This window comes from Bufo bufo, chromosome 9 (genome assembly GCF_905171765.1).
Source record: "Bufo bufo chromosome 9, aBufBuf1.1, whole genome shotgun sequence".
Classification (NCBI taxonomy): Eukaryota; Metazoa; Chordata; class Amphibia; order Anura; family Bufonidae; genus Bufo; species Bufo bufo.
This window is the reverse complement of record NC_053397.1, coordinates 221,707,902-221,822,024: the sequence shown is the minus strand read 5'-3', so window position 1 is coordinate 221,822,024 and position 114,123 is coordinate 221,707,902. Positions and strand designations below refer to the sequence as shown.

General features: G+C 45.4%; 2 protein-coding genes across 2 annotated transcripts; one reads left to right on the top strand and one right to left on the bottom strand.

Annotated features, from left to right (window-relative positions):
* The first annotated feature begins 37,321 nt into the window (after positions 1-37,321).
* Positions 37,322-57,267, top strand: PRKAA2 (protein kinase AMP-activated catalytic subunit alpha 2). Its single transcript, XM_040406651.1, has 9 exons — positions 37,322-37,593; positions 41,502-41,643; positions 43,292-43,385; positions 45,131-45,275; positions 47,569-47,656; positions 47,737-47,961; positions 53,103-53,601; positions 54,750-54,876; positions 56,181-57,267. Exons 1-9 carry the CDS (start codon positions 37,500-37,502, stop codon positions 56,414-56,416), a joined length of 1,650 nt encoding a protein of 549 aa, XP_040262585.1. The 5' UTR covers positions 37,322-37,499; the 3' UTR covers positions 56,417-57,267.
* A 7,581-nt stretch (positions 57,268-64,848) lies between these two features.
* FYB2 (FYN binding protein 2) lies at positions 64,849-103,357 on the bottom strand. Its single transcript, XM_040408828.1, has 25 exons — positions 103,268-103,357; positions 102,530-103,100; positions 100,869-101,048; positions 97,143-97,179; positions 93,499-93,599; positions 92,394-92,433; positions 90,405-90,503; positions 89,397-89,497; positions 89,272-89,311; positions 82,907-82,992; positions 81,593-81,630; positions 80,679-80,704; positions 79,919-79,951; positions 78,914-79,001; positions 78,658-78,817; positions 78,187-78,313; positions 77,476-77,513; positions 77,034-77,094; positions 76,638-76,706; positions 71,058-71,083; positions 69,998-70,067; positions 68,060-68,131; positions 67,905-67,977; positions 65,557-65,719; positions 64,849-64,978 (listed from the first exon to the last, which is right to left on the bottom strand). The coding sequence occupies exons 1-25, from the start codon at positions 103,355-103,357 to the stop codon at positions 64,941-64,943; spliced, it is 2,427 nt and encodes an 808-aa protein (XP_040264762.1). The 3' UTR covers positions 64,849-64,940.
* Positions 103,358-114,123: the final 10,766 nt, after the last annotated feature.

Here is a 114,123-nt window from a genome sequence, read left to right as displayed (position 1 = left end):
TCAGTAATGTATGTACACAGTGACTGCACCAGCAGAATAGTGAGTGCAGCTCTGGAGTATAATACAGGATGTAACTCAGGATCAGTAAAGGATAAGTAATGTATGTACACAGTGACTGCACCAGCAGAATAGTGAGTGCAGCTCTGGAGTATAATACAGGACGTAACTCAGGATCAGTACAGGATAAGTAATGTATGTACACAGTGACTCCACCAGCAGAATAGTGAGTGCAGCTCTGGAGTATAATACAGGATGTAACTCAGGATCAGTACAGGATAAGTAATGTATGTACACAGTGACTCCACCAGCAGAATAGTGAGTGCAGCTCTGGAGTATAATACAGCATGTAACTGAAGATCAGTACAGGATAAGTAATGTATGTACACAGTGACTGCACCAGCAGAATAGTGAGTGCAGCTCTGGAGTATAATACAGGACGTAACTCAGGATCAGTACAGGATAAGTAATGTATGTACACAGTGACTCCACCAGCAGAATAGTGAGTGCAGCTCTGGAGTATAATACAGGATGTAACTCAGGATCACTACAGGATAAGTAATGTATGTACACAGTGACTCCACCAGCAGAATAGTGAGTGCAGCTCTGGAGTATAATACAGCATGTAACTGAAGATCAGTACAGGATAAGTAATGTATGTACACAGTGACTGCACCAGCAGAATAGTGAGTGCAGCTCTGGAGTATAATACAGGATGTAACTCAGGATCAGTACAGGATAAGTAATGTATGTACACAGTGACTCCACCAGCAGAATAGTGAGTGCAGCTCTGGAGTATAATACAGGATGTAACTCAGGATCAGTACAGGATAAGTAATGTATGTACACAGTGACTCCACCAGCAGAATAGTGAGTGCAGCTCTGGAGTATAATACAGGATGTAACTCAGGATCAGTACAGGATAAGTAATGTATGTACACAGTGACTCCACCAGCAGAATAGTGAGTGCAGCTCTGGAGTATAATACAGCATGTAACTGAAGATCAGTACAGGATAAGTAATGTATGTACACAGTGACTGCACCAGCAGAATAGTGAGTGCAGCTCTGGAGTATAATACAGGATGTAACTCAGGATCAGTACAGGATAAGTAATGTATGTACACAGTGACTCCACCAGCAGAATAGTGAGTGCAGCTCTGGAGTATAATACAGGATGTAACTCAGGATCAGTACAGGATAAGTAATGTATGTACACAGTGACTGCACCAGCAGAATAGTGAGTGCAGCTCTGGAGTATAATACAGGACGTAACTCAGGATCAGTACAGGATAAGTAATGTATGTACACAGTGACTCCACCAGCAGAATAGTGAGTGCAGCTCTGGAGTATAATACAGGATGTAACTCAGGATCAGTACAGGATAAGTAATGTATGTACACAGTGACTCCACCAGCAGAATAGTGAGTGCAGCTCTGGAGTATAATACAGCATGTAACTGAAGATCAGTACAGGATAAGTAATGTATGTACACAGTGACTGCACCAGCAGAATAGTGAGTGCAGCTCTGGAGTATAATACAGGATGTAACTCAGGATCAGTACAGGATAAGTAATGTATGTACACAGTGACTCCACCAGCAGAATAGTGAGTGCAGCTCTGGAGTATAATACAGGATGTAACTCAGGATCAGTACAGGATAAGTAATGTATGTACACAGTGACTCCACCAGCAGAATAGTGAGTGCAGCTCTGGAGTATAATACAGCATGTAACTGAAGATCAGTACAGGATAAGTAATGTATGTACACAGTGACTGCACCAGCAGAATAGTGAGTGCAGCTCTGGAGTATAATACAGGATGTAACTCAGGATCAGTACAGGATAAGTAATGTATGTACACAGTGACTCCACCAGCAGAATAGTGAGTGCAGCTCTGGAGTATAATACAGGATGTAACTCAGGATCAGTACAGGATAAGTAATGTATGTACACAGTGACTCCACCAGCAGAATAGTGAGTGCAGCTCTGGAGTATAATACAGGATGTAACTCAGGATCAGTACAGGATAAGTAATGTATGTACACAGTGACTGCACCAGCAGAATAGTGAGTGCAGCTCAGTAGGTAATGTAATATACTGGATTTATGGAATTCAGCTTGCTATAGCTACAATAAACTGTACATTTCTATGGATTGGTATAGCGTGTCTCTTATTCAGTGACCTATGAATGACTTTGTCTGCTCTGTTAAGATGTCAGTTAAGTCTAAGACAACATGTTATCCCTAGCTGAGGGAGGTGTTGCACAGGTAGGCATCAGGAGCCTGCTGAGAGGAGCCTTGATGATTTGACTTGTGATCCCACATGTCTCGGAGTGAAATGATTCTGAGACGTCCATTAGAAGGTGCCATAGGACGCTCTCTGTGTGGGGCTGTCTAGACTCCTATAGCTGCTGAGAAGCTTTGGCATGTAACAGATCTGCCTGTATCTCTCCATCTGAATCCCTGAGATCCATAGCTGCAGCCTCTAGTCCTACAGTGGCGTACCATGTACAGGCAGCTCAATGATTCTCATTAAATGAGTGGGGGGGCTGTCAACAAATGTCAAGAAATCAAAAGTTCTGCAACTTTTTTTTAAATTCCTCACAATTCTCAAGACACCTGCTTGCTGTCAGGGAATAAGACTATACTAAACTTTTGCATATCACGGCTGATAGTCCAGTCTAGACAATCCTCTCTGAGCTGCACACCCCTACACTCCAGACTGATACATTTTACATGCAGTGATACATTGTAACAGACTATGAGGACAAGAGATTTGTGATTCGTCACTGGGCAGATCTGGCGTTCAGGTGTCTAGGAAAGTTGAGCAACAACCTCTCTGGAAGCTATAATGTCTTATTTCTTTCTACTGAATTACCCCAGAAACAGATGTAATTAAAACAGAATGTGAAGCCCCTTCACAGAAGACGACTGAAGGATATACAGTGTAGGGCCGATCCTAGGGTCACAGGCGCCTGGGTGCAGAAATATTTCTGGCGCCCCCACATGGGCGTGGTTATCTTACTAACTCCTCCCCTTTACAATGTTTCTATGGCAACAACTTCAGCCCCCAACTTCAGCCCCACCAATTTGCTTTGACAATAACTTAGTCAACGGCTTTGACAAGTCAAAATAAATGTCATGTGCCAGTAGCCAGAGCCCCCCCCATATCATGTGCCAGTAGCCAGAGCCCCCCCATATCATGTGCCAGTAGCCAGAGCCCCCCATATCATGTGCCAGTAGCCCCCCTTATGTGCCAGTAGCCCCCCCTATGTGCCAGTAGCCCCCCTTATCATGTGCCAGTAGACCCCCTTATCATGTGCCAGTAGCCCCCTTATCATGTGCCAGTAGCCCCCCTTATCATGTGCCAGTAGCCCCCCATATCATGTGCCAGTAGCCAGAGCCCCCCCCTTATCATGTGCCAGTAGCCAGAGCCCCCCCCCATATCATGTGCCAGTAGCCAGATCCCCCCATTATCATGTGCCAGTAGCCAGAGTGCCCCCATATCATGTGCCAGTAGCCAGAGTGCCCCCATATCATGTGCCAGTAGCCCCCCATATCATGTGCCAGTAGCCCCCCCTTATCATGTGCCAGCCCAGTAGTCCCCCCTTATCATGTGCCAGCCCAGTAGTCCCCCCTTATCATGTGCCAGCCCAGTAGTCCCCCCTTATCATGTGCCAGCCCAGTAGCCCCCCTTATCATGTGCCAGCCCAGTAGTCCCCCCTTATGTGCCAGCCCAGTAGCCCCCCTTATGTGCCAGCCCAGTAGCCCCCCTTATCATGTGCCAGTAGACCCCCTTATCATGTGCCAGTAGCCCCCTTATCATGTGCCAGTAGCCCCCCTTATCATGTGCCAGTAGACCCCCATATCATGTGCCAGTAGCCAGAGCCCCCCCCCTTATCATGTGCCAGTAGTCAGAGCCCCCCCCCATATCATGTGCCAGTAGCCAGATCCCCCCCATTATCATGTGCCAGTAGCCAGAGTGCCCCCATATCATGTGCCAGTAGCCAGAGTGCCCCCATATCATGTGCCAGTAGCCCCCCATATCATGTGCCAGTAGCCCCCCTTATCATGTGCCAGCCCAGTAGTCCCCCCTTATCATGTGCCAGCCCAGTAGTCCCCCCTTATCATGTGCCAGCCCAGTAGTCCCCCCTTATCATGTGCCAGCCCAGTAGCCCCCCTTATCATGTGCCAGCCCAGTAGTCCCCCCTTATGTGCCAGCCCAGTAGCCCCCCTTATGTGCCAGCCCAGTAGCCCCCCTTATCATGTGCCAGCCCAGTATTGTACCTATATAAAAAAATAAAAAAAAATAATACACTTATACTTACCTCCAGCAATGCGATGCGATGCAGGCCGCCTCTTCCGTCTGTGTCCCTCGCTATACGGCTCAGGTGACGCGATGACGTCATCGCGCCGCCTGCACCGGCCTCTGATAGGCTGCCAGCACTAAGCCGGCAGCCTATCAGAGGAACAGGAGGGGACACACCTCTCCCTCCTCTGCCGCAGCACAGGCATCTGTATTGCCGTCCTGAGGACGCGATACAGATGACTATGGAGATGAGCGCTTCCGCAATGGAGGCGCTCATCTCCTGCTCTGCCCTGCCGCCGGCCGCGGCCGCCCCCACTTGTCACCAGGGCCGCGGCCTTGCGGCACTCAGGCTTGCCGGCCCACCGGGAAATTTCCCGCTATCCCGGCAGGCCAGTCCGGCCCTGCGCTCGGCGCCTTTCGGGTGACAGCGCTGGGGTGCGGGGCACCCACTGCACCCCATGTAGGATCGGCCCTGATACAGTGACATGTAAAAGTCTGGGCGCCTCTGGTCAAAATTACTGTTACTGTGAACAGTTCAGCAAGTTGAAGATTAAATGGTCTCCAAAGGCATAAAGTTAAAGATGAAACACACACATTTTAAGCAATATCACTGCATTATTGTGGTTTTGTACAATTTTAGAGTGGAAAAAGTAAAGGAGTTCCCTGAAAGAGTCTGCGAACCCAAGGAGATTTGAGCGCTCAGATAACTTTGACCGAGGTCTCAGATCTTAAATATCCTGTTGGGGTTAAGGTTTGTTCACAATCATCATTAGGAAAGGCCAAGTGATTCATATTTCACTGCATTATAAATACCCAGACTCCTCCAACCTTATCCCAAAAAACAGTAGCCATGGGTTCCTCTAAGCAGCTGCTGCACAATCTACAAATGAAAATGGTTGAGGCCCAAAAAGCAGGAGAAGGCTATAAGAAGATCGCTAAGCGTTTTCAGATTGATATTTCCTCAGTTCGAAATGTAATTAAGAAATGACAGTTACCAGGGACAGTGGAGGTCAAGAGAAGGTCTGAAAGACCAAGAAAAATTTCAGACCCAGCTGCTCGTAGGAATCCTAGGAAAGAAAATCAGAAGCTCTGCTTGACTGCAAAAGACCTTCAGAAAGATTTAGCAGACTCTGGCGTTCCAGTACTTTGTTCTACTGTTCAGCAACACTTGCACATATGGCCTTAATGGGAAGAGTCATCAGGAGAAAACCTTTCCTGCGTCCTCACCCCAAAAATCTGCGTCAGAAGTGTGCAAAAGAATATCTAAAGGTTAAAGTAGAACTCTTTGGCCAAAACAAGCAAAGGTATGTTTGAAGAAAAAAGGGCACAGAAGTTCATGAAAAGAACACCTATCCAACCATTAAGCATGGGGGGATCAATCATGATTTGGGGTTGTGTTGTTGCCAATGGCATGGGGAACATTTCATGGGAAGAGGGAAGAATGGATTCAATAAAACTCCAGAAAATTCTGGGAGCAAACATAAAACTAACTCTAAAAAGCTGAAGTTGAAAAACGGATGGCTTCTACAAATGGATAATGATCCTAAACACGCCTCAAAATCCACAGTAGATGACCTCAAAAGGTGCAAGCTGAAGGTTTTACCATGGCCCTCACAGCCTCCTGATCTGAACATCAGTGAAAATCTGTGGATAGACTTGAAAAGAGCAGAGCATGCAAGACGGCCCCGGAGTCCTACAGAACCGGAAGACGTCTGCAAGGAAGATTGGATGAAAATCCTTCAAACAAAAATTAAAAGACTCTTAGCTGCTACAAAAAGCGTTTACAAGCTGTGATACTAACCAAAGGGTGCGCTACTAGGTACTAACCATGAAGGGTGCCAAAAGTTTTGCTTTGGGCCCTTTTCTTTTTTTGTTATTTTGAAAATGTAAAAAATGAAAAAATAAAAATAAATCATCATTGCTTAAAATACAAAGGAAATGTGTTCTCGTTAAATTTATTCCTTTTGGAGATAATTTCATCTTCAACTTTCTTAACTGTTCACAGTAACGGTAATTTTGACCACGGGGCACCCAAACCTATGCATGCCGCTGTATAACGATAACAGTTTCTTATGGATCAATTATCTTCTTAGCTGGACATAGACATTAGCAGTGACGTAACTACCGGGGAAGCCGCTGCTTTGGGGCCCGGGCTGACAAGGGGCCCGGCTCCTGGCAGCTTGTCAGTCAAGTTTCATTGTTATATGCAAATTACCTTCCTAACGTGCCCAAGGGGCTGGGCCTCTGGCCGTTTGTGCCCAGCCGCGCCCATTATCACAAAGCCCAGCACCGCCCCGCTGTTAATTATTCACTGCTGTCCTCGTCTTTTGTTTTACTAAGTGCGCCGTAGTCTGGCGCATGTGCTGTTGTTACTCACGTCCGGCCCGCGCGGTGTCCTGGCAGCAGTCTCAAGTAGTGTAATCGCGCATGCGCCAGCTTTCTCCGCTTTCTGGCGCATGTGCGATTACATTACTTGAGGCTGCTGCCAGGACACCGCGTGGGCCCGGATGTGAGTAACATCGGCGCATGCGTAAGACTACGGCGCATGTAAAAAAAAAGAAAGGACAGGTGGGGGTAGAAATAGTATATTTTTTAATTAGATCATGGAGACTAATATGATGATATCAACAGCTCAATATCGAAAATTGGGCGGGGGGCCCATACAAAAATTTGCTGTGGGGCCCAGTCACTTCTAGCTGCGCCCCTGGACATTAGATCTTAGGCTAGGTCTACACGACGACATTTGTCGCGCGACAGATAGGGCACAACTACACTGCAACATTTGTTGCGCAACATTTAGTTGCACCAATGTCGCGCGACAATTTTTATAATGGCAGTCTATGGTGTCGCACTCGAATGGATTTTCTGCGACTGTTGCGTCGCAGTCGCAGCATGTTGCAGTGCGACACCATAGACTGCCATTATAAAAATTGTCGCGCGACAAATGTCGTCCTGTAGTCCTAGCCTTAGTCAGCAGATCCCATCAGTCTCTGGATGCCTGGGTTCTTACCTGTCAGATACATTGCTTCCCCCAGAGATAAGGGGCACCAGAAGTAACTGACAGACGATTATTTCCACAACCCTAATACTATAATAACATGAATAACATGCACATTCTAGTGTATTAACCCCTTATTGGCCATGCACATTTTTTCAAAATTGCATTCCAAGAGCAATAACTTTTTTGGTTTTTCATCAATATACCTTTATGAGGCCTTGTTTTTTTGCAGGACAAGTTAAAGTTTTTAATGCACCATTTTGTGTACATATAATCATTGAAGAGGACCTTTCACCCCTCCTGACATGCCTATTTTAATAGCTCCATGCGTTCCCCACGTACTAACAGTTCTGGAGCATCTATTCAAATGGCTCTATGTTCTGCCATTCCTTTATTATTCCTGCTAGAAGTCATGAATGAATTGCTAGCAGTCTGCAGTAAGGGTACAGAGAGGTGGTAACCAGTTGGGGGTGTGTCCCTGCACGGACTCACTCTATCCAATCAGTGCTGCCATTTTCAGACTGTGCAGGGACACGCCCCCAACTGGTTGCCTCCCCTCTGTACCCTTACTGCAGACTGCTAGCAATTCATTCATGACTTCTAGTGCAAATAATAAAGGAATGGCACAACATAGAGCCATCAGAATAGATGATCCAGAACTGTTAGAACGTGGGGAATGCATGGAGCTATTAAAACAGGAATGTCAGGAGCGGTGAAAGGTCCTCGTTAACACCAGTTATCTGTCTTAAACCCCGTTTGTTTACATAAGTAAAAAGGCATATTTGTGGTCACTAAGGGGTTAAACATGTACTCTACCAGGTAAGGGAGTCATGGTTTGGGGCCGGCAGCTATCTCTGGTCTAGGGTCAGCTTCTCTTTTAGCTGTGCTCTGACAAGTGCATATAAGGAACCTCTTATAGACGCTTCAGTTCCTCGTTTCCAAGTTTTGAGATGAAATAAGTCATGTGTTACCTGCATCCATATAAGAGCAAAAGTGACAGCTGCAAAAACCAACAGAACTGGGACTAGCGAGGGTGGCTTACAGCAGCGTCATCACCATCACCACAGTGTGCATGGGTCTTCAAGAAGGTTGTGACTATATAGGATCTGCAGACAATGTTGTGTGTGTATATAGGATCTGCAGACAATTTTTCCTACAGAGATAAGCGGCGCCAAATGTATCTAACAACCCTGCTATTCCCCTACTCTATAGAAATAACAGACACACAATTGGGTTGGGCTGAGGAGTCATAATGAGGGCAAGAGTTTCCCATTGTGGTCAATTCTACTAGTTTTACTATGACTGGGATATTTTCTGATAGGACTTTTGGTTGATGTCCTAGCACACAACAGTGATATAGCTATAGGGCAGGGGCCAACAACCTCCGGTTCTCCAGCTTTCAGACTACAACTCCCAGCGGGCACACTTGTTCTGCTCTTTTTAGAAATCCCACAGAAGTGGATGGAGCACACTGGGAGTTATAGTTTTGGCAATCTTCTGGGGTCCCAAGCAAAGTTATGTCTGAGGGACCCTGTCACACCCCAAAACTCCATCAGCCCGCTAGGCCTCATTCTCAGCTAGCCAAATGCATGTGGTCAGCAGGGGGCCCCTTAATCATTGGAGCCCCAAACATTTGCTTGGTTTGCATGGTGGTAAAGTTGTTGGGCCCTGCTATAGAGGGTGCAGTGTGGGTGGTTACATGTGCGCCATGTGGGGTTCATTGGTCCCTAAGCCACACAAGAAAGCAGTACAATATGGTTGTGTTGTGGAACTCTAGTACACATTTTGTATTGGGCCAGGAGCTAACAGCTATATTTAACCACACACTGAGACCCATATTGGCCAAACATTGACCCTCACAGCACCACAGTGAGAGTCGATGCTTCCCTAAAAGAGCAAATTCTCCTACGACGTTCGACCTTTGCATTTTACACTGGACAATGTTGGGGAACCTTCTCTAAATCGAATAATTATTCATATTATAATCAATCTGTGTAAAAGGGTCTTAAGGGTTCTATAATCCCAAGGAACTTTTCCAACAAAGCCTGGCCCAATATTGAGGACCTCCGATCGCTAGAAGCCCCTAACTGCCTGGACACATGGTACCAAAATCTCAAATTTGCCAATGATCAATCAAACGATACATTGTATCTATTGCTCTCTGCTACTTGTTACTGTCCTGTTATGTACAGTCGTGGCCAAAAGTTTTGAGAATGACACAAATATTAGTTTTCACACAGTTTGCTGCTAAACTGCTTTTAGATCTTTGTTTCAGTTGTTTCTGTGATGTAGTGAAATATAATTACACGCACTTCATACGTTTCAAAGGCTTTTATCGACAATTACATGACATTTATGCAAAGAGTCAGTATTTGCAGTGTTGGCCCTTCTTTTTCAGGACCTCTGCAATTCGACTGGGCATGCTCTCAATCAACTTCTGGGCCAATTCCTGAATCTGGGGAGTTTCCAGGCCATGGACCCAAAATGTCAACGTTTTGGTCCCCGAGCCACTTAGTTATCACTTTTGCCTTATGGCACGGTGCTCCATCGTGCTGGAAAATGCATTGTTCTTCACCAAACTGTTGTTGGATTGTTGGAAGAAGTTGCTGTTGGAGGGTGTTTTGGTGCCATTCTTTATTCATGGCTGTGTTTTTGGGCAAAATTGTGAGTGAGCCCACTCCCTTGGATGAGAAGCAACCCCACACATGAATGGTCTCAGGATGCTTTACTGTTGGCATGACACAGGACTGATGGCAGCGCTCACCCTCTCTTCTCCGGACAAGCCTGTTTCCAGATGCCCCAAACAATCGGAAAGAGGCTTCATCGGAGAATATGACTTTGCCCCAGTCCTCAGAAGTCCATTCACCAAACTTTCTGCAGAAGATCAATCTGTCCCTGATGTTTTTTTTGGAGAGAAGTGGCTTCTTTGCTGCCCTTCTTGACACCAGGCCATCTTCCAAAAGTCTTCGCCTCACTGTGCGTGCAGATGCGCTCACACCTGCCTGCTGCCATTCCTGAGCAAGCTCTGCACTGGTGGCACTCCGATCCCGCAGCTGAATCCTCTTTAGGAGACGATCCTGGCGCTTGCTGGACTTTCTTGGACGCCCTGAAGCCTTCTTAACAAGAATTGAACCTCTTTCCTTGAAGTTCTTGATGATCCTATAAATTGTAGATTGAGGTGCAATCTTAGTAGCCACAATATCCTTGCCTGTGAAGCCATTTTTATGCAACGCAATGATGGCTGCACGCGGTTCTTTGCAGGTCACCGTGGTTAACAATGGAAGAACAATGATTTCAAGCATCACCCTCCTTAACATGTCAAGTCTGCCATTTTAACCCAATCAGCCTGACATAATGATCTCCAGCCTTGTGCTCGTCAACATTCTCACCTGAGTTAACAAGACGATTACTGAAATGATCTCAGCAGGTCCTTTAATGACAGCAATGAAATGCAGTGGAAAGATTTTTTTGGGATTAAGTTAATTTTTATGGCAAAGAAGGACTATGCAATTCATCTGATCACTCTTCATAACATTCTGGAGTATATGCAAATTGCTATTATAAAAACTTAAGCAGCAACTTTTCCAATATTTATCTAATTCTCAAAACCTTTGGCCACGACTGTACATTTGCTTTTTTTCTAGAAATCCGTTCAGTTGACTGGTGACTTGTAACCACTTGTCAGAAACGTCTCTGGAATTCCACCAAATTGTCCCTTCACCTTATCTCCTCCGACTATCAATAACACTAAAACAATTAGCTGAATCCTGCAAAGGAAAAAAAGGAAATCTGTTAAAATATCAATGGCCGTGCAGGATTCCTGCGGCTGTGACACCCCACAGATAAAGGAACTCATTATAGCACATAAGCACCGCTCGCTATCATGCAATGTTAACCCATTCATGGCTGCAACACAGAAGATATGATAGATGTCACTGATCTGAGGGCAAAAGGACAATGACTGTAGATACCAGGAGAGATAACATGCAGATCAGCCACAAGTCAGTTGCCTTAGAGAGAGATGGGAGATAGCCCTTAGGGTGGCCATAGATGCAGCAATAATTTGGCTGGTCCAAGCAAAAACAAGTAGACAGACCAATAAATGGCGTCTCCATGGGGATAAAACAATCACTTCTCGCAGAGGAAATCTGTTCTAGAGTAACAGTCACAGACATACATGAAAAATCCTGTCTGTTTGCACCTGCCACAAGGGGGAGCTCAGGAGCTTACTGTGTGCAGATTTATAATTGAGTTTAATGGGGGCGATAGCTGGGAGCACATATTTAAATACTGTAAAAAAAATATATAACATTAATCAGCAATGAATTTTCCTTCAGTTTAGTCATATGTGCATTTCATTAAAAAGTACATTCCAGTAGAATTTCAAGTAAAAAGCTATGAAAAATTCAGATGTCATTGCAACTAAATTTGAACAAAATAAAAAATAACATGAAATTCTGCACCGGAGATTAAGTGAATGTATTAAGATATGAATAAGAGATAAATAATAGATAAAAATGATGATTTCAGCAGCGGACCGCCGCCTTCCTCATGAAACTAAATTCAGCATCCATTATACCCCTTGCTCTCCATGTTTAAGTTATAAGGTGCTGTTTATTGGGGTCCCCACACTGCAGACCATCCTGAATATTTTAGGCTTTCACCCTGGAAAGTTAAAAAAGGAAAATCCATGGTGACCACTGTGTTCCCTGCATGTCACAGGCAGCAAAGGGCCGACTCTACACTATATGGACCCTGCAAAGAGCTCCGCAGCTTCCTGGACTCCTGTAGGTTTTACATAGAGATTTATTTTTACAAATGTGCACAAAGGGGCGAAATACCATATAATAAAAGAGGGGCTCAGGACATATTTAACGCATAAGAACCAGGATGGATGAAGAAGAAGATCGAAAACAAATACAAAACAAAATCCAAAAATACTATAAGGATTTTGTGTAAAAAAAACAACTCATTGAATATGAATAAATACTTTACTGGAACCTAGAAATCCTAGAGTCCTGAATGATAAGTCTAAAAAGCGATATGGAGTTGTATTGTCCAATACCCAGCTTTCCTAGAAACAGGAAAGAAAACTCTGAATAGAAAGCTTGGCACTGAAGGCACTTAATTTAGAGCCATTTTTATGATTTTATGGGGGGTGTTCATGTTACTGTGCTGCTATTTTTACCTGTTGCTTGGGTATTAATAATAACAGGAACCAAAGATGGGAGGCCAAGCATCAGCAGACACTTCCCCAAACTGAGCGAGACGTTCCCCGCACACAACCTTCTGTATATAACAAACCTGAAGCTTTAATCAATGACACAACAACCGCAGCAAGAAAACATCAGAGCAAAGGGCCAGAAACATCACTCAACATATTTACTCAGTACTTACATAGATTTTGATGGCTTGCTTTTGTGAGCAATTAAATCCTGTCACATCCAAGAGCAATTATCTACATGGGCAGAACTGCAAGGGCTTCAAATGATATCATCAATCAGCTGACATCACCCTGGATATGATGTCACACATCAACATCAATCAGCCACTTACCTGACAAATTTACTACATCATCATAGATAAATGTATGAGATTAATATACTGCCATCCATCTCCAAGGACATAACTGGTATAATACTGCTCCTATGTACAAGAATATAATTACTATAATACTGCTCCTATGTACAAGAATATAACTACTATAATACTGCTCCTATGTACAAGTATATAACTACTATAATACTGCTCCTATGTACAAGAATATAACTACTATAATACTGCTCCTATGTACAAGAATATAACTACTATAATACTGCTCCTATGTACAAGAATATAACTACTATAATACTGCCTCCTATGTACAAGAATATAACTACTATAATACTGCCTCCTATGTACAAGAATATAACTACTATAATACTGCTCCTATGTACAAGAATATAACTACTATATTACTGCCTCTTATGTACAAGAATATAACTACTATAATACTGCCTCCTATGTACAAGAATATAATTACTATAATACTGCTCCTATGTACAAGAATATAACTACTATAATACTGCTCCTATGTATAAGAATATAACTACTATAATACTGCTCCTATGTACAAGGATATAACTACTATAATACTGCCTCCTATGTACAAGAATATAACTACTATAATACTGTCTCCTATGTACAAGAATATAACTACTATAATACTGCTCCTATGTACAAGAATATAACTACTATAATACTGCTCCTATGTACAAGAATATAACTACTATAATACTGCTCCTATGTATAAGAATATAACTACTATAATCCTGCCCCTATGTACAAGGATATAACTACTATAATACTGCCTCCTATGTACAAGAATATAACTACTATAATACTGCTCCTATGTACAAGAATAGAACTACTATAATACTGCCTCCTATGTACAAGAATATAACTACTATAATACTGCCTCCTATGTACAAGAATATAACTACTATAATACTGCTCCTATGTACAAGAATATAACTACTATAATACGGCCTCCTATGTACAAGAATATAACTACTATAATACTGCCTCCTATGTACAAGAATATAACTACTATAATACTGCTCCTATGTACAAGAATATAACTACTATAATACTGCTCCTATGTATAAGAATATAACTACTATAATACTACCTCCTATGTACAAGAATATAACTACTATAATACTGCCTCCTATGTATAAGAATATACCTACTATAATACTGCTCCTATGTACAAGAATATAACTACTATAATACTGCTCCTATGTACAAGAATATAACTACTATAATACTGCCTCCTATGTACAGACTATAACTACTATAATACTGCTCCTATGTACAAGAATATAACTACTATAATACTGCCTCCTATGTACAAGAATATAACTACTATAATACTGCTCCTATGTACAAGAATATAACTACTATAATACTGCTCCTATGTACAAGACTATAACTACTATAATACTGCCTCCTATGTACAAGAATATAACTACTATAATACTGCTCCTATGTACAAGAATATAACTACTATAATACTGCCTCCTATGTACAAGAATATAACTACTATAATACTGCTCCTATGTACAAGAATATAACTACTATAATACTGCTCCTATGTACAAGAATATAACTACTATAATACTGCCTCCTATGTACAATAATATAACTACTATAATACTGCTCCTATGTACAGGAATATAACTACTATAATACTGCTCCTATGTACAAAAATATAACTACTATAATACTGCTCCTTTTTTATTTTTTATAAAATGTGGATCAGATCAAACATTCCTTATTTCAATTTTATTACACGTTTTGCAGTGTGACTCTATGGTGATGGCTATCACTGTATTGCATTCCTCAGAGGTATCTGTTTTACATATATTTTTTGTATACAGTAAACAGACAAAACCGTGTTGTGAAACAAGCCTTACATTGATCTCTCCTTAATAATGGTGTTAATAGAAGCAGAATCCACTAAATGTTTCCATGAGAAACAGAAGAGCAGCAAGATAGTTTAGGAAGGAAACATCTTACACTTAATGTAACTGCTTTATTCTGTTCTTGTAGATGTTTCATGATTTGTACTTCTGCGTTCAGCCACTGATCGTCTGTTCTTACTATTACTGAAACTCATCTTACCTGGAGGCCTAAATATATACTTCAAAACAAAAAGAAGGAAATGCTGTTTCATAAATTGTGTAATCTTGCCATCTAGTGGTGATCAAGGAATGGACACCCGACTGAGATAATAGAGAGATAGATAGATAGATAGATAGATAATATACACTCACCTAAAGAATTATTAGGAACACCTGTTCTATTTCTCATTAATGCAATTCTCTAGTCAACCAATCACATGGCAGTTGCTTCAATGCATTTAGGGGGGTGCTCCTGGTCAAGACAATCTCCTGAACTCCAAACTGAATGTCAGAATGGGAAAGAAAGGTGATTTAAGCCATTTTGAGCGTGGCATGGTTGTTGGTGCCAGATGGGCCGGTCTGAGTATTTCACAATCTGCTCAGTTACTGGGATTTTCACGCACAACCATTTCTAGGGTTTACAAAGAATGGTGTGAAAAGGGAAAAACATCCAGTATGCGGCCGTCCTGTGGGCAAAAATGCCTTGTGGATGCTAGAGGTCGGAGGAGAATGGGCCGACTGATTCAAGCTGATAGAAGAGCAACGTTGACTGAAATAACCACTCGTTACAACCGAGGTCTGCAGCAAAGCATTTGTGAAGCCACAACACGCACAACCTTGAGGCGGATGGGCTACAACAGCAGAAGACCCCTCCGGGTACCACTCATCTCCACTACAAATAGGAAAAAGAGGCTACAATTTGCACGAGCTCACCAAAATTGGACTGTTGAAGACTGGTAAAATGTTGCCTGGTCTGATGAGTCTCGATTTCTGTTGAGACATTCAAATGCTAGAGTCCGAATTTGGCGTAAACAGAATGAGAACATGTATCCATCATGCCTTGTTACCACTGTGCAGGCTGGTGGTGGTGGTGTAATGGTGTGGGGGATGTTTCTGGGCACACTTTAGGCCCCTTAGTGCCAATTGGGCATCGTTAAAATGCCACGGGCTACCTGAGCATTGTTTCTGACCATGTCCATCCCTTCATGACCACCATGTACCCATCCTATGATGGCTACCTCCAGCAGGATAATGCACCATGTCACAAAGCTCCAATCATTTCAAATTGGTTTCTTGAACATGACAATGAGTTCACTGTAGTAAAATGGCCCCACAGTCACCAGATCTCAACCCAATAGAGCATCTTTGGGATGTGGTGGAACGGGAGCTTCGTGCCCTGGATGTGCATCCCTCAAATCTCCATCAACTGCAAGATGCTATCCTATCAATATGGGCCAACATTTCTAAAGAATGCTATCAGCACCTTGTGGAATCAATGCCACGTAGAATTAAGGCGGTTCTGAAGGCAAAAGGGGGTCCAACACCGTATTAGTATGGGGGCACTAATAATTCTTTAGGTGAGTGTATAAATATGATATAGATAAATATGAGATATAGATAGATAATATATACATATGAGATATATAGATAATAGATAGATAGATAAATATGATATAGATAAATATGAGATATAGATAGATAGATAAATGATATAGATAGATATAATTTGGAGATAGATAGACTGTTTCAGAGAAATATTTTAAAGATAGATAGAGAGATGATAGTTATAGATAGATAGATTTAGACAGATAGATAGTTTTAGGATAGATAATAGGTAGTGATAGACAATTATAAATGTGTCATTTTGTGTAAATTCTGCCCCTGTAGTTAGTCCAGCATTGATGTGATGATGACACGAGGCCCAGTGTAAATCACCATAACAATAGGCGGGGGGTCAGCGCCCTCACAATGCCGGTTTCGGGGTAACACAATGGATCATTATGTCCTGCAGGTGGAGGAGACCGGATGCTCAATAGGCTTCAGTTTCAGGAGGAATTAATAGTGATGAGTGTCCTGTGTTCAGCTCTGGAGGTACAAGCCTGACATTTAAAGGGACATGCAGTGAAAACCACATTCCCAATGCCAGTAATAACCCGAGGTCCTTTCATCTTCATAATCAACATTTTCAGATCGAGCTTGAATGAGTTTCTGCATCTGCATAGTCACCGCTTTAGGAGACCAAGATAGAGACCCTCTGTTCACAGGGAAGGACCCCGATGTACAGCAGACTGTAGGGGGAAGAACATGATGGCATTCTGACTGACAGCAGCCACCACTAGGGGGAGCTCACTGTAAGGAGATGTAGCCTTTGGTTAGACTGGAGATGTATAAGCTCCTCCTAGTGGAGGCGTTCACTTCATCATTTATGTCTATACAGGGGATCTGGAGTTCACATGTCACTATATTTTATAATAAAATGCCAGTGAACTAAGGACTGCGAGAAAATAGTTATGGTCTGTGATAAGTGAAACTTAAAAATACTCTGTGCTGCTGGAAACCCTACGCCTTCCACTATGTAACTCTCAGTCTGTGACCTCACATTTGTCTCCATGACTCTCTGCACATCATGGTATTGCCCCTGTGACATGCAGACCTGCCCTTGGTAACAACATCACATCAGTGCATAAGATCAGAACACTCATGTCCTGAAATACTCTGTGCTGCTGCAGATTCTACTCCTTCCACTAAGTAACTCTCAGCCTAGCATCGTCCACTTGCCTCCACCCCCTCCTCACATTATGACACTGCCCCTTTAACAAGCAATCCAGTCGTCATTAACATCCTCACAAGTGAACAGGTCGATGCCTTCCACAAGATCACCTTAAACACTCTGTGCTGCTGAGGGACAACGCTGCCTCCAAATATGGGCATAACTGTAGCAGACACAGCAGCTGCTATGGCGTCCAGCAACTAAGTGGACCCATCGCCACCTAGGGATGAGGTGCATTTAATGTCACTGCTGGAAGGGGCAGTGGAGTGCCATGGACTCACTTGAAGGTGGTCATGGTGGAGTGGGGCCCATCCCAGGTTTTGATTTGGGGCTCCATGGATAGTTGTTTCACCTCTGCCTCCCACTATTTGACTCCACAGGGTTACCATCATGACACTGCCACTGTCACTCACAGCCTTGTCCTCACATCCCCATATGGCGGCCACTACCTCCCCCGATCCTCATGTACTGTGCTAATGATCCCCACGAGCTGCTGAGGATTTAAAAAGCCTATACTGCACGCTAAAGGGATTGTCACGGACATAGCGAGACATACGGGCGTCCTGGCGACAGTGAGTGGCAGGAGATCGGTGAGACTGGCAACACGTGGTTTGATCTGACAGGTTTACCTTGTGGATCAATAGGCGTCAGTGTTGTTTTAGGTAATGGCCACACCCCTTGCCACACCCCTGGCCACACCCCTTGCCACACCCCTCGCCTCAGGTGTTGTTTATGTGGTCATTTAACCTTCCTTATTTATAGTGGCTTCTCCCACGATGCTGTGCGGTTTATAGCTTCTGTGCCTGTGGATTGTTTGTGGTTGGATCTCAGCTGAGTTCCTGGTGCTTCTATAGCCTCTTTGAAGTTAAGTCTTTCCTTTTCCTTTTGTATTTTGTTTGGGTTCTGTGTGTCGCATTTCCCTATTGTTTGTATTCGGTCTGCAAGAGACTCCTTCGTCCTTCCTTTTGGAGGAACAGGTAGTCTCGTCCCTGCCATTAGTACCAGGGTCCTATAGGGCTAGATAGGACTCTAGGTATCCCTGTGTATGAACACACCTACCCCCCTAAATGGTGTTAAATTAACCTTTCTCCCAGCCCTACTGTTATACATACAGTACATACCATCCAGTAACATCTCCTCTGATGTTCTTTTTCCTCTTCTCCCTTCAGACCAGACCACCTTTCACCCAAATCTCGACTCTGCAGAGTTTACTGCACATAGATCTTAGGTTCCTCACTCTTCCATCATCCTCCTCCTGGTGCCCCAAAGCTGTTATCCTGCTGCTACCCCAATACTGTGCCCGCTGTTCTCCCCAATGCCCCTAAATACTGCAAAAATAATAGTGCCATACTGATAGTATGCCCATAGTAAGTGCTTGCCAAAGTCCCAGCAATGGTAATAATTTTCTCCCAAAGTACCCTCATTAGTAATAGTGCCCCCGGCAGTCCCCAATAAAAAGAATGCTCCCCAGGACTACCCCCTTTAGTAGTAATCCCCTCAATATTGTGCCCTATAATAATAATACCTCCCTCAGTAACCCCCATAGTAATAATGCCCCCATAGTGTCCCAGAAGAAATAAGATCCACCTATAGTTACTCCAGCAGTAACAAGGCCCCTCTATAAGGTACCCCTTTACAGCCCACAGTAGTAATAAAGCTGATTTATAAGGCACTTCTTGCTATAAATCTCACAGTAGAAATAAGGCCGCCTTTAGTAGCCCCAGTATTTATAAAGCTCTGCTGCAGTTCCCTCTGTATAATAATGCCCCCTTCCTCTGTGTAGTGCTAGTACTATAATGCCCCCATAGTGCTAGTATGTATAATGCTCTCACCCTTCCCTCTGCAGTTCCCCCTGTTGTATAATGCCCCCTTCAATATAATGCACCACTGTAGTATAATGTGCCCCTGTAGTATAAAGTGCACCTGTAGTATAATGCCCCCTTGTAATTTAATGCACCCCTGTAGTATAATATGCCCCTGTATTTCCCCTGTGGTATACTGCACCTCCTGTAATAAACTGCACCCTGTAGATCCGTTCAGGGCTCTCACAAGCGTCCAAAACGGATCAGTTCTGCCCTAATGCATTATAAATTGAAAAGGATCCGCTCAGAATCAATCAGTTTGCCTCCGTTCAGTCACTATTCCGCTCTGGAGGCGGACACCAAAATGCTGCCTGCTGTCTGTGCCCCCTTAACAGTAGTTATGCCCTCTCTGTGCCCCCTTAACAGTAGTTATGCCCTCTCTGTGGCCCCTTAACAGTAGTTATGCCCTCTCTGTGCCCCTTCACAGTAGTTATGCCCTCTCTGTGCCCCTTCAGAGTAGTTATGCCCTCTCTGTGCCCCTTCACAGTAGTTATGCCCTCTCTGTGCCCCTTCACAGTAGTTATGCCCTCTCTGTGCCCCTTCACAGTAGTTATGCCCTCTCTGTGCCCCTTCACAGTAGTTATGCCCTCTCTGTGCCCCTTCACAGTAGTTATGCCCTCTCTGTGCCCCTTCACAGTAGTTATGCCCTCTCTGTGCACCTTCACAGTAGTTATGCCCTCTCTGTGTCACTAGCTGCAGGAACACAAGTACAAGCGCACCGCAGGATAGACAGGCCGTGTGCTCCAACCACATCCCAAGCTGATAGATGTGCTACCAAAACAAAGCAGCAGCAGTGGCCGGGCCTGCTAATTATTAGTCTTTATTTGAGTAACGTGGGATAAAGATAAATAGGGAAGGGGACACTGAGCGATATATGTAAAAATCCTCTAATCGGACGGAAACCAATTATATTTACATTACAGGGATATCCTCTAATCTGAACACATTTCTACTTACATTACATGGATATCCTCTAATCTGAACACATTTCTATTTGCATTACAGGGATATCCTCTAATCTGAACACATTTCTACTTATATTACATGGATATCCTCTAATCTGAACACATTTCTACTTATATTACATGGATATCCTCTAATCTGAACACATTTCTACTTATATTACAGGGATATCCTCTAATCTGAACACATTTATATTTGCATTACAGGGATATCCTCTAATCTGAACACATTTCTACTTATATTACATGGATATCCTCTAATCTGAACACATTTCTACTTATATTACATGGATATCCTCTAATCTGAACACATTTCTATTTACATTACAGGGATATCCTCTAATCTGAACACATTTATATTTACATTACAGGGATATCCTCTAATCTGAACACATTTCTATTTACATTACAGGGATATCCTCTAATCTGAACACATTTCTATTTATATTACAGGGATATCCTCTAATCTGAACACATTTCTACTTATATTACATGGATATCCTCTAATCTGAACACATTTCTACTTATATTACATGGATATCCTCTAATCTGAACACATTTCTACTTATATTACATGGATATCCTCTAATCTGAACACATTTCTATTTACATTACAGGGATATCCTCTAATCTGAACACATTTCTACTTACATTACAGGGTTATCCTCTAATCTAACACAGTACATAGTAACATAGTACATAAGGCCGAAAAAAGACATCTATCCACCCAGTTCGGCCTGTTATCCTGCCATCTGAACACATTTATACTTATATTACATGGATATCCTCTAATCTGAACACATTTCTATTTACATTACAGGGATATCCTCTAATCTGAACACATTTCTATTTACATTACAGGGATATCCTCTAATCTGAACACATTTCTATTTACATTACAGGGATATCCTCTAATGTGAACACATTTCTATTTACATTACAGGGATATCCTCTAATCTGAACACATTTCTATTTACATTACAGGGATATCCTCTAATCTGAACACATTTCTACTTATATTACATGGATATCCTCTAATCTGAACACATTTCTACTTATATTACATGGATATCCTCTAATCTGAACACATTTCTACTTATATTACATGGATATCCTCTAATCTGAACACATTTCTATTTACATTACAGGGATATCCTTTAATCTGAACACATTTCTACTTGTATTACATGGATATCCTCTAATCTGAACACATTTCTATTTACATTACAGGGATATCCTCTAACCTGAGCTCACTTCTACACTGTATCTTTTTACAGTGCTACATGATGAATAGATGCTGCCATCTAGTGGTCACAAGCAGTCCTGCAGTTTTTTCACAAATTATATAATAACTTGTAGTTGCTATTTTTTTTTTTCTTCAAATCTCTAAATCCTGATTTTGGTTCAGCTTTGGTCCTGTTCTAATTCACAGACCCTTCCCAGGTTCCAAGTGGGCAAAGAGGACACCCCTTTAAACCCCAACCCCCAAAGCCAGAAGCTCAGTTTCTGCTTTCAGATCATTCCTGATAAATTTGGATTTGAGGTTGTCCCATCAGACATAAGAGAGTAAACACATTAGTCCTGAGCTGTGCTCCTTGAGCCTGTCAGCCCAGGACTGCAGCCCCAGGATCTCAGTTACACCAGAGATCTGTGCAGGAGCCATGCTGTCTGAGGCACCAGGTAACCTGAGTGTGGAGCAGGCTCTTGATGACCTCACTGTCACCAGTAGATGCCAAGATGACATCCCAGGCCCGCTCCCTCAGATCCAGGAGTCCTCGCTCAGCTTTATCCACCTCTTAACAGGAGGTCCATGGAGAATACATAAAAGGTTTGGGATCTGAGGTCTTAGGAGCAAGGCTCCTCCTGAGATTTACCAGAGCTTATCTCAAGAAAGATGAAGCAGAAGGCGGTATAAATCCAGTCCATTAATTTCATGCCTTAAAGGGGCAAATACTTCTGGGAAATCTATAGTTTTGACGAATGTAAGATGTTCAGTGCAGCCTTGTTTTGGCATGGGGGATATAGAATGCTGCAGGAACCCGTCATCCAGGCGCTATCTGAGCCATAGAGATAAAGTGTGGAGTAATGCCCAAGCTGCGGAGAGCAGTGACCAGATTAGGTTGTGCATGGCCCATGGTGCTGCAGCCACCACTAGGGGGAGCATAGGAGCTGACTGTATACAGACCCAATATTGAGTCCAATTGGAAATGTATAAATCTGCATGCAGTGGGCGCCCCCTAGTGGATGAGCTAATCACATCCTTTATTATTTAACTCTATGGGGCAGATATACTAAGACTCAGTGTTATATATGGACAAATAGCTGCTGTACAGGAGAAGACCACCGGCCGGATCATCAGCAGTTGGAGACAGGTTTCTCCACATCCATCGAGATGAGATTTGTCCGTCCCCTTGTGAACCTTCCCATGGAGCTACTCACGGGATAGCGGTCACATTATCTGACAACTGTGCTCCCATAGTTAATAAGCGGCTTGCAGACATCTAGTGCACCACTTATCTCAGGAAACACAGGACAATCTGGTGCCTGGGGAATCGAGAAGAATAAGGCTAATTGTAAAGCTTTATGTGTACAGTATGGCACCATTATCTACGTACACTGCATAGTGGCATTATGTATGTGTACAGTATGGCAGCATCATGTAAATTAATGTAAATACACTGCATGGCAGCAGCATCTATATGTACATTATAGCAACTTTATCTGTGATTACAGTATGGCAGCATTATCCAATACAGTGCATGGCAGCATCACCTATGTGTTCAGAATGGTAGCATTATCTATAAACAAACACGGCAGTATTATTTATTGTGTACATTATAGCAGCATTATCTATATACACTGCATGGCACCATTATCTATGTGTACAGTATGGCAGCACTATCGATATACACTACATGGCAGCAGCATCTATGTGTACATTATAGCAGCATTATTTGAGTGTACAGTATGGCAGCATTATCTTTATACACTACATGGCAACATTATCTATGTGTACAGTATAGCAGCTTTATCTGTGTGTATAGTATGGCAGCTTTATCTATGTGTACACTGTACAGTATGGCAGCATTATCTCTATACAATGCATGGCAGCTTTATCTATGTGTACAGTATGGCAGCTTTATCTATGTGTACAGTATGGCGGCATTATCTATGTGTACAGTATGGCAGCATTATCTATGTGTACAGTATGGCAGCATTATCTCTATACAATGCATGGCAGCATTATCTATGTGTACAGTATGGCAGCATTATCTCTATACAATGCATGGCAGCATTATCTATGTGTACAGTATGGCAGCATTATCTATGTGTACAGTATGGCAGTATTATCTCTATACAATGCATGGCAGCTTTATCTGTGTGTATAGTATGGCAGCATTATCTATGTGTATAGTATGGCAGCATTATCTATGTGTACAGTATGGCAGCATTATCTATGTGTACAGTATGGCAGCATTATCTCTATACAATGCATGGCCATTTGATTTATTTCCTTTATAACGTCTATGACGTGTGTGTACGCTGTATATGTATGCCACACCTGACCACCCACCACCTGTGTATGCCCCTGCAGAGCGTTGTCACACTGTAGCTGATGGAGAGAATTTTTGGGATCCTTTCATATTGAGCTGCAGCCACTTATTCGTCCTGAAGCTGCTGAATGTTTGTGTGCGGTCGCAGCTTTCCGCTCTGCGGCAGGCCGAAACATTTTCGGTGGCATATGAAGGGTTTACGAGGTGACGCTGACATTTACTAGAAAGGTTTCTATTCCACTGTCCAAAAACTGTGACAGATTTACTGCGCCTTCACCATGGACAGGGCCGCAAATGGCAGAGGGCAATAATGGCCCCTCACACGCCGCGGCGACGCGCCACCTAAATCATTCACCGCCTGCGAACTGCAAGAAAAACGTTTCACCGGAGAAACCGAGTCATGGAAAGACTCATTACCCAGGTCACTCCTATCTGTGTTTTCGCACCTGCGCTTTTTCCTCCGTCCGCCGCTCGCCTTCACCTGAGATGACGTTTTTTTTCTAATCCGCTCTGAAACAACATTAGTAACGTAAATTGTGAAGGATTTATAGGAATATTTAAACAAGGATTTCATCCTTCTTACTCATTAGCCGCAGGATCTCAGGAGTCCTTCAGCCGTTTCTGGGAAAGTTGGGTGGACAACCAAAATGGACCGCACTGGAGCTCCCTGCAGGGTGGCCACCCATTCCTGCCAAACAGGAATGAGAGATGAGTCGTGGCCTAACTACACAGATCTTCCCTTCAGGGCTGTTGGAAAGCTGGGTGCGGAGTCTGGCAGGGCTGTGGCGGTGGAAATGTTGCATTTGGGGGAAAAACATTTGTAACGACTTAAAAGACGCAGATTAAATGGGAAACTGAACCGGGTCCCTGAAGAGACCGAGACATCATTACAAGAAAATCTATTAATCCATCTACACGCTGATCACCAGGCTCCTCCCCAGTATTGAGACGCTGATCGCCAGGCTCCTCCCCAGTATTGAGACGCTGATCGCCAGGCTCCTCCCCAGTATTGAGACGCTGATCGCCAGGCTCCTCCCCAGTATTGAGACGCTGATCGCCAGGCTCCTCCCCAGTATTGAGACGCTGATCGCCCGGCTCCTCCCCAGTATTGAGACGCTGATCGCCAGGCTCCTCCCCAGTATTGAGACGCTGATCACCAGGCTCCTCCCCAGTATTGAGACGCTGATCGCCAGGCTCCTCCCCAGTATTGAGACGCTGATCGCCAGGCTCCTCCCCAGTAATTGAGACGCTGATCGCCAGGCTCCTCCCCAGTATTGAGACGATGATCGCCAGGCTCCTCCCCAGTATTGAGACGCTGATTTGCCAGGCTCCTTCCCAGTATTGAGACGCTGATCGCCAGGCTCCTCCCAGTATTAAGACGCTGATCGCCAGGCTCCTCCCCAGAATTGAGACGCTAATCGCCAGGCTCCTCCCCAGTATTGAGACGCTGATCGCCAGGATCCTCCCCAGTATTAAGACGCTGATCGCCAGGCTCCTCCCCAGTATTGAGATGCTGATTGCCAGGCTCCTCCCCAGTATTGAGACGCTGATTGCCAGGCTCCTCCCCAGTATTGAGACGCTGATCGCCAGGCTCCTCCCCAGTATTGAGACGCTGAACGCCAGGATCCTCCCTAGTATTGAGACGCTGATCGCCAGGCTCCTCCCCAGTATTGAGACGCTGATCCCCAGGCTCCTCCCCAGTATTGAGACGCTGATCGCCAGGCTCCTCCCCAGTATTGAGACGCTGATCGCCAGGCTCCTCCCCAGTATTGAGACGCTGATCGCCAGGTTCCTCCCCAGTATTGAGACGCTGAACGCCAGGCTCCTCCCCAGTATTGAGATGCTGATCGCCAGGCTCCTCCCCAGTATTGAGACGCTGATCGCCAGGCTCCTCCCCAGTTATTGAGACGCTGATTGCCAGGCTCTCCCCAGTATTGAGACTCTGATCGCAGGCTCCTCCACAGTATTAAGACGCTGAGCACCAGGCTCCACCACAGTATTAAGACGCTGATCGCCAGGCCTCCTCCCCAGTATTGAGACGCTGATCGCCAGGCTCCTCCCCAGTATTGAGACGCTAATCGCCAGGCCTCCTCCCTAGTATTGAGACGCTGATCGCCAGGCTCCCCTCCCCAGTATTGAGACGCTGATCGCCAGGCTCCTCCCAGTATTGAGACGCTGATCGCCAGGCTCCTCCCCAGAATTGAGACGCTGATCGCCAGGCTCCTCCCCAGTATTGAGACGCTGATCGCCAGGCTCCTCCCCAGTATTGAGACGCTGATCGCCAGGCTCCTCCCCAGTATTGAGACGCTGATCGCCAGGCTCCTCCCCAGTATTGAGACGCTGATCCCCAGGCTCCTCCCCAGTATTGAGACGCTGATCGCCAGGCTCCCTCCCCAGTATTGAGACGCTGATCGCCAGGCTCCTCCCCAGTATTGAGACGCTGATCGCCAGGCTCCTCCCCAGTATTGAGACGATGATCGCCAGGCTCCTCCCCAGTATTGAGACGCTGATTGCCAGGCTCCTTCCCAGTATTGAGACACTGATCGCCAGGCTCCTCCCCAGTATTAAGACGCTGATCGCCAGGCTCCTCCCCAGAATTGAGACGCTAATCGCCAGGCTCCTCCCCAGTATTGAGACGCTGATCGCCAGGATCCTCCCCAGTATTAAGACGCTGATCGCCAGGCTCCTCCCCAGTATTGAGATGCTGATTGCCAGGCTCCTCCCCAGTATTGAGACGCTGATTGCCAGGCTCCTCCCCAGTATTGAGACGCTGATCGCCAGGCTCCTCCCCAGTATTGAGACGCTGAACGCCAGGATCCTCCCTAGTATTGAGACGCTGATCGCCAGGCTCCTCCCCAGTATTGAGACGCTGATCCCCAGGCTCCTCCCCAGTATTGAGACGCTGATCGCCAGGCTCCTCCCCAGTATTGAGACGCTGATCGCCAGGCTCCTCCCCAGTATTGAGACGCTGATCGCCAGGTTCCTCCCCAGTATTGAGACGCTGAACGCCAGGCTCCTCCCCAGTATTGAGATGCTGATCGCCAGGCTCCTCCCCAGTATTGAGACGCTGATCGCCAGGCTCCTCCCCAGTATTGAGACGCTGATTGCCAGGCTCCTCCCCAGTATTGAGACTCTGATCGCCAGGCTCCTCCACAGTATTAAGACGCTGAGCACCAGGCTCCACCACAGTATTAAGACGCTGATCGCCAGGCTCCTCCCCAGTATTGAGACGCTGATCGCCAGGCTCCTCCCCAGTATTGAGACGCTAATCGCCAGGCTCCTCCCTAGTATTGAGACGCTTGATCGCCAGGCTCCTCCCCAGTATTGAGACGCTGATCGCCAGGCTCCTCCCCAGTATTGAGACGCTAATCGCCAGGCTCCTCCCCAGTATTGAGACGCTGATCGCCAGGCTCCTCCCCAGTATTGAGACGCTGATCGCCAGGCTCCTCCCCAGTATTGAGACGCTGATCGCCAGGCTCCTCCCCAGTATTGAGACGCTGGATCGCCAGGCTCCTCCCCAGTATTGAGACGCTGATCGCCAGGCTCCTCCCCAGTATTGAGACGCTGATCGCCAGGCTCCTTCCCAGTATTGAGACACTGATCGCCAGGCTCCTCCCCAGTATTGAGACGCTGATCGCCAGGATCCTCCCCAGTATTGAGACGCTGATCGCCAGGCTCCTCCCCAGTATTGAGACGCTGATCGCCAGGCTCCTCCCCAGTATTAAGACGCTGATCGCCAGGCTCCCTCCCCAGTATTGAGATGCTGATTGCCAGGCTCCTCCCCAGTATTGAGACGCTGATTGCCAGGCTCCTCCCCAGTATTGAGACGCTGATCGCCAGGCTCCTCCCCAGTATTGAGACGCTGATCGCCAGGCTCCTCCCTAGTATTGAGACGCTGATCGCCAGGCTCCTCCCCAGTATTGAGACGCTGATCCCCAGGCTCCTCCCCAGTATTGAGACGCTGATCGCCAGGCTCCTCCCAGTATTGAGACGCTGATCGCCAGGCTCCTCCCCAGTATTGAGACGCTGATCGCCAGGTTCCTCCCCAGTATTGAGACGCTGAACGCCAGGCTCCTCCCCAGTATTGAGACGCTGATCACCAGGCTCCTCCCCAGTATTGAGACGCTGATCGCCAGGCTCCTCCCCAGTATTGAGACGCTGATCGCCAGGCTCCTCCCCAGTATTGAGACTCTGATCGCCAGGCTCCTCCACAGTATTAAGACGCTGAGCACCAGGCTCCACCACAGTATTAAGACGCTGATCGCCAGGCTCCTCCCCAGTATTGAGACGCTGATCGCCAGGCTCCTCCCCAGTATCGAGGCCCATCTCTCATGTGATTTGGGGCAAATACCTGAAAATCTTTTTTTTATATTGTTACTTTCGCTCCTTGTTATTTCATTTTTGCTGTAATTGAAATGTTCTCTCCATGTACTGACTTCTTCCTCACCTTGTACACAGCAGCAAATCTGCACAAGCAGAGCTGCAGTGTAAAGCATGAGGACTGAGCAACCTGTAGATTTCTGACTACCACAGACACCAACAGACGAGATAACATCACTGATCAAACATGTGTCCTAATAGAGCTATCTATTTATTTATCTCATATCTATCTATAAAATAAAAAAAGACTGCGGCACATCCATATGGTAAAAAAAATGTGTAGTCCTTTTATTCACCCATGCAATAAATATATAAATAAAAGGACCACATTTTTTCACCATATGGATGTGCCGCAGTCTTTTTTTCTTTTATAGATTCTTTGATGTTGAGATACATCTAAACGGCTGGCACTCCTCTATTTATGCCATTGATAGTGCTCCTCTGATATGCGCTGCTATCTATCTATCTATTTATCTATCTCTCATATCTCTTATATATATATATATCTTCTATCTATCTATCTCCTATCTATCTCTCTCTTCTTTCTATCTATCTATCTATCTATCTCTCTCTCTCATATCTCTTTTATATATATATATATACACTGCTGAAAAAAATAAAGGGAACACAAAAATAACACATCCTAGATCTGAATTAATTCAATATTCTTCTGAAATACTTTGTTCTTTTCATAGTTGAATGTGCTGACAACAAAATCACACAAAAATAAAAAAATGGAAATCTAATTTTTCAACCCATGGAGGTCTGGATTTGGAGTCACACTCAAAATTAAAGTGGAAAAACACACTACAGGCTGATCCAACTTTGATGTAATGTCCTTAAAACAAGTCAAAATGAGGCTCAGTAGTGTGTGTGGCCTCCCGTGCCTGTATGACCTCCCTAGCAAGGCCTGTGCATGCTCCTGATGATGGTGGCGGACGGTCTCCTGAGGGATCTCCTCCCAGACCTGGACTAAAGCATCTGCCAACTCCTGGACAGTCTGTGGTGCAACGTGACGTTGGTGGATAGAGCGAGACATGATGTCCCAGATGTGCTCAATTGGATTCAGGTCTGGGGAAACGGGCGGGCCAGTCCATAGCTATCAATGCCTTCGTCTTGCATGAACTGCTGACATACTCCAGCCACATGAGGTCTAGCATTGTCTTGCATTAGGAGGAAGCCCAGGGCGCAACCGCACCAGCATATGGTCTCACAAGGGGGTCCTGAGGAGATCTCATCTCGGTACCTAATGGCAGTCAGGCTACCTCTGTGCGAGCACATGGAGGGCTGTGGGGCCCTCCAAAGAAATGCCGACCCACACTATTACTGACCCAATGCTAAACCGGGTCATGCTGGAGTGATGTGTGCAGGCAGCAGAACGTTCTCCACGGCGTCTCCAGACTCTGTCACGTCTGTCACATGTGCTCAGCGTGAACCTGCTTACATCTGTGAAGAGCACAGGGCGCCAGTGGCGAATTTGCCAATCTTGGTGGACGTCGGGCCCTCATATCACCCTCATGGAGTCTGTTTCTGACCGTTTGAGTAGACACATGCACATTTGTGGCCTGCTGGAGGTCATTTTGCAGGGCTCTGGCAGTGCTCCTCCTGTTCCTCCTTGCACAAAGGCGGAGGTAGCGGTCCTGCTGCTGGGTTGTTGCCCTCCTACGGCCTCCTCCACGTCTCCTGATGTACTGGCCTGTCTCCTGGTAGCGCCTCCATGCTCTGGACACTACGCTGACAGACACAGCAAACCTTCTTGCCACAGCTCGCATTGATGTGCCATCCTGGATAAGCTGCACTACCTGAGCCACTTGTGTGGGTTGTAGACTCCGTCTCATGCTACCACTAGAGTGAAAGCACCGCCAGCATTCAAAAGTGACCAAAACATCAGCCAGGAAGCATAGGAACTGAGAAGTGGTCTGTGGTCACCACATGCAGAACCACTCCTTTATTGGGGGTGTCTTGCTAATTGCCTATAATTTCCACCTGTTGTCTATCCCATTTGCACAACAGCATGTGAGATTGATTGTCACTCAGTGTTGCTTCCTAAGTGGACAGTTTGATTTCACAGAAGTGTGATTGACTTGGAGTTACATTGTATTGTTTAAGTGTTCCCTTTATTTTTTTGAGAAGTGTATATATATCTCTTCTATCTATATCTCAATTTATCTATTATCTCGTATCTATCTATTTATCTATCTATTTATCTAACTAATATTTATCTCATATCTTTCTATCTATCTGCAGCAAACCCCCGAGGAGCCGGTGCAGAGGATAGGAGTGGTAGTGGCCCTGATGACGTGTTGTGTCACAGTGCAGTCCTTCAGGCCGTCACTTCCTGGGATTTGGAGCAGTAAATAAGATTGTAGGTTGAAGAACAAAGAATGTGTTTCTTTACTGAGTGCAGAAACAAGTAGCAGCACATCCAGTACAAGTTTGTACAAAGTGCAATCTCTCCTCGGGTATGGGGCTGGCGATGTGGCAGAAGATGACACTCAGAAGTTTGTCAGATGACAGTATCTCTCTCTTGATTCCCTTCTCTACAGCTGTACTCTGGCACTTGTGACTGTAGGTGTCCACTGTGTGATGCTGGCTTCTAGCTATGCCTGTCCGGAACTGCAGTGGTGGTGTCTTGACATGTTATCCCCTCACCTTGCAGTGGAGTCTGTATAACTTTATTGCTTGATCATTTTGCTGACGCAAATATGCTGTAGCTTACAGATCTTCTGTAGCCTGGGACCCTGCAGGCTCTCTGGGTCTTATATCTATCTATTTATCTATCTATCTATCTATCTATCTATCTATCTATCTATCTATCTATCTATCTCTCTCTCTATCTATCTATCCATTGCTATTAACCTAACTGGTCCTTATTAATGCATAAGGCTGATAATCAGGGGATAGACTGAGGAGAAGAAGCTACAGACCATGGACAGGCTTGATTTGCACAGGATGCCACTATGTGGTCACACTTACTTCGGAAATGGCAATATTAATCCTCTCTCCCTGTGGAGTTCAGTGCGGGCAGGATTAATGTTCTTAGATTTGGGATTATTAACTCATTCTCAGTGAGGAACAGTGCTTGAAGTGGGCCGGAACGCGGCGGTACTCAGTACCGCCACTTCCAAAAATTGCCCTGGAGAGTACCAGCACCTCTCCGTGCGCCCAGTACGTGGGTTTCCGGTACCGGAGCGCAGGGCCGGCCTTTGGGGTGTGCGGGCTGTGCGGCCGCACAGGGCGCCATAGTAACAGGGGCGCTGGGCGGCCGACAGCTCGCAATGTAATATGCGGCAGGCGAGGCTGAACTTGTGTTCTCCCTCGGGGCGCCCCCTCCATCTCCCCCTCCCCTGTGTCTGACCTGCCTGCTGCCCCCGCCGCTGCCAATAAGAAGAGAGACGGGAGGAGGAGGGGAGGGGCTGTGGCCACTGCGCCACCAATGAAGATAACTGACCTGAATACAAAAACAGGAGGCGGGTGCTGGAATCAAATAGCCGACAGCCAACCTCTGTGACAGGGAGCTGCGATCAGCTGCAGTTGAGTTAACCCTTCAGGTGCGGTACTGGAGGGGTTAATTGTAGCTGATCGCAGCTCCCTGTCACAGAGGTCGGGTGCCGGCTATTTGATTCCAGCACCCGCCTCCTGTTTTTGTATAAGAAACGTTTGTGGCACAGTGCGCCCCCCCCCCCCCAACACCCCAGTATAAGAAACGTTGGTAGGCAGTGCGCCCCCACCCCCCCCTCAGTATAAGAAACGTTTGTGGCACAGTGCGCCCCCCCCCCCCCAACACCCCAGTATAAGAAACGTTGGTAGGCAGTGCGCTTTCCCCCCCAAACACCCCAGTATAAGAAACATTGGTGGCTCAGTGGGAAGTGCCAGTGAGGGTTAAAAAATAATAAAAAAATTTTAACTCACCTCCTCCAGATGATCGCGTAGCTGCCGTTCTCCTGTTTTCTTCAAGACCTGTGGTGACGTCACTGAGCTCATCACATGACCCATTACCATGGTGATGGATCATGTGATGCTAACAGTGATGTCACCACAGGTCCTTTGACAGGTCATGAAGAAAGAACAGAAGACGATCAATTGGAGGAGGTGAGTTAATTATTATTTTTATTTTTTAACCCTCATTGGCACTGCCCACTGCGCCACCAATGATTATTATATTGAGGGGGGGCCCACTGCGCCACCAATGATTATTATATTGAGGGGGGGCGCACTGCGCCACCAATGTTTATTATATTGAGGGGGGGCCCACTGCGCCACCAATGTTTATTATATTGAGGGGGGGCGCACTGCGCCACCAATGTTTATTATACTGGGGTGATGGGGGGGCGCACTGCGCCACCAATGTTTATTATACTGGAGTGTTGGGAGGGGCGCACTGCGCCACCAATGTTTATTATATTGGGGGGGCGCACTGCGCACAATGACGGGTTAGGGAAATTTCACAGCAGAGTGCGCATGCGCTGGGAGCCTCGCCGGCGGTTAGGGTAGGGAAAAATTATGGGCCAGTGCACAGGTGCGGTGATCGGATGGATGTTCTCAGCAGGACACCGGCCGACACTGCGCATGCGCTGGGAGCCTCACCAGCGGTTAGGGTAGGGAAAAAGCACTGACCCGTACATAATTTTTCCCTTCCCTAACCGCTGGTGAGGCTCCCGGTGCATGCGCAGTGTCGGCCGGTGTCCAGCTGAGAACATCCATCCGATCACTGCGCCTGCGCACTGGCCCATAGTTTTTCCCTACCCTAACCGCCGGCGAGACTCCTGGCGCATGCGCACTCTGCTGTGAAACTTCCCTAACCTGTCATTGTGCGCCTGCGCGGCGCTGCACACCTCCTCACGTCATGTCCGGTGCGACCGGAAGTGACGAAGGTAGGGAAATCTCACGAAGTAGGGAAGTATAACATTACACCGGCCTTTGGGGTGTGCGGGCTGGTAACTACTTGGTTGGATAGTCAGCCAGCCTATGCCATGATGCCAGCAACAAGCAGTGTTTTTTTGTTTTTTTTTGGGGGGGGGGGGGGGCGCCACAAGGTTAGCTCGCACAGGGCGCCTGGACACCTAAGGCCGGCCCTGCCGGAGCGCAGCGGAGAGCTGGCAGTATCTCCTCCCTAATGTCGTTGGCTGGGCAGCTAGTGGAGGGGGGCGGGTCGTTGCAGAGTACGGCTCAGGCTGGCGCAGGCAGGGAGTTGACCTCACGTTAGGTGACGTCAACTCCTTCCCGCGCGCCTGTGACTGAGGAGCGATCAGTGCGGCGACCAGTGACTGGTCCTCCTTGGAGTCAGGAGTCGGACGGTGCAGCAAAGAACATCGACTTTGCTTTGGAATCCAACTTCTGAAGAGTACTGGTGAGTGACAGACACCCCCCCTCCCCCCACACACATTAGTTCCTCTCTGTACCAGTACCCCCCCCCCCCCTGGCAGGGGGGTACTGGTACAGAGATGAATTAATGTGTGTGATGAGGGGGGGGGGGGGGGGGTCTGATGTGCAGGGGGGTACTGGTACAGAGAGGAACGAATGTGCGGTGGTGGGGGGGGGGGGGGGGTACTGGTACATAGAGGAACTAATATATATGTGTCTGATGGGTGGGTCTGATGTGTAGGGGGCCCCTGCACATCAGACCCCCCCATCACACACATATATATTAGTTCCTCTATGTACCAGGACCCCCCCCCCCCCACCACCGCACATTCGTTCCTCTCTGTACCAGTACCCCCCTGCACATCAGACCCCCCCCTCATCACACACACACACACATTAATTCCTCTCTGTACCAGTACCCCCCTGGCAGGTAAACGACTCTCAACAGTTTTCTGCTTGGAAAGGAAAATGATTCACAAAAAATGTTCCGTTTTCTAGCATTTAAAAATCAAGAAATAGACGCGGAATATCAATAAATATAGGACAAACCCCCATCACAAAGCGTGAAGGAAAATACCACGTGAGGCCGAAACTCATCTAAAACATCCTATAAAGTGCGTAAAAAGCAAATGACCAAAGTGCTGAAAACAGCAATAATGTGACGTCAAATCTGCTAAAAATATTAGCAGTATTATAGTAGTTATATTCTTGTATATATGAGGCAGTATTATAGTAGTTATGTTCTTGTAGATAGGAGCAGTATTATAGTGGTTATAGTCTATTATAGAGTGGCGGTATCATAATACTGTTTTTGTACATGGGGTAGTTTTACAGTAAGGGTACTTTCACACTAGCGGCAGGACTGATCCGACAGGCTGTTCACAGCAGGACAGCAGTGCGCAGTGAGAAGCCGCCAGACTAAAAAGTTGGACATGCAGTACTTTTAGTTTGGCGGCCTCTCGCCATGCACTGCCGTGCTGTGCCGGAGCTCTGCCCCCGTCCCCATTATAGTCAATGGGGACGGAGCGGCGGTCCGGCGGCATGGTGAGTTAGCGGCAGGATGGATCCGACAGGGTGAACAGCCTGTTGGATCAGTCCTGCCGCTAGTGTGAAAGTACCCTAATACTACAAAATAGGTGTCTCAGCATGGATGGTAATAAGCACGTTCTGTTCCAGCTCCTATATTAGCAGTAATAATATTTCTAGCAGAGGACATAACTACAGTATATATAATTTTGGATATGGATTGAACACCTCCACTGTCAGTTTGTAAAATTTGCTGCTCATTCTCTGAACCAAAGCCTCTACACTCGTCTTTAAGGCCTTTTGCACACGAACGTGTGCGCCCCGTGGCCGTGCTGCAGGTCGCAATGCACGAACACCCACCGTGGGGCAGCCACAGCGGATTGCGGACCAATTCACTTAAATGGCTCCGCGAGGCAGCCGTTCCGCAAAAAGATAGGACATGTCGTGTGCTTCCGTAGGGTTCCGTTCCACATCTCCGGATTTGCGGACCCATTGAAGTGAATGGGTCTGTATCCGTGATGCGGAATGCACACGGGACGGCGCCCTTGTATTGCGGATCCTCAAATGTAGTCCGCAGTACGGCCACGGAGCGCACAAGTTCGTGTGCAATAAGCCTAAATCAGAGGCATCGCCGCATCCGTCTTTCTGAAAATACTTTATTTGGGGTTTTCCAAGCTGCAGTTTCATTTTTGCCTTTCTACATTGAGTCGCATTAAACTAATTCCTTTAAAAGACAGAGATTTAAAGTGACGGAAATATTTATGACATGATGTAGACCGGTTTTATTTTCATTTTCACCTCGGATTTAAACGAGCGCGACAAGTGAAAGGTCTTATTCATGACTCTTAGGGCTGAAATCCATAAAAATATGGAGTCCAGCGAACAGAAAAGGAGAATTCGCTTTTTCCACACTGGAATTTATTTGAACTTCTCTGTTTTTCTATGAATAAACTTAACCTAAGAAAAGTGTCAGAATGATCATAAAATATCGGAGTATGTAAACACTGATATTTTGTAACCCAAGGACCTGATTTTTTTTTTTTTCCAGAGGGGCGTCAGGATATTTAACTTTGGTAAATTGCCTTTAAAATAAATTCTTCTGTGTTTCTTAGGGAACGCTGCTCCATCCTATGTTCGGGGAACCACTGAGCAGTAATCACTCATGTTCTGATGGTCCAGGAGTCAGCAACCTCCAGCACTCCAGCTGTCGTGAAACTACAACTCCCAGCATGCTCCTTTCACTTCTGTGGGGGTTCATAGAACAGCCAAGCAAGTGTGCATGATGGGAGATGTAGTTTCACAACACCTGGAGTGCTGATCCCTGCGCTGGTCACTGACCTTCTGGGAAAGCTGGGTGTGACGGACATTCGGGCCCCTTACCAATCATTAGAGCCTTGATACACTTGGGTGAGATTAACCAGTTGTATTCCAGGAAAGTTTATCACCTGCATTTTTTTTAGATGTCCTACAGTAGCTAAGTGTATGCAGCACCGATGCAGCTTTCCGAGGCTCCTGAATGAAGAGACTTCAGAATCGTATAATGATACAACCCTACATATCGCCTTCAGGATTCCGGGGCGCCGAGGTGTAAAACCTTCCAGATTTATTAATATTATTAATAATAATAATAATAATCCGGGTTCTCCGGTTTCCTACCACTTCCAAAATACATACTGATAGGGTCCCATTGGGGACAACCCGATGCTGATGTCTGTAAAGTGCCACGGAATATAATACCGCTATATAAGTGCACAAAATTAATAAATAACTGGTGTGGATTGGCCATAGACCTTACAGGGAAATTTCCCGGTGGACCGATGCCCAGGGGGCCACCTGAGCCCTCCTCACGGCCGACCAGTGGCAGTTTTTGGGGATGTGTTTTGTGCTGCTGACATGGACTGTGGTATTTGGCTCTGCTGGAGCGGTATAATGCGCTCAATTTGGACCTGACTACTTTTACTATTTTTTCCAGGGCCACTTTAAAGGGAACCGGTCACTGGGATTTTGTGTATAGAGCTCAGGACATGGGTTGCTAGATGGCCACTAGCACATCCGCAGTACCCAGTCCCCATAGCTCTGTGTGCTTTTATTGTGGAAAAAAAAAACGATTTGATACATATGCAAATTAACCTGAGATGAGTCCTGTCCCCGACTCATCTCACGGACAGGACTCATCTCAGGGTAATTTGCATTATTGCATATGTAACAAATCTTTTTTTTTTACACAATAAAAGCACACAGAGCTATGGGGACTGGGTATTGCGGATGTGCTAGCGGCCATCTATAAACCCATGTCCTCAGCTCTATACACAAAATCCCGGTGACAGGTTCCCTTTAAGTTCCCAGTCCGCCCCTGATAAATAATACTTCTATAGCGCCACCGTATTCCGTAGTGCAGCATGTGCAAAACAAACAACATCACAATGTCACTGGCTAATATACCACCTAAACACTAGGAGTGAGGGCCCTGCTCCCAAGAGCTTGCAATCTATGAGGAACGATTTCACAAATAAATGGGGACCAACTGAGAAGATGCCAGTCTGTGGGGTAGATGGGGAATGATTGTGCCCCTTTCCCACAGGAGAGCTGGCATCCCCCTCTGCATGACAAGCAGGACCTCCCTCCTCCTCCTCCTCCTCTGGGTCCAGCCTTTCTGTCCATCAGCAGCGCTACCACCTTTAACCCCTTCCCTCCCCTCCACCCAGCAGCTGCTCAGCCTGTCAGGTCAGACCCACTGGCTGCTGACAGATGCCAGCCGGGAGCTGCCAGGCAGGAGGCAGCGGCCGGGCATTCCCTCTCCCAGCTGCATTGTGGGTACAAGCAGGATGCAAAGATGGCTGAGAAGCAGAAGCACGACGGACGGGTTAAGATAGGACACTACGTCCTGGGGGACACGCTGGGGGTCGGCACCTTCGGCAAAGTCAAGAGCTGAGTGCATTTGGCTTCTTTTGGGGTCTGTTGGTCGCGTCCTCTCTGTGCGGGGGGCGCTGGGCGGAGAGGGGCGGGGGGGGGGGGGCTCTGGGAATAGCAACTGATACACTGTAACGAGAAGGCTCGGCCGCTGCCCCCTGACTGATACATTGTAACGAGAAGGCTCGGCCGCTGCCCCTGACTGATACATTGTAACGAGAAGGCTCGGCCGCTGCCCCCTGACTGATACATTGTAACGAGAAGGCTCGGCCGCTGCCCCCTGACTGATACATTGTAACGAGAAGGCTCGGCCGCTGCTCCCTGACTGATACATTGTAACGAGAAGGCTCGGCCGCTGCCCCCTGACTGATACATTGTAACGAGAAGGCTCGGCCGCTGCTCCCTGACTGATACATTGTAACGAGAAGGCTCGGCCGCTGCTCCCTGACTGATACATTGTAACGAGAAGGCTCGGCCGCTGCCCCCTGACTGATACATTGTAACGAGAAGGCTCGGCCGCTGCTCCCTGACTGATACATTGTAACGGGAAGGCTCCGCGGCTGCCCCCTGACTGATACATTGTAACGAGGAGGCTCGGCCGCTGCTCCCTGACTGATACATTGTAACGAGAAGGCTCGGCCGCTGCTCCCTGACTGATACATTGTATCGGGGCGGCTCCGCGGCTGCTCCCTGACTGATACATTGTATCTGGGGCTCCGCGGCTGCTCCCTGACTGATACATTGTATCTGGGCGGCTCCGCGGCTGCTCCCCGCTTATTTCTTACACCTGGCTGTAATGGGGGCTCCGGTCCTGGTGGGGACTACTTAGTGGGTCTCACAGTGTAAGGTGGGGGCAGGGCTGCTTGTTTGGAGGGAGAGAGAAGAAGATCCCCATCTTATCAATGACTGGAGGCTCTGCATCTGACTGATGTTACCGTCCTCTATATGGAGAGGGATTATTTTCGGGGATGAGCAAAACTTGTGTTTTGAGATTCGGCATATAAGGTTCGGGATATATTAGAATTCCGTTATGGTTCATGGTAGCGGAATCCATAACGGAATTCTTCGATATCCCGAACCCCGTACGCCAAACTTCGCTCAACACAAATTATTTTTGCCTAGCGTCTTGCAGCCAGAAATTTCCAGACAGTGTAAAAACAGGCGACCTTTTGAAAAAAAATAGATGTGTCCGTGATTTTTTTAGGCTGGTGGTAATTATCATCATTCACGGTACACGCTGGTGATGAGTCCTTACCAGTACATTGAGCTGCGGACAGGTATTACTTCTAATCATTATCATCCTGTCCGTGATTTTGGGATAAGTTGTCCAGAAAAAAGTAAAATTCTGCATGGAGCTAAGGATGAACGAATTTTCTATTTTCAAGTTCGGCGTACAAGGTTTGGGTTATCTAAGAATTCCGTTATGGATTCCGCTACCACGGACCATAAGTTATACGGAATTCTTAGATAACCCGAACCTTGAAAACAGAAGTTCGCTCAACCTACCCCTGACTGGCAGCAGAAGCTGCAACCTCCTTAGGTCACGGGTTAGAGGCACCTGTTGCAATAAGTTCCTGCCTTAATAGGACGTTGTCAGTTCTTTATGGGGTTAATTAGAAGTAAATGGGTCATGCCAAGTAAACTAGGGAGGGGAGGGTGGTCTGTATACATGTGGAGAGGTTACATAAATATCCAGGGGCTCTTCCTATAGGAACCGATGACTGACAGGCGATACCTACATCTGTGCTGTGACCTGTCGGGGGTGGAGGGCTTCGCCAGGGTTCATGCCGCTGGGACGCACCAACCTGTGGAGTCCTTCTAGGGGGTTATATGAATATCCGAGACTGCACTATAGAAATAGCTGCATATGACTGACATCTGTACAGGGCCCTATGGGGACAGCATTAAAATGTCACATTGTGTAGAATTAATCCCTAGTGACCCAGATACCAGGCAGAATATTAAAGGGATTCTCCAGAACGCTACAAAATAAATGCTATAACGTTGTAACTTTTACTTCCAGTTCTTAAAGGCTATACACCCCTTATTGGATAGTTTTTACAAAAAACTTGTTTCATTAAAAATATTTTTATAATAAAAGGGTTTTATTTAAAAAAAATGTTCAACTGTTTGTCTTCTGCAGCCTGCATGTCTTCTCATACATTGCAGGCTGCTCAGTCCCATTCAGTGTGAACACAAACCTGTGCTGACAGCTTTCTGGAGAGCAGAGGTAAGAGCGGTCGGAGAGCCCTTCAGACCAGTGTCACACAGAACAGGACTGAGAAGCCTGCAATGTAAGATAATACATGCAAGCTGCCTATATGATAATAAAGTATAGGTAAATGTAGCGGCAGAAGACCGGCGGCTGAACATGTTTAGTAAAATCCAATTGCAAAAATAATTTTCAACCAAAAATACCCGTTGTGTCTGCTTGGCCAAACCTTCTTCACTTGCTGGGTCTTGGACAACTACTTGATTGTGGGGCCGGGGCGTCCCTTCACTGAAGACCTTGGGGCTCATGCACACAAACGTATTTTTATTGCTCGGAGAATGTAAGTCGCGCGAGACTTCAGTTAATTAATTTGTGCATCTTTAAAAACATTTGAAATTAGGAATCTGAAGTCGGTTGGTGCCTCGGTAACTATCTGCGGAGCGGTCACTGGTATCTGGCAGGTTGTGGTTGAGCCCCAGGCTTTGCCCTTGCTGTGTGGCATCAGACGTTATCAGACAGATGGTGATGCCAGCTGCTCTGCTTTTATGGCAGGTGACCGGTATTTTGCTGCTCAATGACTTTTTTTATGCTTTTGGCCTTTTATTTTTAGGAAATTCTCCCCAGTTTTCACTCCTCAAACTTTTTCTACCATTAAGGACATTTACCGAACTCCACCTGCATTTCTACAGCCTCAAGGGCTCTGCTAATGATGTTTACAACTATATAGAATTTGGCAGCCGCCGAGAGTCACCTCCGCGGTCGCATTATTTAATGTTTACAAAACACAAGCGCCATTAAATGAGGATAGAAACACGGAGACGTCTGTGTAAAAGGGTCAGATGTGGGGACGTGAAGGGAACACTTACTTACTTTGCAGACAACTTAAAGATTATATGATAAGAAATACATAAGTAGCCATTCCCTTAAATATTCTTTCATCAGAATCCATTTCTGCAATCTTCCTCCAGGAGGCACCAGCAGAAGAACTGCTCTGTGTGTGGCAGCCTGTATTGTGCCCATGCGATACTGACCCATATTGACCTGTAAATACCGGCCGCCATAAACAGCACATATGTTAGTGGCGGTGGTTCGGATTCTCTGCAGTCCTACATGTTACTATTCTCACTTGTAATCCCTGCTTACTATTAACTGCTTTCATGTTGATCTGGTACAGCCTAAATAATACCACCATACAGTGCCAAACAACAATGCTATGCAGTGCCCCATAGTGCAAATATAATTCCACCATGCAGTGTCAAAAACAATGCCATCTAATGCCCATATTATACTGCCATATAATGCAAATATAATGCCACCTCACAGTGTCAAATAACAATGCCATCTAATGCCCATATTATACTGCCATATAGTGCAAATATAATGCCACCATGCAGTGTCAAATAACAATACCATCTAATGCTCATATTATACTGCCATATAGTGTAAAATTAATGCTACCATCCAGTGCCAAATAACAATGTTATGCAATGCCCATATTATACTGCTATAGAGTGCAAATATAATGCCACCAAATAACAGCTCTATGCAATCCCTATATCATGCTGCCATGTAGTGCACATATAATAGAACCATACAGTGGAGCCATGACAACATTTGCTATGATGTGACCTTGGATACAGTATAACTCATGATATAAAGCAATGTATACAGAGCAGGAGATGCTAACATGAGTGTCGTCTTGTGCTCTTTCAGTGGGGGAGCACCAGCTGACAGGACATAAAGTGGCAGTGAAGATCTTAAACAGGCAGAAGATTCGGAATCTGGACGTGGTCGGTAAAATTAAGCGGGAGATCCAGAATCTGAAGCTTTTCCGTCATCCTCATATTATTAAACTGTAAGTATGACTTTCCAGCATCTCATCAAAGGGTTAAGGCTGTATTAGAACCAGATCGTTGCTAACGAGCGTTGGTATGATCTGGCAGTGTAATACTGCCGCCGATTACCTGATGAACTAGCAAATGCTCATTTATAGAGCAATCCCAATCTTTCAACAGGCGGCAGGTAGCGCTGTGTAATCCCTATGATTCAGTATTGGGAAGAGCAATGGTATAACGATCGCTCCTCCCTATACTGTGGAGGAGATCACTGCATGTAATAGGAGCCGTCTCCTCCGCTGACCAGTAGGCGGCAATCGCCTGCACATCTGCCCGTATAATACACCCTTCGCCCATCCTCTGCCAGGTTCGTTCACCTGCCCTGCGCTGATATTGAGTGACAGTTCTCATAAGCGCTGTCCCCTTTAATAACCATGATATAATAATAAACATGTTATCATTGATAATAATCCTGCCCTCTGGTAAATAATCCCGTGTTTGCACATCACTCGCTGCCGCAGCGCATGGGGTATAAGCATTGGCCACCTTGTTTGTGACCTTCATGCTATCTCTGATCTCCTCCACATGAGTTCCCTGCGGAGGTGGCCGGGGACGTCCCGCTGGGTCTGGAAGGTTCTGAATATAAGGAATATCTAAAAATACTGGAAGTCTGAAGTATTTCCTTGTATTATGCTGGGGGGAAACAGACTTCATATCAGGATATCCCATGGTCCCTCAGATACCTCCTCTCTAAACCACCGGGGTTTATTATGTGTCTTTGTGCAAACCAAAGACTCTGAAGCTTCCTATATACATGAATATCCTCATCATCAGTAGTAGCACTGTGCCAGGCATTGCACCCTCATTGTACAGTAAAGCGTCTATGGTAAACTGCTGCTGACAGCACTCGGTAGGAGCCAGGGAAATCCTACCTTTTATTATCAGGAGTAGTGTAAATATGAACTTGTATTCTGCCAGATTCTGCTCCTGCAAGTCACTGCCATGTGCTCTCTGCATTCAGCTGCTTCAGAGCCCCTCCCCTCCACGACTGCAGTCGTCTCCTGGTTGGATGCTACAGCTGTCACTCAGAGTAGAGGGGAGGGGCTGTGAAGCAGATCAATTCAGTGAGAATGTCACAGTGAAGACCCACCTCCTGGACACTTGCAGGAGCAGAATAAAACTTCATATTTGCACTACTCCTGATGATAAAATTTCAGCAAAATGTATGTTTTTCTTGCATTCCTCAACTCCTACCTAGTTTTGTCAACAGTTTGTCATGGTTAAAACTGTGTCCGCGCATACCATCGTGGATGGTCCCTCCTCTCCTTTCCTGGATAGAGTTCTTTGTTTATTGAGGTTGCCAAGGTGGACGTGTAGATCTATAGATTGGTTCTCCGTGAAGGGTTAGGACATTGGTTTTCCTCAAGAAACCTTTCCTCATTCAGTAAAGTTTTACATTTTCCTAATCCTTCTATAATGACCATAACTTAATTGGCTTTCCCCTACACACAGCGCCCCTCACCCCTAGGCGGCCATGTGGGAGGAGTCTAATCATCATATCGGTGGTCACCTATAGTGGTTGTCACCCCCCCCGGGGGGGTCGTTGGGATACTACTTGTGGTGCTGATCAGTTCACATGTAATTTGATGTCATTTTCTTGTTTGGAAGGTACCAGGTGATCAGCACCCCGACAGACTTCTTCATGGTGATGGAGTATGTGCCTGGCGGAGAGCTCTTTGACTATATATGCAAACATGGCCGGGTAAGTCCAACCCGATAAGAGTGCGCCCTGCCAGACCGCTGCCAGCCTGTCCTCGGCTCAGTACTAGGAAAGCGCCGGAGCTGGATTGTTTGTCCCCGTGCCATCCTCATCCTGCCCTAGTAATCAGATTTATAACTATAGAAGCCTCATGTCGGACAGGTCAGATACTCAGCCCTAGGGCTCATGGACGTGACCGCGCCGTGTTTTAGTGGTCCGCAAATTGCAGATCCGCAAAACACGGATGTCGGCGGTGTGAGTTCCAAAATTTGCTGAACGGAACAGGCGGCCCATGATAGAAATGCCCATTCTTGTCTGCAAAACGGACAAGAATAGGACATGATCTATTTTTTTTGCAGGGCCACGGAACGGAGCAACGGCCCCATTGAAGTGAATGGGTCTGCATCCGAGCCGCAAAAAATGCGTCTCGAATGCGGACCCAAACCACGGTCGTGTGCACGAGGTCTTATATAGTATGAGGAGCAGGGTGTACAGCAGTACAGAGTATTTCAGGAGAAGAACGTGCTGATCATGTGGGAGATCACAAAGTCACATAGCAAGGATGGGGCAGTGTCGTGACGTGAGGAGGGGAAAGACTGGGAGAAACCAGGTCTCCAGCAGCGCAGAGTATTTCAGGACAGGAATGTGCTAACTCAGAGCAACCTTCGGCACTCCAGCTGCTGTGAAACTACAACTCCCAGCATGCAAACAGGCACGGCTGTCACTCCCACAGAAGTGAATCAAACATTTTGGGAGTTGTAGTTTCAGAGCCGGAGGTTGCTGATCCCTGTGATAGCTTTTGGGGGGGTAGTAACTTGTCCTCCCATGTGATGATGTTAGTGAGGACAGGGCTGCATTTCAGGAGAATAGAGAAAAGTGGACGATTAGTAGTTGGAGAGGAGACCCCCAGCAGCACAGAGTATTTTAGGAGAGGAGTGGAGTCAGTGACCTGTCCTCTTATGTGATAATGTTAGTGAGGACAAGGTTGCAGATGATGGGGCAGCGTCATGATGTGGGGAGAGGAAAGGAGAAAGTTTGGAGCTCACAGACTGGGAGGTACAGGGTCTCCAGCAGCACAGAGTATTTTTAGGACAGGAATGTGCTAGCTTGTGGGGGTAGTAACTTGTCCTCTCGTGTGATGATGTTAGTGAGGACAGGGCTGCGATTCAGGAGAATAGAGAAAGGCGGACGATTAGTAGTTGGAGAGGATGGCCACAGCAGCACAGAGTATTTTAGGAGAGGAGTGGAGTCAGTGATCTGTCCTCTTATGTGATAATGTTAGTGAGGACAAGGTTGCAGATGATGGGGCAGCGTCATGATGTGAGGAGGGGAAAGGAGATAGTTTGGAGCTCACAGACCGGGAGGAACAGGGTCTCCAGCAGCACAGAGTATTTCAGGACAGGAATGTGCTAGCTTGGGGAGGGGGGGGGGGGGTAACTTGTCCTCCCATGTGATGATGTTAGTGAGGACAGGGCTGCATTTCAGGAGAATAGAGAAAAATGGAAGATTAGTAGTTGGAGAGGAGACCCCCAGCAGCACAGAGTGTTTTAGCAGATAAGTGTCTAATGCATTCCGGATATAAAGTAAAGCAAATAGGACTTGTTTTGTGTTTCCTATACACTAAACGTATTTCCGCAGCCCCCTCTTAGATGTGTTGGACTGTACCCGCTTTCATATAGGCTCTGGGGCGAGGGGGGTCACGCCTGTCTTGGGGTCACTGACGCTTAAACTTCTGCACCACCTTTCAGGTAGAAGAGCCCGAGGCCCGGCGCCTGTTCCAGCAGATCCTGTCGGCTGTAGATTACTGCCACAGACATATGGTTGTTCACCGGGATCTGAAACCAGAGAACGTGTTACTAGACGCACAGATGAATGCCAAGATTGCTGACTTTGGTATGTGACTCCGCAAGCCTTCCAGGAATGCAGCCAGCGAGCAGGTCACTGGTGAAGGTTGTCAGCATGGAGCTCCGGGTCCTCAGTGCTTCACTTCAGGGCGGTTTTCTGGAAATATAACGTAATCATCGCATTGTGAAGCATTCTGCAACCTTCTACTAGACCCTGCGTTTCAGTTCTGTACCGTTTTCTAGATCTATTCTTGCTGTCAGTGAACTGGAACTGTCATTCTTCTTTACATCCAGAGCCTGGCTGAAAACCCGTACTGATCAAACCTTTTCACAGCTGAGAGTTTGTTGCAATGGTGTCCAGTCTGTGAGCTAAACACATCAGCAGCAGAAATCTCTCTCTGGTCCTGGTAGTTTGTTACAAAGTGTCAGTGCAGGTAAAATGTATCAGCCTGTACCTCCGACTGTTGACATCACAGAGCATTGTCTAAACAGGATACAATTGTAACAAACTCTCAGCTGTGAGAAGTATTGGGTCCAGTCAGAACCCGAATGTTACCAATCACTGTCTGGAAGGAAAGGTTTTGAAATTGAAGGGGAATTGCAAAGTTGCAGAAGGTTTCATTGTGCAGAGATTAAAGGGGTCCTCTCACTTCAGCAAGTGACATTTATCATGTAGTGAAAGTTAACACAAGGCACTTACTACTGTATTGTGATTGTCTATGTTGCCTCCTTTGCCTGTCTGGATTCATTTCTCCATCACATTATACACTGATCATTTCCATGGTTACGACCACCCTGCAATCCATCTGCGGTGGTCGTGCTTGCACACTATAGGAAAAAGCACCAGCCTATGTGCTCCCATGGTCCCGGCCATCAGAGAAGCCAACGCTTTTTCCTATAGTGTGCTAGCACGACCACCGCAGATGGATTGCAGGGTGGTCGTAACCATGGATATGAACAGTGTATAATGTGATGGAAAAATGAATCCAGACAGCAAAGGAAGCAACATAGACAATCACAATACATTAGCAAGTGTCTTGTATTAACTTTCTCTACATGATAAATGCCACTTACTGAAGTGAGAGGACCCCTTTAACCTTTATTTATATAAAATCATGAAATGCCACCCAGTGGAAAAACTTCAGATTCTGCACTAAACATCTGCAGCAACATGAATACATCACATGTGAACAGGGGTTTAAAAACTCCACACCAAGATAAAAAACAAAAATAAAATCCCTACAGAATAGAGGGCCTGCTGTGGCTGTGGGTTTGCAATCTGCATCATGTCCAATCTGTTTCTGGTTTCTTCCAGATTTTGGCCTCATGCACACGACTGTTTTTCAGGTCCGCATCCGAGCCGCCGTTTTTGCGGCTCGGGTGCGGACCCATTCACTTCAATGGGGCCGCAAAAGATGCAGACAGCACTCCGTGTGCTGTCCGCATCCGTTGCACCGTTCCGTGGCCCTGCAAAAAAAATATAGCATGTCCTATTCTTGTCCGTTTTGGGGACAAGAATAGGCATGTCTACAATGGGCCGCCCGTTCCGTGCCGCAAATTGCGGAAGGCACATTGGCGGTTTCAGTTTTTTGCGGATCAGCGGTTTGCGGGCCGCAAAAAACGGCACAGTCGTGTGCATGTAGCCTTTCACTGTTGATTTTATCATGTGCAGCACAACTGGCAGAGTTGCTATGAAATCTGCAATGGAAACAGTCAGCAGGTGCGGCACCGAAAAGAGACACATTACAAGAATAGCAGATAAGTCAACAGCAGTTTTTAATGGTTTCCGTGTTAAGGGCTCATGAATACGAACATATTTTTTTTTACCGTGTCCATTCTGTTTTTTTGCGGCCCGTATGCGGATTCATTCACTTCAATGGGTCCACAAAAAAACGGAAATGACTATGTGCGCTTTCTGTCTCCGTATGTCGGCAATAGAACGTGTCCTATTCTTGTCCGTTTTGCAGAAAAGATAGGCATTGTTACATTGGATCTGCAAAAAAAACTCATGGAATACAGAGGTCACAAAGTCATGATCCGTATTTTTTGCGGATCAATGTTTTGCAGACAGCAAAATACATACGGTCGTGTGCATGAGCTTTAAGCAAATTAGATAACGACGACACAGGACAAAGCTGCTGGTTACAGCATAGTGAGGGAAGTATGGCATCATACTGCCCTGTAATAATGCGGCTCTTCTATTCAGAACAGTCGGAGGACCCCCACAGACATAGGGGCCCAGGTACAGCTTCTGTACCCCTGTCACTACACCAGCCGTCATGAGAGGCACATTGCAAACACACTCAGCTCTGCTACATCCTCACATCCCTCATTCTGCACAGGTCTGTCTAACATGATGTCGGATGGGGAGTTCCTACGTACGAGCTGTGGCTCCCCAAACTATGCCGCCCCTGAAGTCATATCAGGAAGGTAAGACACAGGAGCACATCCCCCATCATTTCCTCCATCTATTTTCTGGGATTAATAACCTCCCATATCTGCTTCCGTAGACTGTACGCTGGACCGGAAGTGGACATATGGAGCTGCGGGGTCATCCTGTACGCCCTTCTATGTGGGACTTTGCCATTTGATGATGAGCACGTTCCAACCCTCTTCAAGAAGATCCGCGGGGGAGTATTTTATATGCCCGAGTACCTGAACCGCTCGGTGGCGACATTGCTGATGCACATGCTGCAGGTCGACCCCCTTAAACGCGCCACAATCAAAGACATGAGGTAAAATTCACCTTTGATACATTGTAACGAGACACTGCCCTGTGTTATTAGATGTATCAGATGGGTACACAGCAATGTTTCCATTCATTCAAAGCAAGCATATCCCCATATAATTAAAGTCTGATTGATGGTAATCCTACCACTGGTACCCCAACTTATCAGGAGAACAGGGGCCCCCCTGAGGCAGCTGTATACAGGAGGAGACCACATAGAAAGGTTATAATAGCTGTCATAGACCCCAGTGTTCGGGGCGTCGGTTCCCATTGAGGAGACAGAGTGGTGTCTGGAGACGTATTAATATGTAAAGGAGCTCATACCCGCCAAACCAGAGACGCCCATCCGTAGGTAACACTGTTTCAGGGTTCCTCATAGCGAGCCACTTCACCTGATTTTTACTCAAAGGGGTTGTCCAGTTTAGAAATCCCATCATCACAAATTTTGAGTGATTATTTGGGGGGTCCTCTGTCCAGCATCCCCTTGACCAGTGTTGAGAGCAGTTATAAAGAGCAGCTCTTGCCCTGGAGGACATAATACTGACAACTCATTGATGTGAATGGACGTTGTGTAATACTTTATTTCTCCTGTGGTGGCGCTGCAGGGAGAATGAACACTTACTGCCAGGTGTCCTCATAGATCACAGCTGGTCACTGAAGGTCCAAGTAGGAGTTTATTAGGAGTTTATTGTCTTGAGACCCTCCTGAGACAAAAATATTAAAATATAAAAAAAAAAATAGGTGAGATTCCCGCGCGGGTGTAATGCGTGAGTTGAACACATTGCACCCGCACTAATCCGGACCCATTCATTTCTATGGGGCTGTGCACATGAGCGGTGATTTTTACGCATCACTTGTGCGTTGCGTGAAAATCGCAGCATGCTCTATATTGTGCGTTTTTCACGTAACGCAGGCCCCATAGAAGTGAATGGGGCTGCGTGAAAATCGCAAGCAAGTGCGGATGCGGTGCGATTTTCACGCACGGTTGCTAGGTGACGATCGGGATGGAGACCCGATCTTTATTATTTTCCCTTATAACATGGTTATAAGGGAAAATAATAGCATTCTGAATACAGAATGCACAGTACAATAGGGCTGGAGGGAAAAAAATTAAATAAATAACAATTAAACTCCCCTCATCCACTTGTTCGCGCAGCCCGGCTTCTCTTCTTTCTTCTTCTTTGATGACCTGGGAGGAAAAGGACCTTTGGTGATGTCACTGCGCTCTTCACATGGTCCATCACATGTGATGAGCGCAGTGACGTCAATAAAGGTCCTTTTCCCCAGGTCCTCAAAGAAGAAGAAAGAAGACGAGCCGGGGCTGCGTCAAGTGGATGAGGGGAGTTTAATTTTTATTTTTGTTTTTTAACCCCTCCAGCCCTATTGTACTATAATACAATAATAATAAAATCTACTCAACACCGATCCCAAACCCAAACTTCTGTGAAGAAGTCTGGGACCCAAACATACCGATTTTTCTCCCGCGCATGCAAAACGCATTAAAACGCTTTGCACTTGCACGGAAAAAACGCACATTTTTCCGCGACGCACCTGCATCCTATCCGGCCCTCACACGCGACGCCTGTGTGAAAGAGGCCTTAAAGTGGGGGAAAGTGTCTGTTGCCACCACCTGAGTTAGGCTTCTTTCAGACTTGAGTTGTTCATCCCGGTATTGAGATCCGGCAGAGGATCTCAATATCGGAATTAAACGGATTTGTTTGGATTTTGCACATCCGGATGCATCTGTTCCATTAGGATGCGGTTGTGTGAAATCAAAACAGAAAAAACGGATCCGTCACTAAATACATTGAAAGTCAATGGGTGACAGATCCTCTTTTTTAGGCTCCTAAACAAACAGATCCTTCACCATTGACTTGCGTTGTTTTCAGTCCCATTTTTATGACTGGACACAAAACCGCAGCTTGCGGCGGTCACAAAACGGAATGCTGCCTTAACAGAAGACATCCTGAACTGATCTCTTTCCAATCAGAATGCATGAGGATTAAACGGAAAGTTTTTTTTTTCCGGTATTGAGATCCTCTGCCGGATCTCATTACCGGAGAAAAAACAACGCAAGTGTGAAAGTCGCCTTAGTACACCCCATGCTCCTGTGTACTCTGACATGCTGGGATTTATAGTTCCACACACGTGGGGCTGAACTTGCCTCTACAGTAAGAAGTTTTAAGGCTTTTGAATCCAACTTAGGGCTCATGCACACGACTGTTGTTGTTTTGCGGTCCGTTTTTCACAGATCCGTTGTTCCATATCTCAGGCCTCGGACCGTGATTTGCGGACAATAAGGCCTCATGCACATGACCGTTTTTCTGGTTCGCATCCGAGCCGCCGTTTTGGCGGCTTGGATGCGGACCCATTCACTTCAATGGGGCCACAAAAAATGTGGACAGCACTCCGTGTGCTGTCCGCATCCGTTGCCCTGTTCCGTGGCCCCGCCAAAAAAATAGAATATGTCCTATTCTTGTCCGTTTTGCGGACAAGAATAGGCATTTCTACAATGGGCCACCCGTTCCGTTCCGCAAATTGCGGAAGGCACACGGGCGGCTTCCGTTTTTTGCGGATCCGCGGTTTGCGGACTGCAAAAAATGGCACGGTCGTGTGCATGAGGCCTTAGGGTTCATTCACACGACCGTATAAATGGATCCGTATCCGTTCCACAAATTTTCGGAACAGGTGAAGACCCATTCATTTCAATGGGGCCGCAAAAGGTACGGACAGCACCCCGTGTGCTGTCCGCATCCGTTGTTCCGCTCCGTGGCCCGGCAAAAAAGATAGAGCATGCGGACAAGCTTAGGCATTCTCTGGCCATGTGCGCTGGCCATGTGCGGTCCGCAAATCGCGGAACGCACACGGCTGGTATCCGTGTTTTGCGGACCGCAAAACACTCACGGTCGTGTGAATGCACCCTTATAGGACATGCACTACTTTTTTGCGGAACGGAAATATGGAAACGGAGTGCACACGGGGTACCTTCTGTTGTTTTTGCGGACCCATTGAAGTGAATGGTTCCGCATACGGTCCGCAAAAATAACGGAACGGAAGCGGAAAGAAATACGTTTGTGTGCATGAGCCCTTAAGAAAAATCCACCCAGCGGTTCCTGAAACTGAATGACATTTCAAAGCCAATTGTTAACGCCACTTGGAGTGACCCGCGGCCGACCCCGAGCGCACGGCGGCTGCAGCGACTCTTTTGACTGATGGATGTGAAGGGGCTTAATGCTAAGTTGTGTTATGACAAGTTCATTGTAACCATAGCAAAATGTATTATAGCGTGGAGGAGGGGATTATGGGTAATCTCCCACATCCTGAACCAAATGCCAGAAACGCGTCTAGGGCTTTTCATTGCTGCCATTCAGCTGCACGCATTTCAGTGACCTTCATGGGGGCCCCAGGAAGGGATTTCTGGCTGCCTTTGGGAACCGGTTTTCTGAAGACAGGTTGTTTTTCTTGCACTTTTCTCCTTCGTGTCCTCGTGCCCTTAATGTGTTTAGTTTACATGAATGTGTAATTGCGTGACGGATTACGGAGGGAAGTTTAGCAAATTCAATTAGTTCAGTCTTGCAAAGTGTTCTGTCGACCTGTCAGACGTTGAGGTTAATGACTTCTCTCAATGGGATGGGTGACGCCATTGTTGAACGCCTGTAGAGCGGCCGCAGAAAACGTTGGGTGTTTACACAGTCAAACTAAGCGCATCGGAGCCAGTCATCACCCCACCCCCACTTCTTGTTATATGGACACTGTGCATAACGGTTCATGACCCCTTGACCTAGAGAGAAAGCTCCTAAAGGACAGTCTACCTAGCAGATAAGGTGCCACCACAGGGGCAAGACATTGTCAATGGGTGTTCCTCATCTTCTCCACATTGGAGAATACATAATGTCAAATGAATCCCCCTGGTGCCAATTCGAATGGTTCAGGATGTGGGAGTCTAGTGGTGGTTGGAATGTATGAGGAGATGCCTTGGTTTCCAGTAGAGGTGAAGTTACTTCAGGTCCTATGAGAAGTGGAAGACATGGATAATAGTCACTATTGACTGGTAGACTGCAAGGATCTAATGATGCAATCACAATGACATCATCATGAGTTCTTGAGCATCCATGAACCCTTTAAAGCCAGGGTTAACCTGTCATGATGGAGGTGGTGCTTGGGGGTAATTGGGTCTTCTCTGATAACTACTTGAAAGGTCCACAAGGCAAAGGTGTCAAACCATGGGCCAAACTTTATGTGCGCATCATGTGTGGGTATTCACCATCATTTCCGTATTGGTCCTACAAAAGACTAAAACATAACGATGAAATTACACGACCTAGTACCAACAGGAAAGGTACAGGCTTGATCTAGTGGTGGTTGGGCTTTTTAAGTGGATTCCCTGGTTTTCATTAGAGATTAAATTATTTTGTGCTCTATGGGAAGTGTGGGCAATATTCTCTATTGTATGGTGATCTGGACCTAATGATGTCATCACACCAGAACTATGACATCATCATGAGTTGACTAAACATCCACAAGCCTTGTAAAGCCCGGGGTAACATGTCATAGTGGAGTGGTGGTTCAGATTTTTGGGTCCTGTCGCCTGTCGGCTAACTACCTGAAAGGACATCTGTAAAATGCCATAATTCAATTGGAATCTACTCCTTCGCCAAGAGTGCCATTCTTTATATGGGAAGCCTGCTGAATCTCTTTATTTACTCTTAGAGCACCTACATTTTGTATTCTTTACTTGTGATCCCAAGTTGGGCTTATAAATCTCCTGTCTAGGGGTGTGATGGATGTTCCCTAAAGGTGGCCATATATAGATAGCTTTTGGTTAATTCTTGTGTGGCCAACAACTATACCTCTTGACCCCCATACACATTAGAAGATCGACCAATCCAGCTGAAATCGACAGGTTCAGCCCATGTTCATCTTAATGCATTGGTGTATTTGAGGTTGGTGTAGTCTCCATGAAGGAACAGACATTGGGAACCTTACTTGGGTGCTTTAGATAATGGTCGATGGTTCTCTTCCAGATGTCTCCACTATTGTCCTTTCTGACATGGTTCTATGACTTATTGACATCACTTTTGGGTGGATGCCCTTGATTTCGATCCATTGCGTCCTTCTCCAACTGACCTCATTTTGTTTGCTCCCCAGAGAACATGAGTGGTTTAAGCAGGATCTCCCCAGCTACTTGTTCCCAGAAGACCCATCGTACGACGCCAACGTGATTGATGACGAAGCCGTGAAGGAAGTTTGTGAAAAATTTGAGTGCACAGAGTCGGAGTTCATGAACAGCCTGTACAGTGGCGACCCACAAGATCAGCTGTCGGTGGCTTACCACCTCATCATAGACAATCGAAGGATCATGAACCAGGCTAGTGAATTCTACCTCGCTTCCAGTCCACCCACTGGATCATTCATGGATGAAATGCACATCCCACCAGGAGTCAAGCCTCACCCAGAACGAATGCCGCCTTTAATCGCTGATAGCCCTAAAGCCAGGAATCCACTGGATGCCCTGAACACCACCAAACCCAAGCCCTCGACAGTGAAGAAAGCCAAATGGCACCTGGGGATCCGCAGTCAAAGCAAGCCTCATGATATTATGGCCGAGGTGTACCGAGCAATGAAGCAGCTGGATTTTGAGTGGAAGGTGAGAAACACACACGGTCCTGTATAAATGTATTTTCCTTCTATATATTGGGCTGGAAAAGTGACAAAAGTTCTGAGCAAGAAATATGCACAATCGGGTTGTCAGCCCCTCCCCCACAGACACATAGAAGATAAGGGGCAATAGTTCTATAGTTATGGCAGCAGCCTTGAATAAATGTCCATCTGGGTGTCATCAGTTGGGGGAGGGGGGGGGGGGGGCCTTGCACAATATGATATTATCCAATCAGTGCTGCAGTGTCAGACAGGGACCCCCCCAACTGTTAACACCCAGATGGACCTTTACTGTGATTAGTAGGAATAATAGAGAAACGGCAGACCATAGAGTCAGAATTGTTAAAGGGGTTATCTGAGACTATAAAAAGCGGCCCCATATGCCGGGCCCCTCACATTGAATATACTTACCCCGCTCCCTGCGCAGCTCCTAGTCCCTGCACCGCCGCAGCTGCTTCTCCCCGTGTGCGGATGAAAACCTCCGGTGTCGGGGGGGAGCAGCCAATGGCAGGCAGGGATGTGGACAAGTGTCCCTAGGATCACTCCCCATCCCCGCCTGCCATTGGCTGCTCCCCCCGACACTGGATGCTTTCATCCGCGCACGGGGAGAAGCAGCTGCGGCGGTGCAGGGACTAGGAGCTGCGCAGGGAGCGGGGTAAGTATATTCAATGTGAGGGGCCCGGCATATGGGGCAGCTTTTTATAGGACCCCTCTGCCACATAAGATGACTGAGGCCGGTATTATAAAGGGCACATGATAGGTGGGGTTCTGTTACGGATTATGCATTGAGGCCCAGGAGCAGGGAACGCCTGTGATTGCCTGCAATGTGACAAGCAGACATTCTCCAGTGCAATAGCAGGAATACATCACACTGGGAAGGTGCTGCTGAAATGACTCATGGAGAGAGACGTCACCATGAGGCCCACTTGCAAAATACGGAATGAGGTCACAAGCACAGGTACATACACCCTGACCTAACCACGCACGCACATGGAAACCTGGCTGAACCTGTCTATTTATTACGTGCTTTTCCGGCTCTGCACGCATACAGGACCCCCATCCGTCTCGTGCGCTCAGCCCCCAGCCTCTCTGTGTGGGCTCCACAGAGGCAGGTCCTAACAGTACATCTGTTCCCAGGTGGTAAACCCTTATCATCTGCGAGTGCGGCGGAAGAATCCTGTAACCGGTAATTACGTGAAGATGAGCCTCCAGCTCTACCAAGTGGATAATCGCAGTTATCTGCTGGACTTCAAAAGCATTGACGGTACGTTCTGAGTGGATACTGCGGATAGTGTAGGTGTGAGAGCCTTGTAGCAATTAAAGGTGGTCTTCTTCATGGTCAAAACTGCTGACAGCACTACGTAGGGGCTGGGGAGAGCAGGACAAACATTTTATTTTTTACTTTTATTTTCATGACTAGTGGGAATATAAGGTTTTATTCTGCCAGGTTCTGATCCTGCAAGTGCCCAGGAGGTGCAGTTGTAGTCATATCCTGGTTGGATGTTACAGCTGTCACTCAGAGAAGAGAGGAGGAGCCGTGAAGCAGCTCAACATAGAGGGAACTTTGCAGATAAGCTCCGCCTCCTGGGAACTTGGAGGAGCAGAACCTGGCAGAATAAAACTTCATATTCATACTACTCCTGATAATAAAGTTCCACAAAAGATATGTTTGTCTTATTCTCCCCAGACTCTTAACTAGTGCTGTCTGCAGTTTTATATGGGGTCAGAACGGCTGATAGACTCCATTAAGTCATGTATTTTTTTAAATTGATCCTTAAAGCAAATCTCTTAACTCCCACCCCATAGCTGATTCTGCTCCCTCAGTCTGTGCCAGTCTTATTTTCTCCTATTAGTGGTTTAGCTTTTGTCCTTGGAAATTTGGTCTCCATGCATTAATTTCCTCCTGAGATTCTGCGCATACACAGCAGCCAATCTGAATAAGCAGAGCTGCAGTGTAAAGCATTGGAGAATCGACTAACCATAAACCTTGAACCTGCAATGAGACAGAAGGAGAAAATAGGTCACATGACTCCAGTGATCCAATCTCATGTCTTATCCAGTGGCTGCAATAGGGTGTGGGTCATTTTCTATGGTTATGAAGTGTCATGATTATTGAGCATTGTAGTAATGATTGGCACCGAAAGACCAAAGGATAGCATTATTATATAATATTATCCTCCTGCATGAAACAGAATACAACAAAACAGGAAAAGGACTTGGTTATACTGGTTACTAGTAAACTAAGCTGTAGCACTCAATGCCAAGAAGCAGCTGCAAAAGCAAATAAAATAGAAACCTGTGCTTCTATTGAAAAAATGATAGATTCTGTAAATCACAAATAAAAAAGGATTTAGGAAGGTTCTTTTACAATTAAAGCAGTGGGTGATATTGAGGGTTCTAATAAATTACTTTATTAGGGAACAATTTTAAGGAATTTCTTTACCTATAAGGTGGAAGGTGGGGGGGCTCTGGATCAGACACCTTGGCCGTAGAGAGGTTGAATTTCGCGAGCATGTCTTTCCCCATCCTTAGTCACTGTGTAACTTGCTAATTGCTTTTGTCCTGCAGATGAAGTCATGGAACACAAGTCCGGCTCCTCTACGCCCCAGCGCTCGTGTTCTGCAGCCGGTCTGCACCGACCACGACTGAGCATTGATTCTGTGAGCGTTGAATGCCCTTCCCAGAGTGGATCCATGTACGGATCCTTTTCTGGCTCCTTCTCTCTGGCAAACCCACGCTTAGGTAGCCACACTATGGATTTCTTTGAAATGTGCGCCAGCCTGATCACCACATTAGCTCGCTGACGAGCACCGCACAATATACACGGCTCTGGTCTGTCCTATGGCAGTTATGACGGTCACTCTGGAAATTGGTTGAGTTCTGATTGTGTTTTACTTAAAGGGATTCTCCATCTAGAATTTATTTTTGAAAAACATCTGATTACTAACGCAGGCAACGTTGGACAAGAATATGGGATAGTCAATGGCAAGTTCCTCCTGGCAGCAAGGTGTCAATATAGCTTTGAGGTGGGCCATCTGAGACAGACTGGCTGCCACAGACATGGCGCCTAAGAGCCAAGGCTATAGGTACCAATGAGGCAGATTATGCATCTATTGCGGGGTCTTTGGAGAGGAATGGGTCAACCATGGTTGGTGCCAACCCTTAGGTTGCTTGGTGACAAGAACTTGTGGAGAGTCTCCTCCCCAGAGGAACTGTATTGTTACCAGTCATGGGGGCTGAGAGTCAACACAAGAGTCATGAAAAGGGAAGGATGGGGCCCCTTCCTTTCATTAGGCCATTAGCCACTAGTCTGTCTCAGGTTTCAAACCTAACTTTCTTCTCACTAGTACAGCCACATGTAATTGGTTTCCGGGGGAAATTTTTGAAGGTTTAGAAAGGGTTAAAAAAAAAGTCTGGCTCACCTCTCCGATTCCGTGCCTCTGTTTTTCCAATGCAGCTTCTGTCTCTGCTGTTCCTCACTTCCTGGTCTTGGTTTGACACACAGGAAATAGCATAGAATCCCCGCTCAGCCAATCAGTGGCCATAGCAGTGACCCGCCTCAGCCACTGATTGGCTGTGCAGGTAGTCAAAGCCGTTTCCTTTGTGTCAAACCAGGACAAGGAGGTTCAGAGCAGCGGGGACTGGAGCGGCATCAGAAAATATCTGCAGAATTTGCAAAATAAAACTTTGATGGAAAATCCTTATAAATAAAAAAATAAAAAAATCTGGTAGTGTCCATGATCTGACACAGAGCCGCTTGTACATTCACTATAAAATATATATATATATGAAACTATTTCTTTTGTAAAAAAATAAAATAAAATGTAGAAGTATAATTTAACTCAGGCATTGTGTAGAGTGCAAAATTCAGCACCGAAACACCACAAACCCCAAACAGCTGCTGCTTGTCATAGAGCTAGAAAATCTGTACAAAGATCCCTCCCCGTCTTTTTGTGTCTTTTTATTATCATTTATTTTCTTTTTAGGCTTTGAGCCTACTAGAGGTGAGATGCGCTGATTCTATTAAATCGCTAATTTATTACTAGAACTGGAAATGAAATTTTTATTTATTTTTGGTATATTATAGTCGTATTGCAAACAGCCGCCTCATATTTTTCTACGTGATCGATCACAAGAGGTGGAAGTGAAATGTTGAAGAATTTTATGACAAAAAAGCAAGATTTTTTTTATTTTTATTCGAATAGATGACATATTGACATAAAAATAATGTAAAAAGAAGTTAAAAAGTTGCATTTTTTGCTCCTATTAGAATTGCTCTTGTGCTGTCTGTATAATCCAGTTGTCTGCTGTCTTCCGTTTTTGCTGCCTTTAACGGGTTGTCCCATCTGGGACATTTATGGGACACTAATAGGATGTGCCATAAATGTTCGATAGGTACGAGTCCGACCGCTAGAACCCGCTTGTATCTCAAGTCGCTGCTGTGAAATAGCTGAGGGAGCATGTCCAAGTCCCATAACAGTGAATAGAGAGCAAGTATCTCCATTCACATTGGGGCCCCTTTCTTGAGACATGAAGAGTCCCAGAAGTGAGACCTATCGAGATGCCATAAAGATGGGACAACCCCTTTAAAATGTCTATTTTGTGTGCTTTTAAAGCTATATTAACTCTGTCTAGACCGACCCCTTTAAAACAGCCTCCAAGTGCCAATCAGTATGCAAATGAAGTATAAATAATAAACGCCCCCGAGGTACCACATTTAGTGGCTTTACCTCACCTCTAGGACTTGTTAGGAGCAAGAGCCTATAGATGTGTTGTCTAAGGCTCATAGTTCGAGGAGTGAGTGACCTGGTGTAATATGAGCGCCCATAACCCCTTCATTCAACGGCTCATCGGGGGAGGGCATTTAGTGGGTGCCATTGCCCTCCTAACCTCCCTATAATAAAATCCATCACGTGACTGATTTTTGTACCACCTGATTAGAAGCACCCCCTTTAAAAAACTGTTTTATGAGTAGGTCCAAACAGAGGATTAGGTCAAAGAAAAATCACCCAAAATGAAAATCAGAGTGCCCATTCCCTTCTTGGTGGCTCTTCGCTGGCCACACAAACAACCGTCTCCATTGGCCCATAGATAGCACCAAAGCTCACGCCATTTCCTTTTGCAAAAAGTCTGGGGAGGCGCTGTAACTTTTTCTCCTTGGCTGGCTTTATACATACTGGTCCATTTTTTAGGCATTTTGCAGTTTTTGGTACTTTATTATTATTATTATTATTATTATTATTATTATTAAAAAGCACCTGTTCCAGATGATACATGAAAGTTTATGGAAAGTATTAAACACAGCCCAAACAGGCAATTTTTTTCGTGGCAGCATTTTTTAAAACACTTAAGGCCAAATGCACACGGCCGTGAGCGGTCTGTGGTATGCCGGCCTGGATTCCTGCTGACAGTATGATCTATACGAGTTTATTACTGTAGTGCAGCGGCGCCATGAAGCGCACTGCGTCATAGCAACCAATGACACCGTGCGCTCCTGCTGTCAGCAGGAATCCAGCCCGGCATAACACGGACCGCTCACAGCCGCACTTTTTGGGTCAGTGGAATTTTTCTTTTTAAATCGCAGCACATATTTTCCCTGGTATTTTTTTTGTGCGAGTTAAAAATTCATAGTTTTTTCCCTGCTGAGAAAGACGTAAGCGCAAGCGTGCACATTTTTTATGCCGTTTTTGTGACATTACAGGGAGATACATACTTTCCTATGCAAAAATGTAAGGCATTAAAAAAAATAATTGCCAGGTGCTCAAAAGCACAATTTGGCCAAAATGCTACAAAAACATTGCACAAGGCAAAAGAAATACACCATGACAGAGACTCCACAGGGCTGTAGTATTTTGGTCTTTTTTTGTATTAGAGTTGGATTGTATGGTAACTGCTCTGGGATGTTTATTACACCAAGTACCAAACTAGGGGAACCAATCAGTATCTAATGTTGACAAAATCAGCGCTTCTGATTGGCTGCCCGGTTTTGCAGCACAGCGCCTATAGGTAATCTACTTGTATCCAGTGTTTTGTTGGCTCGTTTGTTGTGTATTACATTTACTTTGTCGTCTACTGTGAACACATAATTGTAACGAGGTCTAATTACCACATAGTCTATAGGTGGATCCGTCACTGTGAGAGATGGTGGGAGATTGGGCTTTGGACCTCCACATGTTACGTTCTTTGGCTGTTGTCTACATGTGCAACCTCAAAACCAAAGGAATTCTTTCTTTGTTGTATAATTTCTTGGTGTATGTAAGCTCAAGAATCGGTGAACATGTGGGGGGGGGGGGCATATAGGGGTTCAGCTGGAGTTGGATGGAAGGGGAATGATGCAGATAGTATTGACCAGTACAATGAAGAAACAGCATGTTGTATGATCATGTGGTGGTATATACAGTATGTATATGGGATTATGTTGACCACCATAATAAATATAATAATAGAAAAAATGTTTTAAGGGAGGAGTTCCTCGTTAAAGATGTTATATGGAGATATAGTTACCATGAATTTGAAAGGTTGAAGGGTGGGATTGGGGATTTGCACGTGAAGTTTGTTTGTAAATAATCAATTACCATTAGTGTTGAGCGAACTTGTGTTTCACGTTCGGCATACAAGGTTCTGGATATCTTAGAATCCCGACATGGATTCCGCTACCATAAGTTATGGTTTGTGGTAGCGGAATCCGTAACGGAATTTTTAGATAACCCAAACCCCAACCTTGTGCGCCAAACTGGAAACACAAGTTCGCTCATCCCCAATTACAATCATACAGGTTTTCATAAACAGCTCTTAGGAGACCTGCGAGTCTCCATGGTTACAGACTACAACCCCTGTGTAGTCTGATGCTGTAGTCTTGTGTTTCTAGTAGGGTATCAGAAAGCGATGACAGAGAGAAGATCGTTGACTGCACAATCAGACTGCGCATCATGTGTGGTCTGTAACCATGGAGACTCAGAGGTCCGCTCAGGAGCTGATACATGAAAGAGATTTGTTATTATTTGCAAAGTTGATACTTTTGAAAAAAAAATTGAAATAGAAATTTTAAAAAAATGTTACACCAACATCTATTTCTCTCAAGAAAATCAGCTATCCTCCCATCAAGCTGCCAATGATAGGAGCAAAATCCAGTGCATGCTTTATTTAATTATGCAATTATTTAGTGCCTTGATGGGAATCTGTCACCTGCGACCTCCCTGCAGGACACATGGTGGAGGTTTACCTGATTAAAACGCAGCTCTTCTTTGGTTGATCACACATTTCCCAAATTATGATACTTTAAGGGGTTGTCTGGGTTCAGAGCTGAACCCAGACATAACCGGTTCCTTACCCCTGCAGCCCCTCTGAGTGGAGCATTTCATGCTCCGATGCTCTGTATTTTTACACTGCTAGGCAGAGGCTTCCTCCCAGCAGTAGTCCCAGTGGAACAGGCTAGGGCAGCACTAAAGACTACCTATTAGTGCCGATGATGTCACCGGGCTCACTGCTAGGCAGGAACCTACGCCTTGCATACTGTGAGGAAGCCGGATATGAAAAAAAAACAACACCTATGAAATGCTCCGATGCTCCACTCAGAGGGGCTGGAGGGGCGAAGAAGGAGTTATGTCCAGTTTAGCTCTGAACCCGGACAACCCCTTTAGGCCTTTGGTGCAATGAAGGCATCACTATTGCTCTTCTCCTTTCTGTGGTTGGCCCCTCTCTTTGCCACTACCTCTTTGTCAATCAAAGCAGCGAGGAAGGGGCTGTTCACAGAAAGGAGTGGAGCTTAGGTGCAACAGGAGCAATGGTGATGCCCTCATTGCACTAAAAACCAATTTTTTTTTTAAAGATAAAGTATCATAACTTGAGAATGGAGCCTCAAATCAACAGAAGAAAAAAATAAGTGTTTTAGTCAGGTGAACTACAGCTACTTGCCTACAACTGGATAGGGTGGTCGCTGGTGACAGATTATCATACAGTGAAGAGGAGGAAGGTCTTTTGTGGATTTAAATATTTCCACTTGTTGATATGTCAGATTAAAATTGTTCTGGTTTAGTGTCCCATGACCCTTTAAGAAAGTAGGATGCGCTGGGATATGTTTAAGCAGGGGCGGGGCTGTGTCCACTCTGAGCCACCCCAGAGGAAGCTTGAGCTGGTGTGGATGTAACTGCTGACTGAGGCTGCAATGAGCAAAGTCTCCTATGTACCCCACCCGACAACAGCTCAGGTGGCCATGTTGTTTCGTCTCGCTGTCATGTGGTCAGTCTTAGATTCTCCCGATTTGTACAGGCGTCTGTTACCATTTGTGTTAAACACTTTATGACAATCTTGTAACCCGCGTGTGGCATCATATTGACTATATAGAGCGCTCAGATACAATGATATGTGCAATACAGCTTAGAAGATTTATTATTGACTTGTAGATTTTTTTTATTCATATATTTCCAGTGATCATATATTGTATTTATCAAAATTATCTGCACATCATTTCAATAAACCAGTGTGACGAGACCGTGCCGTCTGCGTGTTAATCTTCAGCACACATTTGTCCGTTCTAGTCTCCATTTATGATTTTGTAAAATTGTAAAATTATTTTATTTTCTAAATATTTATTCTTCGGAGTTTTCATTTGGTGCAAAAATGTCCCCCTTCATATTCAGCTGTATTCAAGCCACATAAAATTTAACCAAATATGCGAAAAATAATGCAAAAAATATAAAACATTAAACATTGAGAAGATTTTTTCTTTCTTAAATGCATCTATCAATGATGGTTTTACATCTTAAAAATTTTACATTTTAATGTAAACATTCTGTAGTTTACAGCATGTTCGATCTATTAGAAATATGGGAAGTATTCTCTAGAACTGTGATGCTCAACCAGTCGCCCTCCAGCTGTTGCAAAACTAGAAGTCCCAGCATGCTCAGACTGCCCTACATGGCATGGTGGGAGTTGTAGTTTTACAACAGCTGGAGGGCCGCAGGTTGAGCATCCCTGATCTAGAAGTCTGTGCATGTATACACTTAGGTCAGTGCCACCTTCCCAACTGAAAAGATCTCATGTTAAAAAAATATATATATATTACATTTTTTCCCCCCTCAATTTAGTTCAGTTGTTTTAGCTTGTAAACCAATGTAAGGCTCAGTTCACATCTGCATCCCTATTTCTGTCCTAAGCAGAAACCATGATGCAGTGCTGAATCTGTTGCATTACTGACAATGGTGGTGACCACTGGACTCCATTGACTTATAATAGAGTCCGTTGGTTTCTGTGCAGTGTCCATTGTTTTAAGTGGGAAAAATCTGCAACATGTATGTGAACAGAGGCTGGTACAGACAGTGATAAAAATTTCTAGAAATACCCGCAGTTTCTCAAATCTTGAAGCATTTTCTGATGTTTTAGTGACTTTTTTTATTTAGAAATTAGTTTTTTTGTACAGGCATTCTGCATTTGGGGGGAAAAAAAACTCAGCTGACCACACAAATGCCATAAAATAGCCACAAACCAAATGGCTCATTTTTCATAATTCTGTATAGACACCTGGCTGTACTGTTGTAGCCTAAACAAAAAGTGTGGAAAATTAGCCTAAGAGACAAGAAAGAAAGAAAAAAAAAAACGTTAAAAAAAAAACACATTTCAAAATGCAGACCTAAGTGTGTGTTCACAAGATGCTTTTATGCAACATGCAAGTGTTGATTTGTTTCATTTTTTTTTTATTTGTCCCAATAGCAGGAGAAGAAATATTTATATGAAATGCAAGAGAAAAAAAATATATACATTTTCAAGCATTTTTTCTCATCAGTTCCATGGGCGAAAGCTTAACAGAATATGAAAATACACACTGCCGTTCAACAGTTTTTACACTCCTTTGAAGTCAATGGAGAAAAATTCTCCCTTAAAACATCACATCTAGAACAAAATGCATTTTGGACCATACTGCCAAAATAACAAAAGATGCTTCAAATTAAGACCCCACTGCAAACAAAAAACACATTTCTGTAGCAAACTTCGTATTCTCATATTGATTACCTGAATGGCGTTTGTTGGCAAGAAATATAGCAAATACCTGCACTAAATGCAGCGTTTGAATATAGTTTGACTACTGCAGTTATTCCTTCCAAACTCAAAAGGATACAAATTGTAGCAAAAACACCAACAAACATTGATTTCACAGCATGAAATGTAATTTTATTATTCGCTACAAAATATTTAGCAAATTGATATTCGTCCGATAAATATAAACAGTGCTTTATATTAAAGTCTACACCTTCCACCAAAGATTTCCCAAATCTTGCAAATAATGCACATGTGGACATCCGCTCTCATTTCCGCAGTGAACTTTTCATGTGCACGATTACAGAAAAGCAAGAACTGCATCAAAACTGCACGGTGTGAACTAGACCCAACGTCTCCGCTGGAAGCGTCGCACATACCGTTCCTTCAAAAAGACTCTACATGGCAAAATAAAAAAGCCAAAAATTTAGCCTAGAGCAGGAAAGCTCAACCTGCGGCCCTCCAGCTGTTGCAAAAATACAACTCCCAACATGACAGCACAGCCCACAGCTATTGGAGCATGCTGGGAGTTGTAGTTTTGCAACAGCTGGAGGGCCACAGGTTGGGCATCCCTGACCTAGAGAGTTATTTGGTCTTTTCAAAAAATTTTCCTCTAAAACTGACAAGTTGTACCCGCATAGGGGCAGAGGACAAAGAGCTTGTGTAGAGATTTCTGAAATTCGTAAGTGATGAAGGATGATGATGATGATGATGATAATACAAGAGCCGTCATCTTTTTTAACATCAAGGGTTGATCTTCAAACTTTTAGGCTCAATTTTCTAAACTGCAAAAAAAAATAAAAAATATATATATTATTTTTGTTGATCTACAAATTAAAGGGGTTCTCCAGGGTTAGAAAAGCTTGGCTACTTTCTTCCAAAAAAACAGCCCCATCCCTGGCCATGGGAGAGCTGCCTTACATTACAGGCAAGGCTTGCTAGGAGCTCAATTGCATCCCTTTCTTCTCAAAATTCTAGAGGAGCATGTATGGTCTACAAGTCGCCCCATGCCGATTAAGGCGTTCTCTGCAGGGAGCGATAGTACCCCCCAAAATCCTGGGTTGTAACTTGGATAGATGTGAATGAGGCTGAGGTGCAATACCACACACAACCTGCAGATGGCTTTGGTGCTGTTTTTGGAAGATTGCAGCAGCAGAAAGGTTTCTGGAACCCAATAGATAACATTTAAAAGTGAAATTACAAAAAAAGAGAAATGTCATTAATTTTACTCAGAAATGACCTAATTATACATTTCAAAAACTCACAATTATCACAATTTCTGGCTCAGGATTTTACTTACCTGAAGTTTAAATACTCGATCGGGACGTAGCCATCTGGAAGGTGAGAACAGCCATTACTGCACTATTATATCGTCCAGTTATATTACTCATTTTATGTTACATTACTTTATGATGTGTCATTCCCAGTAAAGGGTCCTCACCCTATTTAAAACCAAAATAGGCCCTACTTATGCCATACATACATAGAAGGAATTTACCAGAGTTACAGGCTTGTCTATGAAATTCCCTGCGCAGCTGGAGGACACGCCTAATTTATGATGCGGTGCAGGCCATGCACCGGAATGAAACGTATGGCCGTTCAGCGCTGCTGAACACAAGCTCAAATGAAGATGAATGCGTCAGACCCGCTGGCCTCTCCCAAGCCCCTTTTCAGAAAGTGCCGAGGACTGGCCCTCACAACAAAATGTCACAAGTGGCTTATGAAATAGTCATAAAAAAATGGTACTTGCCCCTTTTTTACGCCACAAAAGTGGTACATTTAACCCCCCCCCCCCTTGAGGTATGTAAATTGTGGATGAAGAAACTCCAGTGGATGTTTAGCCACAACATCCTGGCCGTCCTCTTCATTATAATGATATCAAAAAGAGACAATCAGAACTACCGGTACTCACATTTTCCAGCAAAATTTCGGCAAATAATTTGGTTTTCACTGGTGATATCTATGATTTCAACAGTTTCTCCTGGTTTCACAGCGATTTCCAGTTTATTTTTTGGTGAGTGTGGAGCCAGGTCATTGATGATGGCAAAATTAATAACTTTTATTTCACCCGTGTACTGGAATAGATGTAGACAACACAAGAAGATTCAGATATGGAAAGAAGACTGAAGGCCTTCAGGATGTGGAAAAGTTACAATATCAACATACATAACAAACCCTGAATCTCTCAGTGTCTTGGTTTAACACTGCAAATAAAAGTAGAAAAGTCCTAGAAATAATCATAATTTTTCAAATTTATTTAGCAACTTTCATGTACAAGAATATAACTACTATAATACTGCCCCTATGTACAAGAATATAACTGCTATAATACTGCCTCCTATGTACAAGAATATAACTACTATAATACTGCTCCTATGTACAAGAATATAACTACTATAATACTGCCTCCTATGTACAAGAATATAACTACTATAATACTGCTCCTATGTACAAGAATATAACTACTATAATACTGCCTCCTATGTACAGGAATATAAGTACTATAATACTGCTCCTATGTACAAGAATATAACTGCTATAATACTGCTCCTATGTACAAGAATATAACTACTATAATACTGCTCCTATGTACATGAATATAACTACTATAATACTGCTCCTATGTACAAGAATATAACTACTATAATACTGCCTCCTATGTACAGGAATATAAGTACTATAATACTGCCCCTATGTACAAGAATATAACTGCTATAATACCGCCCCTATGTACAAGAATATAACTGCTATAATACTGCCTCCTATGTACAAGAATATAACTACTATAATACTGCTCCTATGTACAAGAATATAACTACTATAATACTGCTCCTATGTACATGAATATAACTACTATAATACTGCTCCTATGTACAAGAATATAACTACTATAATACTGCCTCCTATGTACAGGAATATAAGTACTATAATACTGCTCCTATGTACAAGAATATAACTGCTATAATACTGCTCCTATGTACAAGAATATAACTACTATAATACTGCTCCTATGTACATGAATATAACTACTATAATACTGCTCCTATGTACAAGAATATAACTACTATAATACTGCCTCCTATGTACAGGAATATAAGTACTATAATACTGCCCCTATGTACAAGAATATAACTGCTATAATACTGCTCCTATGTACAAGAATATAACTACTATAATACTGCCTCCTATGTACAAGAATATAACTACTATAATACCGCCCCTATGTACAAGAATATAACTACTATAATACTGCTCCTATGTACATGAATATAACTACTATAATACTGCTCCTATATACAAAAATATAACTACTATAATACTACCTCCTATGTACAAGAATATAACTACTATAATACTGCTCCTATGTACAAGAATATAACTACTATAATACTGCTCCTATGTACAAGAATATAACTGCTATAATACTGCTCCTATGTACAAGAATATAACTACTATAATACTGCTCCTATGTACAAGAATATAACTGCTATAATACTGCTCCTATGTACAAGAATATAACTACTATAATACTGCTCCTATGTACATGAATATAACTACTATAATACTGCTCCTATATACAAAAATATAACTACTATAATACTACCTCCTATGTACAAGAATATAACTACTATAATACTGCTCCTATGTACAAGAATATAACTACTATAATACTGCTCCTATGTACAAGAATATAGCTACTATAATACTGCCTCCTAGGTACAGGAATATAACTACTATAATACTGCTCCTATGTACAAGAATACAACTACTATAATACTGCTCCAATGTACAAGAATATAACTGCTATAATACTGCCTCCTATGTACAAGAATATAACTACTATAATACTGCTCCTATGTACAAGAATATAACTACTATAATACTGCTCCTATGTACAAGAATATAACTACTATAATACTGCCTCCTATGTACAAGAATATAACTATTATAATACTGCTCCTATGTACAAGAATATAACTACTATAATACTGCCTCCTATGTACAAGAATATAACTACTATAAAACTACCTCCTATGTACTCTTTAAGCTCAGTCTGTGAGTTTTGTCCATGAACAGATGAGGTCAGGGGATATTTTTATATTGACAATTTCAAGATCAGAATTCAGAGAATGTTAGCAGATAAAACGGTCCTGAGTTATCGCACTCCATATAAAATAAGATTGTGTCACATACATGTACATAACTTTTTCTACTTGTAATTGCTGATCTGCACTGAAATGAATGATATGAGAAGATAACCTTGAATTTCTCACGGAATAGCTTCTCTTCTTTGGCTATTTTCTTCGGTCCTGATATTGCAGAGGTAGATGGTCTGGAAACGAAAATTAGTCTTTAGAAAAGATAATATAGGATAAGATTAGATATGAGATAGATAGATAATCTCATGCACATACTTTTCACTTCCTTTTTGTTCTTTATTTTTGTGAAATACTGCTTTCCATCCAGGAGCCTTTTCTTCCTTTGTTCTTAAATAGAAAATAAAAACCATCGGTGTACTGACATTACAGACGGTTTAGTGACATGTAACAAATGATAGAAATGCTGTATGTACAGTATTTGAAATTGCAACACGAAGACGGAAAAGTCGTGGAATTATGGAAATCACAGGGTCGATAGATATGTTAAAGGACTTCTGCCATCAGGAACAATGTTATTACACATGTGCTGATATCAGCTGAAGCTTACAGTCCTTGTCCCTTTTTTATGCGCCTCAGTTTTTGTGAAATATAAACTTTTATTTTACGTAAATGAGCCTCTAGGAGCATTGGGGGTGTTGCCCCTACTCCTAGAGGTTCCGTTCGCCCTGCTCTGGACACGCCCTCATCATGTTGATTGACATGGCCAGATAGTGTTCACATCATCCTGCCTGAATGATGAGGGAGCGGCCAGAGGGAGAACAGAGCCTCTAGTAGTGGCAACATCCCCATTGCTCCTAGAGGCTCATTTGCTTAAAATAAAAGATCATTTTCAACATAAACGGAGGCCCATGTGTAAAGTCAGCCAGTTTAATAACAATGTTCCTGATGACAGAAGCCCTTTATTGATTTGCAAATGATAAAAAAAAATGGAAACAAAATATTCAAAACATCTCGATTCATTCAGTATGAGTATGAGCCCCTGTGCAGAACCCACGCACTTACACACCGTGCCTGCTATAAGTGAGGTTAGTAATGGTTGTCCGAGGAATGTTCTGCCACGCTGAATGCACTTGGGCATGCAAATCATCAAGATCTGCGGCTGGCAGCAACCTTTGCAGTAGCCAACCAATGACGTTCCATATGAGTTCGATGGGAGACAAGTCCAGAGTCGCTGCAGGTCATCGTAGAACGTTTAGGCTAAGTAACATGGCACTTGGTGTTGTTCTGTGGAAGAACAGCAACTCTGGACACGTTGAGAAACGGCCGGACCACTTTTTCCATGACAAAATCCATGCAACACCAAGCTTTTAGTAACTGAAGTGAAGGCTAGAGGAGTCCCGCTACCGTACAATTATACCTACAATCCCAGAAGTAGGACTGGTGTGATGCTCCCTTGTGAAGACCTCTTCATGGTTCCACCCACATGGTCTCCAGACCAATCTCCAACTAGCATTGCGTTCCAAGACAAAACTGTGACTCATCAGTGAAGAGGACAGACCTCCATTCCAGCCTCCCACTTCAGCCTTTGAGAGCAGTGGAGTGAGGTCAGTGTTCACCTGAAGCTTGACGTCTGGCTTGTAGCCAATGTCATGCAGACGCCTTCTGATTGGTTTGTGTAGATGTTGTTTGCCGCCCTAGGCTTGGGATGTGACAATTCCACTTGCAGTACAGAATGGATCACTAAGGGCCCATTCTTCTAATCAGATGATCAATCCGGGCAGATGTTCTCCTCTCTGCTCCTCTTGCTGTCATTCCAGTTAATCATCGTTCTCCCAACCACCGGGACACAGAACGCCGACCAGTGCTGACATCTCAGCCTAGGCGCGGTGATAAACCAAGGCCTCTCAGCTCAAGGATTCTGTCCCTCTCAGTTTATGACAAGTGATAACTGACACATCGATGAACAGGAGGCATCGCACAATCATCCCCCACACAACGTAATCCGATTTCTGAGGCTTCATGTGGCTAAAACAACTTTGTTTTCAGGTTAGCTTTTATGCTGTTCCCCCATGTCACAGATTGGAGCTAGGTGCTTGAAAATGTCATCATCTGCAGATCTTAGTGACACCTGCTACTGCCTCGATTGTTATAATCTTATAGCTGGTCCTTCTGATGTTGTAATCTCAATGTTGAGGATGTGTGTATATATATATATATAATATATATATATATATGTTCCCTGTAGACAATTACCTTTCATACTGGTCACTTATGACATAGGTGCGACTGTGATTGTCTCCCCCCTCCTGTGATGTGGTTCTGTCTGTGGGAGATGAATACAATAAGTGGTTACAATGTAATTTTCACGGTAGCAAATGTATCCTGCATGGATCTGGGCAGCAGGTGGCGCCAGATTACACTGAGACATAGAAGACAATGCCAGGAAATAGAAGAGAAAAAACCTAAATGGGAAAAATCCAGGGAAAAAGTAACCCTAAAAGCTCTGAACAGGGTAAAAATAAAGGAAAACTGGAATATTGACCTAAGCAATCCCTACCATTCCCGCTCTCAGAATACCCGTCACCGGCCATTCTCTTCTTCCTGCTGATTGTGCTACCATCAAAATATGAAGCTGGTTTTGTTAATGAGGCACAAAGCAGAGTTCAGCTTTATATTTTGATGCAGTAATTTATGCGAATAAACGAAGTGACGCGTGATAGAGGCAAGATGAAATAAATCTTGCGATATTTGCTGAAAATTCGGAAAGACCTCTGCAGAGGCCATACATTTTACAGTAGGATGGAGCCGATATTCTTAATGAACTTTTCAAGCAAATCAGGTTCGGATACAGCAATAGTTGATGAGGGCCATTTTGGTCTTTTCTAAGGGGCCTCCTTTCTTTCATGTAGGTACCACACCCGCCCCCTACTGGTAGACATTTCCACTATTTTTTTGTTTAGCTTTGTATATAGCAGGCATGCTCAGACCTGTTGCCACCTCCAGCTGTTGCAAAACTACAACTCCCAGGCATGCCCGAACAGCCTACAGTATCAGCCTACAGCAGGGCATTGTGGGAGTTTGTAGTTTTACAACAGCTGGGAGAGCCGCAGGTTGAGCATCCCTGGTATATAGCAAACTGCGCCATTCTGCTTTCAAAATGGAAGAACTGACATGATTATGGTTTATTCCCGATGTAGTAATCATTTCCTAATAAATGGATTGAGATTAGCACAGGGTCTCCTATCCAGATAAGGCGCGCGAGACGAGGACAGAAGATGGAGAATACAAGGTCATATGGAGATACGATACTCACTCATATTAGGAAGTACAGGAGCATATCTGAAAAAAATAAAGCCACATCAGTGATGACAGAAGCATATAATGTGACTGATGTAATGTGTATACGCATATATACACACACACACACACACACACACACACATATACATATATACACATATATACACACACACACACACACACACACACATACATATATACACACACACACACACACACACACACACATATACATATATACACACACACACACACACATATACATATATACACACACACACACACACACACACATATACATATATACACATATATACACACACACACACACACATATACATATATACACACACACACACACACATATACATATATTCACACACACACACACACACACACACACACATATACATATATACATACACATGCATACAGGTACATACATACACAAGTGGGTGAATTGTTGGTACCTTCCATTAAAGAAAACAAAAACCCTCAATGGTCACTGAAATCACTTGAAACGGACAAAAGTAATAATAAATAAGAATTTAATGAAAATCAGACATTTCTTCTGAATTGTGGTTCAACAGAACAATTTATAAAACAAACCAATGACATCGGCCTGGACAGGTTCCCCTAGAAAATAATTTGTTCATAGGGATTTGTTAAAGGATAACTGTCATTTTTTATTTATTTTTTTTGTATTGGATTGTGGGGATTAATATCTCCTTGGTGGCCCTATTTAAACTTTTCACTGTGTAATTAATTACCCCTTAATTCAACAGTTTAGTTCCCTCTACTGCCTACTTGCTTAAAATCAGGTTGCTATGCAGGTCCGTCCTCTGTGTTTAGGACGCAGAAGCACGCAGCAGCGTGCAAGGTCACATTACTGACAGCCAGGGACTGTAAGAAAATGATTAAAGCCAGGTCCTCCCCAGCAGCTGATAACAGTGCCTGCGCTGTGTGCACTTCTCCCTGTCCCTGCGCTTGGCAGACGCTCCCTCACTCAGCAGAGCTGGAGAATGCAGAGTTGGAGCAGTGCAGACCAGGGAAGGGAGATCTGCCGTCTGCTCAGTGTATAAATGAGAGCAACATGTGGTAAGAGGACCCCTTTGTGCTGCAGGAGATTAACCCTTTAGGGGGGAGGGCTCTGGTTACTGACACTTTTGGGGGGCTATTGTTACTGGCTAGTGAGGGCAGGCGGGATCAGCCTCAGGGTGAGGGCAGTGGCGGCCATGTTAACTGAATAGTGAGATTGCAGTTTTATGCAGACTGGTTGCTAAGGGCTGAATCTTATTAAATATGGGGTAAGTCAGTCTAATAGTAACCGATTCTGGAATATCATGTTATTAGTAACTACATATATGAAAATTGAAATTAGGGTCAAAATGTGACAGTTGTCCTTTAAACTAAGGTTTATCCTGTAATTAGCATCACAGGTTCTTCAGACTTGTAGTCAGTCAGTCTGCCTGTTTATAGGGTGCTGCTTGGGGTCATGATGAACAGGGCTTTAAGGGTGCTGGCACACAGCGCTGTTCTGACATGCAGTTAGGATGCATTTTTTTATTGTAGCGAGCTGAAATTAATTAAATCATTCCCACCATGCAGAACACTGGGGTTTAAGGAGGCTGCTAAACTGGCTAAATTGAAAACCGCATCCTGAATGCATGTCAGAACTGCACCGTGTGCCAGCACCCTAAAGGGAGAGAGTTGTCTCAAGAGAGTAGAAAGAAAATTATAGACAAACATTTTGGCGGTAAAGGCTATAAAATCTCCAAACAGCTTGATGTTCCTGTTACTACAGGTGCACATATTAGGGGACTGTAGCCAACCACCCTGGATGTGGCTGCAAGAGGAAAACTGATGACAAATTGAAGAGATTGATAATACCAATGGTAACAAAGAGCCCAGAACAACTTCCAAGGAGATTAGAGGTGAACTCCAAGGTCAGAAGTCTCACAGGGAGTCCCAGAAATCACTTGATTGCAGGGATTGCCACAAAATATTAAGTTATGAGAACCATCTTTTCTGTCCAGGCCGGGGTTTTAGTTTGTCTTATCTTCCTTAGTTGATTTTCAGTAAATGTTATTTATTATTACTTCTGTCAAGTTATTTCAGTGACCATTGAGGGTTTTTCTTTCTTTAATGGAAGGTACTAACAATTTTGTCCATGTCGTATTATACAGTATATATATATACAGGGAGTGCAGAATTATTAGGCAAGTTGTATTTTTGAGGATTAATTTTATTATTGAACAACAACCATGTTCTCAATGAACCCAAAAAAAAACTCATTAATATCAAAGCTGAATATTTTTGGAAGTAGTTTTTAGTTTGTTTTTAGTTTTAGCTATTTTAGGGGGATATCTGTGTGTGCAGGTGACTATTACTGTGCTTAATAATTAGGCAACTTAACAAAAACAAATATATACCCTTTCAATTATTTATTTTACCAGTTGAAACCAATATAACATCTCAACATTCACAAATAAACATTTCTGACATTCAAAAACCAAACAAAAACAAATCAGTTGACCAATATAGCCACCTTTCTTTGCAAGGACACTCAAAAGACCTGCCATCCATGATACTGTCAGTGTTTTGATCTGTTCACCATCAACATTGCGTGCAGCAGCAACACAGCCTCCCAGACACTGTTCAGAGAGGTGTACTGTTTTCCCTCCTTGTAAATCTCACATTTGATGATGGACCACAGGTTCTCAATGGGGTTCAGATCAGGTGAACAAGGAGGCCATGTCTTTAGATTTTCTTCTTTTATACCCTTTCTTGCCAGCCACGCTGTGGAGTACTTGGACGCGTGTGATGGAGCATTGTCCTGCATGAAAATCATGTTTTTCTTGAAGGATGCAGACTTCTTCCTGTACCACTGCTTGAAGAAGGTGTCTTCCAGAAACTGGCAGTAGGACTGGGAGTTGAGGCTTGACTCCATCCTCAACCCGAAAAGGCCCCACAAGCTCATCTTTGATGATACCAGCCCAAACCAGTACTCCACCTCCACCTTGCTGGCGTCTGAGTCGGGACTGGAGCTCTCTGCCCTTTACCAATCCAGCCACGGGCCCATCCATCTGGCCCATCAAGACTCACTCTCATTTCATCATTCCATAAAACCTTAGAAAAATCAGTCTTGAGATATTTCTTGGCCCAGGTCTTGACGTTTCAGCTTGTGTGTCTTGTTCAGTGTGGTCGTCTTTCAGCCTTTCTTACCTTGGCCATGTCTCTGAGTATTGCACACCTTGTGCTTTTGGGCACTCCAGTGATGTTGCAGCTCTGAAATATGGCCAAACCTGGTGGCAAGTGGCATCTTGGCAGCTGCACGCTTGACTTTTCTCAGTTCATGGGCAGTTATTTTGCGCCTTGTTTTTCCACGCGCTTCTTGCGACCCTGTTGACTATTTTGAATGAAACGCTTGATTGTTCGATGATCACTGCTTCAGAAGCTTTGCAATTTTAAGAGTGCTGCATCCTCTGCAAGATATCTCTACTATTTTTGACTTTTCTGAGCCTGTCAAGTCCTTCTTTTGACCCATTTTGCCAAAGGAAAGGAAGTTTGCCTAATAATTATGCACACCTGATATAGGGTGTTGATGTCATTAGACCACACCCTTCTCATTACAGAGATGCACATCACCTAATATGCTTAATTGGTAGTAGGCTTTCGAGCCTATACAGCTTGGAGTAAGACAACATGCATAAAGAGGATGATGTGGTCAAAATACTCATTTGCCTAATAATTCTGCACGCAGTGTACACACACACACACTTTCTTTTTTACACTAAGGTTCTGGTAATCGTGCAGTGTTCAGCAGTATTAGGCTATTTTCACACTAGTGGTAAGGAACTCCTGCAGGCTGTTCCGGCGGGTGAACAGCCTGTCGGATCCGTGCTGCAGCTAGTGCATGCGTGCCCCCGGACTACCGCTCCGGCCCCATTGACTATAATGGGGGCGGGGCGGAGTTCCCATTATAGTAAATGGGGCCGGAGCAGTAGTCCGGGGGCACGCATGCACTAGCGGCAGCACGGATCCGACAGGCTGTTCACCCGCCGGAACAGCCTGCAGGAGTTCCTTGCCACTAGTGTGAAAGTACCCTTATTACCACATAGTATTCTTATAAGTCATTTTGCTTGGGTACTTTTAGGTTGCCACTGTTTGGCAATTTTATTTTGAACGGCATTATGCTCAGGCACTGGTATTTGTTAAGTGTTTGGCAGTAATATTTTAGGCACAGTAAGGCTCCATTCAAACGTCCGCAATTTCATTCCGCATTTTGCGGAACGGAATTGCGGACCCATTCATTTCTATGGGGCCGCACAATGTGCAGACCGGCTCCGGAAATGCGGAACGCACATTGCCGGTGTCCGTGTTTTGCGGATCCGTAAAACACACTATGGACGTGTGAATGGAGCCTAAGGGAGTATTTTTTGGCCGCTGTGGTTCATTATGCTTTGGACATTGTCCAGTAAGGAGGAAACCACCAGATCCGTCCCTGCCCGTCTATGGCACCTCAATGTAATGGCATCTTATGTTACACATAATTATACTGCATGCTCACCCTGCGTCTCATGTACATATCGGACACTTACCCTGCGTCTCATGTACATATCGGACACCTACCCTGCGTCTCATGTACATATCGGACACTTACCCTGCGTCTCATGTACATATCAGACACTTACCCTGCGTCTCATGTACATATCAGACACCTACCCTGCGTCTCATGTACATATCGGACACCTACCCTGCGTCTCATGTACATATCAGACACTTACCCTGCGTCTCATGTACATATCGGACACTTACCCTGTGTCTCATGTACATATCGGACACTTACCCTGCGTCTCATGTACATATCGGACACTTACCCCGCGTCTCATGTACATATCGGACACTTACCCTGTGTCTCATGTACATATCGGACACTTACCCCGCGTCTCATGTACATATCGGACACTTACCCCGCGTCTCATGTACATATCGGACACTTACCCCGCGTCTCATGTACATATCGGACACTTACCCCACGTCTCATGTACATATCGGACACTTACCCCGCGTCTCATGTACATATCGGACACTTACCCCGCGTCTCATGTACATATCGGACACTTACCCTGCGTCTCATGTACATAACGGACACTTACCCCGCGTCTCATGTACATAACGGACACTTACCCTGCGTCTCATGTACATATCGGACACTTACCCTGCGTCTCATGTACATATCGGACACTTACCCCGCGTCTCATGTACATAACGGACACTTACCCTGCGTCTCATGTACATATCGGACACTTACCCCGCGTCTCATGTACATATCGGACACTTACCCCGCGTCTCATGTACATATCGGACACTTACCCTGCGTCTCATGTACATAACGGACACTTACCCTGCGTCTCATGTACATAACGGACACTTACCCCGCGTCTCATGTACATATCGGACACTTACCCCGCGTCTCATGTACATATCGGACACTTACCCTGCGTCTCATGTACATATCGGACACTTACCCTGCGTCTCATGTACATATCGGACACTTACCCTGCGTCTCATGTACATATCGGACACTTACCCTGCTTCTTGCTTTTTGTATTTGTCTTTCCTGAATAATTGCCCGAACACTTTTCCTTTTCCACCAGAACTAAACAGAGAGAAGACAGAATCAATGGCGGAGTCCTGACGACAGAACCGCGGTCCGTATGACGCAGCACCATCCACCCCGTGTGTCTGGAGCCCTCGCTCTTTGTTTCATGTTCACACGAGGCCGGACAACCTTTATTGCAGCTAAAGGGAAGTTTCTACCAGTTTTTTTAAATAATTTGTGCTTTAATCCTGGAGCAGTTTCAGGAGCTCTGCTTGCTTGCAGTGAGTGGAGCAGCACAACAGATGTCTATAAAGATGCTGGATCGGATTTATTTCACTGGCATTGTAAGGACACACTGAAGAAACCTTTGAAGAAGCTCCTCACCTGTTTGAGGTTTGGCTCATGTTGCCGATGTCGTCATATTGGTCGTCTGATTGTGCAGAATCTGAAGCAAGAATCGGGAGGTTAGACTTTTCAGCATAAGTTCCTGAGAGGAGAGATTTATAACTGGAGACGCCCGATGGAGTGCAAAAACCTGAGCTAGAAGGTAGGCAGAGAGCCATCTCTTTAGAAGGGTTGTCCACTGTGGGCGAGGGTCTCCATAGCTAAGCAGATCACAGGTTGTCCTGCTGCTGGGACCCTCAGCGATCAACTATCATCTGTGGGACAACCTGGGAGCAAGCGTTTATTTCTCTGCAGCGCCACCACAGGAGATCTGAAGCATTACACCCTGGCCATTGAAATGAATGGGCTGTCCAGGGTCCTTCAGAGAAAGACGCTCGTTACGGCTCTCCGCGCTAAACGTTAGAAGCACTTTAACACTTACAACTGTCCGGGGTCTTCAAGAAGTCTGCTCTGGCCCCACTAGAAGAGAAAAATATAAGAATACACAGAATGCTTCCCTTCTTAAGTCATCATAGTGGCAAAAAATCTATACAAAATACACGATGGACTCCATGATGCTTTTCTTAAAGTGAGGACACTACTGCCCCCATGTGGACACATGAGCGTGAAATACGATGCAACTACATGACATGCTGAATAAAGTAGAGCATTGCTGAAGTAGCCATTCCCTAATGTAATGTCTAGAGGCAGAGAACCTCCGGAGACAGTTGTATGCAGACAGATAAGCAGCTCGCCCTAATGTGCTGCACTTTTAGGCTAAATGCACACGATCACGATTTGCGTGCGGAAAATTCGCACCGTAGGTCATGTACATTGCATTCTATGAGAATTTGAAATTCTCAATGCACACGATGCAGATTTTTGTCCGTGCGGATTTTGACCTGCGGTGCAGATTTTAAAATCCACAGCTTGTCAATTTATTTTTATTTTTCCTGACCAGATTTATTTCATTCACTTCCAAATCCGCATTCAAATCTGCACCAATTGATGCGGATTGACCGCACGGATTTGCCTGCGAACACCTGCGGATTCTCCGCACATGAATCCTGAACGTGCGCATGTACCCTAATAGCTACTTCATCGTCAACGGCCCTTTAAATATGTAATTACAATAGCAGAATATTTTATCCACCTGTCCTTTGGCCTGACTTCTACGTCAGTGTGGACATCGGGGTCGGTAGGAAGAATAACGAGATGTTGATGGCTAAAAGTCTTAATTTCATGGAAGACTTGCAGACTGGCCACAGGAACAAATCCATCTGTCAAAAATACACATAATGCAGATGGTTTAAGGAGAAACTCCGGCACACACCGGGGATCATACCCACCGCCCCATAACCTTACGCTCATCCCCTTCTATCACCTCTAAGTAGTTTGGCGTCTGTCCTCCATACTGACTATAGAAATCACTGTCTGCGGGCAGAGGCTCCCCATAACAAATCCCATAATAAAGACCATTTGAGGTTGTGGGCAGGATGCTGGAGGGACACATTACAGGTGTAAGGCCCAGGAGAGGCTGCAGACTGTGCGGTGGGCAGCAGCATGGCACTGGCAGAATGGAGGAAGGGAGCGTGACCCGGGCTCGGTCTGTTCCATTGCTTACAGTTTCCTTGGACATCCCTGGCCAGCCATTTTCCTGCAGGACAGTCCATGAACCGAATAACTTCCACTGTGTCCCCCTTCTTCACTGGAAGCAGGTGTTTTCCAGGGTTAATATCTTCTAGAATTACGGAAGTGTATAACATGTTCTCCTGACCCGAAATCTAATGCATTAATAAACCATTACAGGAGTCTTTAGGCAATCAGCATCCAGCCATAAATTTGTGATTATTTTACATTGTGATAGGTTTTCAAATTACCTTGAATTTTGTTCTAAAGGTTTGCCCTTTTTTTCTTATTTTAATCTCCTTTTTCTGGAACGAATCGTTGGAGACGTCCATGTCAGCACTGGAGGATTACAAGTTGAAAGGTCACTTGTAACAATGAAACTGAGCAATGGATGACCTCTAACCCCAAAGGAAAGAAACCAGGACAGACATACAGCCTGCTGCTCAGCTGCATGGGGGCCGCCATCTCCACAGGTGGCTTTGTAAAGAGGCATATCCCAAGGAAGGCGAACCATATCTAGCACCACCTTCTGGAAGTGGCTCCCTGTGAAATCAAAATCTGAGGTTTTAACAAGTCTTGGGACAATAGCCAAGACAAATATCCATCCCATAAACAGTCCACGGATGGAGAGCTACATCCAACGCATCGCACTCAGCCGGCCAAAATCCTACTCCAAACTGAGGAAAGGAAAGAATCCCGAAACAGCTGTCTATGGATGGATATTTGTCTTGCCTCATAGGGAGCCACTTAACATTGCCAGTAAGTCTCCATACAGGGCTGGTCTCTTTAAGGAGAGCCAATACCTTACCTAAGCCAAAAGTGGCTTTAAAACAAGGATGCTGCTTGGACCTCCTGGACCACCAGGGAAGGTACCATTAACCCCTTCCTGCATGCAGAGTTTGGTGTACGACGTTATACAGTAAGCACCTTGTAGCTAAACAGTTACACCACTGAGTCTAATGATAATGAAATGACTCTGTCCCAGGCTACACAGCAAAGCTGACTATTATAATCTATTGTGACAGGGTTAATGGCCAGTGTTGGATTGCAATATTACTATTTTTTATTTTTTTTTCGATGTTGCCAGTTGGACAAAAATACACCAACATGTGTAAATAAATACATTTAAAACAAAGCAATGTAAATAATGTCACATTCTGATTCCTATTCAATAATAACCTTATGAAAAAAATGTTTATTAGAGGATATGGCTCATAAATATAAAGGGCAACTCTGCCCTGTACAATGTGCATTACCTGTAATATCCTTCAGAGACAGACGATTTATTGCTGGGGAAACAGAATACAGGTGGAGTCAGTATGAAGGAAGACAAGCCATAGGAACATAATACAGAGCAGTAGTCTCCAGCTGTTGGGAAACTACAACTCCCAGCATGCAGGCAGCATTAGTAGTACAGTAACCTGTGTAGTTGTATGAAAAATACAAAAAAAAAAAAATCCTAAAAGGAAAGTGTATTCTGCACTGAAATCCAATAAAATTCCTTTAATTCACCATCATGAAGAGCAGCTAGGTGCCAGATTATGAAATATTCTGGAATATCGGATGACCAAAGCAAACTGTAGGGGGAAAAAAATGAGGTCATCGCAGGTCCAGCTCTCAATGTTCCCTGCAAATGCCGATTTTGCCAGGAAATCTGCAGGCAGCCGGATGCTTCCCTTGTAGTGGCCACCCCGATATTACATGTTGGCGATTCAGATGAAAGCATGCAATATATGGACGACACGAGTCTGCCGTCCCCCTTCCAGGATGTCCATATACACAACCTGTGTCTGGTATTACAGCTCACCTCTGTTGGTGAGAACGAGCTGCAATACCACATATAGCCTGAGGAGAGGGGTGGTGCTGTTTCTGGAGGTGACCATGATTTTCTTATTCTTAACTTCCCCTTAGAATGTTTTTGAACCAAAAATAAATAAATAAATAAAAATTCTGCAAAACAACATTTGGAGACATTATGAAAAACACAAAAACCGATGTGAATTCTGAGACTCTTACCTGCGCTCATTATTACTGACAGAGACCTTTACAAGGAAAAAGTAGAAAATATTAGTTCTGAAGACACAAGGAAATGAACTGCTGGAGAATTTCCAGAATGTGGACGGACGCGTTCTTATCATGCCGAGCTTCTGGACATAAAAAGCACGATGACATAAGAACGTGTCACAAAAGGAGGACAAAGGCCACGTTCTCACACAGTGGAAATGATAGGGGTTTATTTAGTGGGCAGAAAATCCACAACTTATTAAAGTTGCAAAAAAGTGGATTCTTGGATCAATGCAGAATGGTGAAATCCTCAGCAAAGTCCGCCGTCCATACAGCCGGTGAAAGGTAAAGTATACCGCTGTATATCTGTCGAAAAGGACACTGTCCAGTGAACGGGGGCCTATTAGGAATGATGGTTCCATGAACCTGTAGGGATGGAGCAGCCGGTCGAGCGGGTGTGCTGCTGCCCCATTCACTCTTTATAGAAAAGCAAGTACCAGGTGGAGGTCCCAGCGACTGGACCCCACTGATCACATCCTTATCCCTCTTGGGGATAACTTTATTCATGGCACAACCCCTTCAATGACACGTGCTGCAGTTGGGTGCCTTGGCAAGGCCACATATTCTCCCCTCAATACATGAAAATGGGGGCCCCATTGCAAAGATCAAAGTGGACAATGATTATGGAGCTGGGTTTTTCCAGGACCCTGGGACCAGTTCTCTACCTCATGGTAATGGAGAGAAGTCCTGTGCAGGGTCAGGGAGAAGCCACACGGGGTGCAGCCACCGTCTCCCCCACGTGTAGTGCCCCCTCCATAACATGAAATCAGATAGTACACGCCACCATCATGAGCTCACTGATTATAGCGGATTTAATAACTTGTTGCCCCCTACAATAGTCCTCACCCCCCAGGGGGTCTCCTCACCTCAGAGGCATAGGCAGTCTCCAGGCTGCTCACCGGGTCTAGGATAAAATATAATAGAATTCATTATAAGCAGGAAGTTCATATTCAGATTATATTGTATTATATCATAGGGTAGAGGTCAATGGGGGGGGCACCTGGTGTATTATATTATTATAGGGTAGATAGAGGTCAATGGTGGGGCACCCGGTGTATTATATTATTATAGGGTAGATAGAGGTCAGTGGTGGGGCACCCGGTGTATTATATTATTATAGGGTAGATAGAGGTCAGTGGTGGGAGCGTCCGGTATATTATATTATTATAGGGTAGATAGAGGTCAGTGGTGGGGCACCCGGTGTATTATATTATTATAGGGTAGATAGAGGTCAGTGGTGGGAGCGTCCGGTATATTATATTATTATAGGGTAGATAGAGGTCAGTGGTGGGGCACCCGGTGTATTATATTATTATAGGGTAGATAGAGGTCAGTGGTGGGGCGTCCGGTATATTATATTATTATAGGGTAGATAGAGGTCAGTGGTGGGGCACCCGGTGTATTATATTATTATAGGGTAGATAGAGGTCAGTGGTGGGAGCGTCCGGTATATTATATTATTATAGGGTAGATAGAGGTCAGTGGTGGGAGCGTCCGGTATATTATATTATTATAGGGTAGATAGAGGTCAGTGGTGGGGCACCCGGTGTATTATATTATTATAGGGTAGATAGAGGTCAGTGGTGGGAGCGTCCGGTATATTATATTATTATAGGGTAGATAGAGGTCAGTGGTGGGAGCGTCCGGTATATTATATTATTATACACTGTAGATGCCTTCACATCTACTAATATTTTCCCACATTTACTATAAACATCCAATGATATCAGGTAAAATCAGAAGTTTGTGTTAATACCATCATATATAATAATGTCCTAATATTATAGGGTCAGAGCTCCATATTTTCTGCTTCCCTTTACACAGTCATGGTATAATACTCTCTGCCTGCAGCCACCACTAGGGGGAGCTCCCTCACTATGGATTTAATCAGGGATCTTTGCTCTCATGAGGTCTGCATGCAGAGAGCGCCCCCGAGTGGTGGCCACAGCTAAACAAAGTTGCCCTGAGAAGTGAATCAGCGGTTTTGCAGTGTTGGGCCCTTTCTCACCATGGGCCCCGTGTGGTGCTGGTCTTTCTCTGCCATCTGTTTTCTGTTACATCACAAGCCCTAATCTTCATTAAGTGATGATACGTTGTCTGTAATCCTAGTGATCACACGACCCTGATACATTCAGTAATCACAGATAACAGGCTGTTCCACACGCAACAATGTATCTTACCGGTGTCATAGAAGTCCCTGTCGGATAATGACTCCCTGAGCTTCAGAATGTCCTCGTAGCATAAACTCTCATCCGACTCCATCTGGCTGGAATGGAATTATAAACTATTAAATGCCTTAAAGAGTTTGTCCACTTTTTTTTCAATACATTTTCAAAATCTCTGCTTGCTGTTAGTGAATGTAACTAATGGCATTTTGGGTGGTCGTCCTGGGCCTGAGGCTCCTGGCTGTTCAAAATGCCCATAATTGCTTCTGGGCCCTGCATTTTCAGATTTATTTATTTATTTTTTAAATTGTTACTACTAGTGGCACAATAACTACTGGGGCACTACATGTAGGCATCATGAATACTGGGGGAACAACAAAGGGACCTTTATAAATGCTGGGGACACTATAAGGGGGAATTATAACTACTGGAGGCACATAACTACTGGTTGCATATCTTTAGAGATGCCGCGAACATAAAATTTTCCGTTTGCGAACGCAAATTTCCGCAAATCTTCGCGAACTGGCGAACCGGGCGAACCGCCATAGACTTTAATAGGCAGGCGAATTTTCTGGCCACAATAGTGATGGAAAAGTTGTTTCAAGGGGACTAACACCTGGACTGTGGCATGCCGGAGGGGGATCCATGGCAAAACTCCCATGGAAAATTACGTAGTTGACGCAGAGTCGGGTTTTAATCCATAAAGGGCATAAATCACCTAACATTCCTAAATTGTTTGGAATAACGTGCTTTAAAAACATCCAGTGTGTGTATACGATCAGGTATGATGTTGTATCGATCAGGTAGTGTAAGGGTTACGCCCGCTTCACAGTGACAGACCAAACTCCCCGTTTAACGTACCGCAAACTCCCCATTTGCCCAACCGCAAACTCCCCATTTGCACAAGGTTGGATACCAAGCTAGCCATGTCCCGTTCCTTGTCCTCACTGACGTCATTGAAGGTCTCTTCCTCCACCCAGCCACGTACAACACCAAGGGTCCCCGAAATGTGACAACAAGCCCCCTGGGACGCCTGCTGTGGTTGGTCTTCCACCTCCTCAAAGCCACATTCCTCCTCTGACTCCTCTTCTTCAGACTCCTCTTCCAGCGTTGCCGCAGGTCCAGCAATCGACGGCGACAAGGCTGCTTCTGGTGGTGATGGTGACCACAACTCTTCCTCTTCATGCTCATCTACGGCCTGATCCAGCACTCTTCGCAGGGTGCTCTCCAGAAAAAACGCATATGGGATGAGGTCGATGATGTTGCCTTGGGTTTGACTGACCAGGTTTGTCACCTCCGCAAAAGGACGCATGAGCCTACAGCCATTGTGCATGAGCGTTCAGTAACGCGGCCAAAAAATACCCAGCTCCGCAGAGGCTGTCCTCTTTTTTTTAAATTTAAAAAATCTGTTCTTACCAGTTTAATCTCTGTTTTGTCCCCTAGCAGGGGCCGGTCTATGGAATAGATTTTAGGAACCGGGAGATGGAAAAAGATGGTTGGTCGGTCCTCTTACTTCCAATTTGGGGCACTGCGCGTGTGCCGTATAATGTACTGTGCCACCCTATATGAGTGGTGGGCAGTGGGCACAGTACAGTCTGTGGGCCTGACACTCCCTGGCAGGCAACTGCAATTATATTAAAGGGTAAAAATTAAATGACTTTTTTATCTGCAAGGTGCTGTGCCACCCGTTATGAGTGGTGTGCACACAGTACAGTCTGTGGGCCTGTGGCCTCTCACACATGGGCAGGCAACTGCAATATATATATAGAAAAAAATAAAATAAAAGCAGACTGATGTACCAGTCCTAAAAAGGGCTTTTTGGGGTGCTGTCAGGACGCTGTCCTTACAGCAGATGAGTCTTTGAGGACTGGAGTGGACACAGAACACTGGCCTAGCTAACGATTTCCCTATTAATTCAGCAGCACTGTCCCTGCTCTAACTAACACTGCAGCTTCAGAATGGGAATCTAAGAGGGCTGCCGTCCTTGCTTTTTGATAGGAGGTGGGAGGGTCTGGGAGGGAGGGTATGTCGATTGGCTGGAATGTGTCTGCTGACTGTGAGGTACAGGGTCAAAGTTTGCTCAATGATGACGTATAGGGGGCGGACCGAACATCGCATATGTTCGCCCGCCGCGGCGAACGTGAACAAGCGATGTTCGCTGGGAACTGTTCGCCGGCGAATAGTTCGGGACATCTCTACATATCATTATCACTACTAGGGGCATTATATTGGCCTTATAATTACTGGGAGCAGTAAAGGGGGCATTATAACTGCTGAGGCATTATAGAGGAACCTTATTACCACGGGGGTCTCTATAGGGATACCTTATAGAAAGCGTTTATTATTACTGAGGGCACCGTGGGGGCCTCATCACTACTGGGAAACATATATAGGTGGTTCACTTCACCTAAATTATGGAAACATTTTTTTGGTATGTGCAGGTGCTGAGTAAAGATGAGCGAATCAATGCTGACAAAGTGGAATACGTTTCGAATTTCAGGTAAAATTTGATTCGCACCGAAGGCGAATTTCCTCGCGTTTCGTGGTAACGAATTGCATTTTTTCCTAAAATGGCTGCTGCACGTGTGAGGACATGGACAAAGGAACTCTGGGAAAGCAGGATCACCCATAATGCCATGCATGCAGCCAATCGGAAGTCAGCCAGCCCTGTGATGTCACAGCCCTATAAAATCTTAGATTCTGCCATCTACCAGTGTACGTAGTGCAGGGAGAGACACCTGCAGGCGCTAGGGACAGTGCTAGGAAAGACTTGATTGTAGTGAAAAAACGATTTACAAGTGCAGGGAGAGGATAGCGAGGAATCGTTCCACAGCATTTATGTAGCACAGGCTTCAGTAGGGGAGTGTACAGCATGGGTAATAGGAACAATCCTATTACACCTTGCTGCACTGACTGCGGATTCAAATTGTCATTATACAGCTCTGTAATAACTGCAAATCGTTTTTATTAGGGTGCAAGTGCTGTTTGATACAGCCATTAATAGGGGTTATTACAAGGAAATATTTCAAGAGTACATCTTATTTGCCCTTGTGCTGTGCAGCTATATGTCAAGCCCTTTTTGCCATGCATTAGTGGCAAAAAATTTTTTTTATTTGCCCTTGTGTGGTGCAGTGATATATTCTAAAGCCCTATTTGCCGTTGAGGAATATGGATTATTATTTCATGTCAGACATGTTCCCACACCAGCCATCAGCTGTCAGATAGCAGAGGTAGTGAACTCCACAGGAGGGCCCTGCTTCAAAGCCCCAGCCATATGGCAGAGAACTTCTTGCAGGCCACCTTTGTTTACAATTTCACACCCCATTCAGACAGCACAGATCCTGCAGGAAAACCTCCCTGCAGGGGGTCTAAGCCATTCCCCAGTTCAATCAAATCTAGCAGACAGCATGAAACCGCCGATTTATAAGGAATTATGAATCGCCCGGCCATCACAGGTGCAAACTGGATACATATTTGTGTCCCAGTGGCCACGATGAACATGTCCATGGTCTTAGTGTGGTGGTGGGAGGCCAGGGAGGGGAGATATACACATCTCCCCACAGAAACCCAATAACGGCACAATGCTTGGACTCTAATTGTAGCCGGAACCCAGTTGGATCCATTGGTCCTAGAACCATTTCCCTGTGACCTTCTGGTCTGGAGCCATGAACCCTAAAGGGTTTTGTGGGTCATTTAATGCCAGCCCAGAAGAGGGGGAGTGGACCCTTCCCAGAGGAGGGGCCGGCTACAGTTTAAAAGGCTTGTGCCAGCAAGCGGGCATGTCTTTTCTTTGAAGGAGGGTCACATCGTGTCATGTGTTTAGAGGGACCTGCAACCAGCTGACATCACTTCCCTCCACGTAAATACAGCAAAGAACTAATCATAACCCAAAGAAACATTCATCTACCCGGTAACTGACTTGTACTTTGTGTAATCCTGTTTGTACTATATTACCTGTATTTGTAACCTCAGACCACTGTATATATTCTTAGTGTATATTGTGTTATCTAGTGTGCCCTTAAGGTGATTAAATATATAATTTAATCTTGTGCTGTCTTGTATCTCGATCACGAATCCCCATGTCCGTGTTTCGGACTAGTTATCAGCTACCGCGGGCTGGTTTCTCACCCTATATAATCCCGTTAGCGGACCGGGCTTATATCAAACGAGAAGCTGGTGGCAGTATACCCGGGCTGAGAAAGTGAAAAGGCTCTCTCAGCTTGTTGCCTCTCTGTGCTCGCATAGACAGGAGGTGTCTGTGTAAACTGTACCAAACTGACCTTACATGCACCTCCAGGAGGGCGTAATGTCACATCTTGGTAACCAGTGACCTTACAGCGTCTCGTGAGCTCGACGTAGTTGACGTCAAGCGGAACGAGGGGTGGTATCCATCACAGCCGTGTATTAGTGGCAAAATAAAAATATATTCGCCGTTCAGCGTTGCACTTATTTGTTGAAAAGCCTTTTGTGTTGTGTAAAAGTAGAAAAAATAAGGGCCTATTTGCTGTTCAGCGGTGCAGTTATATTTGGTGATGCCCTTTTTGCAGTATGAACCGAATTACGTAGTGGTGAAATTTTTTATGTGAAACAGGCTTTTTTTGGGAAAATTTATGGGTGATTGCAGACCTTCTTTTGCTGTATGGACCGAATTACGTCGTCGTGGGTACTGCAGTAAACATAAGGAAGACGCTGATGACAACACACCAGCAGACTTTGCCTTTACCATCTATTCACAATTAAATCAAGCAGCTTCAGTAAGTTGAAAACATTCATGTGTTTTTATCTGCTCAGTTTGCATTCAATCTCCACAGTACACAAGACATGACAGGAGAGCATCTGCTTTGGAGTCCAAGTCCAGTTTCTTAAGATCAAGAGTTCCATCATAATGGAGCATAACATTCTTGCTCCCTGTGCAAAGCCATAGCAAAGTCGATCAGCGTTGCACTTATATGTTGAAAAGCCTTGTGTAGTATAAAAGTTGAAAAAATTAAGGGCCTACTTGCCGTTCAGCGGTGCAGTTATATGTGGTAAAGACCTTTTTGCGGTGACATTTTTTATGTCACACAGGCTTTTTTGAGGAAAATGTACGGGTGATTGTACACCTTCTTTGGCGGTATGAACCGACCTACTTAGTGGTGAAATTCTTTATGTGACACTGGCTTTTTTTCTGAAAATTTATGGGTGATTGTACACCTCCTTTTGCTGTATGGGCTGAATTACATAGTGGTGAAATTTTTAATTTCAAAGCAAACTCCGCTGCTCTGTATCTCTTGTGAAGTCAATGTCTCCAACTATGCCTCTCGCGCGTTTTACACCAAATACATTATTTTCATGTAGAGATCCAAGAATTATGTTGGAGGCATGTAATGTATGCAAGCCATGTGCGACCCCTCTCATCACTCTCACGCTGTTCTGCTCCTGGTTTGCCTGGGTGAACGGAGTCACACAGGGGAGAAACTGCTCCGTGTCCTCCATCAAGAAATCGAATCTTAGCTCTCTCCGCGACAACGCAAAATCGGAACCATGGTGACCGACAACAGGAAGAACATGGTGTCGGCGCTGCATCAAGAAGGTCTGAGCCATGCGCCCTACATGGCAGACGTGTTCAATCTGGTTGTCAAGCGGTTCCTAAAGTCTTCCACCCATCTGCAAGACACCCTGAAAGCGGGCGCAGTATTGGGGTAGCAGCAGGAAAAATGTTCGGCACCAGGAGGAGGAGGATGATGGAAGAATGAGGAATCTAAGAGGTCTGTGTCAAACTCTGCAGAGATAAGACACAGCTGGAAGATGCCCTCATTGTGATCTGCTTCCAATGAGGAAAATGACAAAAGAGAACACATGACCGGATATAAGAGGTGTGCGGTGCCGTATATATATATATATTATTATTTTTTTTGTAAATGTGAAGCCTGAAATCCAGACAAATAGGTTTCTGTGGTTATCTCAGGAAATTCCATAACCGATACACTGTACCAGTCGCTCAGCTGTGAATCAATACTAGGTCACATGAGTTGTTGAATCTCTGGAGTCCAAGACAGGACAGGAGAAAGACGCTGCTTCTGTATTAAAGGGGTTGTGCAGTGCAAGGATATCAATGACCTATCCTCAGGTCATCAATATCAGATGGGTGGGGGCGCGGCTCGGGGCCAATCAGCTATTTGAAGGGGTATCGGCGTCTCGCTTGTAGAGGCCGCGCAATGTAATTTCAACTGCTCGTTCTATTAAAGTATATAATTACACTGTGCTGGACTTTTGCACTGCTCACGGAAGATTGCTTATACTGCTACACTGTAACAAACCCATCACCTGCATGAGCAGGGCTAGGCCAGAACCTATTGTGGAAACCCCCTTTACATTCCATTATGTGTCACCTACTGTACCTTGAAGAGTCTGGTGCCAGATTCACAGATTCAGGGTTGTCTGGAGAACAAAAATGACATCAAATTAATTACAGCAAGGTCACAACGGGTTCAAAATTTTCCAAAATGGCGGCAACACGACATACCGCAGTCATTGGCGTCTACTTCATAGACATTGGAGTCACTTTCTGTTGAGCCTTCAGGACTGAAAGCCACGTCATAAAAATCAGCGTCCTCCGAGGCCGAGCTGGAATAGAAGTGGATGGGGGGATAATACAGCGTATGGCAGCATTATTAGGACACTGTATGGCAGCATTATTAGGACACTGTATGGCAGCATTATTAGGACACTGTATGGCAGCATTATTAGGACACTGTATGGCAGCATTATTAGGACACTGTATGGCAGCATTATTAGGACACTGTATGGCAGCATTATTAGGACACTGTATGGCAGCATTCGGTACATACCATATGCACTGTTATTTGTGAACTATATGACAATAGTTTGTTTAAATTCTGTTATTGCAATATTACCTTCTGCTGCCTTCTAAAACAGGGAGGGCTTCCCCCAATAAGGACTCCCAGAGATTCAGTCCACCCAGCGGACAATCTCATCTGACTACTTTAGGCTTGAATGGAAAGAGTAAAGGTAGTCAGGAGCCTCGGAGGTGGCAGAACGAGGGACGAGGTCACCCATTAAGCTTCATGTAGTTTATATTATGGACTATGCCTTAAAGGGTTTTTCTGCTTTGTTCAATACATATTTTTTTTTAAGATGCCTACGTGATTTTGCATTTTGGGTGGCCGCCCAGGGCCTGAAGCTCCTATACCCATCGTTTGAATACTGCAGCGTAGAGCGAGGTGAGTATTTGTATCTTTTTTTCTTTATCGTTACTACTGGAGGCACTATTGGGGCAATGCATGCGGGCATCATAAATACATGGGGGCATCAAATACTGATTGCATACTATAACTACTAGGGGCATTATAGTGGAACGTATTACCACCGGGGGGTGCCTGAGGTTAGATATCAGAGGCTCGTACTGTACATCAGGCTATATCTGATGAGCCCCGGAAGATTGTTTTATACACCGTCCAGTAGTTCCTTTAGGATACAGTATTATTATACGGTAGCGCCGGTGGCTACTTACTGCCCCTGGGGGTCCAGCACTTGACTTTGGCGGTTAGTAAGTAATTCTGCACACAGGCGCTTCCTGATGTCCAAAAGCTTCTCAAAACTCTCCGGACCTCTGTAAGGACAACACAAACATAAAATAGTATAACGCAGCTCTTATCTAGCAGACGACTAGCGGTATTTCCACATGTAGGGTTTGCTGGGACTTCTGGTTCTTCTATATGCCCAAGTGGTGGGTTTTAGGTTTGGAATGCTGGATTGGTCTGTATAGAAGTCTATTAGATGTCTCTATGAACACAGCAGGGCTGGCACTCCGTGTATACGGCTAGATGAGAAGGTGCCGGCGCGCTGCGTGGCTGCTGGATAGCGACACAGTAAGTGGCAGATTGGATAAAGACTGGTACTGTGGAGGAGATCTCTGCAGGGGCCGACTGAGAACTAGGCATTCGGTTTATCGAAGAATCCCATTATGGATTCCGTTACCATGGACCATAACGGAATTCTATGACGGCATGCACCACGGAAGCCTATAAGAGGTATTCCATATTACATTCCGTCATAATAGAAGATCTAATACCCATCGGCGCCTCCTGCTGATCAGCTGTGTGAAGGGATAGCCGCTCTGCACATCATCTCGCTTGTAGAGACGGAGCAGTATAAGGCCAAGTTCACACTTCAGTTATTTGGTCAGGTATTTCCATCAGTTATTGGGAGTCAAAAACAGAACAGGAGCAGATCTTTCCATTATACCTGATCTCTGTGGAGGCTTCACTAATGGTTTTGGCTCACAATAACCAATGGAAATAACTGATCAAATATCTGAAGTGTGAACCAAGCCTAACTACAACTGAATGGGGACGAGCCGTTGTAATTACACTGCGCTAGATTGTAACCGCTCACAATAAATTGCCTACATTGTTACACTGTAACAAATTCATCACCTGCATGAGCCGGGCGAGGCCAGAACCTGCCTGGGAATGGAAACAAAGAATATTTCTTTTCTTTTTTTGCTCGTTTTTTGTTTTTTTGTTACAGCAAGCAGAGGTTTTAGAAATTGCGAAGACTGAAAACACAATGTTGGAGAAGTTTTCACTGCACAGTGAGTAATATTTATAGTTACATAGTTGATACAGTTGAAAAAGACATAAGTCCAAGTCCAACCAGGGGATCGGTGGGGACACGAATCACAGAAGGAAGTGAGACTCAGATTTCTACACGTTTCCATAAGCATTAATGTTGTTTACTTCTAAGAATTCATCTAAACCCTTTATAAACCCGTCCCCTGTTCCTGCTGTGACCACGTCCTGAGGACGTCTATTCCACAGATTCACTGTTCTTACAGTAAAGAAGTTTTGACGCTTCCGGAGACTGAACTTTCTCTTCTTGAGTCAGACGCAGCGCCCCCTTGTCTTTTGAGCGCATTTTACATGGAACAGCTTTTCACTGTAGTTTTTGTATGACCCATTTATATATTTGTACAGGTTAATCATGTCCCCCCTTAGACATCTCTTCTGAAGACTAAATAAATTCAATTTTTTTAATCTTTCTTCATAACTAAGACCCTCCAGGCCCCTTATCAGTTTGGTCGCTCTCCTCTGTACTTTTCCAGCTCCAGGGCGTCCTTTCTATGGACTGGTGCCCAGAACTAAACTGCATATTCCAGATGAGGCCGCACCAGCGCTCTGTAAAGTGGCGATATTACATCCCTGCCCCGCGAGTCCGTGCCTCGTTCAATGCATGACAGTATCCTGGTGGCCTTAGAAGCAGCTGATTGACATTGTGCTGTAATTTAATCTACCATCCGCAAGGACACCCAAATCCTTCTCTATAAGTGACTCTCCAGTGTTACCTCCCCGAGGACATATGAAGCACGGAGATTATTACTACCAAGAGGCAGAACTTTACATTTATCCACATTGAACCCCATTTGCCAAGTTGATGCCTAATCCTTCAGAGTGTATAGTGGGAACCCCCTTTAAATTCCATCACTTGTCACCTGCTGTACCTTGAGTCCTCTGGTGCCAGATTCACAGATTCAGGGTCGTCTGGAGAAAAAAAAAGGACATCAATTCATTACGGATGTTCTGGTTGTCAGATTTACGGGTCCCTGAAAGCTTCGGTAAATTGGGATGAGATTCAACAATTCTGTATTAAAGGCTCGTGACAGCGAAGATGATATATATATATATTCTGTAGTCGTCTCCTACGGCATACAGACCCAGGCAAGATCAGCTAGTAGTCAGCATGGTCAAATGACCTCCTGCTGCTGGCAAAAATAATGGGCGGGGCTGTGACAACCTCAAAAACTTTTTTTTATGGAAGCCTGGGGGGAAAGCTCACCCTACCTCACCTACCATCTACAACACTGGCATCTTCTTATGTGGCCGTCTTTGGCACAAGGATCCTTGTAACTTTGCAGCCCTATAGACGGCACCTGGTGCCATGTGAGCCTCAACTTAAAGAGTAAATAAAACTTCTAGAACTTTTCGTTAATCAACAGATTTTGTGTTTGAATCCCCCCTCCCCATTTTCAAGATCTCTGCTTGCTGTTAGTAAATAGAAACATTTTTGTTTATATCTGAGAAGCAAAAAAAAACCAATCATAATAAACACTAAAAGACATTACACTGGAACGAGCCGTTCACCTGTGTCAGTGGGAAGGGGTTCCATCCACTGAATTAAACAGGGATTGTTTTCATTCACTGACAGCAAGCATTATGAACATTGTGCGGCACTGATACCAGTATATTAGAAAGATTTTATGCTATAATGATTAAGATTCCTGGACACAAGACCGGTTCCCACCTGTCTTGGGGGTATTGGAGGACGGTTCCCATTTTCATGCTTTACAACACTTGTCTTTGAATTGCAGCAGGTACAAGACTACAACTCCCAGCATTTCCTGACAGCTGCAGCAAGTCAGCACACACAGTCACATGTACAGACATAAGCTGGACCTCACCTCAGTCAGCAGGAGATCATTACTTCTGGGACTCAGAGAAGGTCTCGCCCACATCTGGGATATATTCAGGACAAGCGCCCTACACCCAGAAGTGGGCGCAAACATGAGCAAGTTCACAGATTTCCAAAATGGCGGCAACATTACATACCGCAGTCATTGGCGTCTACTTCGTAGACATTGGAGTCGCTTTCTGTTGAGCCTTTAGGGCTGTAAGCCACGTCATATAAATGGCCGTCCTCCGAGGCCGAGCTGGAATAGAAGCGGGTGTCAGACAGCGGCGGTTCTGGCAATGAATATAATGGGGGGAATATACAGCGTGTGGCAGCATTATTAGGACACAAGTCACTATCTGGACAGTGTGGCGCTACTTGGACACTGTATGGCAGCATTAGTTACATTCCGTATGACGCTATTATTCGTGCACTATATGGCGGTAGTGTTTTAGAATCGGTTATTACAATTTGAATACAATGAAGCTATATTATTTTCATCTACCATCCGTACTCCGGTTTTCCTGAGCTAGTCTCCTTATGCCGCTTTCAAAAGCAGGGAGGGGCCCCTAATAATATTTTCTCCGGGGACCTCTATAGAATGAGCTATCCATTCTGTCCTAGGGGCCTTTAGGGTACGGCTACACTGGTGGCGGCCAGGATCACAGAGTAGCGGTAATACCATAGAAATCAATGGGACCACCACACCGGTTGCAAGAGATCTAGCAGTGATCCCATTCGTTTCTACGGGTTCACCTCTACTCATCCACTGTGTAGCCGTACCCTTAAGGCTTTGAATCTATGAAAGTAGTTTTTATGAGAAGATTTAAAGAGGTACCTGTCATCAGGATCATCACTACTGAAGTATGCATACTGCTGGTGGGGTTGATCCTGCTGATTAAACAATACCTGTTCTTATGAAAATCGGCTTTAGTGTTTCCGCAGCAGGCTCAACCTGCGGCCCTCCAGCTGTTGCAAAACTACAATTTGTTGTTGTAGTCTAATAGCTGTAGGCTGTCCGGGCATGTTGGGAGTTGTAGTTTTGCAAAAGCTGGAGGGCCGCAGGTTGGGCATCCCTGCTTCAGGCAATGGAAGATTTAGTGCACAAAGGGTGGGGCCTACATCTTCCAAATTCCAGTGAGGTCACGCCCCACACAACGCCTGAGGACTGCTCTGTGTCTCCCATAAAGAAGACATTGCCCCTATCTGACAGAAGCAGGCGCCAAAAGTAGGAAACCTGCCGGCAATTACTTTACCAAGTCATGGAATCCTTTAGTAAAAGGGGCGTGGCCAAAGTCCATTCATTGCAAAAGTTGCCACATAAGTAGCAATTTATTGGTCTGATCATTGGGGTCCAGCCTCTGGGAAACCCTCTAAGCAACAGGATGAAGGGTTTGACTCTGTGCCACTGCGGTGTGTGGGCCGGGGCCACTGCGGTGTGTGGGCCGGGGCCACTGCGGTGTGTGGGCCGGGGCCACTGCGGTGTGTGGGCCGGGGCCACTGCGGTGTGTGGGCCGGGGCCACTGCGGTGTGTGGGCCGGGGCCACTGCGGTGTGTGGGCCGGGGCCACTTGGGTTTTATCCAGGGACACTGGTGCACTTTTGTGTCCGAGTGAACAGGGCTGAGCTGCAGCACCCGTCGTTGTGCCTGTCCCCAGGATCAGACCCCCACTGATCACACATTGATGGGCGATGTAAAGAGAAAGTGAAGGATTAGTCACAGAGCAGGGATCATGGGGACTATCGATCGATGTGGTTCAGTAAGGCTTATTGCACACGACAGTATATTTTCACGGTCCGCAAAACGGGGTCCCGTTTTTCCGTGATCCGTGACCGTTTTTTCGTCCGTGGGTCTTCCTTGATTTTTGGAGGATCCACGGACATGAAAAAAAAGTCGTTTTGGTGTCCGCCTGGCCGTGCGGAGCCAAACGGATCCGTCCTGAATTACAATGCAAGTCAATGGGGACGGATCCGTTTGACGTTGACACAATATGGTGCCATTTCAAACGGATCCGTCCCTATTGACTTTCAATGTAAAGTCTGGAGTCCCTTTTATACCATCGGATCGGAGTTTTCTCCAATCCGATGGTATATTTTAACTTGAAGCGTCCCCATCACCATGGGAACGCCTCTATGTTAGAATATACTGTCGGATATGAGTTAGATCGTGAAACCTCATTTCCGACAGTATATTCTAACACAGAGGCGTTCCCATGGTGATGGGGACGCTTCTAGTTAGAATATACTACAAACTGTGTACATGACTGCCCCCTGCTGCCTAGCAGCATCCGATCTCTTACAGGGGGCCGTGATCAGCACAATTAACCCCTCAGGTGCCGCACCTGAAGGGGTTAATTGTACTATCATATCCCCCTGTAAGAGATCAGGGCTGCCAGGCAGCAGGGGGCAGACCCTCCCCCCTCCCCAGTTTGAATATCATTGGTGGCCAGTGCGGCCCCCCCCCCCCTTCCTCCCTCTATTGTAATAATTCGTTGGTGGCACAGTGTGCGCCCCCCCCCCCCTTCCTCCCTCTATTGTAATAATTCGTTGGTGGCACAGTGTGCGCCCCCCCCTTCCTCCCTCTATTGTAATAAATCGTTGGTGGCACAGTGTGCGCCCCCCATCGGCCCCCCCCTCCCTCTATAGCATTAACAACATTGGTGGCCAGTGTGCGGCCTCCCATCTCCCCCCCCCCCCCGATCATTGGTGGCAGCGGGTTACTAGCAATAGTAAAATAGTAAAAGATTCATACTTACCTGGGAGCTGCGATGTCTGTGTCCGGCCGGGAGCTCCTCCTTCTGGTAAGTGACAGTTCATTTAGCAATGCGCCGCACAGACCTGTCACTTACCAGTAGGTGGAGCTCCCGGCCGGACACGAACATCGCAGCAGCCACCAGCAGGTAAGTATGAATCTTCTACTATTGTACTATTGCTAAGTAACCATGGCAACCAGGACTGTAGTAGTGTCCTGGTTGCCATGGTTACCGATCGGAGCCCCAGCAATTAAACTGGGACTCCGATCGGAACTCCGCTGCCACCAATGATGGGGGGGGGGGGGGAGATGGGAGGCTGCACACTGGCCACCAATGTTGTTAATGCTATAGAGGGAGGGGGGGGCCGATGGGGGGCGCACACTGTGCCACCAACAAATTATTACAATAGAGGGAGGGAGGGGGGGGGGGGCGCACACTGTGCCACCAACGAATAATTACAAAAGAGGGGGGCGGGGGGGCGCACTGGCCACCAACCTATTATGACAATAGAGGGGGGGGGGGCGCCGCACTGGCCACCAATGATATTCAAACTGGGCAGCAGGGGGCAGTCTTGTACACAGTTTGTAGTGTATTCTAACTAGAAGCGTCCCCATCACCATGGGGACGCCTCTGTGTTAGAATATACTGTCGGTTCTGAGTTTTCACGAAGTGAAAACTCAGCTATGAAAAAGCTTTTATGCAGACGGATCTTCGGATCCGTCTGTATAAAAAGTAACCTACGGCCACGGATCACGGACACGGATGCCAATCTTGTGTGCATCCGTGTTCTTTCACGGACCCGATGACTTGAATGGGTCCGTGAACCGTTGGCCGTGAAAAAAATAGGACAGGTCATATTTTTTTCACGGCCAGGAAACACGGATCTCGGATGCGGCTGCAAAACGGTGCATTTTCCGTTTTTTCCACGGACCCATTGAAAGTCAATGGGTCCGCGAAAAAAAACGGAAAACGGCACAACGGCCACGGGTGCACACAACGGTCGTGTGAAAGAGGCCTAAGAATAGAATAAATGTAGGAGACATTTCCTACCTTGGGGTCGGCTGCTCGTATTCTACTTCAGACAACTCTAAAGTTTCAAAATGCAAGAAAAAGTTGTAAAAACAGAAAAGAAATTATTAACTGACAGATATTCTACAAATGAAATAGAAATAACTTAGCAATTAGCAAAATGCAGGGTTTATAATTCTCGATGTGTTGACAATTCATGTATAATACAGCGCCCCCTGCAGGTCACTATAAACCCGGTATTTGCTAATCTGACAAAATATCTGCGATTTTATTATCAGTTACAAATTCATGTCTTCTGCATGTCCAGGATAGTGCGCGGCAGATCCTCTTAGGCCGGGTTTCCGCGGCAGATCCCTCAGAACAGAAAACCAAAAAAAAATAAAAATATGTATTCTTAATTTTAAGCATCCGTTATGCTCAGCTGTACTAATTTTGCATTCGTTTTAGCCATTTCCATCTGAGATCTGTTATTTTACTTAGAAGAAAATGGTCTTTTCTTTTCTGATGAGGGTCTTAAATGAGAACCCCTTACACCCTATGTAGTTTAATAGGGCTGTTTGGAAATGTAAAAAAAAAAAAAAAAAAGCCCCTTTAATTTAAGAAGAAAGTAATTTGGTTGGGCACTAAATGGTCTGACGGTTTTCTGCTCCCCACATGAGCTCCGCTGACTGAATAGAATTGGAGAACCTCTCCCACTCTGGAGGACCTGTCCTGTATCACACAGACATCCCATTCATATAAATGGACATTGTGTAATGCTTTGTTTCTCCTCTGGAGGCACTGCAGGGAAATGAATTACTTACTGCCAGGTCTCCTCACAGATCACAGCTGATCGCTGGAGGACACTTTGTGATCTACATATTGTGAAGTAGGGATGATCTAAAGCTAACAGCAGTGACGTGAGTTATGAGGGTATTACACTGTACTTTCCCTTTAATATGGGCAGTATGGCTGGAGCTATCTGCTGTTCCTCCTCCGACTGCAGAATCTGTTTGCAATCATTCTGGCCAATACGCGCAAGAAAGACATTTTTGTAAGTCTGTCTTTATGGATCCTCATGTGCGCTTTGTTATAATGCCGCCATCATCTGCTGCCTAATAATATGGTCTGATACCGGCGATACCAATGAAGCGCGCTGCGCGGCCTCGGCTTCTCCCTCGGGTAATCTGCAGCTTTGTGTTGGGCTAATACTCTAAAGTTTATCCTGCACACAGTGGAGGACGCAGCACACAAAGCCGTGTGTGTCTATATGTGCATCACCTGCACTCATCCCTGAAATACTCAATGGGGGTCATTTACAAAGTCTGTTTTTTATGCCAGCCTTTGTTCCCCTTCTGCTCTGCGGAGGATTTGCCTCATTTATGAAAAGGCGTACAAAAAAACTGGCATAAAAATCTTTGTAAGTAACCCTCAACGTGCACTGGTTGAACAATTGAAAAAAACCTGGAGATATCATGTATTTTACTCCATTCACATCCAGAGCTGCCCTCAAGCTTGCTGGTTCTCTTAATTAGTTTGTTGTCTGAGGTACAAAGGATTACTGATAATATTTCGGTCCTTTTTCAGGACTACCTGCCCATTGCCAATAGCTACAGTAAATCCAGCTAACCACGCACCATGTTTCTATATACAATGCCTTGCAAAAGTATTCACCCCCCTTGACTTTCTTCGTATTTTTTACATTACAGCCTTAAGTTCAATCTGAATGTTATGTGATGGATCAGAACACAATAGTCTAAGTCGGTGAAGTGAAAGGAGAAAAATATATAAATAAAACTATTGTTTAGAAATAGAAAACAGAAAATTGTCCTGTGCGTATGTATTCACCCCCTTTGTTAGGAAGCCCATAAAAAGCTCTGGTGCAACCAATTACCTTTAGAAGTCACATAATTAGTGACATGATGTCACCTGTGTGTAATCTAAGTGTCACATCATCTGTCATTACATATACACATCAGAGGCTGCAACACCTAAGCAAGAGGCATCACTAACCAAACACTGCCATGAAGACCAAGGAACTCTCCAAACAAGTAAGGGACAATGTTGTGGAGAAGTACAAGTCAGGGTTAGGTTATAAAAAAAATATCCAAATCTTTGATGATCCCCAGGAGCACCATCAAATCTATCATAACCAAATGGAAAGAACATGGCACAACAGCAAACCTGCCAAGAGACGGCCGCCCACCAAAACTCACGGACCGGGCAAGGAGGGCATTAATCAGAGAGGCAGCACAGAGACTTAAGGTGACCCTGGAGGAGCTGCAGAGTTCCACAGCAGAGACTGGAGGATCTGTACAGAGGACGACAATAAGCCGTACGCTCCATAGAGTTGGGCTTTATGGCAGAGTGGCCAGAAGAAAGCCATTACTTTCAGCTAAAAACAATAAGGCGCGTCGTGAGTTTGTGAAAAGGTCTGTGGGAGAATCCCAAAATGTATGGAGGAAGGGGCTCTGGTCTGAGGAGACTAAAACTGAACTTTTTGGCCATCAAAGAAAACGCTATGTCTGGAGCAAACCCATCACATCACCCAAAGAAGACGATCCCCACAGTGAGACATGGTGGTGGCAGCATCATGCTGGGGGGACTGGGAAACTGGTCAGGGTGGAGGTGAAGATGGATGGTGCTAAATACAGGGATATTCTTCAGCAGAACCTGCCCCACTCTGTGCGTGATCTGAGGCCAGGACGGAGGCTCACCTTCCAGCAGGACAATGACCCCAAACACACGGCTAAAGCAACACTGGAGGGGTTTAAAGGGAAACATGGAAATGTGTTGGAATGGCCGAGTCACAGCCCAGATCTCAATCCAATAGAAGATCTGTGGTCAGACGTAAAGATTGCTGTTCACAAGGGCAAACATCCGACCTGAAGGAGCCGGAGCCGTTCTGCAAGGAGGAATGGGCAGAAATCCCAGAGGTCAGATGTGGCAACTGCTCCTAGAGACTTATCCAGAGCGACTCTGAGCTGTGATTGCCGCAAAAGGTGGATCTACAAAATACTGACTTTAGGGGGGTGAATAGTTCTGCACATTGACCTTTTCTGTTATTTTGTCCTATTTGTTGTTTGCTTAGAAAAAATCCAGCTATATGATACAATTGATGTAGTAGAGTTATGTAGAGCAATAGTAAGTCCAGCAGAAAGAATAACTCCTAAAACTACATAATTTATTATTTCCTATCAAAAAGGGATAAAGACCCAATAATACATATACGAAATTGGCCAGTAGTATAGATCTAAGGACCAGATAAAAACAAAATTTGGGACCCTATAGGTGCATACCGGAGGAGGAGAGGGGGGAAAGATAATTGAAGATATGGGGTTGGACCTCAATAGCCCTTTGCTACCCCCATCTATCCCTTATCCCAGGGGAGACCCTGGATGGTAGGGTCCCCCCTGTCCTCGTACCTAAAGCTATGTATGCCCTGGTTGTCCCTATTTGTTGTTTGCTTCACAATAAAAAAAAATACAAACCTCTTCATAGTTGTCGGCAGGTTCTGTAAATTACATGATGCAAATCCTCAAACAATCCATGTTAATTCCAGGTTGTGAGGCACCAAAATACGAAAAAAGTAAAGGGGGTGAATACTTTTGCAAGGCACTGTAAAGCACGTTTTGGGAGGGTAGAAGACCATTTGTCATCCCTGCGCCCCTGATCATAAATTTCTTTTGGACATTTGGGGGTCTGTAATCTATATGATGGTGTACCTGAGAACATACTATGCGCCCCCCATATCTGCCCTGCACTTACCTTCAGGTTCATTGCTCGCCCCATTCTGCTGTGAACTGCCAGTGAAGAAAGCGCGGAGATCCACTTTCGGGGGTCGGGGAGGTTTGGAGGGGGGTGGTCCCAGGGATGTGATTGATGGAAGCATTTTTAACGATGGGACTTTATGCACTTCTTTCTCCTTTTTGTCCTCTGCAGAATTATCTGTCAATTCAATCCAAAGTAACAAGGAGACAATGTATCTATGTAAACATTACAGAGTAACCATTTGTAACAAAGCTCAGACCCAGTCAAGACTGGTATTTACAGGGGCGTCTGGTCAGGACAAGTCTTTTCTAGGCCTGTTAGGCCAAAATAGGGGGTCCCCGGCACAATTCTGTTAGCTGGAGTGGAGAAACTGATGTATGGAAGGCAATTCAGACCCATTCACCTAAATGGGATAGAGCTGCAGTACCACATCCTGCCTGTGGACAAGGATGGCGCTGTATCTCGAAATAATAATGTCAATCATCCTCCATCTAAATAATAAAGAAATAAAAACAATGGGCACAATGGGAAAGAGCTGTAGGTCCCCGTTAGATAGTAGTGACTGAAAACAGCATGGTGGACAGATTGGGAAACATTAATGTAATGGTCTGTGCAAATTTTAAGGCAAGTCCTCTTTCCCACATCAGCGAATCATGGAGAGCACACGTACCCATTGACTTGTGTTTATTTACACATAAGTAATTTTCCATTGACCGTGGTTCAGTGGAAAAACCATGGAGAGTTGCACCAATTTGGTCAGTGATGTGGACCAAACATGGCCACTGAAGTGGCCAGGTCCGTGACCAGGGGTGCACCACCAATGAGGCCAGGTGAGGTGATCGCCTCAGGCCGCACCTGGTAGGGGCAAGAGGGGGAAGCGGAAGTGGGATTATCTGTTTCTGCAGTATAGTATTGGGAAGCAAAGTGGGCACAGTATGTGGCGCTGTGGCTCTGCATGGAATGTTTTCCAAGTATATCATTAACAGTAGGGCTGGAGGGAAGGGGTTAGGTCAAGAAATTGGCATTGGGGGGCCGTTTCAGTTTTCACCTCAGGCAGCAGAAAGGCTAGGTGCACCCCTGCTCCCAATTCATTAAAGGAGTATTTCCAGCTCGGCCCAGCTCCAGACATAAATAGTGGGACCCCCAAATATCCCTAGAAAGTGGTCAGAGGCGGTCAGCTCTATGGAAGCATTTTAGCACAGCCTGCTGGTTGGAGGGGCTCGGGAGGCTCATCTTGACAGATAGATGCAGGACCCACATCTGGGATTCACAGTCTGAGATGGGCATAATCTTTTATTATCTTCCCAGTATCAATTAGTACTAATGGAGCCAATGGTCATCAGGCACCGCGACTTAAGAAGTAACCATGAAGACCCATAGCAAATCTTGGAAAGGGACGTTACGACGCATTGGCCTCGATTGGAAGATTGTATAAGAAATGGGCCACACAATGACCTACATCTTACTAACCACGACCTGACTTCTCCTCTTTTGGTCCCTTACATCTGAGGCTCCCTTTGGCATGGTGGAAAGACTACACAGGTTCTAGTGAAAGCTGCTCCTTTACCTGCCACCTTGCTAGCTACAGTACAGTCAATCTCAGGACGTCTAAGGAGGTTTTCAATCACCAAGATGTGTTTAGATAAATCGAACCATACCATCTGGAACAGGAGTACTGGTCATCTTCACTGAATTTAGACCCTCAATAGCTGGCAGAGGCTTGCTTCCCGCGATCTTGAGGTTATTGATGGGTGTAGGAGGATGCTCAGCAGAGATCACATCTTCATAGACTTCTTGTTGGTTGGGCTCTAGTGGAGGATCTTGGAAGGCTGGCATTGATTGCCTATAAACCTGCGGATGATTCATACACATCCCAGCATCATTTGTCCTTGTGGAGTCCGTAACGGAGAGAGTTTTCCTAAAAACTTTGCTTAGCTTCATGTCGTTGGTCTTTACAAGAAATGTGTCCTTGGAAAGGCCATTTGGTTTGGGCGGCAGCTCAGGTTTGGGCGGCAGCTCAGGTTTGGTTGCAATAAGTGGGGCGGCTACAGGGACCTGGTTCTCCAAGTAGCAAATGACGCCTTGAAGTGCTGGATTGAATCGAATGCGAGAAATTTTTGGAGGTAGAATTGGCTTTTCTTCTGTTTGGTTGATGCACACTGGCAGGGAATCGGTCCGACAGGCACTCTGAAACTTTTCACGCAGGGACTTAAAATCTGACGGCTCCTCCTAAAGTAGGATAGAAAGCCTCAATGGTTAGTCGTATTATTTTAACAGCGATTATATTTTCCTACAACATGTAAATAGACCTTAAAGGGGTTGTCCATATTTTTTGTTTTTTTTTTACAGACCCCACTAAGTGGCCGGACCTGCGGTGGTGATCATACAGTACTTACCTGATCCCTGTCACTGGGTTCCTGCTCCATCTCTGCCACCGGCAAGTCCCAAACGTCCTCCTTTTCAGCATCTGGTTTAACGTGTGGCATGTGACCGCTGCAGTCAATCACTGGCCCCAGAAGCGATATGCCATACGGGTGACACCTGACCGCTGCGGACAGTCCCTGGTTGCAGACGTCACGAGCCTCACATCAAACAGGATGTTGAAGCAGACAGACCTGGGACCTGCAAAGCCGGTGGGAGCAGCCAGGGGTAGGGATCAGGTCAAGTATCATCATCACCGCTGGTCTGGCGACTCTGTGTGGTCTGTAAAAAACATCATAAGGGCTCCGGCACACAGGTGCATGTTTTAGTTGCGGTTTTTGTTTTCGCAGGTCTCACTCTTCCATTGAAAGGGTGAAATCTGCAAAAAAAGAACCGCACAAACAATTCACAGAAAAGAAAGAAAGCTCCTGAGATGTATCTGTTCTCATGCACTATGCTGCGGTGTCCCTCAGTGACTCATGCATTGGAGGACCCGGCACATTCATGCATTACATGGACAGTCTATTTTCATTGGGTACAATGCGATACGCCATCTCACCTCAAATTGAGCGTGCCACCATTAAAGGGGTGGTCTCATCTGAGACTGCTGGGAGCCGCACCTATATCAAGAACAGAGCCCTAAAAGTGGTGGCTAGAGGACTCCGGTCCAGCCACCACCGAGCGCTCTCCCCATAGTAGTGAATGGGAGCATATCCCGCATGACCGGCCAACGCTCCCATTCGCTTCTATGGGCCTGACGAAAATGGGCGAGCCGGTGCTCGGCTTTTTTAGGCAGCCACATAGAAATGCTGGGCGGCTGCGCATGCGCAGTGCGCCCTCCACCAGTTGTGGGGCTCTGTTTAGGAGATATGTGCGGGTCCGAGCAGTAGGACCTGCACCTATCAGACAATGGGAGCATATTAGGGATGAGCGAATTTCATATTTTGAAGCTCGTGTGCGGGTTCGTGTAGTGGTATTTACTGAATTGCGTTATGAATCCCGTTACCACGGACCATAACGCAATTCCATGACGGAATGCCTTTAGTGGACTCCAGCATAATGGAAACCGGACGGATCCGTTATGCAGGCCTATAGACTTCTATTATGACGAAATAAATAGCGGAATGCCTCTAAAGACATTCCGTTATGGAATTGCGTTATGGTCCCTGATAACGGAATCCATAACGCAATTCAGTAAATACCACAACACGAAGCTAAAACGAATTTTAAAATAGGAAATTCGCTCATCCCTAAAGCATATCCCACTGTCTCAGATGAGAGGACCCCTTTAAATCCAGATTTAATTTTTTTTGAGGGCTGAGGGTTCGGAGACAGCAGAACTCGTGATCAGCCAGTTGTCAGGGAGCCTAGCATCTGGAAACGGGAGGCTGGAATTGAACTCTTTTTGGGTTGTTTCCTGCCGATTTTGTGACCAACAGCTCATAACTGCAAATGTTATAGGGCGTCTAAAACTCTTGCATCTAGAAGCATTAGGTTACATGATCTGTGTCCAGCTGAGCTCCTGAGACTTGTAGTCCCCCCACCCTCCCCGTGTCACCCCAGTTTGCATGCGACCCTATCCATTTATGAGAAAACGGAAAATAGAAAAATTGAAAACTAGACTAGTGTTGAATTCAGACAAATGAGTGTCCTGCTGCAAAGGGTGCAAATCACACGGACAAACGTTTCCTAATGACAACAGATAACACTGGGAAAATAATACCGCCAGACCGCGCATAAATACATGCCCAAATAATACCGCCAGACCGCGCATAAATACAAGACCAAATAATACCACCAGACCGTGCATAAATACATGCCCAAATACCGCCAGACCGCGCATAAATACAAGACCAAATAATACCGTCAGACCGCGCATAAATACATGCCCAAATAATACCGCCAGACCGTGCATAAATACATGGCCAAATAATACCACCAGACCGTGCAATAAATGCATGCCCAAATAATACCGCCAGACCGTGCAATAAATGCATGCCCAAATAATACCGCCAGACCGGGCAATAAATACATGCCCAAATAATACCGCCAGACCGTGCAATAAATACATGCCCAAATAATACCGCCAGACCGTGCAATAAATGCATGCCCAAATAATACCACCAGACCGCAAACACTACACAAAGACATCTATACAGTGCATATTAGCAACAGCCTACAACGCCAATATAATATCACTAAACAGTGCACAAATACCTGCATACACTGTATAATATAATATAACTGTCATACTGTCCACATGTGTTACTTGCAGTTTTTAGTGCGGATTTCTTGCGGTTCTGACTCAGATCTTTTTCTTGCATTGAAAAGTGTAAAATCTGCACCAAAAATCGCAAATATAATAGACGTGCAGAGGATTTCTAAATCTACACGGAAGGTCAATGTCAGTGAGATTTGTGCAATGGTTCTGGTTCTGTAGAAGAATCTGCACAGAGAAACCGCGTGTAATCCTCGTCGTGTGCAGGTCGCCTTAGGAGGTGGAGGCGCTGATGAAGCCACCCCTCGTGTAATAGAAGCTCATACATAAATCTATAGGATACAGCCATTACTTCTCATGTGCATTTACCCCCCAAACCCCTTTCCAACCTGTGACCGTCGGTGGAGAGGACCTGAGTGGCGGTGGTGACAGTGAGCCCCATCTGCCGCCTATAAACGCCGGGGCTGTTGACTAAACATCGGCTTCACTTGTATTGTTAATAAACACAAGAATAAAGGAATAAAGCCTTCATTGTCCCGAGCGGCTCCATGGAGGGAAACGAGAAGGTCAACCGCCTCCTCCAAAGTCTACACCGCCATCTTGGTCCAATAATGCCGCGATCACCTGGAGATGGCCGACTACATTGAATACATTTTTTTTTGCTTACTTGCTTAAAAAATACATCTAAAACAAAATGCGCCAAATTTTGGTTCAATTTACGCCAGTAATCAGGTGCAGCCTCAATAGTGAATGTTAGCGAGCGTGGTTGAGTTCTTTAAGCGTGGGCGGGGCATGGTCAGCATGGGCGGGGACTATGCAGCCTGACAAGATTTACTAACACCAGAAAACGGCTAAGGGTTTTCCAGGAGTAGAATATGGATGGCCGCCGGTCAGCTCTTTGAAGAGGCCAGTAACATAGTAACATAGTACATGACACTGGTTTTTACAGCTTAGTTTGCTGTTTATTAAAATTCCTAGATCCTTTTCCATGTCAGTGTTACCGAGTGTTTTACCATTTAGTATGTACGGGTGACTTGCATTATTCCTTCCCATGTGCATAACTTTACATTTGTCAGTGTTAAACCTCATCTGCCACTTCTCTGCCCAAGCCTCCAATCTATCCAGATCCATCTGTAGTAGTATACTGTCCTCTGCAGTGTATATACACAGTATACTGTCCTCTGTAGTATATATACAGTATACTGTCCTCTGTAGTATATATACAGTATACTGTCCTCTGTAGTGTGTGTATATATACACTCACCTAAAGAATTATTAGGACCACCATACTAATACGGTGTTGGACCCCCTTTTGCCTTCATTCTACGTGGCATCGATTCCACAAGGTGCTGATAGCATTCTTTAGAAATGTTGGTCCATATTGATAGGATAGCATCTTGCAGTTGATGGAGATTTGAGGGATGCACATCCAGGGCACGAAGCTCCCGTTCCACCACATCCCAAAGATGCTCTATTGGGTTGAGATCTGGTGACTGTGGGGCCATTTTAGTGCAGTGAACTCATTGTCATGTTCAAGAAACCAATGTGAAATGATTGGAGCTTTGTGACATGGTGCATTATCCTGCTGGAAGTAGCCATCAGAGGATGGATACATGTTCTCATTCTGTTTACGCCAAATTCCGTTGAGTTGCTCCAGGATTTGAATGTCTCAACAGAAATCGAGACTCATCAGACCAGGCAACATTTTTCTGGTCTTCAACAGTCCAATTTTGGTGAGCTTGTGCAAATTGTAGCCTCTTTTTCCTATTTGTAGTGGAGATGAGTGGTTCCCGGTGGGATCTTCTGCTGTTGTAGCCCATCCGCCTCAAGGTTGTGCGTGTTGTGGCTTCACAAATGCTTTGCTGCATACCTCGGTGGTAACGAGTGGTTATTTCAGTCAACGTTGCTCTTCTATCAGCTGGAATCAGTCGGCCCATTCTCCTCTGACCTCCAGCATCCACAAGGCATTTTCGCCCACAGGACGGCCGCATACTGGATGTTTTTCCCTTTTCACACCATTCTTTGTAAACACTAGAAATGGTTGTGCGTGAAAATCCCAGTAACTGAGCAGATTGTGAAATACTCAGACCGGCCCGTCTGGCACCAACAACCATGCCACGCTCAAAATGGCTTCAATCACCTTTCTTTCCCATTCTGACATTCAGTTTGGAGTTCAGGAGATTGTCTTCACCAGGAGCACCACCCTAAATGCATTGAAGCAACTGCCATGTGATTGGTTGACTAGATTATATACACACACACACAGTATACTGTCCTCTGTAGTATATATATACAGTATACTGTACTCTGTAGTATATATACAGTATACTGTCCTCTTCCGTGTCAATTACTTTACACAGTTTAGTGTCATCTGCAAAAATTTATATTTGACTGTGCAAGCCTTCTACAAGATCATTAATAAATATACTGAAGAGAATAGGGCCCAGTACTGACCTCTGAGGTACTCCACTAGTGACAGTGACCCAATCTGAGTATGTACCGTTAATACCCACCCTCTGTTTTCTATCATTGAGCCAGTTACTTACCCACTTACAGACGTTTTCTCCCAGTCCGAGCATTCTCATTTTATATACTAACCCTTTATGTGGTACAGTGTCAAATGCTTTGGAGAAGTCCAGATATACGACATCCATTGATTCGCCGCGGTCAAGTCTAGAACTTACCTCCTCATAGAAACTGATTAAATTAGTCTGACATGACCGATCCCTCATGAAGCCATGCTGATATGGCGTTATTTGCTTATTTCCGTTGAGTTGCTCCAGGATAGCATCTCTCAGAAAACCTTCAGTTTACCCACAACAGATGTTAAACTTACCCAGGGATCTCAAGTCTCCCGGAGGTTCATTGAGTCTCCCGCTATTAGATAGCAGCTCCCTGACGCCCGCATGTGAAACAATATATCCCGGAAAGGTTTACTCGCAGTAAAACTTTCCGGCAACCTGTAGCAGTGTCCCCTTCTCGGCGCGTGCGCACAGTGCAAGAAGAAGCCGATGCCAGCAGTCCGCAACGGCGCATCAGGCTGAGCCTGTGCGCACACGCAGGATCTCAAAGCGGGAGGAGGGGGAGGGAGAGGCAGCACTGAGGAGTAGAAGGCGGCGCTGGGCACGAACGGCGATGCGTGCGGCCGGGCACCATGCACCCACAGACCTCCCCTGCTTGGGCACCTTAATTCAATGATTGACAGGTTAGTAAAACCAGTTTTTCCGCAGAATAAAGCCACAAATAGCTTTTATAAGGCCACCCTAGAAATTAGAATGCTGCCCTGGACATGAGCAGATGTTTAGCTCACAGGACTTATAGGTGGGGACAGAATCCCCTTAATCATATACAGGGTAATGAGCCCCGTCCTCCACACCATAGAGAAAAGTGTGCAGATACTGCAGATGTTTGGAAAATGTAATAAAAAGTTAGTGAAAGAAAAAAAAATGAAAACCTCCCTGAAATGAGTTTTTGCAGGTTGGGATGTCTGCTTACCGGCCTATAGTTTCCAGGCTCACATTCATCAGTCACATGGCTGGGGTGCAGCGCAGTCCCATTGAAGTGAAGGAGGCTGCAATACCAAGTACAACAACAATACAATGTAAGGCGCTGTGAGGAGGCTGTGCTACTCCCTGGGGTGCTGCAGCCTCTGATTGTGTCCTCTGCATGTCTCCATGTGCTCCCCAGTGTCCACCTTGCTCCTGCCCCATTGTCCTCCTCACTCCAGCCCCAGTGTCCTCCGCTCGCCTCTACAGTGTCCTCCTCACTCCAGCCCAGTGTCCTCCGCTCGCCTCTACAGTGTCCTCCTCACTCCAGCCCCAGTGTCCTCCGCTCGCCTCTACAGTGTCCTCCTCACTCCAGCCCCAGTATCCTCCTCACTCCAGCCCCAGTATCCTCCCCAGTGTTCCTCCTCACTCCAGCCCCAGTGTCCTCCGCTTGCCTCCACAGTGTCCTCCGCTTGCCTCGGTGAATAGCCAGATAGCCCCAGTGTCCTCCACAGTGTCCTCCTCACTCCAGCCCCAGTGTCCTCCTCACTCCAGCCCCAGTGTCCTCCTCACTCCAGCCCCAGTGTCCTCCACAGTGTCCTCCCCACTCCAGCCCCAGTGTCCTCCTCACTCCAGCCCCAGTGTCCTCCTCACTCCAGCCCCAGTGTCCTCCTCACTCCAGCCCCAGTGTCCTCCTCACTCCAGCCCCAGTGTCCTCCTCACTCCAGCCCCAGTGTCCTCCTCACTCCAGCCCCAGTGTCCTCCACAGTGTCCTCCCCACTCCAGCCCCAGTGTCCTCCTCACTCCAGCCCCAGTGTCCTCCTCACTCCAGCCCCAGTGTCCTCCTCACTCCAGCCCCAGTGTCCTCCACAGTGTCCTCCCCACTCCAGCCCCAGTGTCCTCCGCTCGCCTCTACAGTGTCCTCCTCACTCCAGCCCCAGTGTCCTCCGCTCGCCTCTACAGTGTCCTCCGCTTGCCTCAGTGAATAGCCAGATAGCCCCAGTGTCCTCCACAGTGTCCTCCTCACTCCAGCCCCAGTGTTCCTCCTCACTCCAGCCCCAGTGTTCCTCCTCACTCCAGCCCCAGTGTTCCTCCTCACTCCAGCCCCAGTGTTCCTCCTCACTCCAGCCCCAGTGTCCTCCGCTTGCCTCTACAGTGTCCTCCTCATTCCAGGCCCAGTGTCCTCCGCACTCCAGCCCCAGTGTCCTCCTCACTCCAGCCCCAGTGTCCTCCTCACTCCAGCCCCAGTGTCCTCCTCACTCCAGCCCCAGTGTCCTCCTCACTCCAGCCCCAGTGTCCTCCTCACTCCAGCCCCAGTGTCCTCCACAGTGTCCTCCTGTCACGGCTGTATGTGAGCAACAAGAGTAACACAGTAAAAAGAGCTACTGACCGGACCCAAACTACGGAGGATAAAGGGTGACCCCTGTCAGACCCTCAAAGCTCTCCCTATGCTGCTAAAGCACATGCCCGGATCCAAATGGCGGAACGAGGCATGCCCACGTACCTAAGACTGATGACCACTGTAACCCCTACAATAGTGGAAGGGGCACGGCCACCGGTGCCCTGCTCAGTATATGGAGGGAACCGTGGCCACCTCAGATCCAGTCAGAAAATAATCAGGTACACAACAATGTCTGCACACTTAGCTGAAGGTGCTGCAGCCGCAGAGAAGACGGATCCAAGGACAGCTGGCAATATCCGGAGTGCTTGCTGCAGCAGAACACAGGTCCAGTGAACTGATAGCTACAAGTGAAGATACTCAAGCAAGAGCTACAACTGAAATGAGAAATATAATCCACGCCCTACAATAGGAGGAGGGGTGATTTAAAGGCAGGGAAATCAACTGCAGGAGGAACAGCTGGGAGGAAGGAAACAGAGAGTAAAGACTTCATCACAGGGGCGGAGAAACAAAGCAGTGAGAACTCCTCCTTACTCTAGTAGTGACATCATCACAGGGGTGGAGAAACAGAGCTATGAGAACGTCTCAAAGCTCTGGTAGTGACAGTACCCCCCCCCTCTACGGGTGGACTCCGGACACCCAGGACCCACCTTCTCAGGATGAGCCCTATGAAATGCCCTGATGAGGAGAGTGGCTTTAATGTCCGACACCGGAACCCACATCCTCTTCTCAGGACCATAACCCTTCCAATGAACGAGGTACTGAAGAGAACCGCGGACAATGCGAGAGTCCACAATTCTGGAAACCTCAAACTCCAGATTGCCATCAACCAAAATCGGAGGAGGAGGCAAAGAGGAGGGTACCGTGGGCTGGACATATGGTTTTAAGAGAGATCTGTGAAATACATTATGTATCTTCCAAACCCGTGGAAGATCAAGACGGAAGGCAACCGGATTGATGACTGAGAAGATTTTATAAGGCCCAATAAACTTGGGACCCAATTTCCAGGAGGGAACCTTCAGTTTAATATTTCTTGTAGACAACCACACCAGATCACTCACATTCAGGTCCGGACCAGGCACACGTCTCTTATCAGCCACACGCTTATACTTCTCACTCATCTTTCTAAGATTACTCTGAATCTTTTGCCAAATGGTAGACAAAAGCTTGCGCCAACGTTTTAGCATTGGGTAAACCAGGGAAAGGTACGAAATGAGCCATCTTGCTAAAACGGTCCACCACCACCAGGATCACCGACTTCCCCGAGGAACGAGGAAGATCCGTGATAAAGTCCATGGACAGGTGTGTCCAAGGACGGGATGGTATGGGTAATGGGAGAAACGAACCTGAAGGCCGTGAACGAGGGACCTTAGCGCGAGCGCATGTCTCACAAGCAGCCACAAAACCCTCCACCGACTTACGAAGAGCCGGCCACCAAAATCTCCGAGCAATGAGATCTACCGTGGCTCTACTCCCGGGGTGACCAGCAAGAACCGTATCATGATGCTCCTTGAAGAGTTTGTGACGTAGCTCAGGAGGCACGAACAACTTCCCAGAAGGACAACGGGCAGGTGCCTCAGTCTGGGCAGCCTGGACCTCGGCCTCCGAATCGGAATATAGAGCAGAAACAACTACCCCCTCTGCCAAAATGGGACCCGGGTCCTCGGAGTTTCCTCCTCCCGGAAAACAGCGAGAGAGAGCATCAGCCTTCACATTTTTGATCCCAGGTCGGAATGTAACGACAAAATTGAATCTGGAGAAGAACAGAGACCATCTGGCCTGTCTCGGATTCATACGCCTGGCCGACTTCAAGTATGCCAGATTCTTATGGTCGGTAAAAACGGTGATAGGGTGCCTGGCCCCCTCCAACCAATGGCGCCATTCCTCGAAAGCCAACTTGATGGCCAACAACTCCCTATCTCCCACATCATAGTTTCTCTCTGCCGGGGAGAGTTTTTTAGAGAAAAAGGCACAGGGTCGCCATTTGGCAGGAGAAGGGCCCTGGGACAAAACTGCACCCACACCCACCTCGGAAGCATCCACCTCAACAATAAAAGGTAAGGAAGCATCGGGATGCACCAAGACGGGAGCAGACGCGAAACTCTCTTTAATCTTAGAAAAGGCTGCAAGCGCCTCCTCCGACCAAGAGGAAAAATCCGCCCCCTTTTTTGTCATGTCAGTAAGGGGTTTGACAACAGAGGAATAATTCAAAATGAACTTTCTGTAATAGTTCGCAAAACCCAGAAAGCGCATCAATGCCTTCTGATTCTCAGGAAGCTCCCACTCAAGTACAGCACGGACCTTCTCCGGATCCATGCGAAAACCAGAAGCAGAGAGGAGAAAACCCAGAAATTGAATCTCCGATACCATAAAAAGACATTTCTCCAGCTTGGCGTACAATTTATTTTCCCGCAGAATCTGCAGAACCTGAAAAAGATGATCCTGATAGTTCTGAACATCAGGGGAAAAAATCAAAATATCATCAAGATACACCAATACAAATTTCCCCATTAAATGGTAGAAAATACTATTAACAAAATGCTGAAAGACAGCCGGAGCATTCATCAGGCCGAAAGGCATAACGAGATTCTCGAAATGCCCGTTAGGGGTATTAAAGGCCGTTTTCCATTCATCCCCCTCTCTGACCCTGACCAGGTTGTACGCACCTCTCAAATCCAATTTGGAAAACACCTTGGCCCCAACAATTTGGTTGAAGAGGTCCGGGATCAGAGAAAGGGGATAGGGATCGCGAATCGTGATACGGTTCAGCTCCCTAAAATCTAGGCAAGGTCTCAGAGAGCCATCTTTTTTTTTAACAAAAAAAAAGCCCGCGGCCACAGGTGACTTTGAGGGACGAATATGCCCCTTCGAGACTCTCAGAGATATAAGTTCGCATTGCGATTCTTTCCGGTTGTGAGAGATTGTAGAGGCGTGCTTTTGGCAGCTTGGCGCCGGGAATGAGGTTAATGGGACAGTCAAACTCCCGGTGAGGAGGTAGCTCCTGAACACCGCTCTCGGAAAACACGTCCGAGAAATCAGAGAGAAATGATGGCACAGTTTTAGTAGACACCTCTGCAAAAGTCGCTGTGAGACAATTCTCTCTACAAAAAAGTCACTCCACTCATTTATTTGCCTTCCTTGCCAATCAATAGTGGGGTTATGTCTAGTGAGCCAGGGTAACCCCAAAACTAGAGGAGACGGCAATCCGTTAAGGACAAAACAAGATATATCCTCCACATGAGTGTCACCTACAGCTAGCCAGATATTGTGAACAATGCCCTTCAGAGATCTCTGTGAGAGTGGAGCAGAGTCAATAGCAAAAACAGGTATATCCTTTTCTAATGTGCAAACCTGAAAACCATGCATGGCTACAAATTGAGTGTCAATAAGATTGACGGCCGCTCCACTATCGACAAAAATCTCACAAGAAATGACCTTGCTCTCTAGCGCCACCCTGGCAGACAGGAGAAAACGGGAACTGCAGGTCAGAGGAAAAGCATCAATTCCTACATCAACTTTGCCCAAAGTAGCAGATGAAGCAGAACTTGATGATTTACCTTTTGAGGTTTTTCTCTTATTATCGCTCTTAGTACAGTTCAAGAATCTCCTAGACGGACAAATGACCTATGCCCCCACAACAAAAACACACCATACTCTGAGGACTAAATCCTCTTTTATCAGGGGCAAGTCGACATAGCTGCATGGGCTCCTCCTCAGAGGGGAGCGAGA

Excerpts from the sequence above, each read along its gene's own strand:
- FYB2 (XM_040408828.1), bottom strand. The coding sequence starts at position 103,357 with ATGCCACACGTTAAACCAGATGCTGAAAAGGAGGACGTTTGGGACTTG. Across the intron at positions 92,434-93,498 it reads AGTAGACGCCAATGACTGCG|ACGACCCTGAATCTGTGAAT; the intron begins GTATGTAATGTT and ends TTTTTTCTCCAG. Across the intron at positions 76,707-77,033 it reads ATGAGCCAAACCTCAAACAG|TTCTGGTGGAAAAGGAAAAG; the intron begins GTGAGGAGCTTC and ends CTCTCTGTTTAG.
- PRKAA2 (XM_040406651.1), top strand. The coding sequence starts at position 37,500 with ATGGCTGAGAAGCAGAAGCACGACGGACGGGTTAAGATAGGACACTAC. Across the intron at positions 45,276-47,568 it reads TGCCAAGATTGCTGACTTTG|GTCTGTCTAACATGATGTCG; the intron begins GTATGTGACTCC and ends CATTCTGCACAG. Across the intron at positions 47,657-47,736 it reads CCTGAAGTCATATCAGGAAG|ACTGTACGCTGGACCGGAAG; the intron begins GTAAGACACAGG and ends CTGCTTCCGTAG.